This window comes from Cajanus cajan, chromosome 10 (assembly GCF_000230855.2).
Source record: "Cajanus cajan strain Asha chromosome 10, NIPB_CcT2T_4, whole genome shotgun sequence".
Lineage (NCBI taxonomy): Eukaryota > Viridiplantae > Streptophyta > Magnoliopsida > Fabales > Fabaceae > Cajanus > Cajanus cajan.
Genome location: NC_138526.1, coordinates 38,537,262 through 38,681,440, shown reverse-complemented (window position 1 = coordinate 38,681,440; position 144,179 = coordinate 38,537,262). Strand labels below are relative to the sequence as shown.

Here is a 144,179-nt window from a genome sequence, read left to right as displayed (position 1 = left end):
CGTTATATAATCATGATGCATGTTCTGTGTCTAGCTACAACACGCATGACATGATGTCATTATCACTGATTATTATAAATTAGCTAGGATTAAAAATTAAGCAGCAACGTGAACCTTAGTTGTGTTGTCGATATCGCTTATTGACACATAAACAATGGCTTGGAAATTTATTTCTCCTTAAACTATCTTCTTAATTCTTAAGAAATTTTGTTACTATAGTATAAGTGCTATATATGATTGAGGTCGCCAGAAAAAGTCTACATTTTAGTATACGGCAAACTCTCTTTACATAAGGATCTGATTAATTTATAGAAGTTTATTAGAACATGTGAGAATATTCTTGATAAGAAACATCATATGTAGAGATGCATGCATCGATCTTATAAATGCGATCTACAGTTAATCACCACAACGTCTTATCAAGCCAAATCTCAGATAAGTACACCAAGAAAACCAAACAACAAATTATGCAAGTGTTCCATTCTGTTCTTTTTATTTATTTACTTATAATATTCATTTATATTTTGGCCCTATAGCCGCAACATATTATTCTTTTGACATAGTACTGTATGTTGACTAAATAATTATTGATTTGATCAATTATTATTAGTTAGTGTAAAAAATTGTAAAATGATTTTTTTTTTAATTGAGAATCTTTTATAGACTATAATTACGTTTTTGTTAATTTAGTTGTTTGGTATGGAATGGGAGCAGGCTTCTGAGTTGTGATATTTTTTAGTTGTTTGGTATGCAATGCTATTCGAGGTTTGCAGCATATATATGATATCAACCTTTTGTTTGTATATTTTATCATAGTATTTACATTCTTCAGTTTAATTGGTGTTACTTATTTTAAGAAAAAAAAATTAATCTAATTTGTCGTTTTGATTGTTATTTTCATTTTGGTAATTAATAGTGAAGAAAAGTATTTATTTTAGAAAAACAAATATTGACCACTAATTAATAATTAGGATAAGTTTAGTGGAAAAGTTAGCTATGAACAAATGTTTCAGTACTTTAATTAGCCGGCGACTGCTTTCTTCTTTTTCTGTCAAAGAAAAAAATCACACATGCTAGCTCATGCCTTGTTGGGGGAGTTAAACACTAGTACTCCACACATTTCATAGTAAGTACATCACATAAATATATTTAACACGAGTTTAATATTATATCACAATCTAAACTTTTAAAATATTAAATTGATAAAAAAAAAATTCCTTATACTATTTAATATATTTAATTTTATTATTATATATATGTGAATCTCTCTACTTAGTATATATGCTCAACTTTATTATATGTGAGGTCTCTCTTTACATTTGAAGTCCATCTTATCTTTCTCATTCCCAGCTTTTTTTTAATGACTTTTGTGTGACTTCTTGTCTCAATATTGAAAACTATATTCATTATTATTTTTTAACTGTAGAAACCGAACTAGTAAAATTTAACAGATCAACAGATTAAATATAAGAAAATTTATAATAAGTTATGTGTTTAAAGACCCAGAACGGGCCTGGAACAGGCCGTTCTGGTATGGAGAACGGGCCGTTCTGGAAGCAGTACGGGGCGTTCTGCTGAGATTGAGAACGGGTCGTTCTGGTTTCAGAACGGGCCGTTCTGCTTTTTGGGAACGGGCGTTCCGATTTTGGAACGGGCCGTTCCAGTTGAAAAATTTGCCCATGTTTGAAGGATCCGGAACGGGCCGTTCCGAAATCAGTACGGGCCATTCCGGGTGCGTCAGATTGCCTATAAATAGGGCCAAGGGGGGGTGAAAAATTTATATTGAGCAAGAAGTGGTAATCTTAGAGAGAGAAAGAGGAGAGAGAGAGAGAGAGAGAGAGAGAAAGAAAGAAAGAAAGAGAGGGAAGAAAAAGGGGATCCAGAGGAGGAGACCCTGCCCAAGTTCCAACTCCGCCTATCCAGGTAAGGGGGGGAGTGAGAACCTCGCTCAGGGGTGTGGGGATAATTGTTGGATAGTTGTTTGTCGGATTGGCCCCCAATCCCTTGTCGTTGTTCTGTCTGATTTTCTATTTACTCTATTTTGTTCTTTGTTGAAGATGTCGTTGTTCTGTTTGATTTTCTATTTACTTTACTTTGTTCTTTGTTGAAGGTGCCGTTGTTCTGTTTGATTTTCTATTTACTCTACTTTGTTTTTGTTGAAGGTGCCGTTGTTCTGTCCGATTTTCTATTTATTATACTTTGTTCTTTGTTGAAAGTAATAAATGAATATGAAATTAATGTTAATAATAAATGAGGTTTAATATGAACAAGAATGCTCTCTGGATCTCTGTGAATTCCTGTGCGGACCTTATGAGGAGTATTTATGACATGACCTAGTGAAATATGGACAAATGACATGAGACTTAAGAATGGATTATTGAGACAAACTATGATTATGAGACTATGAAAAATGAGGACATGATGTATTAAATGAAATTATGTAATAAGTTAAATGTTGAGTCTATGAGATTATGAATGTATGACATGCATCATATGCATATATTACTCCAGGTGTGCCGCTGAGGTCGCATACCCACGACTAACAAGGTGTACCTTATGGTCACCCACGACTAACAAGGTGTACCTTAGGGTCACCCATGACTAACAATGTGTACCTTAGGGTCACCCACGATGTAACATGCTAACAAGGTGTACCTTAGGGTCACCAACGATGAATTGTGAATCTTCCGTATGGCGCCACATGCATGCATTTATGAGTTGAGTCCATGACATCATAGCATGATAAATGAATATATATGTGATATTTGATTATTTATGTATGTTATTTACATGTGACTTATATTTGTTGTGTGTGTGTGGGCTATTTAACCTTTATTTCTGCACCTGAAACTGAGTGAGATGTTTCTCACTCCCTTGTTGTTTTGTATATGTTTTAAATTGTGTTGCAGATGATCAGCATCATGGGGATGTTGGTGATGAGGCTTAAGGCTTCAGTGGGGCATGCTCTGATAGGATGTGACATCGGGGCTTAGCTAGCTTAGTCTAATATGTTATTGTTTTATAACTTTAGTTTCTCTTCTTTGTAATTTCTAACGAAGAGATAACGTAGATAAAGTTTATAATTCAAGGAAAATGTATGTTAAGAATTGTAATTTGAACGTTCTTGATAAAAGACCAAGATGTACATTTTTGTTATATTTTATTACATGATTTGGAAAATATAAATTGATTCCTAACTAGGAGGCACTGCCACCTTTACTGGAGTTAATTTATATTTCCTTTATTATTATTTGTATATATATGATTTCTTGTTTTACACTAAATTGTATTGAAAATCTTAACTTCTTTTCTTTTATAATTTTTACACTGGAGTTATGATTTATGAGTTACGAATGTGAATCTTCTACCTTGTTATATTTGAAATATTTGTCAACTATGAAAGATTTTATTTACCCAAAAAGAAGAAAAGAAATATTTTATTGTTACATTTGTTGTATATTAATAATGGGGTAGAGGGTGTCACATTATGTACATTTCTTAACCAACTGATTATCAATTATATATTTTAAAATATTTTTTGATATGTGAAAAAAATAAAAGGTTTCGATAGAGTATTTACAATATAGCAGTGTGCAACTGTGCAAGTATGATTTTGTTTTTATATTTTGCATCAGTATTTAAAAGTTTCGCTTTAACCTAATTTGATTCAATCAAAATATAAGTAAATTTTGATTAAGAATTATTCCCATTAAGGATTGAATTCAGACACTTCTTAACAATTTAAAGCAAATTAATTATATCTGAATTTTTATCTATCATCATTTAGATCGAGTTAAGCTTAGGAGGCACAGGGCTTCAATTTTATCTGTGCTAAAGCCACAGACTAGCTAGGTTGGCCTGTTGGAAAACCATAATAAAATCATGTTTGATTCAGTTTAAATTTGTAGAAAAATAATCCTTTGCTTTTTTTTTTTTATGTTTGAAAAAAAATGATTTTTTTTAAAAATAATTTAAACCGATCATATGTATATTAGAAAGATATCAGTTATTATAAATGGCTTACATCTCTTTTTATGGATCTTATTTATTTTATGTATGCAAAATATATAGATTCTTAAAAGTATTTGTGATAATATTGGTGTGATTATGTGCAGATTTCTTTGGCAAGACAATTATATCTGAGAATTCTTCACTTAATAAGGATTTATTTGGATTGATGCATTAATCGATAATATTTGAATGGAGTGGAGTAAAATGAAATTATAATAATTATCCATTAGAATTAAATATTTAAAATAGATACACTAAAATTGAATACAAAGTATAGGTAATTCATTTTATTTCATTTCATTCTATATACTATTTTGTCCCAATTCTTTTATCTCTCCAATTTGATGTAAGTATATAAAACCAGTATTTTTATTTATCTCATTATAAAAAAGATCCAAATAAAGAAACATTGACTTTTTTTATTTTGCTTAATTTTATTCTATTCTGTTAGTTGTTAGATATCTAAACATACCATTATTAATTGATATAAATAACATAATTTAATTAAAATGCATGGACATTGTAAAAAAAAAAAAAATACAACCCAATCATGAGAATATATCATATACTCCACTCAATAACCCATCATTTATATTAAGTTTTAACAATTCAATTGTTGAATTAAAATTTCTTAATTTATATATCAAATTTACAAATGTTTAAAAAAATTTAAAAATCATATGATACTTCGTTATATAAATTCAAATAAACATATAAAATGTTTTTATGATTATTCATCAATTTGAATTAATAAAATGAAGTATCAAATAATTTTCAAATTTTTAAAAAATTGTAAACTTCATCTATGCATTAAGAACTTTTAATTTAATAGTTGAATTGTTGAAATTTAATGTAAAACATGAGTTATTGAGTGAGATAAATAGATCTCTCTTCATGTATATGTGTGTGTATATATATATATGAGGCCACTTAGCTCCTAGAAAACTATTTGATGTTCTACATCAAATTTCAACAATTTAACTATTAAATTTAAAGTTTTTAATACATCATCAAATTTGTAAATATTTAAAAAAATTTAAAAATTATTTGATATTTTGTTTCATTCATTCAAATTGATGGATAATCATAAAAATATTTTATACGTTAGGAACTTTAAATTTAACGGTTGGACCCCTTAAAATTTGATGTAGAACATGAGTTATTGAACGGAATACGTAAGTCTAGGTAAACTTACTCTTTGAATAAACAAATCCTTATATATATAGAGAGAGAAGGAAAAAGAGAAAGAGAAAGAGAAATAAAAAATAAAATAATTATAACAAGTTAACAACTAAAATATAAAGTTTATGAAACTATAAAAATAAAAAATAATTAATATAAACATAAATATATGCATCGACGTGCATAGTATACGTAAAGATTACTTGTTAATATATTGATTATTTTGTCAATTAACGTAATGGTTATCACTTCGTACTTTATCTTCATACAAGAGTCAAATCCATATCATTTATATATATATGCACTTTATTATGTAAATCGAAAGAAAGTGTAGTAAATCGAAATTAATTAATTGTTTTTTTATGGTGGATTGCAAACAATTTTAAAAAAAACTTGTTGGCATGCAACTTGTACTGTGCTATGCAAATCCCTATCTTATATGTACTATGGAGTGCAAATTGCAAAAAAGTACGTATGACGATTGATCAACTTTTATACACCTTAAAACAACTTGATGATATAGATAATACGTAATGACCAGTGAAAATTGTTGTAGATCTTGGCTTTGTTAGGTATCGCTAACTTCTTTAGCAAAAATTATATTACTTATATAATTTGCACCATAATATTGGTTTAACTCTTAAACTTTAAGATTCAGTTTGTGACTACTATAGATAGCATGTCATTTTCCCATACGTAATAGTAGTAGTGTAAGTTCGTTCCATAATAATATAACTATATAACACAACAGTTTAATTTACATTACATCTATACGCATTACATATAAATACAATATACGTTTATATGTTTGATATGATCAAACATAGTAAGAGATCTATATCTAATAATAAATTTGGATATCTATACGCATTACATAGAATAAATTTGTCATGGACCTAACATTGACGTTAACATCAAAAATTTTATTATTACTTTTTTGTGTCTACCATGTGAATAAATAAATAGATAACGCGTCTCTGGCTTAACATTTTTTTCTTCTTCTTCTCAAAAATGGTTGCAAATGATTGGAGTCGTCAATATAGGGCCTACACGGTGAGGAATATTGTTTTAATTTAACTGATGATATTTATTAAAAATCAACAAATTTGCACTACAGTGCCTCAATTTCATGCTTTTGTTAGTTACTTTGATAACTTAAGACACAAGTTGATACTTGATAACAATGAAAATAAATAATTTGAAATTCTTGCCTTTCGAAATGGTACTAAAAATATAATATGGATAATGACTTAATACATATTTAAAAATAATGAATATGAAAAGTTGATTTTTTTTTACCAACAATTTGACATTTATATTTTTTTAATTAAAAATTAAGATTTGATTTCCATTTTTCATATAGAGTTGGAACTTAATCTTGATTTCTTAACAATGTGAAATTTTATTACATATCAAAACAAGTTATTTAGTTCAGACTAAGGGACAAAAGTGACTTTAACTCCCTTTTTAACGCAAATGTTTCAATCATTAGTCTATTATCATTATAGTCATTACGTCCAAGATATTATTTGTTTTAGTGTTTATTGAACTATCACGATTTTTTCTTGAAATAACACTTCAATAAGTTAAGGAGAGAAAATGTTTATAAATTATCCTTAATCTTGATTTATAAAGGATGAGATAGGCATATCAAAACAACCTCTCCAATTGCAGCCAAGGAGTCTTTACAAAGACAAAATTATGATGGTCTAATAAGTGTCAAAATAAACAATATCTCGAACATGATAATCCTAACAATGTTAATGAACTTACCGTCAAAACATTGGTGCTAGTAAGAAGGCCTAGGCCACCAATATACATTTTTTTCAAAGACAAAACTGTGACAGACGAATGAATACCAAAGTGAACAATACCTTAGACACAATAACCCTAATAAAATTAACAAACTTACAGGCGAAATAATAAATAAGTTAGTGAAAATAAATAAATATAAAATAATATTATACAACTTAGGGTTTAATATTTAGAATTTATAATTGAAATTACTAATAACATCACTCTTTCACTAATATATAATGTTTTTTAAGCACTCTTTTATGTAGCATTTGAGTTTGTAAGTTCTTAGTCTAATTCTTTTTTTCCTTATCTATATCTTCATTGTTTTATTATAATTATTTCCATCCTTTCTAATATTCATTAATAATAATAATATATATGTGAAAAATAATCAACTTTTCTACCATTAATTGACACATTCTTTCTTTGTTACAATCTTTATAACATATTAATTAACAAAAAAAATGAAAGAAAAATCTAGATTAATTTTTGTCTTGGCCTATCTAACACTAATTAATTGTGAAAGGCCAGCGCATTGTGATTATCACCCTCGCGAGTCGCGAAGGGTCACTTCCCAACTAAAACGGCCTTGCTCCAATGGAGTCCTCATCACTGTTATGGCGCTGATCATTGGAACTAAGCCATATTAATTAGCTGGCAAAAATAACAAATTAATAAATGTTCAATTATTTACATCTTTTTCTTCTGTTAGACTTCTTTTATATATAAAGTTTAACATTCATATTTTTCAATCATTGTAAATATGATTCTTAAAATAATTATTACAAAAATTAATATTATCTTATTCATGATTATTTATAAATTAAATATTAATAATAATATAATAAGATATACTACTAATATATTTATGTATTAAATTTATATATCACATAATGATTAAAATAAAAGAAATTACTACAAGAAATGTTACATATAGTGACATACAAAAAGTGTTACTATATGTACAATATATGTAGGTATATGTATATTTGATATATAATTATATATAATTTTAATGTTGATTTTGAATGAGATTTAACAACATATTTTGTGTCATTATAATTTATACTCACACTTTTTAATAATATACTAACATATATATTATAGTTATTGTATGGACAAAAGTAATTTTTAATATGTATATAGGGTGTGTGTGGACAATTTTCTTGTAGTTTAAAGTTGTTATTTATGTAGAAAAAAAATGTGGTTGATGAATGATGAATAATAAAAGAAGTACAACGTTTGGGGATAGGAATATGAATGAAGATGGCATGGGCATAGACGCAAAGTAAACGCAACAGTCGCAGACCAGACGATAGTTGAAGACATGGAACTGGTAAAATATGTATATGAAAATGTTGATAGTAAATCTGAAAGGGACTAATGACTGATCGGTGATGTAGGCAAGGCAAGTTGATAAAGACTGCCACAACTTGGATCCACAACATTGAAAATAGGGTGTTTTGTAAAAGATTCATCATCTATTTCTCACCATGCATTCGCAATACACTGTTTATAGCCGTCAGAGCTTAATTCACTTCCTCAACAATTTCACATGTGGACCATTACATATTTCTTAAGCCAATTTTACTCCTAATTACCAAAAGATTCATTAGATATCACTTCATCTTTACTTCTAACGTTCATCGATCCAGTATTGTTTCATCATATTATTGAGTATCGGGGGTTTATCACACATATATACATGTCTCCACATTGGTGAGATATTGTTCACTTTGGACTCAAGCCCTCACGGATTTGCTTTTGGACATTATCCAAAAAGTCTCTCAACCAATGAAGACAAGTGTGTGTATATAAACTCATGACCATCCTCTTGTTTGAACGATATGGGACTTTGCTTGCATCCCAACAATCCTTCCTTCAAACAAAGAACCATGATTTACCATTTCCCCTGCAGCAGAAATTATGAGTATTATTCGATGGTGGCCCCACAGAGCTCACTCACGCTCAGAGTGCTTGCACCACCGCTCCATCATGACCTCCCTCATGACAGCGGGACACGCCTCCTAACCCTCCCGCTCCATCATGACCTCCCTCATGACAGCAGGACACGCCTCCTAACCCTCCATGTTACTGGGAAGCCTCTTTTCCACATGGACCCACCGTTAGGAAGACTTTCGACACAAGGGATCCTGGGAGGCCTCTCTTCCACATGGACCCACCGTTAGGAAGACTTTCAACACAAGGAATCCCAAACTTGGATCCACCTGCCAATCATCATACTCGTCGAGTCGGTCACCTTATCAGACCATCGGCTCTGATACCACTTGTTAGGGGTTACTTCACATACACACATGCCTTTACATTGGTAAGATATTGTCTGCTTTGGGCCCAAGCTCTCACGGATTTGCTTTTAGACATCACCCAAAAGGCCTCTCAACCAATGGAGACAAGTGTGTGTATATAAACCCATGATCATCCTCTTGTTTGAACCATGTTGGACTTTGCTTGCATCCCAACACATATTTATGCATTTAAGGGTGTGTAGACATTAAACATACACTACCGACTCCATGTCTCAAGACAAATTTTAATTATAATCACTTGATAATTTTTTTTATATTGTTTGGTAAACAAATAAACAACACAAATAAAATAATTTTATATTATCAAAAATTGTTAACTTAAATAATTTGTCATAGTTAAAAGTATCATATTATTCTTATAGGGACAAATACAGAATGAAAGGAATTATATTTTCATTTTGTCTTTATTCATACTGGTATAAGAAAAAATACTTTGTACCTCCGTATTTTTTAAAAAGTAAATAGTTAGTGAGCAATGTTTTCTTTTTGGATAGTTATAAATTTTAGGGTAGTGTTCGAATAGTTATGAAAAGTAAAATTTACATAAAAAGTAGAGAGAAAAAAACATAATTAAAAGAGAAATAGCAGTTTGAGAGGTAATTATAAAAATAAAATTGTTCAAAAAAATGTGTAAAAAATAAGATAATCTTCTTTATTATTAGTATACATATCTCTCTATATATAATATCTATGTATAATATCTGTGTAATAATTTTTTATTTTTTCAATAAACTACTCTAACTAACTTAAGGTCTTAGGTTTCCCATGGAAATATAACTTGAATTCGTCTTCAAACACATCGGGTTAAATTTAGGTTTGAACCCATTAAAATCTTAGATCGAACTAGATTAAAAATAAAAACGATAGATTAAAAAACTTTTGAATTTATAAAATTCTTTTAAAATGTTATTATTGAAAAAAAATAACTATACTTTCATTAAAATTGATATTGCTTGTTAATTTGATTGTAGGTTTTGAACCAAAACAAGATTTTACCAAGTGTAAAAATTCACATCACGCTAGACATGCCTTCATGGCATTGAACATAGTTCAAGTTAAGAGCTTTTTAGTTGAATCACGTCAAACATGGGTATGGTAACATTGGGCATGGGTCAATAAGGAGTTTTCTAATTTGGTCATGCCGAGTGTGGGATGAGTGGTGTGATATATTGAAAAAAGTGGTGTTTTAAGTTGTTCAAATGTTGAAGTATGATGATTCCTTTATTTGAATTATGTTGTATGATGATGTTTCAAGTTGCTAAAGGTGTAAGATGATAGTTGATTGAATGTGGATAAAGTTGTATAGTTGTATGATATTTATAGTTGAGTAAGTTGTTAAGCTGACAAACATGTGGTGATGATGCATGTCTTATTTGAAATACATAAAAACTAGAGGAGAGCAAAGTTGTTTTAAAAATTAAAATTTCTTATTGTATGGATATAAGTTGTGGTGTTCTGAGAGTCCAAGTTGAGAACTCTTCAGTAAGTAAGTTGGCTTCTAAATGAGTAGTTGTTTTAAGTTGTCTCTTTTAGGTTTTATGTAAAAATCCGTATGAGGACTAGGTTGAGCCATACGTCTATCAAATGACTAACTGAGTAAAATATGGGGTCAAGGAGTAAAATCCTTAATCGATTGTTGGAAAAGTGTGTAGTATTTAGAAGGTAGTCGATGGGTTAATCCCACATAAGACTTAGATATACATTCTAAGATTATGGTAGACTCACACTCAAATTGTTTTATCTTGATAGTAATACTAAACTTTCCTAATTTAAGAGGCGAAACCTGAGAAATCAATTTAAGTTGTTAACCTGACACTTTTAGAGACTTAACGTTGTTTATATTTTACCTAATTGCGATAGATCAGATATTGTAGTTTGGTAGGCTCTATCAACCTAGATTGCTCACCTTCATTTTAAGAGATCTTTATAGTTGACATGCGTGACAACACATTAGTTGTTTAAAGGTATTTATGATGAAAATATTGTGTTGTAAGTTGTTGTGTTGTTTATATGATGATGTTGTTGACAAGTTCAAAGTTGTTAAGTCGTGTTGCATAATGTTGATTGCATTATTTATGGTGTATTGTTGTAATCTTATGTTGTTGAATGCTATGTTGATTCTTTTATGAGTTTACCCTTTCTTTTCCTTATAGTTGGAACTGTAATGATCATACTTGATATGAGAGTATGATAACATTAACAAGATAACTTAGTTAACTGTTGGAGGATCATGCTGGTAGCGGCCTAGTTTGGTTATACTACTAATGTAGCATGTGTTGTATAAATGTTTGATTGATGGTTAGGAATATTTTGTATTATATTGTGTAGTTTATGTAGATTGTATGTATGTATAGGGTAAAAATATGTAACCCTATAAGAGGATTTATATTTTCAGTCATATATGTAAGATCTCTTTTATGTTTTCTGGCCCATAAATATATTGAATTGCATGAATTATCAAGAACTATTGCATGATCAGTTGATCACCCTAGGATAGTTGAATAGGTAAGTATTTTTTCTGCATATATTATATTAACTGTAGTGCTTTATCAAGTCATTACAATAATGGATGATATAACAAATGTTAACTATAATAATTTTGAATATATAATAAGTTAGATAATCGATTATATGAAAAGTATAACCAATTTTATAAAATTATAATTAATTAGAATTTGAGTATAGTAATTACATTATAAATAGTTATAAAAGGATTATTTACAGATTTAATATATTATTTAGTTTTTAAAATTTTAATTAGATATTTAATTATACTAAAAAAATTATAATTAAGTACTTCATTTTTTTTTATATATATTTTTGTAATTTTTAGAAATTTAAATTGATATGAATTAAAACTTAATACACATGGAGAAGACATGAAAGAATAATTTAATATGACTCATAAGATATAAAAATATAAAAAGTATTTTATAAAATTTCACATATAGTAAACAAGTTTCTAATTTTAATGACTAAATTATAAAAATATATATAAATAATGTATATTTTTTTTTGAAAGATCTAATTAAGAATTAAAAAAAAATATTCAACCTTATATAAAAATTCTAAAAGATTAAGAATCTAAAAAATATATATTAAACCTTATATAAATAACCTACACAATTAGCAACCTACCCAATTGTACTTAACATATCTCTATGTCTCTCTTGTATCGAAAATTTGATTGAGGAGGGTTATAATAACATTGGTGTAATTTTTATTAAGTATTACATTGTTCAATAACTTTATATTAAATATGAATTTTATAAATCCAACCGTTAGATTAAAAATTCTTTATTCGTAGATCATATATACAAAATTTTATATTAATCCAAGATGATTTGATACCTCATTCTTATAAAACAAAATTAACGTAATCTATACATTTCAAAAGATACTAAAATATGAACATTTTGATTATCTTCAAGTTATTATTCAAATATAAACTTTCAATTTAACAATTAAATTTACAAAATTTATATTTAATATATAATTATTAAATGATGTAATAGTTAATAAAAATTATACTAATATTATTATAACCATCCTCAATTTCATTTGATTTTGATATTACTGACGAGGATATACACTCATATGAGTCATGACCAACGGAATCTTGATGATGGAAAGTGAGAGGCATAGATCTTGACATCAATGCTCGAGGGAGGCACCTCAAAGAGTGGGATAACTGGCTCCAAAATTTAACGCGACTACATACACAAGGCAAGATTTGAACCCCTAACCTTACTTAAGCATAGATCAACCCCTACCGTTGAATCACACGCTTGGGGTTCAATGTTCCATGTCTAATTAAATGAATAAATAATTGTAGATTACACTAACTCAAATGACGCATACGTTAATTCAAATGATCTGATAATGTATGGCATCATTTAATTAACAGTTTTATCAAAACTTCCTGCTTTCATGTCACTCAATTAAATTCATGAAAACAAATTGCACTGCATTATTTAGAACTAAGAAGGATTTCCAATGTTTCTTTTTTACATTTTAGTTTTACACACCAATTTGATAATGTACAGTGGTGGGTAGCTGATGCCAAAAGTAAAAAAGCGAAAATGAAAATAATAATAAATAAGTGAAGACTGAAAATACATGCGTGAAAATTAGGTCGAAGAAGATTGGATCTGACTATGATGTTAATTTCATGACAAGGTTAATTTTATGAGCTTTTGCTTTTTTATTTGTTTTCCTTGTCAGAGTATGCCCCACCAAAAAAATGATGAGATTTGGAAGATAAAGGAAGGATCTAGGACCAATAGAGTCGGGGGGGGAAAATTATATGAAGGGAGGATTAGGACTACGGGACCAAAAGATGCCATTATAAATGCAAATAAAATGGCAAGAAATAATAGCCTAACTACACATGTCCAAAATTGATGGTGAATTATGTCTACTTATCATTGGAATATTTAGTAGTGTAGGTATAATTATTGTTAGATTAACAGATTATTTTAGATTATTTGATTTTAAAAGTTTGTTATTAATAAATAAAGAGATTTTTATCGATAAAAAGGTATTTAAAAAGATTAAGACAATTTAATTTTTATAAACCATAATTTTTTATTAAAACACAATTTTTTAATAAGATGAATTTTTGTATAAAATAGAAGTGACACTAAGATGAAATTATATATATATATATATATATATTAAATTTTTTATTATTTATGATCTCTATAAAAGAAAGTAATTATATATAAATATTTTTTTAACAAATCGAATTCAAAAATATTTTCCCAAACCTATACTTCATAAAAAAGAAAAAAAGAAATGTTTTGAGTTAAATACGGATGAGAAGGTCCTTACAAATATGGAAAGTTGCGATTAAAATTGTTTCAACTTGGTGCCAACCTAATACATGCATGGTTCTCTACTTGATACTTAAAAGATAATATAAGTAGCTTCTTTAATCAAATAAGTAGTGACAATTTGATAAAAACATTTAATGTAAATATTTATTACATCAATAAACATTTCTCTTCTAGAGAAGCAAAGCAAGAAGAGAGATAAAACAAAGTATGTGAGAGACTTTGAAGGATTTGTAATGATCTTCTTCTTTACAGTACCAATATAAGGAAGTTCAGTGATTCAAAGAAAAAAAAAGACACACATACATATATAGAGACATAGAGACAAGAGAAAGCACATGCAAATAAATATTTTTATTATCAAATTACCTTTGTACTTGATTAGTTGTATCACGTCTTGAAAGGAAGACGAAACAACTTTGTAAACATATGTAACTTTGAGTTATTGAGTTTGAGCCTATAGAGGCTTATTTGTAAAAGAATACTACGTGTTGGAGTATAGAGAGACTTTGTGTAAAAAAATACTTGGATAGTTACTTGAAGAAATAAGTTAAAGAACATATAGAGTTGAACCAATAGTGACTTAGTAAAAGAATACTCGTATCTTGGATAAGATAATGGAACTTGATTTGGTTAGATTAATAACCAGATGTAGTCTTAGTAGTTGAAACAAACCAATATAAAAACATTGTATTTTTTCTGTTTACTTCTTCATATGCAATCCTTACTGCAACATTATTACTTCATTATCTTGCAAATAGTGTGAACTTTTGAAAGACTATTCAACTCTCCTTATAATGTCTCTCTTTTCTCCACAATAATGAAATTGAATTTAATTTTCTTAAAATAAATTATATTTGAATATTATGAATAAAAGAATATAATTGAAAAAGTATTACTAAAGATGAGTTAACTAAATTTTTGAAAAAAATTAACCATTAATAAAATTGTTACATACTTCACATCAATTAATAACTTAACGAAGAAAAAGGTAGTGGAGCGCTCATTAATAAGTTGGTGCACCATAAAGTCAGGAAAATTATGTATTAAAAAGACAGGTAAAAATAGACTGATCATTTTAATATGTCAAGCTTCCTCGTGAACCATGATGGCTTCTGCAAGGGAAGTCCAAAAGGTTTCTTTCCGATTACTAAACAAGGACCACAATATGGTCCATTCATTTCTTTTATTAAATGATAAATTTGTCTTTTGAAATTTAGTTTAATAAATCTTAAAAGTGAAATTCAGAGTTCATTAAGGAGCTCCTGTTCTCATATAAAGACAAATAATTTAATTAAACGATTATTTGTAAAATCCATCACATAAAAACTCATTGAAATATATATTACAAAAATAATGTATATAATATTGTAACACATTTTTATAAATTCAAATAATTTACAAAATTTCTTCCAAATACCCCTAAAAAGTTCTCTTCCACAAATTCTCATGTCTAACGAATTAAATACAAAATTATATTAGTGAAATCATCAAGTTCTCGTTACTTAAAAGCTCTCAAATTCATTTTTAACTAAAATTCTATAAATCGAACAATTATGGTTTTTTTAATATTTTTTGTGAGAATATGGATTAAACTAGTTAAATTATTTTTAAACCTTTATAACTTAATTAAAATCCTCTAACTACTGTACAAAGTGTCTTTGTAGTAAGTATAATATTCGGCTTCCATCATGTTTTTGGTGTTCTCCTTTATAGTCAAGCTTGGCAAATGATGATACATCCCATTGTATGAATAATGATTTAATTACGATAAATGTAATGAAGTGTAAAATATGATAAACATTAAGCACGACCGAAACTCTGCATAAGAAAACCAAATGAAAAGAGAAAAAGAAAACATTAAAATCAATCATTCTACTGTTTGGTTCATTTATTTTTGCCATCATCTCATGTTGGAGGGAAAAGAACATAAAGATGTTTTTGTAATTGTACGAGTAATCTTTTGCTAGTCGTACCCCGAATCGACAATATTAAGTGTTTGTTTGATTTAATTTAAATTTTAGTAAAATTAATGGACCCGGTTTAAGTTTCAACATTATTAATGCTATTATAATTCTCACCTATAAGAAAAATGTGATCCGAATATTTACCAAAATTAGTTATCTACAACCCTCATGATTCTTATATTAAACAATGCAACTTCTAGTCTTTTATGGGGTATAATACGTGGATATAGACCTACCACGACATTAACTAAGTTAACTAAGTTTTTTATGGAGTTAGTTCACTAATTATATTGTGGTTGCTTTATACATGTGTCTCAATCTTGCCCAAACAAGATACCAACAAAGTCTTAGAGGAGAATCAACACAACTATCCACTTTAAGGATCAACTTTTCAAGAAGAATTTTCAACAAATTGGACTTTTAAAGCACCACAACACAATATCTATACAATGGGATATACAACTTTTAAAAATCTTTCTTCTAATCCTAGGTTGGTCATCATAACTCAACAACACTATGCCTAAATGCTTGAAACATTCTCAACATGCATCATCTCATCAACACAGTAACGTGATGCATATAGCAATACTCAACATGGCTACACAACTACACCAAGTAATTCAAAAATTCATCATATACATTAACAACTCTTCTTCAGCAACCAACGCCTGACACTACACATGCAACGCTCGGCGCCATCTAGGCAGGGAGTTCTCTAACTCGCCCACACCTAAGCTACACAACTTGTGCTCGACATCACTAAGGCAAAAGCCCTTGAGACTTCGCGCTTGACATGGTAAAGTATTGTGCCTAGCCTCACCGCAAGCAGAGAGTTTCTAGTTGACTCACGCCCAACATTGCCATATTGACATCCAATGCCATTTAGTCAAAGAGCTCTAACTTAGCCACATTGCATGCCACTCAACAAAGGTTGACTTTCTAAGAAAGGGTTTTCAACAAAGTTGGGCTCTTAGAGCACCATAACACAATATCCATACAATGGAATATGCAACTTTTAAAATCTCTCCTCTAGTCTTAGGTTGGTCATTACAAATCAACAACACCATGTCTAAATGTCTAAATCATTCTCAGCATTCATCATCTCAACAACATAGCAACATCATGGATATAGCAAATTCAACACAACTACGCAACCTACAACTCTACTCAACTTTCAACTAGAAACTCACAACACAATCATCATCATGCAACATATCAATTTTCAACATATTGATTTCATTATCATAAAACGTTATCCATACAACTCATTCATCATCATTTAATCATAAAAAAACTCAAATAAAAAGTATTCAACATACAACTTGTTCATCAAGTAAGCAGCCAACTCAATTAGAAAAAAAAATATTTGACTAAGTTCACACGCTAAGCATGGAATCTCACGCTCAACATCAACCTTTCATAGGCACACCCAATTCTCACGCTAAGCGTGAAACTCATGTGTTGCGGGTTGCATCAATTGTCCCGTGGCGGAGGCTAGGTGGGCCAAGTCACTGTCGAATCATGGCGCTTGGGCTGCTGCGCTCTTAAGTAAAAAGAGTTGCGCCCTGACTATCAGCTATAGCTTTTGGCCTAGTGGTAAGCACTCGATCCAACAATTGGTATCAAAGCCAAGGTCATGAGTTCGATACCCAGCGAGGCAATTGCTGAGGGGGAGATTGTTGCGAGTTGCATCAATTGTCCCGTGGCGGAGGCTAGGTGGGCCAAGTCACTGTCGAATCATGGTGCTTGGGCTGTTGCACTCTTAAGTAAAAAGAGTTGCGCCCTGACTATAAGCTTATAGTCAGGGCGCAACTCTTTTTACTTAAGAGCGCAGCAGCCCAAGCACCATGATTCGCTAGTGACTTGACCCACCTAGCCTCCGCCACGGGACAATTGATGCAACCCGCAACATCATGCTTAGTCTCAGTCAAGCTAAGCATAAAAACTCATGTTTAGCCTCAACCTTCTAGAGACACTTCTCAGGCTACATGTGAAAACCCACACTTGGCCTTAGAAACCCAAAAACTTCTACATCAATGAAGAACATCCCAACAGCTATGAACACCACTCAATCTCCAAAATCCTTTCTACTTATGTAATACTCCATAAATGAAACCTCAAAATCCCCTAATTTTAACAACATGCAACACAAAATTCAAAGGAAAAGAAACCTACATCAACAACAACTCAAGGAAATCATTAGTTTCTTAACCTTTTATCATGAATACCAAAACCACAATTTCAACATGTGACCCACTTTGAATCAATTCCCACAACTACGAATTTCAGAGATTCTATCAACATTAAATTCATAATTCATTCAACAACTCAACATTTCAAAACTTAAGATTTTCGTCTTCCTTTATGTTAAGTCAAAAGATGATCTTGGATCCCTCAAGTTTTAACAATAATAAATGAAAGATTTTCTTTTAAACAAAATGAATTATTTGCAAAGTATTCTATATATGAAGAAGTGTAAAATGTACATCATCTGTAAGATGAAAAGAATTAAACAAAGCATACAATATGTCTCAATATGTATTAAATGTATACTTTTAAGTGAAACTTACAATAAATTCCATTAAATGTTTTATTTCTTAACAGATCAAACAAGAAAGAGGTCTTGGAACTCTCAAAATATGTTAAAGAAGGGAAAGTCAAATTATTCATCATAACCAAAAGACAAAATCTTCGGATATCACAAAAAAGTAGAAAAAGACTCTACAAAAACTGTTCTGCATTAACATTGCTTATGTTATCCCCATTTTAGAAGAAATGTGATAAGTAGTCTCTTAGATCAGATAAGAGATACACATTTTACTGAAAATCATTTAATGCTTGCATTAAATGAAGCAACGATAATCTCTTTCCTCTAGGATTAGCAGTGAAGACAAATGAAGTTACTTGTGAGTTGAATTCAAAGTGTCGCAACGACCATCTTATCTAAAGCTATTATATAAAGATCAAGCCTTCAAGAAAAAAGCATAATAGAGACTCACATACAAAAAAACACTCACCGTGAATTCTGTATATACTTCTTTATAGATTATATGTACTTTCATTAATGGTTGAAACACGTCTAGAAGAGACGAAACAACCTTATAATCTTTTGTAACCTTTGTTGTATGGTGTTGAACCTAAAGAGGCTTGTTGTTCAAAGAATAATTGGTGTTAAGCCTAGAGAGACTTGTTGTTCAAAAAATGCTCGGTGTTGAGCCTAGAGAGGCTTGTTTAAGAAAGAATACTTGGTACTAAGCCTGAAAAGGCCTGTTGTTCAAAAAATACATGGGCAGTTGCTTGAAGAGGCAAGTCAAAAACTACTTAGGATTGAGCTAGAAGTGACTTGTTGAAAGAATATTTGTATCTTGTTTAAAAGATAATGGAACTTAATTTGGTTGGATTGAGAACTAAACATAGTCTTAGTGGTTGAGACGAACCAATATAAAAATTTCTCAAATGTGTGAGTTTTTTATACACACTATTCAACCCTTCCTTTCTAATGTGTGTCTTTTATCCACACCTTACCTCGACTCTAAGCCAAACCAAGAAACATAAGAGAAAAAAGGAGAAACGGGTTTCGAGCTCCTACAACACGAGCTCTGCACCTATAACATGAGCTCTACTCCTGTACCATAGGATTCTTAACTCCAAATTGCTCTAAATCACCGTTAGCTACAAAATCTTAGCTCCAAGGCTCCCAAAGTTCTAAGAGAAGAAGAAAATAGAATCTCTGAGGTGGAAGAAAGAAAATGAACTCCAAAAATTTAAGAAATGTTTAGCTTTCCAAATCACGACTTTATTATGAGTACTTAGAACCTAAGGGGAGAAAGAAAAAGATTCCAGTACTTCCTCATCTCACCTTAAGTCTTTCACCATAAACTAAGTTAATGGAAAATATGACTCTACAAGTATAGTATTACAGTGTTTGAACTTAACCGTGTTGTTCTCAACACATTAGGATATTTCACTCCATAACTAAGGTAACGGTAAAAATAACTTTTTGACCATTACACGTTAATTAAAGATTTTAAATACTTTTTATTATTATAATACAAATAATAATATATTATCTACTACTTATATTCATGCACTCCTCATTCTGAGGATACTATCAATATGAGAGGAGATAAATTATAACTCTAAACACTTGTTAACTTAAATATCAAAATCCAAATATGACCATTTTTTTTTTGTAGATTGATTACATTTGAGAACTCTCAAGGCGAAGGATTACTTATTAGTAAAAGTTTCACTTGCAAATTGTATTAAAATCTTTGTAACATTAAACTCATGTCAAAGACGAATTCAAGCTTCACTAAAAAAAAAGTAATGAAGATTCCTTTCTGGACATATGTTTTTTTCAACGCACGTGAACTGTAATATTTTGAATTTGATTCTTGATACGCATCTTTTAAACACGCGCGAACTAAAGACAGATTCATGATTCCTCCAACGCGGTGGTTGCCCTACGTTAATTAATTAGACGCCATCCCCCAACAAGATCTTCCAAAGAAATTTCACACTCTTGAAATATTTTATTTATTAATACTATTCATTAACAATTATATATTACTATTATTTATTTAAAAACATTTTAATTATCTAATACTCTAATGATCTCTTTCTTCTCTCACATTTTTTATTTGAATTTAAAAAAATGTAAAGCTCCAAATATATATGGAAAAAGTAGTATATCTTTAATCTTCAAAAAAACACTTATCAACATTATAAAAAAAAAAAAAAAAAGCTAATTAGGAATGATGGCCACAGTTTATATTTTTACAACTGAAGGTATTGAAAAAGTTGTTAATAAAAGAAATTAATACAGTTCTGAAAATATACTACATGTTAAAAGATTTTTTTATAATCTAAATATATACGTTATTTGTAAAATGTTAATAATAGTATTTGGGGATATATATGGGATTTTCATAAATTATCTGTTAAAGATTAAAATTATTTAAATCTCATAGAAAATAAGTGCATTCGTAATTGGTAGGAAGTAGGAAGAAAAAGAAAGATTCTCAAGTTCCTTTTTGCAAGTGGGTTGTGTTGTGATTCTTATGAGCAACGCACGTGGACAATTTCGGCATATAGCCCCCCATAAGGTCAAGTAGAACAGAAGCAGTACCCAGCTCCATTTTCTTGGTCTTGGTCTCGGTCTACCAATTATCCTTAAAAAAATCTCCATATCCTTTATTTATTTTTAAAATATCAAAAATAAATATGTACGAAATAGAAATATTTGAACCACTCAATTAAAGAACTGTTATAAATGAGAAAGAAATTAATAGATTTAAATAAAATAAAAAGTAATGTAAAATAAAATATCAGAAATTCAGAATAGTCGGTTTGGTAATCTGCTCCTAATTCTTATCCTGCTTTGGATAAATTAAAAAGTAATCTTTCACATTTTATTAGAGAAAAAATTAGAAAAACGACAAAATTCATAAATTGACGTCACAAATTCCATCACCAAAAACTATAGGATTCTAAATTCATAAGTATACGAGTTTTTCTTATGTGCATAATTGATAAAATTATAAGATAAAAGATCACGTGTATATTGTTTTTTAATTTTAAGTTGAAGAATCTCACATGATTAATGACATAAAATAGTAATATAATATAATTATTTAAATATGAGAATATAAAAAATATTTTATTAAATTTTACAATAATAAATAAATATTTAACTTTATAAACTAAAATATAAAAATATAATAAAAAAATATATAAAAGACCTGGTTAATATGTTTTTTAATTTAAAGTTTTCAAAAAAAGTCTAATGATTAAATTATATATTAAAATTTAATTAAATGTCATAAATATTTATATTTTTAAATATTTATATATCAATACCTATATTTATTATTTTGCTTAGAATCCATAAAATGTTAAGATTGATGTTGATTAGAGATCTCGTATTGGATATTAGTATATTATGTTTAAATTAAGGATAACTCTTATTTTACAAGTCAGTTTTGTAACATTAGATCATGCTTATAACTAAAATTTTAATATATATGGTGCAAGAGCTTATCTTAGGAATTGTTGTTGGGTCTATTAGGTCACGTATTATAATGAGTCTTTAATTATCGAACCACTCATAAATATACATTCTTGTAAATTTCAAGCTTGGAATGTTTAGTCATCGACATGAGAAGTGTGTTGGTGGTGTCATATTGACTAATGATATAACAAAAATAGTGTATATAAGTTGGGATCACAACCCTTATTTAAGTACTTGATTTTGTATTATTGAATTAGGTTTAACAAACATAATAATTTTAAGAAAATATAGTTATAACTACGTTCTTAAGATGATATCAAAATTTATTCTAACGACTATTGATTCTATCGAGCCACTCGTTATTAATTTGTTATCTAATAACTTCTAGATGTTCAATTATGTAAAATTTATGTTTAAGGTATCCAATCCTTAGGTTAAAGGGTGTATGTAAGAAATCTCATATTGATTAGTAATATAATAAAAATATATAATGTATATATAAGTCCAAGATAATCTTAGGCGTGTTCATCAGTTCAAACAATTTGATAAAATTAGTGATATGAACCAAGCTAATTAACTTGCTTCGATTTTTTTTTTCTTGATTGGATCAAATCCAATCTAAACTAATTAAATATGGCTTTAACTGGTTCAAATCATGGATTTACATTTTACAAATATGATAATCCAAAAACTAAACTAATTAAAAATATTATTATTATTATATTATTATCTTAATATTAGTTTATAATGTTAAGATTTCATCAGTAACAAATAAGTGCAACATTACTATTACCGCACTAACCCCTAACAATATTATAGTTACAAAAGTTTTTTTATGATATTATTTATAATATTCATATATTTTATTAATTATCCTTCATTCACTTATCAGTTACCATACAGTTCATACCTAGACACACGTCACACATCCCCTACCCATTCGACTTGGTCACTTTCCAACTAGTTTTAGAGTTATTATTCACTTTGTTTTAATCCAATCATTAGACTAAATACTTAAAAATTTCTTATACTTACTTATACTTAATATGTTTTTTTTAGGTTGAATTTTTCCAAGAAAAAATGCATGAAAACTTCTCAGATAATAATTACAATATTTAGATAATTTAGTTATATTTGATGAAATGTTCCGGCCAAGAGGGTTAGGATTCTTTTCCTAGGTCAACCTTCCTAAGCCAGAACATTCAAGAGTGTAATTTGTACCTCTTAGCTCTAGGGTTTCAGGTCTTATACTTTCTTCATTATGGGCCTCATGGGCCTCATGAATGCTAAAATTTTTATGATGGCTTTATTTGAGAATATTTGGTCATTAAAGATATGATTTTATCCTTGATATCGGATCAGTATCTACGTGGGAAGGTAAGATCGGATTCTAACCGAGACAACGCACCTACGCAAAAGGGTAAGATCGAATTCTGACCAAGCTCACCCATGTAGAGGGTTAGATCGGATTTTGACCGAGTGCGCCCATGTAGCGGGGTCAGATCAGATTCTGACCGAGACGGTACACTTGCCTTCCAACCCCAAGCCTATAAGGCGTAGGGGCTCAGCTAGCCATGATATCGGATCAATGCCTACGTGGGAAGGTTAGATCGGATTCTGACTGAGACGGTACACTTGCCTTCCAGCCTGAAGCCTATAAGGCGTAATGGCTCAGCTAGCCATGATATCGGATCATGCCTACGTGGGAAGATTAGATCGGATTCTGACCGAGACAACGCACCTACGCAAAAGGGTAAGATCAGATTTTGACCAAGCTCACCCATGTAGAGGGGTCAGATCGGATTATGACCAAGTGCACCCATGTAGCGGGGTCAGATCGAATTCTGACCGAGACGGTACAGAACCATAATTTTAAATGTTAGAATACCTTAATTTCAAATGTTAGACTAGGTTTAACTAATTTAATTTCATATTTCTTACATTACTTTTTTTATTTACGCTTAAATGTTATTTACACTTTTAATAATAGTTTTTATTTATATTTCAGGATAAAATAATATATTTTTTGTTTTAAAATATAAATATCTTCCATTCTTTTCAAGAAAATTTATTAATCTGAACCAAACCAACCTATTGTTGATCGATTTAGTTTGCAATTATCTTTTTTTGGTAAATATGATCCAAACCAAGCTAATCAAATTTGATTGATTCAAACTTTAATTTACCTTAAATTTGAACCAGATCAATCCAAGAACACCTCTCATAATCTTCATTTTAATGACTAATTTTATAAGATTAAGATAGGCCATAACTTTATTATCAAGGCAACAAAAGAAAAAAAAATGTATTATTAACTTCCATAATAATTGTTAAAAAGAAAACATAATAACATATGTTATTTGATAATTGGCAATTGTGCAGACAATTTTTATTCAAATTAAGACAATTATTGATATATATGTTTACAAATCTTGTTTTTGACTATAAAAGACTTAGTTAAAAGTTAATCTTATTTTATAATTTAATTGTTTAAATATTATGTATTTTTAATATTTTTCTTTGTTGAGATATAACATAGGGAGAAAATAATTTGGAAGTTACAAGTTTCAAAGAAAAACTATCGCTTTGAGCTACATAAAAGATTCACTCCAAGTTAGGAAAATTTGCTTAAAGCAACTAACAACTCGCTCTAAGCAAGTCGAGTTATAGAGTAACCCTAGAAGACTACACCAACTCCCTTAGAGCGAGCTATTTGGGTGTTTTGAGCGAGAAAAATTTGCTTAGAACTATTAGAAGAGGGCTTTGAATGAGTGAAGTCAAAGAGCACCCTTGGAAACATACACATGCTCGTTTAAAGTGAGTTACTTGGACAATTTAAGCGAACAAAATTCACTTAGAGCTATCACAAGAGCGCTTTGAACGAATGAAGTCAGATAACACCCATGGAAGCATGCACATGCTCGCTTTGAGCGAGTGTATCAAACTTAAAAGCCCATCAAAATTATTATGAAAATAGGATCTCTAGGAGGCCTTAGTATTCAATTCCACTCATTGTATGCTCTTCTTAGCATAATTTTAGAGAGATTAGAGAAAGTTCATGTGAGGATACTCTTATAATCACAGATCAATCAAAGGTCTTTCTTTTATAGTGTAATCCTTAGTCATGAGTGACTAAGTCTCTACTGTTGGAGGCTAAGGTAATTATTGAACTATGTAATTTTCTTTGTGTTTTTCATTCAATAAAGTCTTTATTTAGTTAATCATTTTATTCTTGTACTCAATGCATTTTTTTTGCCTAATCAATCTCTACATGATTTTATAATTTTTAATCGAGGCTGGAAAACCCTTTTTAATGTTACAACTTAGGTTAAATGATGATAACATTTACTATCAAGGAATTGAAATAAATATTATCAATCGAATTTTTATCCTTGACCTTAATGCATGATTGTTTAACAAAAAATTATCAAGGAATTGATATTTTTCTTAAACAATCTAGACTTTCTCACTTAAAAAATTAGGGTTTAAATATAATTGTGGATTGTTGAATTAATTGTATAATTACAACATTGAATAGAAAATTAAGAAGTTTTACATAGGAAAAGTTAGTAAATCAATCTCTAACTGTTCTTATTATTAATTCAAATTACTCAAAAGTTATTGTTATGTTTTATTTTCACTAAATTTAAATATTTCTAGTTGAATAATTTCAAATTCTTATTAAATTATCTGTTTAGTCCCAAATTTTATTATACAATTATAAACTCAAGTCACTGTAGATTTCATAACTTGGACTTTTGTTTAATTTACTACTTACGACAATTAGTATACTTGCCAAATGTATATCACATGTATATCACTATTATTAGGATGCTTATACACACAATTTTATTTCCAATTAGATCATCTCAAATGAATTTTTCTTAAAAGGAAAATTGTACTTACCTCTCGTAAGTCTGTCTAAATAACACACACCTCCCCTCTAATTTTTTAAAATCACTCACTTCCCTTAGAATAACATCAACGGCTAAAGTGAGAAAATGAAAACAAAAAAACTAACTCATATATGACCAATCATATTTTTTTCTATCATTTATCTGTAAATTACGTATAATGTTATATCGTCTTTCTTGAAAAAATTTATTATTTTTCAATTTTAAAAATAAAGTTTCTCAACTTTTTGTTCTTTGAGATTGTTTCTTGAAATTGATATATTTTTTAAATCACAACATGCATGATATTTAAAATATAATTTGGGAGTTAAAATTGATTAGGAGATCAAATTTTATTTAATTGTTGACACTTCTTTATAATTTATTTTCTCTTAATATTTCACAAATAATGTTATTTTATATATAAAATATTATATGTACCATTTAAATAAATAAATGAAGAAGATTAATATTCACTTGAAAATTAAAGAATAAGTTTGTATTATTTTAAAAAGCTTTAGAAGAGTTTAGTGCAATTTTGCCTTCCTTAAATGAGATAAATTTGATGACATTTATGTCTAGATTTAGTTCTTCTATTAGAAAAGGTTCTTAAAATATATATATCATCAAAAGGACTCTGGTGGGATCGCAAATTTAAATTAAGAATCTAAGCTTGTTTTGTCATTGAAGGAAAAAAGACGGTGCAAGTTTTTAAAATCTACATGGTATTAGAGATCTGATTTAAAAAGGCTCAAGAATTCAAATTGAGTAATATGGTTGAAGATCCTGATATGTACCATTTCCCCCTCTATATTGTCGATATAAATAATTAAGATTGCGGCTAGATAAATTTAACATATAAAGATTTATTAAGATTAGTTGACTTAAATATCAAACTAAATTATACAATTTATTGATTCATGTGACAATCTGATCTTCGACTTTTGTATCAAAGTTTTATGTATAAAAGCAAACAGAAAGTTATATAAAGAAATATAATCGTGGGACAAAAGAAAAGTTAATGACCTATATACCTACCGTATAAATTTTTTTTATACTGGCAATCAATCATAGTGACATGACACAATTAAAAGATATAATTAGTTGTCGGTGTAAAAAATTTTATACTGACAATGTATAGATGATTAACTAAAAAAAAGGTTAAATAAAGCCTAAGGATAAAATATATATTAATTTCAAGAAATCTAACAAACTTAATTATTATAGTGAATGGGTAAATAACGAATTAATCAGAATATTTATTACATATCCAATGAAGTTTATAACAAGAATATCCGGAGCATGAATTGGAATGGAGGAGTGCATATACATCCGGTTGAAAGAAACAATTTAATTAACTTTTACTTTTTTATTTTTTTTATTTTAACATATAACCTTATTAGTGTTTTTAGATGGGTTAATATAGGAGTGCTTTTGGTCATATTGGTTTGAATTTAAATGAAAATTTAATTTTTTTAATTAAATTTAATTGTTTCAGATTTTATAATTTTTTTTTCTTAATCTGAATCAAATTAATTCGATATTCATCGGGTTGATTCGGTTCAGGTTATTGGATATCTAATAAATTTAAAAAAAAATTAAAGAAATAATTTTTTTCTTACTTCAACATTAATTAAAGTGATATATTGTCAAAATTTAACTAAATTGATAAATTTATAAATTTGTAATATATATAATTTCTTTTAATTTTTTTCTTCTTAATCTACTTAAGGATTTTAAATGCATTACGTTATGTGAAAATCATACTTAATATATTACAATATAATTTCTCTTAATTTCTTTAAAATTTTAAAAAAATAAATACAAAAATTTACATATTATAACACAAAATATCTTCAAAATAATAAGTACATCTTAATTATTAATCAAATAAATAATAAAAAATAATTATATATAAATTAATTAGTTTAATTCATATTCGTTCAAATTTTAAATATATAAATCTGATACCTATATCAATCAATATTAAGTTTAATTGATTTATTTTGAATTGGACCCCAATAAAAAAAATGAATCAATTTAATTAGTTCGATTCAAATTGTTGGATTGTAAGATTAATTAAATCGGATGAACACCTTTAAATTCATATAATAGGATATGAAATCAACCTGTGGGAGGAATTTAATTTATAGATATTTACATAATTATATATTTCATTAAACAATTTTTTTTGTAATATTATTATACATATACATTCATGTAATCATAATTTTAATTATTATTTATTAATTTATTAATTAATGATTATACAATCTAAAGAGAATCCTCTGTTTAAGTAGAATTTGTAAAAAAAGAAACTAGTGATCGGAATAAATTTGGTTAAACTCAAGGATTAATTTAGAAAATTAATATTTTTTTTTGTTTTTTTTAATAAGGAGGTATTATATTTTTCTCCATGAGTTTTTATAAAGATAAAGTGATATTTTTAGTCATGAATCTATGCTAATTTATTAAATTAATATTTAAAAAAATTGATATAATTTAATAATTAATTTATTAAAAATTGATAACTTAAGATGATTGTTCAAAAAAGAAAGTTAACTAAAATATTGAAACTGGAATATTTATTAATTTTATTAATAATTAATTATTAAAATATGATCCTTTGCAAATGCATAGGAAATAAGTAAACATATACAAATAGAAAACAAAAAAAAAACAAATTAAACACATTGAAGTCCAAGAGTTATAATCATCACTAAAAGAAAGACATTTAATACTAGTTTTTTTTAAGTAGTGTTTGATTTTATAACACCCCATTTTTTATAAAATATAATATAAGTATTTTATTAATAATTTAATATTTTTATTTTATTAATAGGCACTATTAGATAATTATTTAATTATTTATTATATTTGTGAATATAATATATAGTCTTTTTATTAAAGGTTATTATAATATTTATTTAAGAAAAGGAATTTGTAACTATAGTCAAGTATTTTAATTGAAGAAGAGTTAATAGAAGGTCGAGATTTTTAAAAGAATAATTTTTTGATCACATCTTCGTACATCTCTATTTTCACATACTCGTCTTAGAGCTCAGAGAATAGGAAAAGGGAGGGAATCATCCAAAGTCGTGCACCCATCATCTATAATTTATCCAACTAAAGGGGAGAGTGAGTAACCTCACTCTAGATGTGGGTTTGTATGCCGAATAGTGAGATTGACCCTTAATCCTGTGTTTGTTGCATGTTCATGTATAAGAGATTTTCCTTAATTATGTCTATTTCACTTTTTGTTCTTCTTGTATGTAATTAATGTTATGAATTACTTGAATGGATGATTGATTTCATGTTTTGAGATTGTAATTGTATGATTTGAGATCTATATAAGTTTACTAGAAAATCCTGCGGGAATGCATTGATTTGACAGAATTCGATTCTGTAATCTTCATAAAAGTTATAGCCTTGGATGTTAGCTTTCAAATGTTGTTGGAATCACCTAAAAAGAATGTCTATAACTTAAGTTATGATTAAATTAGTAAGCAAAGGTCAAACTGTGAGATTTAAGCTAAAACGTTGCAGTTTTGTATTTATTTAAAATAATAGATGACATATTTAGCTCTTGAGGTCAACATAAAAGTTGGAGATAAATGTCTCAGCTTTCTAAGAAAACTAAGATCAACTTAATAACATATATATAACTCTAACTAAGGTGTTTGGATCTTGCAATATCGTAGAAGATTTAGTTATGAAAATGTTGTATGTGAATGTGTTATTGATATGCTTATGAGCTATGTGCGAATTGTAGTGATGTGATTCCTTATGTCATTAATTACTAATATTTAATTGATATGGTTAAAATGTTAATTACTATATTAAGAATGATTAATGATTTTATGATATGAGATTAGTTGACAATGAGTTAATGAGATAATGTGAAATGTTATGCATAGAGTCTCTTTGACATCCATTATGTGCATAAAATGTTTTTGTAAAGGTACAATATGGAATACACTGCCAAGGAAAGTTCATTATGTAAAAGCTTGGGAACCAACCTTGGGGGTAGTTGGGTTTGGAAATCCCAGCCCTACCCTCATGAGCATGGTATGTATCTTGCACGATTTAACTATCTCAATCATACCCTGATAGTATGTCTTTCTAGTGAAAGTGTACAAAGGGTGTGATTCGGCATGTACTCCTAGACTACTCTAATGTGATATTTTTATTGGTGTCACATGCATAATAACATATAGTTCGTGTCCATTACATATGCATTATAATCTTATCTATTGTTGCTTACTATGCTATGAATGAGTTAAATATGATGTGTAATTGTATATACTATATCATGTTGTATATGTTGTTTGTGTTTAACTAGCCGGTTTGCATTCCTGCACCATGAGACAGAGTGAGATGTTTCTCACTCCTTTTTCTTTTATGTTATCTTGTGATTTTTGCAAATAATCAACATGGTGCTGAGAATGTTAGTGATGAGGTTTAGTCATCAATATTGGGTTTTGCTCTGATTAAACATGTGACACTAAGGAATTAGTTAAGACTAGTTAGGATTTAATTTTTGCTATTTACTTTAAGTAGTTTAATTTTTATTTCTGTTGTAATTATTTTTATTTCCCTTTACCTATGTAAACTTTGAGTTTATTTATTATATTGAGGTTATTCAATTTTATATTGTATTATGTGTTATGACATGCGAGATAGAGGGTGTCACAAATTTATTATTTTTAATTTAAAAAAAATTCACTAACCAAACTTATTGATTTAGTAGTTGTAAGACCTATATTAAGTTATAGAAGGTAACTTGGTGTTCTTAGGATCGATATTTACCAATATTGTTTAAGATAATGCCTGGTTAGTAAAAGTTATGTTCTATAAACACAAATTAATTCTTAATTGTTAATTTTGAGATATTACATAAACTATATTCATAAACTAAAAATTAAGATAAAAAAAATCACTGAAGTGTATTCTTAAAAATGTTCTTAGTGAATTGAGTAACTTAGTTTTATAAAAAGTACTCGATATAATTTTTATTATAGAACACAAATTTTGATCTTTTTTATAAGATTCATTATATTATGTCTCAAACATTAATTTTGACTTTACAAAAATATTCTTATTAAATTTTTTTAGTTCAAAAAATAAGTATAATTCATTTACTGTATGTTTCTTAAACTACAAATAATGTTCTTAGAATACAAAAAATAAATAAATAAAAACATATATAAGTGTTTCATTAATTTAGAGATATTTTTGAAAAGAAATAAAAGTTTAAGACATATTTATAAATTTTAATATAAATAAATAAATTTTCTTAATATTAGTGAATAATTATTTGGAATCATACGTGAGGAATTATAATAAAAGTGAAAAACAAAAATCTTAAGAAAAACATTTTTTTTCTTCCTTATGCCTTTCCATTTTCTCTCACTAATCCTAACGTTTTTTCTTATGTTCATTTCTATCTTATTTGTCGAGCAACGAGATATTTTTTTTCAAGAAAACATTTAAATGTTAAAAAAATGAAAATTTTCAAAAATCATTTTCGTTGAGGAAAAATAATTTAAAAACGTTTGTTAAGGAATGGTCATTAAAAACATTATGATTCAAAATAATTATTTAAATTTATATAAAAAGACATTTTATTTTATAAGAATTAACTTATTAAATACTTCTTTATGTTTAAATATACTTTTAATCCCTTAAATTTATTTAATTTTTTTGTCTTTATAATTTCAAAAATTCTTATTTTAGTCTTTATACTTAAATTTTGTTTAAAAATCTATCAAATATTGTTGCATAAAACCTATTTATTGGTGTGCTTATTGATGAAAACATCACATTAAATCCGATTGATATTAAATAATTGCCTCAATTTACTATTTTTAGATATGTTATTGGTGAACAAAAAGACTAAAACAAGATTTTTTAAAATTATAGGGACTAAATATAATAATTTTAAATTTGAGAGACTAAAAATATATTTAAGTTATTGAGTGAAATAAATATATAAATACTTACTTTTGGAGTAAGTAAAATACACACAGGTGTCAAATTAATAAAATAAGATTTTCAATAACTTTTTTGTTGAATACATATTTAATTGATCCAACGGGTTGTATTTATGATATTACTAATTAGATAAAAAATAACATTAAATTCTAAAAGTATTTAATAATTAATTATATCATTTTTAAAATATTAAATAGTATTTAAAATACATGTGAATATCTATTGTTAAATAATTTATTTAAAAGAGTCCAAATCATTTAAAACTTGATATATATGATCATTAGTGTTATACCATCAAATACGAATCGATAAATTTACATTCTATAAAAAAATTATTAAAAACATCATTTCACTATTTTGACATCGTATTCTCAACAAATCTGAATCATAAAATTATTTCAAACACACCTATCACATTATTTACATACTTATTAATAAGAAGATGTAAATAAATCACACTACATCCATTTTGTATATAAGAAATAATATAAGAAATGTGAGTATTATTTTAAATAAAATTTTAAATGAGGATATTATTAATTTTATTGATCTTGAAAAATTAATTAAAAAAAAAAAAGAAGAGCAAGATCCTAACTAAAAAAGTGGAGGTAGTGAATATTGGTGTAAAATAAAAGATGGTTTTCTTTTGGGTGGAGTTTGGAAAGTACATGAATTAATTTATGTGGAAAGAAAAGAGAAGGAGGCCCACAACTTGGTTGTACCTCAACCTCAGTACCGTACCCTCTAATCACCTTTATAAATACCACCCATTCCCTCTTCCTCTCCACACCACCACCAACCCAACCACCGCCACGCGCCGCCGCATTCCACTCCCCGGAGACACAAGCTTTGCATGGCACTGACCCTTCTCGTGTGCGAGGTATCCGACCTCTGCCTTGGCAAGCCGCCGCTCAGGTCGCTCTCCGCCTCCGCCACCGTCGCCGACGCCTTGGCCGCGCTCAAAGGCTCCGACGAGAGCTTCATCAGCGTCTGGAGCTGCGACCACCGAAACGACGACGTTGGCTATTGCCGATGCGTGGGGAAAGTGTGCATGGTCGATGTTATTTGCTACCTTTGCAAAGAGGACAATCTCTTGTCTCCTTCTTCTGCTCTCAACAAACCCCTTTCTTCTATTCTCCCTAAGGACCCTTCTCTCGTCGTGCATCTCCAACCTTCTTCTAGGTGCTACCTCTTTTCAATTTTCATTTTACTCCATTCTAATTTAACTGGGTTTGAGTTTTGTGCTAAAAAAAATAACATTTTTAGATTTAATCATATACTTTAATCTTTATAAAGTCTCCATAATTTCATAAATTTCACGATAGCAATAGAAACTGTAGGATTTTGAAAGGTTAAGTTTATCTGAATAAAAGTAATTAAACCAATATTTTATTACATCCCAGGAATAAAATGCAGGGATGATTCATAACATGTGTTGGTTTAAGTCAATGTCCAAGTGAATGGGGTTTGGATCATGTGGTCTTAATTTGATTCCGACACTTATGTGTGTTTAAAAAAGAAAAGGCTTTAGAGTTTGAAAGTATCCAGAGATATTATTTGAAGGGGAAAAAAAAAAAACCTTTGGAAAAAACAAAAGGGGGAAGGTTGATTTTTTTATTTAATTAATTAATTAATTATAACCTGTCTTGAATTTGTTGATTTTAACCCTTGTTGGTCTGTTGTTATGATGTTTCAGCTTGTTGGAGGCTATTGATCTGATACTGGAAGGTGCACAGAATCTTGTGGTGCCAATAGTGGCAACAAAGAGGAGTGGAGTTTCAAGAAGGAAACAGCATCAGAGTGGGGTTTCAAATTCAAGCCACAATGGTCGTGAGTTCTGCTGGTTGACTCAAGAGGACGTGATTCGGTTCCTTCTTGGTTCCATTGGCCTCTTCACTCCACTCCCTGCACTCTCCATTGACTCTCTTGGCATCATCACTTCTGATGTTCTGGCCGTTGACTACTACTCCCCTGCATCTTCTGCAGTTGGAGCCATCTCAAAGTCCCTCACTCAACAAACCTCTGTTGCCATTGTGGACACTGATGGGGCCTTCATTGGGGAGATCTCACCCTTCACCCTTGCTTGCTGCGACGAGACTGTCGCCGCCGCGGTCGCCACCCTGTCTGCCGGGGACCTGATGGCCTACATTGACTGTGGTGACCCTCCTGAGGATCTTGTGAGAGTGGTCAAGGCCAGGTTGAAGGAGAGGAATTTGGAGAAAATGTTGCAAGATTTCACCATTTTGTCATGTATGGTGGGTGAGACTTCAGCATCCTCTTCCTCTGATGAGGAGTCTCCAACAAGGACACTGGCTAGGGCTGGAAGGTACACAAGGTCATCTAGCTACTCAGCCAGGATGCTAAGGAAGGCTGAGGCTATAGTTTGCCATCCCAAGAGCTCCCTTGTTGCTGTCATGATCCAGGCCATTGCTCATAGGGTCAACTACTTGTGGGTTATTGAGGATGATTGTAGCTTAGTTGGCATTGTCACATTTTCTAACATGTTGAAGGTGTTCAGAGAACATTTAGAGACTGTGTAGATTTTTAGGATACTGGCTTTGGATGCTGGTGAGAAGCATGAACCAAGGTCTGTGAACATGGCCCTTCTCATGTAAGAGTATTGCAATATGGCCTGGGAGGTTTGCTTTTTTATGTGCTGTATTTCGGTGTGCTTCCTTTCTAATAAAACTCCCGACAACGCAATTCTTTGAAAAGGACCAGTTTTTCTCCTGTCTTAGTTTGCTTGAAATGTTCCCATGTACAATGAGACCGTTCTTATTGCAACGAGATTTGTGCATCATTTTGGTTTCACTTGAAAGCACTTGGTTTGTTTTCAGCAGTTTGTTTGTTAATTACTAATTACAATACAACTTCGCTTAACGATGATGTTTTCTGAAGATGCATATATATCATGTGCATCTTAATGTCCTTCAAGAAGGAATGAATCTTTTCATCATTTGTCCATAATATGCTCTTTAGTTTAACTCTTCCTATGGTAGAAGGAAAGAGGATTCTGTATGGAAACTTAAAATTTCATGGCCAGGGACAATGAGAAGGATCAAGTCAAATTTTATTACATAATGGAATTGACCGAAACTATTGAAGAACAAGTTTATATAATAGAGGTGGCCCCAAAACAGATTATCAAAGTCTATGTTCTCATAGTAGCTTGTTGAGAATTTTAGATTTGGACAGATGGACACCATTAGCATATCAGTGAACTATTTATCTAAAGTGTACGGCTAGGGAAATTTTCAAATCATTGATAATTTAACATCATCATTTTAATGACAATGAATGTGGTAGTTCACAGAAAACAGATAACACAAGGAAACATATTTTGCTTCTAAGAATTCAATTTTAGAAAATACTAGAAGGTTTTATATATATATAAGGAGCATATCAAGTGAGAGAGAATTTATTATAAGAGATGAGAGGGTTAAAATATAACTTTTAGATTAATTTTCTCTCACTTGATTAAATTCTAAATTCTCTCTTACTTAATTAATCTAATGGTGTGTTTGGACGAGGAATTTTACAAATTCAAAGAATTTTAAATTCTTGGTATTTGAATTATTTGATTTCAATTTTTATCATTCTTAAAATATTTTGTTTAGATAAGTCAATTCAAATTTATCAAATTTTAAATTGTTGGGTTGAATATGATAATTTGATTCTACCATGGTAAATTTGATTTAAAAATATATTTATATGTTAAAATTCTTAAATTAAATTTTATAAAAATAAATATTAACTAATTTTTAAATATTTAATAATTTTAAAATTTAATATTAAAATAATATTTAATAATTAAAAATATGAAGAGATATGAGATAAAATAAAATATATAAGTGAAATATGAAAAAAAATATATGAAAAATTTCAAATTCTTACTTTTTTAGGAGAATTTAAAATTATACTATTTCAAAAAATTTCACAAATACTTGAATCTTAAATTTTTTATAAATTTTCATCCAAACATGATATTTCATTTCAAAGAATTTGAAATTCTTCAAATAAATAAATTACTCCATTTAAATTCCTCATCCAAACATACTATAAAGGTTATATTTTAACCCTCTTATCTCTCATATATATATATATATATATATATATATATATATATATTATAAATACTACAGATATTAGTGAGTTTGCATTATATGAGCAGGAGGGTTCACGGGTCAGGCACGTGTCTAACCCCATACCCTGCACATGTATCTGTCATGATGCATTTCAGCATTTGCATGGATCTTATCTATTTTGCTTTTGAGCTGAATCTGACATATTGGTGATTGATGACAGCACCAGTGAATGTTAGCTATATAATTTTTAATAATAAAAGAAAAATAGAGCTGGGGTATTTGTATTTTTATTATTGACGTTGATTTTTTTTTTTTTTTTTAAGTGTACAATATGTAATAACGAATTCTGCAAACACAAGTTCGTTTAGGATATTTTTTGAAAAAAATATCAATAGAAATTTTGTTCATCCATCTTCTTTATAGGGGTTTACCGAGAGTAGTACTGGAACTGGAACACAATATATCTTTAATTTTTATTTTTTTTAACGTTTGAACATGGTAAGTTGCGTCAAACATGATTTGACTAAAATTTATGATTTTTGGTTACTAAGTTGAAAGATTTTTGAATTAGATTTTACAGTTTGAAAACAACAGGAGGTTATTTCTGCTTCATATGAAGATCAATTTCGATTATATTTTGTCCAATTTACCCTAACGTATACCTTTTGCATTGTCCTATCAATTGCCATGCCTTGTCTAGTTTACACTGATGACTATTTATTTAATTAAATTTACTACATTGTTTTTTCTAATTTTTTAGTATCACTCAAAATCAATTATGATTCTTAAATCCAAAAAAGAAAAAAAATTAAAATAACACTTTTAACATATATTATCAAGAAAAAATTACATTACTTTAAAATCAATTTTAAACAACCAATTCTATAAAATTACATTAATCTAAATAAAATTTTATTGAAGTTCATCCCGACACTTAATTTACGTCTTATCAGTTTTAGAATTGAATTTATTTTGTACTAGCAAAAAAAAAGCACTTCGTACCTATATTATATTTAAAAAAATAAAAAATACTCATAAAAAATATAATTATTAAAAAAATAAATAAAAGATAAAATAATTTATGTAAAAATAAAAATTAAAAATAATTATTGAAAATAGTATCCTCTTTATATATTAATATAAATTTATTAGTTTTAACTTCTTAAATTTGATTAAAAAATATTTTTTATTTTTATTTTTTTTTAGATAAAAAGGTATAACATTAAAAAAAATAAAGACCAAAATAATTATCAAAAAAATATTTCCTTTATACATTAATATAGATACTATTAAACAATTAAAAATAATCTTAATAAAAATTATTTTTATCATAAAACATGATAATATACAATTAAAATAACAGCATAAAAACATAATGTAATTGAAAGCTATAGAATTTAGTGACGTTAATTTATAAATTAACATGCATAAATTTTTAATCATAACTTTCGTTCATTCCGGTTAATGCCTGACTAAAGTTATTTCTTTTCTACTAAATTATATTTATTTAATAGCTTCCTGAAAATATTTTAAAAACTAATTTTATAATATAAACTAAACTAAATACAGTCTCTACACTTTTTTTTCTTTCAATAACATCCCTATATGTTCATAAGTTTAAATTATAATTCCTATGGATTAATTATCAATCCAATTTTTTAATAGCCTTGATATTAGTTATGGTCTTTAAAATACTAGCTATACACCATGAAATTAATCTATTTTTTCGGTCATTAAAATATTGATTCCAAAAGACAAATTCAAATAAAAACCAGGGACTAAAAAACTTGTTAAAATCTAAAAATTATAGAATTAAAACGAAATGAATAAACATTATAAAGATCAAAATCTTAGTTGTATATAAAAAGGAAGATTAAATCCATATAACAGTTTTGGGCCATAATATGGTAGAATAAAGAGACACCTCCAATACAAGGCGGAAAGAACGCCAATACATTGAGACTATGAAGAAAAACTCACCTAAATGATTACTACACATGCCTAAACAAGAGGTAACTTTTTTACCCAAGTAACTAGCCTGGATATCAGGACTACTAACACAATTCATTATACATTAATAAAATTAAAACCAGCAAAACAGAAAAGGAGTTCCAGAATTTCCTGAGCAAAACAAAATCACACCCTTTGAAGTATTGAAAAATGGTGACAATGTTTCATGTCATTTATTATTATTTTTAAAAACTATAATATATATATATATATATATATATATATATATATATATATATATATATATATAGAATCAGTAGTGCTCAATATGATTCTAGAAAAGTTGGGTAACTGATATACCAGAACCACACATAAAAGAGGTGATTGCCTTTGGAGCCTTAGATGGTTTCTACATCTTCAGAAGTATTATCTTCAATGAGAATTTGAGTTGGTTCAAGGCAGCTTCTTAATGTGTCATGACCAAGTTGTGCTCTTTCATTGTCTCCAAAGCCAAATATCTGTCCCCTGCTAGTGATCACAACAGTGTGGTACAAGCCAGTGCTAATTTGAGAAACATGGTGACCTCTCAAGGTATTTAAGATTCGAGGTTTCAATACTTTATCAGATACCCTTCTATCCAGGAATCCGAGGCTTCCAAATCCCATTGAACCAAAGCCATATACTGAACCAGAATCAACTAGAACAAATGTTTTCCTCTTTCTTGCACAGACCTACAAGTAACAATTAACACTTAGACTATGAATATGATAGGACTATGCATGCAGTCTCATCACAACAAAGACTTGATCCAGAAATCAATTTGCAAAGAGTTCATTTTCTTATCGTAAACCATTTGATCTTGACACAGATTGACCAAGCTTATGGTTATCATAATACCTGAACAGCCAATTCATTCTTGAGACTAGTTAACATCTCTGGAGTTGTTTTCTCAATCTCATCCCCATGGCCTAAAGCACCACAGTATCCCTTGCCCCATGTGTATACCTGGACCATCAATAATAAAATCTTAGTAATTCCCACAAACCCTTTTAAATGTTCCAGACCAAGGGTAACAAATAAAATTGGAATTATATCTGGTCCAATGAAACTCACAAATCCATTTGAATCAAGTGCCACTGCATGCTCATCCCCAGCAGATACACGGACAATATGAATACCTTTCCTTCTGAATTTCTGTATAGCACGTGGTTGAAACTCATTGTGCTGCTCACCATGGCCAAGACAGAAATTAGCACCTGATCCAAAGGAGTATACTGTTCCATTTTCTGTTACGGTTAAAATGTAGCTGGGTCCAGCAGCAATCTGAACAACAGGGTCAACATTACTAAGGACTTCAATCATTTTGGGGGTTGGTCTGTCCTGAGTGTCACCATGACCAAGTTGGCCATGTGTGTTGGTTCCACATGTATAAACATGACCTTGTCTGGTGAGGAAGACTGTGAAGTTTAGCCCCGCTGCAACCTGAGACATTCATGTGCTTCATTATCTTTTAAAGGGAACCTTACAAAAGCAAACTTCTTGGGAACAATTAAAAATTGAGAATTGAAAGAGTTTGTACTTCATGGACATCAAATAAAAATTGGAATATTACAGATATAAAACAGCACATCATAGCAAACTGGTGGAACATCTTATACTCAACATAAGATTTGCTAGTTTTAACTTGTAACAGCGCATAATGTCTCAATTACATGGAAAATCACTTTTAAATGGAACCCCCAATAAACTCAGTATGAAACTAAAATAACAAAATGCTTTACTGCTGACTTCATGGAAAAACTGTTGACAAAAACATATTTAAAGGCAGAAAAGCTAAAGATAATAGAAGAAAAGTGAGCTTGGGGATGACTGATGAGGTATTCATTCATCAGACAAGAGTGATACTGGTCATACCACGAGATTAATATTACATATAATAGGCTACCAACCATTAACTTTCAACTCAGCCAACAAATATCTATAAATAATATTACGATGATCATGATTTACATACCTGTTTGCAAGGAATCCCCTTCAGGGTTTCAACAAGGCATGGCTTAAAAATTGGTCGGTTTGAATCTCTATGCCCACAGCAAGAAGATGAATTATCTCCACACGTGAATACCTGCATTAGTTAAAGGTGAAGCCACAAGCTTAGGATGGAAACAATTATTAATCATTTTACATTCTCAAACCATCATTTTTGATATCAGGAAAACAAATCAGCAATGGATCTGAATAACCAGTATGGAACGTGCATAAAATTTTATGGACCTAGGATTGTATTTAGAGCTTTTATGATTTATAAGCTAAACTTTGCTATTAAAGCATCATAACTATACATACACATTAATGAGTGAAACTATTGCATACATCATTTCCAAATATTTGCATTTGCTCTCCAGAAACTGAACACCAGCTGAAGAAACATCATAATAGATGGATATACATTACAAAATTTTACTATGATGTGGCGAAATAGTAACACAACCTGTTAATAACTTTCTTTAAACAATTTTTATAGTATTACAAAGTAAAATATGTTCCAGTTATATGATTAAGAAAGAATGACACGTGATTTAGAAAGTGAAGGGGGCAATGGCTATATGAAGAAAAATCTACACCCTGAACTTATGAGAGTAAAGTGTGACTAACGTTTAAATGAAAAAAATCAACAGTATAGAATTTTTGAATAGTACAAGTAACTTGATTGTCAAAGCTTGCTTTGTTAAACTAACTCCCACGATTTTTCATGAATGGCTACCCACTAGAGTAACGTTTTAGACTATACTAAAGTTTTAGGACAAGCTAAATCCCAGTTAGATAACTTTTATTCTTTGCATTATTAAAACTAAATAGATGTGCCATATTGTTGGAACAGATGATTGTAATAAAAAAATCAGCCTGCAGCCCAATCATTGTTTATTTCTAATAAAAGAAGCATGACAGTTGTACCCCTTTTACCAACATTTTTTACTGAAAATTTATATTCAAGCATTTAAAATTTATTGCATAAAAGAGGTTTAGAAGTAAGCTTGATAAGTAATTAAATTACAGATTTCAATGTGTATATCCATTAAACCCAATTAATATAAAGGCCGAAAATATCTTCCTGACATTCCCTAATGCTTTGTTTGGATAAAGAGAGAAATATGAAAGAAATAGGATACATAGAAGTAGGAGGGAAGGAAGAATGAGTAGAAAATGGATAGATTTTTAAGGTGTTTGGAATGAAAGAAATAAGAGAGTAGTATAAGAGAAAGAAAATATGAGTTTTCTCTTCATTAATTTAGTCGGATAGAAAAGTGGAGAGAATCAAAATGAATTTTCTTATAAAGACATTTTTGCCCTTAATATATAATAGATTTTATGAAAAGTAGATTAGAAAAAATAAGGTTAAAACTGTAACTTTAAGTGGGTCCCACAAATTAGCATCTCAATTTTCTTTTTCCTTCTCTTTTAATTATTGAGATTTTGAGGTGGGACCCACACTTTATTTTTTTCTCTCTACTCTACTTCTAAAACAAACAACATAAAACTACTCTTTCTCTTCCACTCTCTCTTCTCAACTTCTACTTAAACAAAGGGTTAAAGAAAAAGTTACATAAAAGCTCTCCTCATGACAATGTCAATCAAAGTCTAAACAGGACATTGGATGCAGAGTATCTTGTATTCAACAATCAACAACCAAATGAATTTTTTTTCAGAGCACCCGATGTCTCTCTCTAGCCTGCCAGAACAAAGTGACATTGAACCAGCTCATGAATACAATACAAGCACTGGAATGGCAAAGGAGTCAAACGAAAGAAACTTGTGATATCCTATCCCCATCTTCCCGTAAAACTCTTCAATTTAAGGTGAAAAACACATTTCTTAGACAAGCACAATTGTTTCGTTGACCAGAAATATCCTCAAACTTACGTTTGTAAGTGCTAGCCCCAGAATGGTTTAAATTATATCTCTAATATGTTCCCACTTCCCACCACTGCGCAAAAGCCTTTTGAGCTTGATGAATGGACAAAGGAGAAGCCTATCTAAACCTTATGCCAAGAGAGAGCGGATGGTAGGTATCAAACTCTTAATTCTTATACGATCATTAGTTTCAAAAGTTATGTAACCAGTTATCCCATAAGCTTAAAATCTAAGTGCAAGTATATTAATGGTTTATATTAAATCTCTGCCATTCTTAAGGCTGCTGCATAAGTCAACATGAGAACAAGAGCAAGATATAGTTTGTTCAAGACTAATGACTTGCTCATGAGTCATAACTTACTTAATAAAGGTTAAGCCAGCACTAACCTCTCCTGATTGCGTAACGAAAGCTGCATGGTTAAAGGAGGCTGAAACGTGCACCACACGTGCCAAATGTGGGAAATTAATCCGAGTAAATGCTACACATTGTGTTGTTTCAGGCCCTTGACCAAGTACACCACACAAATGAGAACCACAAGAATAGACAGAAGAATTGCTGATCAACAAGGTGTGATACTTTCCAGTTGTTATTTGCATCTGCCAATAAAATTTTTTCATCACTATTTCCAACTCCACAATTTTCCTTCGAAAGGCCAGTAAAAAGACTAAAAAGGAAATGCAGGTGAGAAAAAAATCCAAATTGTGAGATTTTTTCTTTGAAAATCATTATAATGTTTGTCAATAAAATGTTCCCAGTTGTCAAAAATCATTATAATGTTTGTCGGTGCCATGAAATGTATCATAAGATCAAAATATTAAAAAAATGGCAACTCATAATTCACTTAGGAAAGCATTATTTTTTTTATACCAAAAGCAAAACAAGAGTAATTATTTGATATGATGAAATAGTACATTGCCTGATGATGTCTCGACCATCTGAGAGGATTGTTCCACAGACTGCAAGAACCTCAAAACTCGCTTCCAATTTCCACCACATCTATCATACAACTCCCTCTGAGAATTCAAACCCATCCTAGAATAGGTAACATGGGAGGCACACAATTGAAATGCAGCAAAGTCAACCAAGGACTTAAACTTGAAAGGGTACAAACCATGACTACCACCAAAAGTTTTGGAAGTCAATTCAAAACAAACAAGGTCCACTGCGCTGAGCCTGCCTGAGCAGAGAATTTCTAAAACCAAATGTGATGGCAATTCCTCGATGGAAAAATGTCTACAACGCTCTCCCATCCTCAAAACTCTATCTCACACACTTACTTTCTCTTTTATCTTTCTTACTCCTCACCAAAGAAAACTAGATGTGATTCACAGTGACAGCAACCAGAACCTCCCCTCTGGAACACAACATCAAATTTTGAGACGAAATCTCAGGCAATTGAAGCAGCATATGAAGAACACATCAGAGGGGAGAAAAACATGGGAAATTGAGTAGGAGAAAGGAGGCCTAAGTGACAGAAAATTAGCAGGTGATGATTGAAACAGTGATTGGAAATAAAACATCAGAAGAGAACTAATCACACCCCCCACAAAATCACCGTACCCAAAGAGGGCCTTCTTCACCTGCAAATTTACACGACACAGAAAAAACACACACCCTTGTGGAAAAAGAGTGACTTTCTGCAACCAACCAAAGAAACACCAATTAGATCAAATTTAAATCAACAAAAAAAAAAAAAAAAGAAGTGAACACTGATCTAACGGATTGAGCACGTAAGTGGTGGAAACAATTTAAGAAAGAAAAAGGTGGGAGTTAGAGATCAGAAGGGAAGAAGGTGAATTGAAGCAAAGAGGGAAAATAAAAAGAGTAGTGAAGACGTACCCAGAAGAGAAAAAAGGCGAAAGGAAGTGACTTTAGGAGAAAAATGAAAGACAAATAAGTTAAGAGAGGAATTGAGGGTAGTGAGTGAATGATTGGTTTGGTGGGTCTAAAACGAAATCAAAAAATGGTTAGGGTTTTGCGTATGGCGCATTTTCCTTTTGCTGTGTGAAATTCAGGAATTTCATTTGATGGAAGGAAGTGGGCAAAAAAACACGGTGGTACCTGCTCCTTAGATTCCATCTATGTTTTGTCGTTACACGTGGTGCTTTCTGCTGGAGACACGTCATCAACAAGTGTATCACAGAACGGGTATTCTAACACTCGCTACATTACTTCCTCGATAAGAAATACTCCGTACAATTTACAAATAACTCACTGATTAAAAAAATTAAGCCTCGTGTCTCATTTTTTTTTTTTTTACAATACAATATGTACATCATTCTCGTATTAAATTGTTTTAGTTTAAATATTCTCATTTTCATTTACCCTCTTATTTAAATAGTCTTGATGAAACACGTGAATTAATTAACATCAAGTTGTTTTAGATTGTATATTTATGAATTTTTTTTATAAAATAATGTAATAGTAAGTGATTAATTAAATATATAGGAGATTATAGAGTAAAATTTATGAAAAATAATAATAAATTTTAATTTGTAAAAAAATATAAAAATAAAATTAGACAAAAATTATGTAGACTAATACGTTCAGTTTCTTTTATTATAGTTATAGATAATAAATATTAGAAATAAAGTTAAATAATAGTTTCTAAGATATTGAAAAACTCTTCAAATGTATCATTAAACATTGATTTTATGGTGAACTTGAGATTCATGTAAACTTTTTCATTAAAAAAAAAATAAACATTGATATTACTTTCTTCTCATATCTTTAGATGTTTTAGCCTATTTCTTTTTAATCTCAAAACAATTGAAGCTTTAAAATTTTAAAGTCCAACAAATTTACAGGTAAAGAAAAAGTTATATTAAATTTTTTTTTAATTATATTCGTATTTAATAGCTACTATAGTTGAGATAAAAATAAAATAAAATATTTTATTATTATAATAATGTAAACGAACTTTTTTCGATCTAAATTTGTTTATAAAATATTCCTTAATCTATATGAATTAACCTTAAATATCAACGTATACAAGAAAGAGATAGTAAAATTACTAAAATATACTTCCAATAAATATTAAATATATTTGAGAATTATGTATATAGCTTAAAAATTTGATTACTTTAAAAAATTAAAACTAAATTGATGATTATCTATCATATATTATTAAATAAAATGCAAAGTATAATATGGTAAAAAAAGTGCAAAGTCGCAAAAAAATATAATTTTAAATAAGTTTCAATTATTAATATATAAAGAGAATTAAGAAAAAATTAGTAGAAAGTATTAAGTATAATACTTTTGGTGCAACTGCGTTAAATTTTGGGGCTAGTTATCTCACATTTTGAGATGTCTCCAACATAGCGAGGGGATTAGGCGGTGGATACTTCAGTAAAAAAAAAAAAAACGTATAATGCTCTTGCCTTTTGGTCTGATTTTGTTGTAATGCCGCAAGTATCCACTAAAGAACCTCGCTTTTGGGTGACGACACTATTCAGACACTTTCTTTTGTGCAAATAAAGAAAAAAGATAAGGTCACGGTGCATTCCATGTAAGATACCAAACTATGACAAAACTTATTTTATTAAAATATATATATATATATATATATATATATATATTAAAATGTTTATATTTATGATTTTAAAAAATATTTTATGATAAATTTTAAGTATTTGTTATGTTGAATATCGATTAAATAGGTTTGAATATCGGTAATAAAATTAATAATAATATATTTTTAATAATCATATTATTAATTAGAAATACCTATTGATATTGATGACAATTAATATTTATTGATCACTTTTAATAAAATTTCGTTTTAATCATATGTTTTTCATTTATAATACTTTAAATATTACTCACGATTTATTAGTAAATTAGTGGTTAAATGATTAATTAGGAAAAATATTTAGTTATTTTGATATAAAAATTAAAAGTACAAATAATTCATCCATTTCTTTTTTATTTTTCTTTTTAAAATTATAACATGGGAATTAAAAAATAATTTATTTCTTTATTCATTTAAAAATATATTTATAAGTGTTAATATATTGTTGATATCTCTCGTTTATTGCTTTAATTGGGAGTGTTTATTAGTTGAGTCCAACTTTATTAACTTGATCACCTAACTAAACCAATTAATTAGTTGCTTTAAAATTTAGGTAAAGAAAAACTCGTATATGTGAATTAAGTGTTAGATGTCTAAAGAAAAAAGTTATTAGTATGCCTTTATTGAAATATTGTTGTATTTGTGTTTACAAACTTTTGAGTAGTGATATGTGAACATTGAGTTTAAAGGAAATTTTCTGTTGCATATATATATATATATATATATATATATATATATATATATATATATATATATATATATATATATATATATATATATATATATATCCGTCAACTTAATAAAAAAAATAGTATAATTTTAAAGATAAATATTATCAAAAATAATTAAATATGCTATCTTGATAATTTACAATTGAATAATAATATAAATAAATTTACATGATAAATATTAGTCAGTTTGGGTATAAGTTAAAAATATTTTTAAGAACTTTTTTATAGAAAATAAAAAGTATTTTTTAATAAAAAAATTTGAAAATATTTATAAACTTATATATAAACAAATTTTATGTATCCTTCTATATGTAAATATTTGATAGTCTATGTCACTAATATATTTTATTTGTCTTTTTTTTCTTATATTATATTACTTATTTACACTTTTATTTACTTTATTCTCTCACACTTTTTTATTTATCTCTAGGTATTAATTAGAATCAAAGTAACTATAACAACATAATGTAATAATTAATTAAATTGAAAAATAATCTTTACCTTAATTTACAAAGAAACTTTTATGTTATGAATGAGATATATATCAATTTGTTGAGTATAACATGAATTTTATATCATTTTGTATAAGTTTATTTTTTTTTTTAATGAAACATTATGTTCATTACATTATTTAAAATTATAATTAGCAACAAAATGACTTTAAAATTATAATTAACTTTAAATACTTGAAATTATATATATACAATTATTTGAATATGTGTCATATAGTGTGTGTATATAAGTATAAATAACTATACAAATATAAATTAGCATAAATACAATAATCCAATAAATGTCAAATATATAATATAAATTGTCAGCTAAACAACATTTGTGAGATCCTACCCTTAGCTGACCACACTCCTCCTCCAACTCTCACTCTAACTCTCCCTTTCACTATCTTTTCTCCCTCCATTCTCATTTTGGCTGATTTCACTTTGGTTTCTTGGATTCAAGGTGGTGGTGTGGAGTGATTAAGGTTGCTAGCTGAACATTTGGGGGTTCCTCTTCTTCTCCGACTCTTCTCTCTTCTTCGTTCCTCAATCGTCTCTTCCCGGAAGCTCGGATTTCTTCACCGAGGTAAGGGAAGTTAGTATTTTGCTGCGTTTTGGCTGGAAAACGGGTTTATGAACCCTTTTGGCTGTTGGGGTTTTACTGTGTATGGCTGAGCATGCTGAAAAATTGGGGTTTTTGGGGGTTTTGTGGTTTTAAGTCAAAGTTTGGGATTTGCTTTGAATTGTTGTTGCATGCACAAAAAGCTGATACTTTCGAACTCCTTGGTGAAAATGTGACACTATGAACCGTTTGCATGTGGTTTTTCTGTTAAGATTTGCAGGTTTTGAGCAATTTTTGAACTTGGGGAGAGTTACTGATGAGTTCGCGCTAGGCGTTGTTCTTCGCGCCGGGCGCGCGACCACCAGGAGACTCTATTTAGGCAAGCCCTCCGGGTGCAAGGCTGTGTGCGTTGGGCGAGCTTGCAAATGGGAGTCTTTGGTTGGCCCGCGTCGGGCGTGACACGATCTGCGCTGGGCGCGATATCAAGAGTAACATGTTTTGGGATACTTGGTGCCGCGCTAGGCGCACGTTTGGACTCGCTGGGCGCGGAGGCTCTTTGGGAGTCTCTGCCAAGAGCACACCGGGCGCAATACGAATTGCGCCGGGCACGAGACCCTGGTAGGTCTCTGCCTTTTCCCCCGCTGGGCGCGGGTTAGGCCCCGCTGAGCACACGAGATTCCTTGAGTCTCTGCCAGGCAGGCGCTGGGCGCAATTTGGAATTGCGCCGGGCGCGGGAGAGCCTTGGTGCTCTCGGGTTGAGTCTCGCTGGGCGCGAGTACTCCTGCGCTGGACGCGCTGGCCCTGGTGCTCTCGGGTTAAGCCGCGCTGGGCGCGACCTCGAGTGCGCCGGGCACGAAAGGAGATGATGACATATATGATGTAGGCTGTTGAATTGTATAGAGATTGTTAATCAATGACATTATATGCTGAACCAAGTTGTATTTGATGAATATGCTGTGAGGACTAGGGGATAAAGTTGAGATAAATACGTTTAGTTGTATTAGAGGTGTATTGTTGGGCTGGAATCGATGGATTAATATGTAAAATTCTATAGTATAGCAGAATTATAGACTGTTGGGCTGAATTGTGGAAAATAATAATTGTGTGGAATCGCTGTGCTGTGTTATGTTGTGCTGTGCTGTGCTATGCTGAGCTTCATGAGATTATAGCCGCTAAGTCGGTGCTGTTATTAGCCACATATGTGGTGCTGTTCTAACCTCTAAGGCGGTGCTGTTGTTGCCGCTTTGCGGTGCCGTTATAGCCACTTGAGTGGTGTTGTTGTTGCTGCTAAGCAGTGCTGATACTGCCGCATTGCGGTGCTGATATTGTTGAGTGGTATAAGCTGTACAAGTGTGCTGATAACTGTATCTGTTGTTATTTATATTTTTATATAATTGTATGTTGAATTTTAATTACACTAGCTTACCCTTTTGTTGTCTCCATGATGTTGGACTGAAATGATCATACTATGTATAGGAGCAGAGCAAGGATAGGTGGGTGTCTGGTGGTGAGTCTCCGGTGGACCCGTGGAGCTGATTGCTTTTGTGATTATTTTGCTGTGTAGCTACTTGTGATAGTAGCGTTTGATTGTAATTTCTTTTGTACACTTTAACTCTGTTCAGACTGGATCATGTATATGTATATTCTAGACTCTATATGTATACATTTATTCTCTTCTGTGCGGTGTTTCTAGTGTGTTGTTCCGTGTGTAGTGACCAACCGGGTCGTTACAATATTTATATAAAAGTTACATAGAAGTAGTAGCAAAAACCCCCAACTATACTACCATCCATCTTATGGTCTCCTACTATTTATCTCCCCAAGTTTATCCCTACTCTACTCCTATACCAAGTATAATTATCGCAATCCAACCATATGCAAACATGCAAGGGTAAGTTAAGTTTTAAAAACAATAATAATTAAACATACAAGTATAGAAGAATACAACTATACTATAGACACCAACATGAAAACCAACCAAACAAGGCCTCATGGCTTACATCCTAGAACAATCAATATAGCATCAACCTGTTTGAAAGCTCAACACCCAAGCAATTCAAACTTACACCACAACCATATCATACAATAAGATATTCACCCAATGCAAATGAATAACATCAATCCACACTACATCATATGCATAAATCACAACTAATGGATTGCCACACATTCACCTACAGAGATCTCCTAAAACACTTAAGTAGTCTAAGCGATTTGATTATACCGAATCAATCCTATCATTTGCACACCTCATGCACTCGTTATATTGATAGCTAAATTGGGATCCGAATCCCTATTCTTTGATTTTTTGGATGTTATTACTTAAATTAAGAAAGTCTGGTTCTATCTTCGGACTATCATAGTTGGGTACGAGCATTTTCAATGAATGACCTCCTAGAGCGCTATATTAATATCCATACTATCAAATATTTAAACTTTAAAAAACAACATCCTCTCCTCTAGTCCTATCAACATGTTTTAATGTCTAAAGCATTATCAACATTAATACCTCAACATATATCATCTATATGCATTATTCTAGGTCAATGAATATAGAAATCAATTAACATTATTCACGTCTAGCATACCAATGCTTATGAACAATTTCAATCATACATCTACATATATTATCTTAAATCAATATACATAGAACTATCATCATCATTCATCATACAACATTTAATTATCAAGAGTTAAATCATTAGTATACATTATCCCATATTAATGTATAAAGAACTAACAACATATACCAACATATACATGTAATAGATGCAACTACCACATATGAGTTCAATTCATAATTTCACCCATTCAATCATGTAAAACAACCAATACAACAAGATAAGTGGAAAAGGTTACAAGTAAAAAGGGTAATAAACGCTTAAAGCGTCCCAGATCTCGCTTGGAGTGACAAAAATTCACTCTAAACACCCAATAATTTGCTTGGAGTAAGCCCACAAAGAAAGGTACCCTTGGAAGCCTTGATCTAGTTACTTAAAGCAAGCCATCCCTCATTATAACTGAACAAAATTCACTCAAAGTGCTCAAGAATTCACTCTAAAGCAAGTAAAGTCAATGAGCACCTCCACAACACCACATCACCTCACTTTGAGCAAGTAAGTCCTTGCTCTGAGCCATCGCATCTCACTCTACGCGATCAAAATTTGCTCAAAGTGAGTCAAGTCAGAAACTTCTCTTGAAATGGTCACACTTACTCACTTTGTGCGATGCCATTAACGCTTTGAGTGAATGAGTTCAGAAAAAAATGTATAACTTAAGAACAAACACAACTTCAAGAACAATAAAACAACTCTAAATCCTCTCATCCACTACAAAATTTTAGTCATGCAACTATGAATTTATCACCTTCCATCATCCTACAACTCAAAAACCACATAAAAACTACATGTAACCATCTGATGCAGGAAGATCATGGATCTTCTTATCCTTCACCAAGAACATCAAAGTTTCACAAAATGCAACACCCACCCCTAAATCATGCATATTCTCATGCATTCAACAAGAATTAGGTACATGCAACACCATAATCTATTAAGACCAAGTTTTAGTTTTCCTTATCTCAACTTTGAGCCAAGAGAATGAAGAAGAGGAATAAGGAAAAATAACTCTGAGTAACATTGAGAGAACTCCTCACCGACTTTGGTTCTTGGCTTTAAGGCTTTGAATCAACAACTAGCTACTAGAATCACCTTTCTAGGACTCTTCAAAAGCTATAAGAAGGAGAAAAAGAATTAGTAATCAGAGTCTCTCTCTAAGATTTTGAGGAACATGAACCTATAAGGTTCGATTCTTAATAGAAACATTATATACTTCTCTTCTCAGGATCAAATTAGATCTCTACAAAAAGAAAGTTTCTAAATTATCTAAAAACTTTTCAAAAATTCCTTAATTTCTAGAATCTCTTAACACCTCACCTTAAGGTAATTTAACACATGATTATTAATAAAACGTAATAATCAACAAAAACATAATTTTACAATTTCAGTTGATAAAAAAATCTTTTATACCACATATTATGTTCAATATAAAATACGGAGTTGAAAATTAAAAATAATAAGGGTTATCGTTTTTGCTTTCCATAATCATGTAACGACCCGGCTGGTCACTACACACTACTCAACCCCACAACACCACACAGAAGAACAATCATATATATATAAACAACTAAAATATATACACAAGGTCCAATCTGGGGTCAAAACAGGGTAAACAGATACAGCCAAAAGTAGTCAAACTAGTGGCCAAAACATCAAAAAGAAAAGCTCCATCTGCCAGCTGCAGACCTGTCTCTTGACACCAACCTAACCATGCTCTGCTCTCATACAACGTATGATCATCGCAGTCCAAACACATGGAAACAACAAAGGGTAAGCTAGTGAAAAGAATCATCATACATATATGAGAGTACATGAATAGTAAATAGCTACAACTATCAACACATCATTAGCATACAATTCATCGTCTATACAGCATAAACAGCAATGAACACACAATGCGTCATCACACATATCAGCTCAGAGATCTCCTACAACAGCTCAGCCTTACAGCCTACAACAGCTCAGCCTTACGGCCTACAACAGCTCAGCCTTACGGCCTACAACAGCTCAGCCTTACGGCCTACAACAGCTCAGCCTTACGGCCTACAACAGCTTATATCAGCATACAACACAGCACAGCTTAACAGCAATATCAACTTACAGCACAGCTAACCAATACACATCACAACATAGATAGCTCACAGCACAACAATATTATAATCCAACATTTATCATCTAACAGCACAGCAGTAGTCATCAATAACAGCTCAGCTCATCATAAACCAACATCTATCAGCAATTTCAGCAAATAATCAACACACCTCAACATAAGACAACATATAAGGCAACATCATATACGCGCCCGACGCACTCATGGTCGTGTCCGGCGTGGCACAACCAGAGAGCACCAGGGAACCAGCACGCCCGGTGCAAGAGTGCTCGTGCCTGGCGTGACCTAGCCAGAGAGCCCAAGGCTCACACGCGCCTGGTGCAATACCAATTACGCCCAGCGCAAACCCAGGTAGAGAGTCTAAGGAGTCTCACGCGCCCGGCGTGCCCAAACCCGCGCTCGGCGCTGGGAAGGCAGAGACCTCCCTAAGGTCTCGCGCCCAGCGCAATTCAAATTGCGCCCAACACCCCCTTGGCAGAGACTCCCAAGGAGTCTCCACGCCCAGCGCGACATGGTCGCGCCCGGCGTAGCACTAGAAAACCCCAAACATGTTACCTACTGATATCGCACCTAGCGCGTCCCAAGTCACGCCCGGCATGGGCCATCCAGAGGCTCACATTCTCAAGCTCGCCCGACGCACACACCTTTGCGCCCGGCGGGCTTGCCTAAATAGAGCCTCCTGGTGGTCATGCGCCCGGCGCGAAGAACGGCGCCCAGCGTGATGCTCAGCAGCAACCCTCAAACTTTCGAAAACTTCATCAAATCCTGCAAAATCAACCAGAAAACCAACATGCAATCCATCCAAAAGTCCACATTTTCATCAAACCTCACGAAAAAGACCTCATTTCTAGCATGCAACCTCAAATCAATGAAAGCCCAAATTTCTTCAAAAACCCCAAAAACCCCAAAACTCCATTTCATCAATCTCGACCAGCAATCATCAAATCATCAAACAACAATGAGCTTCTAGAACTCATTTTCAGCCAAAAATCTACAAAAACCTAGCTTCCCTTACCTCGGTGAAGAATTCGAGCTCCGGGAAGAAGAAATGGAGAAGAAGAAGCTTGATCGGAGGAGAAAATGAACGGAGAGATGAGACGAGGAAGAAGAACTTCAGCCAGCTTCGAATGCCACTAACCAACACTTAAGTTACCACAGCCACCACAAGGAAGAAAAAGGGAAAGTGAGGAGAAGTGAGGGTTTGAGTGAGAAAGAGAGTTAGAGTGCAAAAGGAATGAAAAGGAAAAAGGGGTCTCACAACCTCCCCAATAACAGGAGTTTTCGTCCCTAAAAACAAACTTACTTGGGAAAAGAAACGAATACCGCTCCCTGCATTGCTGCTCCACCTCCCAAGTAGCCTTACCAGTAGCTGCATCCCACAACACCTTCACCAGAGCAATGAACTTGCCCCTCAACTCCCTCAGCTTGTGATCAACCACAGTTACCGACAACTTCTCAAATGTCAGATTCTCCTTCACTCGCACATCATCCAGCTCCACCACATGACCAGGGTCATGAACATACTTCCTCAGCTGGGATACATGAAATACATCGTGTAGGTTTGAAAGAGACGGTGGCAAAGCCAACCGATAAGGAGTCGGACACACACGTTGTATGATCTGATAGGGACGAACAAACCTCGGTGTCAACTTCCTTGCCTTCAGCGCTCTACCCACACCAAAGGTTGGGGTCACCTTCAGAAACACATGCTCCCCTTCAGCAAACTCCAAAGGCTTCTGCCTTTTGTCAGCATAAGATTTTTGTCTACTCTGAGCAGTCTTCATCCTCTCCTGAATCAGCTTCACCTTCTCAGTAGTCTGTAGGATTAGCTTCGATCCCACAACCACTGACTCACCATCTTGATACCAGCACAGAGAAGTCCTACATCTCCTGCCATACAAGGCTTCAAACAGTACCATCCCAATACTAGCATGAAAGCTATTATTGTAAGTAAACTCCACTAGTGGTAGGACCTCCTCCCAGCTCCCCAAGTGGTCTAACACACAAGCCCTCAGCAGATCCTCCAAGGACTAGATTGTCCTCTCTGACTGACCATCCGTCTGTGGATGATAAGCAGAACTCAGCTTCAACTTCGTGCTTAAGGCTTGATGTAGACTCTGCAAAAATCTGGAAGTGAACCTCAAATCTCTGTCTGAAATAATACTAGAAGGCACCCCGTGCAACCGTACTATTTCCCTCACATATAATTGCGTCAGCTTCTCCAAGGACCACTTGATGTTGACATGCAAGAAATGCGCACACTTGGTCAACCTATCAACAGTCAGCCAGATAGCATCACTATTCATAGCCGACTTAGGCAACCCCACAATGAAATCCATAGTGATACTATCTCACTTCCATTCCAGAATTTCCATCTACTGCATCAACCCACTAGGCTTCTGATGCTCCACCTTCGCCTTCTAACAGGTCAGACAGGCCGCCACATATTCAACTATCTCCCTCTTCATACCAGACCACCAAAAAGTCTTCTTGAGGTCTTGGTACATCTTAGTCATACCAGGATGTATGCTAAGTCTGCTCTTGTGGCCTTCCTCCAACACAGCTCTCTTCAGCTCAACATCCTGAGGTAGGCAAATTCTGCCCTTAAACCTCAAGATTCCATCTCTGCTCAGCTCAAAACCAACAGCCTTCTCAGTTCCCAACAAACCAAGAAGCTTCACCAGCTCAACATCTTGCAACTGCTTAAGTCCAACTTGGCTCAAGAACTCACTAGTTATGGTAATCATTCCACAACTAATGTGATCCTAAGCTAACCCCACATAGAGGTTCAAATCACTGAACTCCTCTACCAGCTCCAGCTCTTTCACCATCATACTAGACATGTGGATGGATTTCCTACTCAGCGCATCCTTCACAACACTGGCCTTACCAGGATGATACATCAACTAGAAGTCATAATCCTTCAAAAAGTCCATCCACCATCTCTGTCTCATGTTCAGCTCCTTCTAATCAAACAAGTACTTCAGACTCTTATGATCACTGAAGATGCTGAATCGAGCACCATACAAATAGTGTCTCCATATCTTCAAGGAAAACACCACAGCTGCTAACTCCAAATCATGAGTGGGATAATTCCTCTCATGGTTCTTAAGTTGCCTTGAAGCATATGCCACCACTTTCCTGTTTTGCATCAGCACGCACCCCAGACCCTGATGAGAAGCATCATAATACACATCAAAAGATTCACTAGAGTCGGGCAACACCAGCACAGGAGAAGTAGTCAACCTCCTCTTCAGCTCATCAAAACTCCGCCCACAAGCATCTGTCTAAATGAACGGCTGCTCCTTCCTTGTCAACTAGGTTAGAGGCGCTACTATCTTGGAGAATCCCTCAATGAACCTTCGATAGTAACCCGCTAAACCCACAAAACTCCGAATATCAGTGATAGTTCTTGGACGCTCCCACTGCAACACTGACTCCACCTTAGCCGGATCAACAACAATCCCCTCAACTGAGATCACATGCCCCAAGAACTTCACCTCATCCAACCAGAACTCACATTTTGAAAGCTTAGCATACAGCTGCTTCGCCTTCAAAATCTCCAGCACCAACCTCAAGTGCTCTTCATGCTCCTCTGGGGTCCTTGAATAAATCAGGATGTCGTCAATAAACACCACCACAAATTTATCCAAGAAGGGCTGAAAGATTTTGTTCATGTAATCCATGAACATAGCCGGGGCGTTGGTCACACCAAACGGCATCACAACATACTCATAGTGACCAAGCAATCATCAAATCATCAAACAACAATGAGCTTCTAGAACTGATCTTCAGCCAAAAATATGCAAAAACCTAGCTTCCCTTGCCTCGGTGAAGAATCCGAGCTCCGGGAAGAAGAAATGGAGAAGAAGAAGCTTGATCGGAGGAGAAAATGAACGGAGAGATGAGACGAGGAAGAAGAACTTCAGCCAGCTTCGAATGCCACGAACCAACACCTAAGTTACCACAGCCACCACAAGGAAGAAAAAGGGAAAGTGAGGAGAAGTGAGGGGTTGAGTGAGAAAGAGAGTTAGAGTGCAAAAGGAATGAAAGGGAAAAGGGAGTCTCACAAAGCACAAAGGTTGTTTCTATATAGATTTAGTAATTTTTTACGAGCTTAATTTTTATAATGTAAAAAAATTATACCATTAATCAATTAGAAAATAATTTATAAATAATTATTATAAAAGTTAATAATCTTACTCTATATATATGATAATATATTTGTTTTCAACCTGATAATTTATTATTATACAATAGTGAGTTTTTTTTATACGTATTAAAAAAATTGTCAATTTTTCTTTTAATAATAAAGTGTTCTGTTTACCTTTCAAATTTGTGACTTTTTTTCTTTTTCAAATGTCTAATGATATAGTATTAATCGTAAGGTACATTTAACGAAATTCAAATCGTTACATTATAAATTAAGTGTGCCAGAGAGTAACATAAATTTCCAAGTGATCATCATTTGATGGTTCATAAAATTAAGAATTTAACGTGTAATATGACCCCTCTCCCAACCACCATATTGAACTTTTATATATATATATATATATATATATATATATATATATATATATATATATATATATATATATATGTATGTATGTATGCATATATGTTTATATTTATATCATAAAAATAGCTGACATTCTCAAACAATTAATGTGGACAAGCTATATTCAGCAAAGGCTAAGAAAATAAGAATTTATACATCGAGAATAAAATGAAAAACATGACTTTGGATCTTTGTATAAAAACCTTAATCAAATTACTTATACTCACCTAGTTACATTATTATGAGTTTGTATCCAAAAATTGTCAGTTGAGAAGATTTTACCTAATAAATACACGGTTGGATTAAAAATTATGGAAATTATAGACAGTTGGAAATAAAGTATTTTTATTAAATAAATACTAGTATTTTGAAATGCACTTTATACAGCAATGTTTAACCATAATTGATTGGCCAATTTTATTTGGAAAAAGAATAATAAGATCGCAGCTTTAGTAAATGATAAGTAGAATGTTAGATTTATACGCATCTATCATAAAACCAAACCATCATAGTGATGAAGTTGGCAGAACTACTCTTATATACTTACAAAAGCTACTATCCCATAAACTTCATCACCAAAACAAACATCTTCAAATTAGTCATACCACTGTTTTTTTTTTTTTAACCAATTATCTTGTAAATGATATTAGAGATTAATTTCTCAATTCTCATCGTAATAAAATCTATTTAAAGATAACAAAAGTTATTTTATATTTATGAAGTATGATTATCTGTGAAACATACTGTACTATGTTAGTGCATAATACTACTATTTATATATGTATATATGTATATATATATATATTACATTTTTTTTTTAGAAACAACCATATTTAATGAAAACAATCCCTGATTTTATTTTCTTGTGCATCCTTCAAAGGTCAACAATATTGGGGTTTGAACAGAACCTGCAATCTGGCTATTTTACAAAATCAAAGAAATAAACAAATGAAAGGATCAGAAAGTCATAAGCTACATTTTAAATCAAATAATTTAATCATAATTGAATAACAAATTCTAATGTGTTATTGATGTTTGATTTTTAAAGCTTATAAATTATAAGTTCAAACTTCCACTAGTTTCCGATACCGACAAAAACTGATCTGACATTTCAGTAATAATTGGGTTAATCCCATTTACTAAAAAAAAATAATCTTAATTACTACTACAGTAGATCAACTAACGATAAAAGTAATATAACTATTAGTACTAAATACTTTTTTAAAGTATGAGGTTGAACAGCTTTAGAGTAAATAGAACATACTCTAACATTACTATTATATATTTGTGTGAAATTTTAAAATTTAGCCCACTATGTAAACACTATATTTGTAAACATAAACTCTTACACACAGTTTTTTTTTTTATTTAAAAAATTATAATTAAAACTATATAAAATAATTTACCATCAAACACAATACTATTACAATAATCTTTCTTTTTTTTTTTAATCGCCAAGCAAAGTCTTGAATAGAATCATCATCCACAATATAGTTTTCAAAATTATAAAGGAAATATTATTCCTTTTTCTACAAGCTATTGGAAATAATAGTGTTATTCAAATTTGAAAATGGGGTTGTTGACATTAAAGGGGACAAAATAATAGAGGAAAGTCATCCAAAATGAAGAAACAGAGGCACATGCTAAATCTTGATGATATATAATTCTAAATGTGACAATCATAGATGTGGCATCACTTTTTTTTTTTTTTTTCTAATACCACAACTCAAATCCACAAATTGTCCATATGCTACCAGCTATATATATACTCAATGCTACCTAACATTGTGTTTTGAATTTGAAAATAGCATACATGCATTATTACGTAAGGATATTTAGTAGGACACATAATGCATGGAGCGGCAAAAGCAATATGCCAATAAAACCTATAAATTCAAATTTCAAACCACTTCCAATTGAATTGCTTTAAATGCAATTTTTTTCTTCAAAAGGTGAATTTACAACAATGTCACTAAAGTATGATAGAAGAGTGTGAAACAACACAAAAATGAGATAATATTAATTGTAGAAAGTAGTTTGGGATAGTAGAAATGCTTAGAAAAGAAGAGAAGAACAAGTGAGATATATCACTTTTTTCTTCAACGCAAATAAGGAGGGAAGTGTGAAAAAGAACGAACATAAACGATTAAAAATAAAAATAACAATAGTAAATGAATAAAGTAATAATAACAATGTTTAATATGTTAAAATTTATCAATTTAATTTTTTTTATTTATATAATTCAATATAAAATCATTAAAAAATTTATCTTTCTTTCACTTCTTTTCTACTTTTCTCTATCAAGCACCATTAATTTCTGACTTACGTCATTTCTCTTTATATCTTTTGTCTTTATCAAATATAACATAGGTATGTTGTGATAATAAGAGTTTAAATATCTGGTTGTGAGATTTTGTTAAGAGACAAAATTCACTTCAATAAAAATTAGCCTCCAACTATTAGTTAAAGGATATCCTTGTGTAAAAAAATATTAGTTTGATCATTTACTAAATATGAAAAGCTAACTTATCACCTATTTTTCCCTTTTGTTTTTTTTTAATTTTAGGTTTTTTTAAATTGTAAGCTTAAAGTGATATGCGATTTAGATTCTAAAATTTTAATTAAATAATTTTATTTTAAATATTACAATTGTATAATTTTAGTTTTATCTATTAAAAATCTAATAATTTTAAAATTTTTTAATTTATATTTATCATTACTAAATAATTTTTTTTTATATATTATTAGTATTATAATATTATTGATAAATTAATATCAATATTTACAGATACATTCGTAATTTTAAAAATATAAATTAATATATGTATTAATACACTTTTATAAAAATAGGAATATATTAGATAAAATAAACATATTAAAAAATTTACTTAGAAAATCTATTAGCATCGTATTAATAAAAATTATTAGATTTTTAGTGAAATACTAAAATCACACAATTTGATATTTAAAAATTAAAATTACTTAATTAAAAATTGAGAAATCAAAATTACAAATGATTAAAAAAATAAAATTACTTAATTAAAATTTGAAAGAATAAAATCGCATAATTTTCATATTTAAAAAAAAACATTTAAGCCTAGGAAGTATAATCACCTATATCTATTTCATATTTTGGTTATAGAAATGTCCTATTTAGTCACATTTTCATTAGAATTATTCTGACAATTTACTTACCCTAGTCAATACTATATAAATAATTTTGTGATAACGCAGTGTACGCGTTTTGTGATTAAATTTTCTCTATGAAAAAGTCATGCATTACCAGAAGGAAGGAAATGGAATAAATTGGTCACATGGCTACTTCTAGGCAACTAGACTTGGGTGGCTTTTATAGCCTTTGTAATCTGTACATACTTCATACCCATCACCAAAATGCATCCTATCTCTAAGATCTTGAGATCAGTAAGATCACATTATAAACAAAAGATATTAACAATGATTTTACAATTTCATTACCAATAGATTAATGGATTTGACTTAAGTATGTTTGTTCTCTTCGATTTGGACCTTTTTTTTTATATTAATTCTCTAAATTTAAAAGTAAATAGCTTCATCTCCTAATTTAAAAATAAGTCACTTTTGATCCTTATCAAGAAAAATTAAATCAATCACAAAAAATAGCGTACTAAAAGTGAATTGTTTTTAAATTAGGAGAACAATTAAGTCGCTATAAATTTGACAAAAAAAAATAGGCCCAAATTTGACGGACTAAAGAATATTTAAGCCTTGATATTTTAATCACATCCAGATTTTTTTCCTTTCAAGTTTTGGCAATAACATTGATCCCCTCAATTATAATTCGAGGTTCATTTCTTTGGGCAAAAAAGTATCCAATTAAAACAAGTGCAATTTAACCAATATCGACTTGTTTTATATCATAGGCTACTTCGATTGGGAAGTTGTTGGACCATACAAATATTCTAATTTAATATGTTGAATACCATGTATTACTTAAAAAAATAAAGGGAGATCAGAAGAATTTATATTAATTTATATATTGATAACAATAAGCCATGATTCTTAAACATATACCAAAGAAGAATATTCCCTACATTGGAAAAAGTTCTCTGTACATATAAAAAATTCCAGGGGAATAAGTTCTCCATGCAGATGCCACCGTGCTGCTACACAAATCACCAGCAAGTCTTGTTCACCAAGGTACACACAATTGGCATCAATTCCCAGGTTAATTTTCTTTGTTGATATAGAAAAAAATGGGAAAGTGGATCTCGGGTTTTAAATTCATTTGGTCTCCTCAGCTGTGACACTCTGAATTTCAGAATCAGGGGATAACTTAAACTTGAGAACCCTGTGAAGCTGACACACAGGTTTCACTTGCTTTGTTGGAGGTTGACTTGAATCAATTAGTCTTGCTCCGGAGAAAAGGTTCACTTCAGATGGTCCTGTTTCTTCATGAACCACAGGGGCATCTACACAAAGGGATGCTTTATCAGACAACTTATTTTAGCGTTTCTTATTAGTGGGAAGCAAATGCAATTAAAAATAGTTCCAAAAAAGCATGTCTTCCATATAACACGAACATCTTAACAATTTTGAAAGGATAGCTATTCTCCTGGCAACATATCGAATTCACCAACTGATTGGAAGCTAGAAAAAATAAAATAAGAAAAATAGAGGATATTCATCATTGGCTAAATCTTCTACAAGTTTATTTTAGAGTCTGCTTGAGACTAACAGCACCACCGGTGGAGAAGCAGAAATTCCAACTTCAAAATAGACTACAGTTACATTACATGAACTATTACAGGTATACTATAACGAAATAGTGTACATAGGACAACAGGAGGCCAGATGCAGCATCAACTAATGGGTGCTACTAAACAAGTCAACAGATAGAGTAGCTATGATAAATTAACTGCATCATTAAATTACACAAATTCTTTACTGGATAAATATAAATAATAACTTTTTAGTAAAAAACCATGACTCTTCATTCTCAATAAAGACAAGAATACAGACATTGTAAATGTCAAACTTGGAAAATGTGGTTTGGAAATCAGTTCTCTCTTATATTGACGCAAGTATAAAAGCACTGATGCTTAAATAATCAAGAAGGTCAGAGTATCCCGACAAGCAAGGCATGATTTCAGTTTCCAAGACCTACTTCCCTTTTTCAGACATTCTGTGCACATCAATGGTAACTCACCTTGTTCTGTAAAAGCAAGACAGGTGCCAATTGTCTCCTCATACTCCCCAATCTGTAGGCAACAACAAACCATAACAATCCTTAAATGAACATCAATGCATCATCCACTCATAGGAAAAAGAGGAGGGGGGAAGGCAACTTGAACTGCTAGCTTTAATTCAAATTATCAAACACAAAAATAACCAAAATTGATAGAAGTAACTTTAACCCGATGGAACTTCTAGCTGAAATACAACATTAAAATTATCTGCCTAATCCTAGATACAGCATTGAATAAACATACATCTAAACAAATTGACAAATTTCATAAAGTCTATATAGCTTCAATAGATTCACATGAGAGCACCAAAATATCACTTAACCCCATAAATTCCCAATAATCAAAATTCTAAAGGAACAAGAAAATTTAAACTAGGCAACTTACCAGCTTGAATTTGTCATCAATGATCAATACTGGGTTTAATGTATCAAGGCCCTATCATTAAAAATACATAATATAAGCATACTTTACAAGGTAGGAATGTAGGATATAATAAATCAATAAGGTTATTTATGGATGAACAGTTACCAGAACAATGCTAGTGACAGAAAAAAGGAAAAAGAAAAGATAGCATCCCATAGTGAAATTAGAACTTCCGGTGCCTGTCTAGCATATAGTGTACTTAATGAAATTGAAAAAGTCCACCTCTAAATACACAGTTCGGATGATCCATAAATCCAAACACAATATAAAAAGCTTAAACAGTGTAAGCAGCATGGTAATACCACACTTTAATCAAGATACATAAGGACAACACTTAGGTACAGATCCTTATGTGTAGTTGATATTGTTTTCCAATCAAAGTTGGAGTTTTACCTCCGTATTATTCAACTGCGTGTAATGCAAGTCTCATTAATATTCATTACGCATACTATTGAGATAAAACTTCAACTCTGATGGAACACCACCACTCGCACCTAAGGAACTATACCTTAAGTTTTGTTTGTTTTATCCAAAAAGAGAAAAAGGAATAATGGTCCGGTGTATAGTTGATGAACATGATACGCATGCAAAGACAAATATAAAGAAAGTTCAACAGGTTGGGAAACTTACGGTAAGAACATACTTTGCATTTGGCGGAAAGTGAATTAGGTCAGAAACACCATCCAAGTCGAGTAAAACATATTCATCTTGATCCTCAGGACATGGTGATGCAGAATTTACCTCCATATTCCTGTGCAAGTAAAAACTGACACACCATAGCAAATCTGAAACGAAGGAGGATAGTTTATGCCATTGCCCATGATTAATTTTGTTAAACAAAATATTCCGCAATGAAGGGTATTCTAAATTCCAACATACAAAACTACAAAAACAAACCTAAAAGTAGTTCCAGAAGCTAAACCCTATGATGATTTTATCATATTGCATGAGTAAAAGAAACCTAAAAGTGAAAAAGGTGGTTGCTTTGGTCGTGCATGAACCTGAATGGAGTGATATAGATGTTAAACGACGTCGTTGAGGGTTGTGCGATGCTCTGAGACTGAACGAGATAGGGCAACACGGAGGCAGGGTACAGATCTTCTCTTGATTGTGACTAATGGAAATACTAATGTTTACGGAATTATACTATTATTTAGGTATTTATCTTAATTTTAAAATTATTTTGTCATTTTATCTCTTAAAATATTTATTTCAATTTTTTTATCTTTTAAATTAGATTAATTTAATCCTTTTAAAATAATATTTGTTTTTTGATTTTGTGAAATTAAAAATTTAATTAATGCTTGAATTCAAAACAATTATAATTATTAAACATAGTGAAAAAAAATTGTGTGAAAAATAAATTTTATGAAAAATCGGAAAATAATCTTCTTCTTCTTTTTTTTTTCTTCCAATTTTTCAGTTGTTTGTATACAATTGTTTAACATGTTTATTACTCTCTTTTTTTATTCCAAAACTTTTGTGTTTAATAATTTTTATGGAAGTAAATCTTAAATCCACTCTTTTCATATTAAACAACATTGCATAAAACTATTTTTAGGAAATTTTATTGATAAGATAATTTTTAGGCTTTTTTTTATTGAAAGAGATAATTTCTAGACTTTTTTTAGTTTTTTTTTTTATCTAATTGAACATTTTTTATTTATTAATTATTTTTTTACACTATTTATTAATTAAATTTTAATTATCAATAATTAAAAATAATATTTATCATCATCAAGATTATAAATATATATTACTTAAATAGGTAAAAATTTATATAATTGTAATATTTGAAAAATTAAAATCACACATTTATGATATTTTAAAGACTAAAATTATTTAATTAAAAATTAAGATAGTAAAATTACACAACTATAATATTTAAAAGACTAAAATTACACAATAATTATTCTTTACGAGTCAAAAATGCTCTTAAACCTATTTTTAACTATTGTTTTCAATAAAAATGTTTTTTGTGATATTTTCATCTTTAACAATTTATATTTTTTCATTTGAAAAATGTATATATATATATATATCATTTTTTATTTTTTAAAATTAAATTTAATATTATTTAAAAATATTTTTCAATAATAATCTTCTCTATATCCCCCTCTATTAATTAAAATCAATCCATATATATAAAACATGAATCTCTATCTCACACAAAAATGTTTTTAAAGATTTTTATTCAATGAAAAGGTTTGTAGGAACTTTTTCAACTTTTTTTATCTAATTCAATTTTTATTTATCATAACTATTTATTAATTAATTATTAATATTTTAAAATAAATTATTAATAAATAAAAATATTTTTTTTACAATATAAATTATTTATCATAAATTTAAGATATAATTTATGTTTATAAAATATTTATATATACTAATTTTAATTGTATATAATAAGTATACTTATGTATTACATACACTAAAATGCTAGTGATAGCATATTCTTAAAAAAATTCTTAACATCTTATCTCTTTTAATTTATCATTCTCATTTTTAATTTTTTATTATATTTTTTGTTATATAAAATAAAAAGTTATTCCTTATATAAACTAAAATACTAATATAATCCATATAATGAAAACTATTTATTTCTTATAAATTTTAATAATATAATTTACGTATTTTAAGTTATTTATTTATCATAAACTAATGTTTTATCATATGCATTACACAATTTAAATATAAATTGTACATAAATCGTGTCAAACCATGCAAATTACTTTGTACTCACATTCAAACTATAACAAAAAATAACATGAAAAAGCACACAAATGCAGAGGTACCGCAACAGAAAATAATTACACAAGATGAAGCGCAAATACAGACAGCTGAGGAAAAAATACTGTTACAATGCATCACTCAAAGAAAGTGACACCTGGGAAAAAAAATTGAACACTTTAAATATTGGTGTTCATGTCAAGCATAACACTTTCGAAGGAGGGAAAAAAAAAAAAAAACTACTCTGGCAATTTGTCCTTCAAATAATTCAGAACAGCTTTAGTTCCTCTATCCAACAGGGTCCTTCGAATGCTGAAACAAATTATAAAAAAAAATTATTAATATTTCCATCAACAAATGTTATCACATATCAGTTCATTTTGGATAACTAGTTTTTCTCATATGTTGAGATTTAGATGATATTTTGTTATGCGTTAACTATTTTAGAGTTAGTTGACTTACAATATTAGGTGGAAATTAGTTTGTTAACTGGTTGAACAAGTTATAACAAAATTTGTAAAACTAACTCTTTAAATAGTTAGTTTGTGGTTAAAAACAAGAGTCATGAATCATTATGTAATTTTCCTCTTACACTCTCAATGCAATAAGACTCGAAGTTCTTTCTTTCAATACTGTCTGTTTCTATAAATTTCATATCATATTTTATGTTTTATGAGGGGCTTAATTAAAGGCGCACGACTCATTACTTCTTTATGCTTTGTGAGTAGCTTAATTAAAGACGCATGAGAGTCATGACACGTTTCTTCCATAGACGTGAAGTTATCAAGTAAAATCTTATCTAAAGCTTGTTTAAATATAAGGTAAAAGTAATTTTAAAAACTTTTTAATCGAAAGAACTTTTTCCAATAAAAAATCCTAAAAAGATCATTCTAAACTTATATCCAAAAATACTCTCAATATTAATTACACTTTACCCTTTGCAATTAAACACTTCTTCCATATACTATGTTTAAAACTCTAGTTAAATTAAGCAAACCTGACAAAACTTGACATTTTTCACTTTAATTCAAAATTCAGGAGGATTAGTGACGCAAACTTTAGAGTAAGTTGAGAAGGTGCTAAAACTATACGGAAATAATCATGTAATTTAGTCCTAATACCATACAAATATGAACATAATGAAATTGGTGTCACAGAAGCATCGAAGAACCGTACACTTCAATCAAGGACACAGTTGATTATGGAACAGTTAGAAGAAAGGGGGAATAACTTAAAATGCACTTCTTGGCAATGATCTTTGGGATTTATCTTTATGCATTTGAAAATTGTTAACCCTAAAGCACAAATATAACAGAGATGCAAACACCATTTATACCTATAAAACCCAGATTATTGTCAAATAATAGTTGTTCATTTTGAGAAAGCACAAGGAAAGGTCGGGGCAGGGGGAAGTTACCTTCTGAGAGGATTCCCATCAAGTCTCAACGCCTGAAGGCTTGGTTCCAGCAAACCCTGATCAAATCAATTTCTTAAAATAAATTCAATGAATCAAATTTACAAAAACAAGCTACGAATTCCACAAATGCAGATGATCAAAGTGACGGAATGGAGACTGAGACAATAAATTCAATAAAAAAATTTCCTATTTGACTTTTTTGCATGCCCAACATTACCTGATTTCTTAAAATACATTTATATGAGAACTATAGTCACAATAAGGAAATGAAATCAGTCCTATACTTTACATAAGAATGAATGAACATGCCATTTTTAACTTTATTTTTTTTAGTTTTTAACTTCAATTTTTTGAACTAACTGTGTACATTTTTTTTTCTAATTTAATTATTTTCTCCTTAATCTATATTGTTTGGTTTCAATATATTTTTACTTATCTTCACCTTTTCTATATATTTTTCTATTGAGTTTTATTTTTATATTTCATATAAATTTGGAAAAGAAAAAAAAAAAGCAATACACGGGACTTGCTAGTTAAGTCAACAAAATGAACAGCCACTCTCCTCTTTTGAGAGAGACTGTTTGTTTCTCACCAGCTCAGGTGGAAGGACTGAGATGTTGTTATCAGATAGGTCAAGCTCCCTGAGAGAAGTGAGATTTTTTAACCCCTGGAAAGAAGCTCATAGGTAAGCAAAGGAAAAATTAATAATAGCAAAATTTAGTATTTATTAAATAGTTCGTTGCCTCTATTAGACAAGTTTTAGGAGTTGAGTTTGCATGTATGCATGCATCTCTATACATACAAATTGCTGGACCCTAAGCTATAATCATTGTCTAACCAATATGAAGTTCACGGATGTTACCATAACTTCCACAGGATATAAATAAAGAAGCAGTTACACAAGCTTAATCCCTATTTTCTACCCAAAAAGAATTTTTTTTACCACTGGAATTGATTGAAGGGAATTCTGACTCAAGTCAAGGATCTGTAGCTGATGCAACCCCACTATATCTGACGGGACTTCACTGAGCCTTGTTCTTCTGTTAGTGTTGTGATGTGAAAGTTAAGCACAAGATCCCAAGAATATAAAGATAAAATATGAAAGTTAAATCTCCGTGTATCTGTGTAAAGGTGTCTCTCTTCTCACCCATACCATAGATTTCAGGTAACCAACCTTAGGTAAAGCTCTTGCAGGTATAGTAAACTAGAAAATGCAGGACCATCTAATAATGAAGCTGCATTACCACTTAAATCCAGGATCTGAAGCTTAGGCACCGCTTCAAAGCCATCTGAAGGTATCTATTGCCCAAATGAAAGATAAGGTCAGTCATATCATACATCTGATTTGAATTTATAGTACTGAATAAAGCACGTGGACACAGAAATTTCATATTACTGTTGGGATTTCTTCCACTATAATCTCTAATCAATACTGGAAGAAAAAATAATATCTGGAAATGTTTCATTACATGCAGCAGAGTACCCGGTTATTATAAAAAATCTAACCTCAAAATTTTGAGAAGTACCAACAACTAACCATTTTGGCCATTGATTACCTTTTCAATTTCTCTTTTATTTTTTGGGTGTGGGGGGCAGATTAAATAGTACTGTTGTTTAGTGAAAAGAAAGAGAAAAAAATTCAACTCGTCAATGATGCTCAACTATGAAGGAATTAAAACATCATTGCCTTTTTTATTTATGTTAAGATAACTATAAATTATACCAACTGTAATGACCACCAATGAAAGAGAAAAAAGTTATTTATATGGATCTTACAATTGAAAAATCATATTAATTTATTTACGAAGTATGTCCTGCAACGTTCCTATGTACATGTTGATACCATTATTTATTTCATAAGAAAAAAACAGAGAAGCTCTCAAAGCATTAGTTGTTACCTTCCTGAGGGGATTGTTGTCCAGTTTCAAACATGTAAGACTCGAAAGTGATTTAAGAATTGAACCAGGCCAGTCTTTAATTTGATTCTTTGATAAAAGCAATGTCTGGAAAGCACAAAATATACACATGAATTAATAGAGCATTTTCAAATCGGCAGCAGCTCAATTTATGACCAGAATATCTAAGTACTCTTCCCAAGCCTCAAACATCAATCAATCAATAAATTATCATTAAATCAGGAAACATTATCGTTAATAGATACATAAACTGCTTTCAGCGTGAATCTTCAAGAAATAATCACTCAACAAAAAGAAAAGGGTTTACGATATAAGAAATATTTTACTTCATACAAAGAAAATGAAAATAATGACGAAAAACATTTTCCTTCTGATTTATTTAGAGGAAAGTTAAGGATCATTACAATTATTTTTATTGTAAAATATCAGTATAAGCACAAAACTGGCATAATTACAAAGAAAAAATTGTAATCAATAATATTAAAGTACACAGAAAAAAATGAACCAAAACAAGAAAATGGTTGAAAAAATCACAATCCTTGTATAGTTGTATTTATGACTCTAATATAATGACAATGTTTCTCATTCCTTCTCACTCAACAATGACAGTGAAATAACAGCATGTTAACTTATAACAGCATCTTACAGGAAATAAAACCAGAAGATAAGATTTAACCTGGAGGGAAACACAAGAAGAAAGTTCAATTGGCAACTCTTGAATGGAGTTTCTGGAAAGATTAAGTTTTATGAGCTCCCCAGATTCCCATACTTCTGATGGAACAGCACTCAAACCTAGCCCTTCCATAGAAAGTTCCTGAACACAATTATAAGCAGATGGGGTAACTGGTGAGAAAATGAATATCTAGCCAAAAAATTCAACCAGAAAGAACAAAATATAGAACAGAAGTGTCTGCATCAATTTAATGAAAACTAACACCAGTTAACAAGATATATAGGTTTGTTTGTTAGTCTATAATGTGATCACACACCTCAGAAAAGTATAATAACATTGGTGAACCCATAGTCAATCTACAACGTCATCAACTTAGATTTTAAAATCATGATTAGTCAATAACAAACATACCCCTTTTTCGTTATTTTTATTCCAAAAAGATTCCTAAATTGCCAGCAATCCAACCAAATTCTCTTACCAAAAGAAATAAAAAAAACAAATACTTAATAAATTGATTTTGTCCCTTCTGTTCTATTAATAATGCCACGGGTCTTGATAGTTGAACTTGCACTAGAGTATTTAAGTGTCATCTAGTAGCCTCTATTAGCATAAAAATACACACTGAATGAGTTCCTTGGAAAAACTGAGTAAGTTTAAGCAACTAATTGGCACTAGTATTATTTTGTATATTCAATAGTAGAAAGTGACTTTCTGAGAGTCCATTGTAGCAATTAATGCACATAGGGTATAGGGAATAGGGATATCAACACACTGACACAAACAGTTTATTATAAAAAAATAAATCTATTCAATCTCGAGAATAAATATTTTCCTTTTCAAGAGATGCAACACCTTTGAAGTGATAGACAATCGGGTAGCCATTGCAATCACCTCTTCTTTTGTTGTGGTTACAGCTTCAGAATCTGCAGAAGAATTTTGAAATATTATATTTAACATCAGCAACAGGCTCAAATTTAAGTTATATGCATAATGCACCTAACATTGTGAGATACCTTCATCTTCAGAAAGTCTGCTTCGGAGAAATTTTAGTAATGCTGGTGTAGGTCCAGATACTAATGAGCTGGTGAGAAAAAAATAACATTAATATAAATGTTGACCTCAGAAAAGACCAAACCATTTCTTTTACCTTCGAAGAGTTCTCAAAGGATTTCCACTGAGTAGAAGTTTCCTCAATGTAGTCATCTTGCCTAAACAAGAAACAAATGCTAAAATATTTATTTCTTCATTCATGTTAATGTTAAATTATTATGTATTACTTCTACAAGACCACTAGAAACATTTTCTCCAACGCTTTATTATCGACTAAAATTTATCGAAAATTAACAATTTTAGTAGATCTCATGACTCATTAAATAAGTCTATCTCCTTATTTAGTAGTAGAACCCACTAAAATATGTGATTTCTAATAAATTTTAGTCAATAATAAAGAATATGAAAGAGTGCTATTAACGTTCTTCTTAGTTTTAAGTCTTCAATTTATAAATACCATCATAATGTAAGGAAGTTGAGATGTGTTATGGTCAATTGACTAAATGGTCAGGAATAAAATATAATTGGGAATAAGTGTCAGACTCTTTCAGGTGATGGTATTCCATTGAATAGATGGAAATGCTATAGAGATTATGTATTTATGTTAGAAACCATAAAATTGGTGAGAATACAGAATAAACAACTCTCTTGTCAACTCTGAATCCCATGTAAAAAATTCCTCAAGTATAGATTCAACGTCAGTGAAGACAATTGTCTGCATTGAGAACAATAATAAATCATACCCAGATCTAGCACCTGAAATTATTGTTTATTTAGAACTAATTATCACAGGGAATGTTGCACTGTTTTAACAATGTTATCACTTATCAGTTTCTCTGCAACTGTTTTAGATACTGAAATCAGTATAAAGAGTTGAGATAAGAAAAATTATATTCATGGGGGAAAGATCACTAAACACAGGAAAATCAGTTTGCAATTTATATTCCCATACGAGATCACTTATCACAGGGAATGTGCCTCTCTACATTTTTTTTAAATAAAACAAAAAAAAAGAGAGGGAGGGAGGGAGGAAGGAAGGAAGTTAAATAAAAAATGGGAATGTACAATTGAGGGGTAAAAGTTAGTTATGACATAGGAAGAGTGGGATAAGTTATTATGTGTAGTTAAGGGGTAAAGGTGTCTAAAAAAAAGTGGAGACAAAAACAGTATATTGCCATTATTTATTATTATAGATTATATTTTCTGTACAAACTTGTATACTGTTCTCATTAGTTAATACAATTTTTTTTTTCAAAAATACAGAAAATTATACTTATCATAGTACCAAAACTTTCTGACCTTACCCATTTCAGGGGGTAACCCACTCAATGAATTATTAGAAAGATCCAAGACTAAAAGACTCAATTTGCATGCGTCTACTGGGTAGTCCTTCAGCTGTAAATACAAAAAATCAATAAGCAATTGAATTAATAATTGACTACCGAGGGAGAAGAGAATAAAGAATCAGAAGAATAAAATTGCAATGTGATCATTTTTGCCACTATTTTAACACAATTATACAAACAAGACCTCTTTTCAGACATAACATAAGTAATTACAAAAAAAAAAATCCAGTATTTAATATTTTGTGTGCATTTGGATATGGTAGTTGAATCAGGATACAATTTGTTTATCAGAAAGCCTATTTTCCGAATCATGAATAATAAGATTCATAATCAATAAAAACATATATATATATATATATATATATATATATATATATATATAAGCACTTGTCATATTTTAATGTAAAACAAAAATATGAAAAAATGAAATCATACACAGATATATAGTAGCATATAAGCTTCAATACAAACAAAGCTAGAAATAATAACATCCACAAGGCCAAAAGAAGTGGCTGACTACACAGTTCAGCAATAGAGCTTCCCAAAAATCCAGGGTTGTTCTTTCAATTCCTTTTCATTTAACAATTTAAGCTTATGTGACTTTTTGATTTTTCATGAGAATCGGTAAAACTAAGGTAAAAAATAAAAAAATAATGAATAGTTGAAATTGTATGATTCTTATCAATGATATGAAATTGTGTAGATTCATTTATGTATCGTAAGATACAAAACCATTTTAGATTCATCTTAAGATACATATTGATAGTGCCAAATTGTATCCAATCGTAAGATTCTGATAACTATGATTTGGATTAGCATAATTTGGGAAAATAATTGGTTTTATTTTTTGAGCTTCTAGAGAGTAGAGAGAGTTTTCAAAATAGATTATTAACCTAAAATAGTTTTTCTTAACATGCTATTACCTACCTGGTTAGAGCAAAGATCTAAAGTCCCAAGTCGAGAAAGGGCACCTATCTCCACTGGTACTGTAGAAATATTGTTATTCCTAAATTGAGAGGAAAAAAACAAGCACAAAATATTTCAGAAGTGCAGAAGTTTTAAGTAGAAAGAAAAAACAATGCATGAAGTATGCTTTTAATAATATGAAGACTTGCATTGGGATAGGTTAGAATTTGACCCCAAATAAAGTTCCGTAAGTGAATGACAGCCAATGATTGACGAAGGGATTGCTGATATTCCTGCCCAGATAGACACATATGTCAAGATGAAACATGGAGAAACCAGAAAGGAAAAAGAGAAAAAGTTGACCCATTGTTAAAAGAACTCACTGTTTTGATGGAGATCAAGACGAATTAGACGTGAAAGGTCCCCAATCCCTACTGGTATCCCATTCAGCAAATTTTTTGCTGCAGCAAGGGTAGCATTTTAAACAAGTTTACCAAACCAAAGGATTTACAAATAGGAATGAAATAACTAATTGATATTATACAAGTGACTTTAGAGAACAAAGGTCCTTACATGCATTGAATTCAGTAAGCATGGTCCATGACGAAATGAGATTTTCAGATATCTCTGTTAGCTTGTTTCCCTGGCAAAGACAAAAATATAATGCAGTGAGTGTACCGGTTAATAAAACCATAATTTTTTCTAATGTTTAAGGAGATGTTTGCTGTCAATTAATATACTAAGTGCGGCTACTAACTACTACCTCCATATCTAGCTTAGACAATTTGGAACAATTTGCTAAATCTTCAGGCAAGCTCGCAATAAGATTGTTTGATCCCTGCAAAAAGACTATCATAAGCCTCATTTCATCAAATAGAAAGTACATGACTATATGAATAAAGAGTTGCAGGTCAACAAATAGCAAATTTTTATAACAGATTTCAGTTCAATTACAAAGGACCAATACAAATTGTCCATAAGGAACATCCCACAGCTCACTGTTGAGTGCCTTTTATTCATAAATTTCACTCAACTTTTGGCACTCTTTTTTGGAAAAATTGTAAATATATTTATGATAATTTACCCCCTAAATAGGAAAGATCAAGTTTATACTAAAAGATAGAAGAGTAGTAGAAATTAATGATGATTTTCCTTCTTTGTGCAGAAAAATTTAGGAAGACAGAGATCCACAGCCATAGCTGTGGTTTTGGAGCTATAGCTGTGGAAATCTGGGGAGAAATCAGAAAGTTAGGAAGTTGCAGCTATAGTTGTGGTTCTGCAGCTATAGCTGTGGAAGTCTGGGAAGCAAAAATCAAGAGTCCAGAGACTTGAAGCTATAGCTGTGGGCTCACAGCTCAAGCCATGGAGCACTAAGAAGCAAGGGAGAGCACTAGAGAGTCACAGCCATAGAGGTTCCTTAAGCTTGAAGGAGTTTCCATAGCTATGGCTGTGAAACCACCGCTGCAGCGATGAAGCTTACTTCATCCTGAACTCTCCACAGCTATAGCTGTGAAACTACAGCTGCAGCAATGGACTTAAAAATTGCAATTTCTCCCCTGTTTTGAAGCTAATATAAAATGGAAAACAAAGGGAGAGAACGGGGAACCATAGAACAGAGGAAGACACGAAGAGGAAAGAACATACTCCCCCAACTTAATCAATTATCAAAATCAAACTTGTTATTTTTAAGAAGAAGGTTACTAAGAGGCTTAACTATCTTGGAGAAATCTTTTATGAATCTTCTATAGAATCTTGCGTGCCCCAAGAAGCTTCTGATCCCCTTCACATTGATTGGTGGTGGAAGCTTCGAAATGATATCTACCTTGGCTGGATCTACCTCTATGCCCTTCTGAGAGACCTTATGGCCAAGAACAATGCCCTCAGTGACCATGAAATGATAAAATCCAAAGGACGAGCCGAACACAGAGAAATCATCCATGAAGATCTCTATGCATTGCTCCACTAGATCAGAAAAAATTGCGAACATGCAACGTCGAAAGGTAGCTGGTGCATTACACAATCCAAATGGCATTTTCCTATATGCAAATACACCAAAGGGATAAGTAAAAGCTGTCTTTTCTTGGTCTTCCGGATCCACAACAATCTAATTGTAACCTGAGTAACCATCCAGAAAACAATAATAGGCTTGCCCTGCTAGCCTTTCAAGCATCTGATCCATGAAAGGCAATGGGTAGTGATCTTTTCTAGTGGCTTCGTTCAGGCGGAAGCTTTAGAGCCACTCATAATATCCTAGCTGATAAAAAAAGAAAGAAAGTGGCCACTTCCTCCCCAACTCCATCATTATCATCATTTGAGGAGGAAGAAGCACCAACCCCACCACCTCCACCAAGAAGTTTCACTTTCCTTCCAAATCGATTTCGGAACAAATATAAGCAACAGAGATTCATAGATTTGGAAGGCCGTTAGATTATAGCTGAACGTCCAGTGATTGAAGTGCTTCCTTTATTGGACTTCACTCATGAATATAGAAGGAGGAATTAGACGAAAATTGGCCAGCCAGAACCAGAAGAAAAGTACAATGAAATCATCATTCGAGAGTTCTATGCCAATGCTTACCGAGTCAGGCAGGATTTACCAGATAAAACTTCTTGGGTGAGAGGCCAGTCAATCTCCTACGACCCAGAATCAATCAGCACCTATCTGCAAACTGGGTATTCAATTCCCAGTCAAGATGATTACCAAAAGCTAAGGCGCACCTCCATGGATGAGGACATGTCTTACCTTAATGCTTGAAACCTTGAGCCTTCCAGGCAGCCAATATCAAACAGGCACGAAGAGCCAACCCACTCACATTCTCCAGGCTGATTTGAAATCACTTGTGCGGTTATGGCAAGTAGTCCTCTACAACAATGTCATCCCTCTCACACACACTTCTGACATTACCATTTCCAGGGCCAAGTTGATCTTTTGTATTTTGCAAAGAAAGGATGTGGATATAGCTACTTTGATCTCAGATGATATCCATGCAATTGTCCGATCCAAGCCTTCCAAATCTGGTGCTGTAAGACCCTTGGCTTTCCCCGGATTGATCACAGGCTTATGTAAAGCAAAAGGAGTAGTGATTCCTCAGCCATTGGTCCCAATCAAGAGGAAAATAGATCATGTGTTTTTCAATGCTTGATGCTTTAGTCCAAGAGAATTCCCAGTATCTTCTAGAAGATCCCGATCTCAAGTTACTCGATCTTAGGTTCCATAGTCCTCTTTCTCTCAAGATCCTGTAGCTGGACCTTTTGATCTCTCAGCCATGCACACATATATGGTTCAACAGTTTCAACAAATGCAAGATCAACACCAATTGCAAATGGCTCATCTCCATCATATTCAACTGCAACAAGCTGCCAACCACAGAGGCCAGCTAGCTTTGCACTCCTATTTTTATAATTATACCTTGCATCAGGCTGATACTGGAGGTAGCCTCTACCCTTGGCCTACACTGGAGCAATTTCAAGATACTGTTTTCTAGCCTGGGGACAGTCCTGTCTTTTCAGGAGGAGGTGGTGAGCCTGAGCAGTCTCGTGTAGGTGAGCAAGGACAGAGGGTTGATGCTGAAGTTGAAGAAGAAACTGATGGAATAGAAGACAATGAAGAAGGATTTGATGATGAAGGGTCACTGTCACCCACTTTTTGATGGAAAAGAGTTCCACTTTAAATTCAAGCAATTTTTAAATTTCTGTCTATTTAAATTCCAGTCATTTAAAATTCTGTTAATTGCTTAGATTATTTGGTGGTTTACTTGTTTTTGTTGGGTGTTTAGATTTTTTTTTTGTGTTCTTGGTTGATGTTCACACTTTTTGTGGTGCAAGTATACTAGTGTCTGAAGTTATTCACTGCTTTTTGGATTTTGCACCGTTGGTGGTTTTGATAGTAGTAGTATGGATATATATATATATATATATATATATATATATATATATATATACTTTTTGTGAATTAATAATCAACAAATTTTTTTGGAAAAATTGAAAATCATTCTTCTAAGGTAGTAAATGAGATTGCTTTCAGATCAACAAAAAGAGAAAAATGCATCTTTTAATTCAACCGGAAAATGATTTGTTTTGAGGCTTGCTTTGAGGTTGCACTCATCCAATTTTGTTTGATCATGAAGTTGTGAGACATTTGATTAACATGGCATGAAAGATCAGTAATTGAACATTTAACCAAGCTAGTGAGTGAGAGAGACTAAACAATGCATATATCATATACACTTTTACTTTTGAGAGCCATCATCATAGTATATGTGTTTGCATTGGTTGAGTCTTGAATCATTGCTCTTGTGAGAAGTTTTGGACAGGATCAAGCATTCCATTGTGCATAATTGAATTCTTCTTAAGCCTAGAGCCAAACAGTTAGCCATAATTGAATCCCTTCTTTGAAACCTGTTTGAGCCTTAGCCTTCAGTCAACCTTAAGCCTATGCCAAATACCAATTCTTCACCCTCCAAACTCTTGAGAGTATAATGAAAATGAATTGGGGATTAAGTTGGGGGAGTTGTTAAAATTGCTAAGGTTGAAGGAAAATATTGAAATCAAGTTACTGCAAAGTATGAAGGAAAAAGTGACCCCTCTTTTAGCATCAATGTTCAAATTCAAGTCAAGAATGGTGCTTGTGATTGTGAGTTTTAGTCCATCATTCTCAAAAAAAAAAAAAAAAAAAAAAAAAATCAAAAGAAAAATAAGCAAACACTTGTACATAAAATCTCAAAAAAGAGGGGTCTCTTGAAATCTAGGCAGCAAATCTTGAGGAAAAAGGGTGTGTAATGAGAGGAAGAATTTGGGCTGAGAGATGTGGTTGGAGTTGAATATTAAGAGTGAACAAGGTGGAGTGTTTGGTTCATTTTCATTCTACTCTCTTGAGTTTAAACCTTGTTAACTTGAAAAAACCATATTTCTTTGCTAGCCAAGCCCCAGTATAAACCTAAAAAAAAAAGTCCTTGTGATCCTTAATTTTCTTTCAATGAGTGATGATGGAAAGATGATATCAATGCTTATGTTCATAGAAATGATGAGTGGAATTGAGAGAAACACTCACCCTGGAGGGCCATCCTTGTGAGAGTATGTTCAAACATTGGTTGTAATGTTTGTGTTATGATTTGCCTTACAATCTTTTTGGTTGACCATGATTGATGTTGTGGGCACCTCAGTGAGTGGAAAATGGTTTGTGATGGTGAATTGATCGAGTGTTTGCTCTATTGTTGATACAGAAGCAATCTCATAATGAGAAGTGTTAAGTGCCCGGAAGTAAACTTTTTGGTTTGTTTTGATTGGTATTTTGTTGGGGACCAACAAAAGATTAAGTTGGGGGAGTTGTTGAGTGCTTTTTATTCATAAATTTCACTCAACTTTTGGCACTCTTTTTGGAAAAATTGTAAATATATTTATGATAATTTACCCCCTAAATAGGAAAGATCAAGTTTATACTAAAAGATAAAAGAGTAGTAGAAATTAATGATGATTTTCCTTCTTTGTGCAAAAAAATTTAGGAAGACAGAGTTCCACAGCCATAACTGTGGTTCTGGAGCTATAGCTGTGGAAATCCAGGGAGAAATCAGAAAGTCAAGAAGTTGCAGCTATAACTATGGTTTTGCAGCTATAGCTGTGGAAGTCTGGGAAGCAAAAATCAAGAGTCGAGAGACTTGAAGTTATAGCTGTGGGCTCACAGCTAAAGCCATGGAGCACTAAGAAACAAGGGAGAGCACTAGAGAGTCACAGCCATAGTTGTGAAATTCACAACTACAGCGTTGGAGGTTCCTTAAGCTTGAAGGAGTTTCCACAACTATGGCTGTGAAACCACTGCTGCAGCGGTGAAGCTTACTTCACCTTGAAGAACTCTCCACAGCTATAGCTATGAAACTAGAGATGCAGCGGTGGGCTTAAAAATTGCAATTTCTCCCCTGGTTTGAAGCTAATATAAAAAGGGAAACGAAGGGCGAGAAAGGGGAACCATAGAACAGAGGAAAAGGAACAGAGGAAGACACGAAGAGGAGAGAACAAAGGAAGAACAAAGATTTGGAAGCTGACTCTTTGGGAACGAAGACGAATTCCATTTCTTCATCTCTTGCTTTGTAAATTCTTCTTTCACTTTTTCGATCTTGTAATGGCCATGTGTGGCTGAACTCATTGAGGATTGGTTGGATGTAACTACTAACTCTTCTTCTTCTTAAATATATGCATTTCAATCTCATTATTTGTGCCTGATTCTTCACTCAATGCTTATAGCGGTTTGATCACCCGTTTTATGATTTTGGTTTTTGAATCCAGTTGGAAAACATTTTTGAAAACCCGAAATGAATCTTGCACCTAAACATTTCTTGTTCTAGGGATAGACTTGATTTGTTTAGTCATCTTGTTCAAGTCATTGTTCTTAATGCAAAGTGTTAAACTCAAAGCATCAAGGAATCATGCTTTAGATTAATAACTGTAGGATTCAACTTTGAGGAATCTTGTTGAATTACTAAATGAATGTGGAGGTAATGAAATTGAAATCGTATTTATTTTAAGAAGATTTAAGAGTTAGCAAGTGCTCATGAACCCAATCCTTACTTTTCATAAATGTTCTTACAAATTTTATATTATCGTTCTATTTTACATCATATTAACTCATTTGCAATCATGTCAATGCATCTATATAAATCATTAGAGTAAGACTTACTAAACTCTTAAATCCCTGAGGACGATATTGTATTTCTACAACGAAATATGGTCCGCTTGCCAAGTGGAGTGATCTAAAAGCCTCTTCAAGTTTCTGGCGCCGTTGGCGCTAAATCTTTGCCAAGACCCTGATGCATACAAAATCACCAGTGCTAGAGCGCCAATTTCAGCGCCATAGCGCCAACTCTCTGCTTGGCCTTTTTGTGTATTTTGAGTTTCACCGCTCCAGCGCCAATTCCAGCACCATAGCGCTAACTCTTTGGAGTTAATTTTGAAATTAAAAGCGCTGAAGCACGAAACACCTTAAATAAGGAAAAAGGAGCAGTTTTGGTCAGTTTTTAAAAACTGACTCTCTCCCTTCACGTTCACTTTCGTTTTCTTTGTAGTAACTTCCCATCCTCCCCACGTCTTTCCCTCTCCTTTCACTCCTTCTCTATAACTCACCATTTAAATTAAGCACAATCTTCATCAAAAGATTTAAGTATGTTGCATAACCTAAAGCAAGGACCAAGGAAATAAAAATATATAATCCAGAAAACGTAAAATACATAACCTATTTGCTAAATTTCTCCTTCATTTGTTTAACATTGGGTTGTAGGGACTTAATATATATTTCATGATGACTATTATCAAGACCGTCTAGCCAGGTCAAAAGTTCTCAATAAAAAATATCCACAATATCACTGTCCAATCAAATTTAAAAGTCAAGAGGTAATGAACAACTGTAGTTATAGTGAAAAAGATCAACGGTATGCTAGAATTCATACATTTGATGTTACCAAAATAGGCTCAAGCTCGCTTCTCTTTTAAGAAATCCACTGTTATGAACAAGAAGAAACTTCACAATGGAAGGGTACTTTATATATCAAAAGGAGGCAGCTCACTGATACAGAGAAATTTCACATGCACATGTTCAAATTAAGTAACAAGGAAAGAGCAAATTTTTTGGGAGTGACAAGAATTGAACAAATCCTTTTGGAACAAGAAAATAATTTAGCCAACAAATTGTGTACATCATTGTTGTTTTCACAAGAGTAACTCCTTCCTCAATCGTGCACCCAAAAAAAATTACTCTTCATTATTTAAATCGTTTGGAAACTGATCTTTGAAGTATCTCATTATTATCAATCACTATGTGCTTTCTAACATTAACATAGTACAAAATGGGATCCTAAAGAAACATGAACACTTCGAAGATGTAGCTGTGTTCATTCTTTTTCACTTTTTATATTTTACACATTTATTCGAATACAAATGAGAATATCACAATAATTACATTAGTTATACTTATAGCATTTTAAACATAGTATGCCTACAATGAATCATGCTCGCTTTTAAACATTGATTCTCCCTTTTGATTGTTTTATGTTAATGTTATACTAATTTTACACTTTGTGTTGTAGATGTTCCATGTTCCATGTTCCATAGTTTTTAAAATTTGTCGTAAAATATCAGCCTCCCCGTTTTATATCCATACTTTCTAGGGGGCCCCCACAATCAAATTCCATTTATAGCCATCAAAATAAATAAATAAATAACTTGATAGCATTTAAGGGTTTAATGCACAAAGCACAATTTGAACAAACCGCTTTTATATCAGATAAGCAGCATAAGCCAACCACAAAATTAACGCCTACACCCACATGTTTCAGCAAGACAAGGCTTACCTTTAAGTCTGACAATTCTAAGCATCTGCCAAGGGAGCTAGGAAGTTCCGTGAGCCGATTATTCGAACAATCAAGCCTAAACAAATAAACGCAAAAGCCGAGTGAGTGGTTCACAAGGAAGACATGCAAACAGAGTAAGTACAAACAGAAGTAAAATTTGTCATATCAAAAGAAAATCATAACACAGAATTCAGCATACTTCACAAGCGACACAGCTGATCCAATCTCCTCCGGTATTTGAACTAGCGAATTGAACGAAACGTCCAACAACTTCAACTGAGGCAGCCTGTGAAAAAAACAACCAACAACGAAAATCCAGCATCCAGCTTTCAAATTGGAAACCAGACAGTTAAAGCAAGCAAGCAAAACTGAAAACTCACTCTCCTATAGCAGCGGGAAGCTGAGAGAGACAGTTGTGGCTAAGATTCAACACAACAAGAAAAGGCAAATTCCTCAGATCTTCCTTCAACAATTCAATGCTATTGTGAGCCAGAATAAGCTTCTGAAGCTCCACAGCCTGAAAATTCCATTTGATAAGATTATTTTATCAGATTTATCTGAAGGGATATTTTGTGGTATTTTTCTCATGATATATTATCCGTTTGAGTCGAAGTCCTCACGACTTTATTTTTTGTTATCACCCAAAATATTTCTCACGATTTTGAATATGTGTATAATTTATAAATTATTATTTCTTCTTGTGTGACCTGTTTGTCTCCCAACACCATTTCACTGAATTTAAATTTTCATTCCATTTAACAAAGCGACATTTCAGTTTAATTTGAAAATCGCAATTTACCTCCCACCACTTGTCGTCGCCGCCGAGGCCCTCGAGATTCCGGTAAACCTCGTCGGGAACTTCTCTGCAAATCGAAAACAACGATAACAGTGCACGAACGAATGGAAACAAACGAAGAAGGAAAACGACGGCGTATAAACGAATGAAGCAGCGGAGAGAGTTGGAGGCGAAGGCTTACCGGAGAGATCGATTGGAGAGGTTGAGGGAACCGGAGGCTCTCGCCGCTTTCAGCAACCGATCCATGGCACCGTGCTCAGATCGGATCCAAAGGAAGAGAAATGATTTTCTAAGGAAGATAGTAATAAATACTTTCTAGCATCACAAAGTGTGTTTATACTTCATAACATCAATGAACGTGACGGTGTGTATTTCGATTTGGTGCAATTTCAAATCACTTTGGGGGTGCAAGTGCAACCATAACTACACTGCCACTGGAATTCAAACAAAAATTCTTCTTTATTACATGTTTAATTAGTAATTTCGTACTCGCATAACTATACCATATGATTTGGTACTGCAATTTTTTTATACGTATGAATTACAAATTACAACGAGGAATGTGCATGTTGTTTTTATTTTTTTTATTAGATCGATTATAATAGTTTTTAGTTGTATATTTTTTTTAATGATGATGTTGATATAAAATATTAATTATTTTTTTATGAATATTTATGAAAAAACTAATTTACTTAAAAGGAGATCTAATATTACTTGCAACTACAACTTGAAAATTGTTGGTTGGTAGTGCAATTTCAATTCACTCTTAAAAGTTATTTATTTTACTTCATATTGTATACAAGTATTTTCGAGTATATGCCATTAAAAGTAAATAAATAAAATGTTTGTGTATGCCAATTTTTAATACTTTATTGTTATCAACTATCATGTAACTATGGTATCTTTAAGTTCTCTAACACTTATACAAAATCAAAATGAATAATGTTAAACCACAAAAAGAAAATGATAACTTTTCTCAAAACGTCAAAGAATTGGAAATGAAAATGCTTCTTTCATGCATTTTTATTTTAGCTCTTTTTGGCACCAATGGGTAACAAAAACCTATGGAAAAAATAAAGACATTAGAAGGAAAAATAGTTAAAATAGTATCGATAAAAAAATTCATATCTTTTAAGATAGTGAAGTAGTATATTAACAATAAGAATATAGATAAACAAATAAGGAGTGACATAAGATTTTTTATACTCTGATTGTCTCAACTATTGAAATTACTTCTAATTTTTTATCAACTCGATCAAGTTTTATTATATTTTACAAATATATAAGTATTTTTTCACAAGTTATTTTTAATTCAACCTAAGTATTCTTTTACTTATTTCTTCATGTAACTATCCAAGTATTTTTTAAACATAAAATCTCTCTGAACTTCAAATAATTAAGTATCTTTTTACAGTTAAGCTTAAAGCAATGACACTAAGTTAAAGCTATGTAAGATTAAAGATGTCAAAGTGAGTTAACTTGAGGTGAGTCAAACATCACCCGAGTTGGCTCACTATAGGTTGATGTTTTAAACGGGTCAATCTAACCCAATTCACTTTTTAGTGAACTAAGAAAATTTCAACTTAGCTCAACTCACCACAGGTTGGTGGGTTCACTCACCAAAATTTTTAAAATAAAAATAAATTAAAAATCAATTAAATGTTTATGTTTTTAATAAATAAAATAAAGAGTTACAATTTTTTATATTTAAAAACAAAGTCAATCATTAATTCAAATGCAAATATATAAAAAAATATCAATCAAAATTTCAAATGACAACTACATAATATATATATATATATATATATATATATATATATATTCAATTATAGAGGATTAAATGAGTCAATACGACTCACTTAAGCTCAAATTTGTTTGGCTTACAGGTTAAGTGAGATGGGTTAATATTTAGCAAAAATTGGTACAAATTTTATTTTCTAACCCAGCCTATACTTGTGGTGAGTTGGGTTGGCCCACTAGATTAGAGCTCGCTTTTACACCTTTAGGTAAGATAGCAATGTTGTTTCGTCTTACTATCAAGACGTGATACATACAAGTAATTAAAGAACTCATTAACTGAAAGAATGAGTGTAATTTTACAATGTATTATTCGTGATAGTTCTCTTTGTTCTTTTTGAAATATAAGACTTCTTTATATTTTTTTTTGGTTCGTCCTTGGAGTATCCACCGCCGATAGCAGTGACTAATCTCCTCGCTACGTTGGAGGCACCTCAAAGGGTGGGATAGCCGGCCCCAAGATTTAACGCGGCTGCATACACAAGGCAGGATTCGAACCCTTGACCTTACTTAAGCGTGGATCAACCCCTACTGCTGAACCACACGCTTGGGGTTATAAGACTTCTTTATATAAGTACTTCTTGAAGATGATCATTGCAATCCCTAAGCATCTTTCATAGGTTTGCTTCGCCTATATTTATCTTCATTCCTTGTCGGGAAAAGTGTTTATTGGGGCATAAAATGTGTTTCATCAAATTGTTGCTTCTTATCTAATTAAGGAAATTACATATCACTTTTTAGGTATCAAATAAGTAGAGGCATGCATGTGTCATGTCAAAATGATTTTTTAGGATTTTCATGATTTATGGGATCTATTTGGCCTTTTTTAACACAAATAATGTTTTTCGTTCCTTTCGTTATTTGTGAGTATTGAAGAAGGTTTTTTTTACTTTGATCTGTTGAGGAATTATGTGAACAAAGATTACTTTCATTTAGATATTATAAAAGATATGATTCAATAAATGTCTTATAAATGAAGTGTTTCATTTGTTAGGCTTAATATTTAAATAACTATTCCTCTTACTACTTGTTCAGAAAACTTTTCTCTAGAAAAATATTTATATTTGTTATTATTAAAACTCAAAAGTTTGAGGTGTTTAAAATTATCTTTTAACCTAACAAACATTATGTGATATAATAACATATGTCACCATAAAATCGTTACTTGTGTAAGTATTCTTATTTTAACCACAAAAATGCGAACGAAAGTCTTTGATTTAAGGTCAATAAAAATGAGTTGATATTAGATGATTTAAGATAAATATAATTACAAAATGGTGGGGAATAGTGTTGATGAAAAGAAAGAAAAGAAAATAGAGAAGGGAGATAAGAAAGAGGAAGAAGAAATCAGAAAGAGTTCATAAAAACTAAAATATAAAAAAGAGTTAATCACCTATACACACGACCAGTGTAAATTTTTTTTACACTGACAACTAATTATATCTTTTAATTGTGCCATGTCACTGTTAAAAATAAATGTATTTATAGTGACATGGCACAATTAAAAGATATAATTGGTTACCAGTGTAAATTTTTTTTACACTGACAGTGTATAGGTGATTAACTCTATAAAAAATGTGTGAATAAGAATCAAAATGAGTAATTTCCTAAATATAAAAAGTAAAAAAATTTAAATATGTTTTTAATTTTTTAAATTTAAAGTAAATTTATTTTTAATTCCTTAAATTTAAAATTATTCTTTTAAATTCTATAATTTTAAAAAATATTATTTTAATTCTTATATTCAAATTTTTTAAAAAAATTTGTCAAATATTTTCATACAAAATTTATTTATTAATATCTTTATTAATGAAAATGTTCATGTGAAAATATTGCTATTGACAACCACCATCACCTCGTGACGTTTGGGTCAAGTCTATTGTTATCGGTAACCATCACCACCTTATAAGACACACCTATAAATGTATTACGACCGTGAAATCCTAACTTCTTAAAAATAGGTTTTTTTTTATAATAATTTTAAATATTTTAAATAAATAAACAAAATTACTATTTACTTATTTAGCAATAGACAACTTGTCGTTCATAATCACCACCGCATGTACCACCTTAGCCTATTCTTTCGTGATTCTGCCTCTGCCATGTCGATACTATCCGTTTGAATTACTTTTCTAAAGTAATCATAAAACAAAAAGAAATTATCCTTTTATTTATGGTTGGTTAGAATTTAACCAGTCAAATCACTAGTTAGTGCATTATTAAGGCGACATTAGATAATAGGTCCTAATCAATAAAAAAATTATAAAAAAAAATAATAGCTCCTAATCTCTATATTTGATCTCCTATAATCATTTTTTTTTCATATGTATAGGACACAGTCACATAAGGATGGAACGCTTAATAAACATAATTATATATCAGAAGATAGTAAATGTATGAAAACATGTTTTCCCAAAATTTTTCTGATATCCATATGTCAAGATTTAATAAAAGTAAGGTGAGAAAGAATTAACGAGTCAAATCAGTACTTGGTGCATTTCATCCAAATAATTATTGAACCAAACAAAACTACACTACTGTTTTCAATAATATATATCTTCATGATAATTGTTTCTTAATTGTTAAATAAAGTAAAGTTAAAAATTTTCAACCGACAAATAAACAGCAGAGTTGCAGAATCCAGAAGCAACATGATAAATACTAGAGCATGTAGGATTTCTGAGACAGTTGTTCAGTTAATTAGCTCCGAAGCATTTTTGTTGTGTCATGATTAATCATACCAACAAAATGAAAATGCTAGAGAGGCAACTAAGTGTTGTGATGACACTGCTTTGTTGTGTTCATTTTCATGTCCAAAGTTCTAATCATGTTGAAGATGGAATCAGAAGATCTCACTTCCCTGAAGGGTTCTTATTCGGAACGGCCACTTCCTCTTACCAGGTACTTGATGACATTTTCTTTCTCTGCTTTCAAAAACATAGGAGTTACTTTAACTTTTTCCGTGAAATTTATCATATTTCCCACTTTTCTTTTTCTGAATTATTTAAAATTTGTTGTTTCTATAATGGGATTCTTTTTTTATATATATTTTTTCCCCTTAAAACAAAGATTGAAGGAGCACCTCTTGAAGATGGTAAAGGTTCAAGTAACTGGGATGCTTTTAGTCACACCCCAGGTGAATGATTTTCTAGAGTTATAGAATCATAATGATGAACTATGAATAATCACTATGAAAGTTGATCTGTTTTCAGGTAAGATAGAAAATGATGAGAATGGTGACATTGCAGATGATCATTATCATCGCTATTTGGTAAATATCATCTTCATATTTTACTTGCCTTCATTATATTCTGACTAGTCTCATTGACTCAACTTTTGTACTTGACATTCCATAGGAAGACATTGAATTGATGTCTTCTCTCGGTGTAAATGTATATCGGTTTTCTATTTCGTGGACGAGGATTCTACCAAGTATGTGTTTCAAATTTACATAGTATTTCTCATAATCTTATTCTTACCTTTCAAATTTTCTGCTTAATTTGATTTTCTTGAACTGTAACAGGAGGGATATATGGGGACATAAATCCAAGTGGAATAATGTTCTACAACAAGATTATAGACAATCTGCTGCTTAGAGGTGTGAAGTTGCAATGTCAATGTCCACATGATTCTTTATATGAGATAATGCTCTTTTCCTTGACTTGAGACATAAGAAATAACTCTCCTAAAAGTAAAAACTAAAGCTGTTAAGCAAAATTTCATAAATAGTTTAATATTTATATTTATACCAGCATGACATTGTCCAAACCTGAACCTGAATCATGAACATGGTGTGCTTATACCAGGGATTGAGCCATTTGTGACAATTCATCACCATGATTTGCCACTAGAACTGGGAAAAAGATATGGTGGTTGGACTAGTCCCCTAATACAGTAAATCCGCAACTCTCACTTTTGTTTACTTCTGAATTCTGATATATAATGCTAAAGAATTTGGAAGCTGATGCATTCTCCTGCATGATCATATAGTTAAAAATTTAAGCTAAGAGAACAGTGAAACTTTCATAACTGTATGATACCTTTGTTGTAGGAGAGATTTTGTTCATTTTGCTGAAATTTGTTTTAAGAGCTTTGGAGACAGGGTTAAGTACTGGACTACCATCAATGAGCCTAGCCTGGTTGTAGACTTGGCTTATATGAGAGGAATATTTCCCCCTGGTCACTGTTCACCACCTTTTGGAAATTGTTATACTGGTAACTCTGATGTTGAGCCTCTCATTGTCATGCACAATATGTTACTGTCACATGCCAAGGCTGTTGAGTTATACCGCAAGCACTTTCAGGTAACAAAACATGTTCTAAAGCAGCATTTGTTGTCTCATTTTCTATGTTAGGGGAAAGACTATAGAGGATTAAAGGTCAAGATGAGAGTTTAATTAGTGGACCACTCCTGCTAATCCAGGCAAAGCAAGGTGGAAGTATTGGCATTGTTGCACATGCCTTCATGTATGAACCACTTAGAGATGAAGAATGTGATAGACAAGCTGTGAATAGGGCCTTGGCTTTTGTCATAGCCTGGTAAGTTGTTAAGGAGTGTCATTTGATACATGCAAGGCTGCAACATAAAGAAGAGTTTTACTCATGACAATCATGCCTAAATAAACTGTTGTGTACATTATTGATGAAAATAAATTAGAAGCACATGATCCTTTTAATTTTTTTAAAAACTTTTTTCTGCTTTTTTTATGACAAGAAGGGTCTTAGATCCCTTGGTTTTTGGAGAGTACCCTGATGAGATGCACTCTATTCTTGGGAGGCAGTTGCCAAGATTCTCTCTGAAGGAGAAGAGTCTGATAAAAGGAAGCCTAGACTTCATTGGCATCAATCACTATGGAACTCTCTATGCCAAGGACTGCTCCCTTTCTGCTTGTCCTTTAGGAACAGATCGTCCAATAAGAGGCTATGTGGAAACAACTGGAACAAGAGATGGCATTCCAATTGGTGATGAGGTGTACCCTTATGTACTCCACCTGCTCTTATCATTATGTTATACTAGATATACATACACCTGTGAATTGCTTATAATATTGTCTAGGATCATCCTTCTCACTCTTGTACGAATTTGGAGATTAATCACCTAAGGTCGCACATTAGATTACCATTGAACATATAGCATAGCAAAAGTTTGGAACAAAATTGTTTACCCATATTTTGGTAAAGGGTTAGGTATTAAATAACACAAATATAATTATTCTACATTTGATTTAAGAAAAGATCACGGAAATCACTAATGAAGAGAAGATGGCTGTGATAAAAATTTAACTTTTTGTTACGCAATAAATCATAAAAATACAATATATTTGATAACAAAAATGTTCATACATTAACTAATTAAAAATTACATAGATTAAGAATGACAATAGTCAGTGATATAATTTACATTGTCATTTAAGAGTAAGAAAAAACATTATCCTTACATTTTAATCAAATTAACTGCCATAGTCTGTGATATAATTTCATTTGTTTTTAGCAGACGGGAATGCCGAAGTTCTTTGTGGTTCCAAGTGGCATGGAGAAGATTGTAGACTACATGAAGACAAGATACCATAATATGCCCATGTATATTACAGAAAATGGTGAGTGAACATATTGATTAAATAATGACAAATTTATTTTCTTTTCATTTCTTTTACACATAATAATTATAAAATTTTTATTTTGTTTTCACTTTATTTGTCATTTTCAAATGGTTGTATAGGAAAACAAAAACAACTTTGAAAACAAATTAAAATAAAATGAGTAGTATTGTTTATGAGTAGTATTGTTTATGATTATTTGTGACAATATGCGACGAAAACAAAAAAGTTGTTTCCAAACTAAATATGTTCGTAGATGTTATTAGTTTTATGAAAAAATATTAGCATATTCTCTACAATTGGTTGATAATTACAAATTGCAATAGATTCTACTATTTAATCAATAATTTAAGAGTGGTAGAAAGAGATTATTTGAGAGTGACATATAGATTATTCTTGTTTTAATGTTGTTTTATCAATTAATAATTGTTCTGGTATAGAAGACTGTTATTGAAAATATTAGATACTACCTAGGTTCAAAATATTCAATGAATATAATATGTTTGTCTATATTAATAATCGTCCTAGATATATGTGATGACTATTATCTTAGTAATAATTATACCGTATGGTGGCCGATTAGGCCGAACACCCGAACCTGCAAGTAATCGGACCGAACACCCGAACCTGTAGATGGTGAGGCCGATCACCCTAGCCAACCGACTACTTATAAAGAGCGAAACGTATCGGTGTGGTCGACCAATATCAGCGCCCTTGCCAGGCTGGTTACGGATAGTTTAATTAGCGTAATACACTGGATTAGCTTCCTAATTTTTCGGGGTCCAATCCTTAATCACGGCCCAATACGAACACCTATAAATAGAGTCCTAACGAGGTATGTAAGTAACTTTCAACTACCACATTTATTACGTCGAGAACTAACTTGAGCGTCGAGTGGCACCCCCCACCTTGCTTCCGATACTCGGACAAGAACGAGAAGATCAAGACTTAAGACCCGACCCGCTACGACTAAGATAATTGGAGTGTATCCTAACACAGGAATATTTGGCGCTTACCTTGGGGCCGACGTTTTCAGCCCCATTGAACTCTACAATAGAGACCGAGACATGGTAGTTACCTGTAAAGGACAATCAACGACGACACAACTGCTGCTACCGAAGACAATCTCGTCATGACCAACCAAGAACGTTACCCGTATAGAATGCCTCAGACTCAACTGGAACCCGTGATACAACAGGTCCAACCGAAGCCAATTGAGGTCAGCCCGATCTACAGGATGACCTGAAAGTGTTACGCGATGGCGGCCATCCGAAAGCAAAGAGAAGTCGATGCCCGAGAGTTAGCCGAGTTACGTCGACAGAATGCTGAGCTTAGGAATCTGCCTATCACGCCCCGACTGACCAGGTCACTCGAACTCCGGTAACCTCTTTGATAGCCAACAAGGCTGACGCCACCGTCCACTCCCTAAGACACCCTTTCTCGCGGAGGATAATGGAGGCGACTCTCTTGGACCATTGGAAGAATCTCCCGATTGAGAAGTATGACGGAACCACTGACCCTGATGAGCACTTGAACGTATTCCTAATACAGGCGACCCTCTCCACTCAAGACGACTCGGCTTTATGCCGAATATTCCCCACTTCGTTAAAGGGAAGGGCCCTGAGTTGGTTCATGAAATTGCCGAGTTCTTCCATTGACTCGTTCGACGAGTTGTCATCCCAGTTCACTTTACAATTCGCGACGAGCAAGCCGTACAGAACGATCTCGTTAGCTTTAGCGGGGATTCGTTAGGAAAAAAAGGAAAGCTTAAGATGCTTCATGGACCGACTCAACAAGGTCGCCATGGAGATAGGTGATCTTAACCTGGCCGTCGCCCTGGATCGGTTGAGCACCGCCTTGAAACCCGGGCCATTCGTAAATAGCTTGTGTAAGAAACCACCACCTAAGAAACCACCACCTAATATGAATGATCTTGGCCGCCGAGCTGAGAAGTATATGCAAATGGAGGAGCTTGCGGAGACTCGGAACCAGGCTAGAGCCGAGGAGAACCATAGCAGGAAGGAATCAGGCCGAGAGCCAATGAAAAAGACCTATGCCGAACTTGCGAATGCCCGACCCCCAAGAGGACCATGATACACGACGTACACTCCCCTCAACGCGAGTAGGGCTAAGGTATTGGAGCAGGCCCTCGCGTCGGAGATTCTGGTGATGCCGAAAAGAGCAAACACGCCCCCGAGAGCTGACAAGGCAAAAATATGCCGATTCCACCGAAATAGGGGGAAGGACAAACTAGAAGACCTTATCAAGCAAGGTCACCTCGGGAACTTTGTCTCGACCCAAGACGACCAACCAAGAGGAAGAGATCGGTTCCCTCGACGAGCGTCACCACCCAGAGGCCGACACCACCGATCTCGATCAAATGAAAGGAAAGACCACTCACGAAGCTCCCGAGAAAATCACGATCGGCCGAGGAAGATAATAAACACAATAGCTGGAGGCTTTGCTGGGAAGGTTCCACATCCTCTGCAGGGAAAAGACACCTTCGGGCAGTACGATTGTGAACAGTGTGAACCAGTCGAGGACACCGAAGATGCCGCCAATCACTTTCTCAGACCGAGATTTTCGTGGTATAGACCCTGTTCAGGACGTCCCCATGGTGATTTCTGTCGAGATGCACAATTGCATCGTGAAGAAAACATTGGTCGACCAAGGGAGCTCTGCTGACATCTTGTATTGGAACACTTTCGTGCAATTGGGGATCCCCGAGGAGAGCTTAGAGCCATACAATGAACCTCTGGTCGGCTTTTCAGGCGAAAGAGTGATGACGAGGGGATGCATTGACCTATACACCCGCTTTGGTTTCGATCAAAAGTCTTTTCGAGAGGTCAAAATCCGATACATTGTCGTACACGCAAACACGTCATACAACATTCTTTTAGGCCGATCGTCAATCAATGCGTTAGGGGCCATTGTTTTGACGCCTCACCTGTGCATGAAGTTTTCGTCGAGAGATGGGCAGGTGATCACCGAGAGATGGGCAGGTGATCACCGTGCATGCCGACCAAAAAACAGCAAGGGAGTGCTACCTCTCTAGCTTGAAGGTGCAACCCATTGCCAACCCCTCGGCTACAACAAGAGGTGTGAATGTGGTCGGACAAGGAATAATCGAGGATATTGACCTTGATCCTCGGCTAGGAGAAGAGGAGCGGATTGAGGCCGTCGAGGACCTCGTACCTTTTCAGCTTGGTCGACTACCAGAACAAGTCACGCATTTAGGATCCCAATTGAGTGAAATTGATGTAAATCGGGTGAAACGAGTGGTTCGAGACAATAAAGACTTGTTCGCATGGAAGGCAGCAGACATGCCAGGGATAGACCCCAATTTCCTATGTCACCGACTGGCCTGTGCCGAGACGCCTGACCGGTTGCCCAGAAGAAAGGAAGATGGGAGACGAAAAGAGAGAGGCTGCAAATGCCGAGGTGCAGAAATTGTTGCAAGCCAAATTCATCCGAGAAGTCACCTACACCACCTGGCTAGCTAACGTGGTGCTAGTCAAAAAGTCAAATGGCAAGTGGAGAATGTGTATTGACTATACCGACCTCAATAAAGCCTGCCCCAAGGACGGTTACCCACTCCCTTGCATCGACCGACTCGTAGACGGGGCGTCCGGACACTCCATCTTCAGTTTCAGTTTCTTAGACGCGTACTCAGGTTATAATCAAATTAAAATGCACCCGATCGATGAGGAAAAAATAGCGTTTATCATCGAGAACGCCAATTTTTGTTATAAAGTAATGCCGGGGAACCTTCAGAGGTTAATGGACAAGATATTTCAGGGTCAGATCGGCCGAAACATCGAGATTTATGTGGACGACATGGTAGTGAAGTCCAACTCCATGGCGGATCACGTAACCGACTTGGTCGAGATATTTGGAGAATTGCGCAAGCACGATATGAGACTCAACCCCGAGAAGTGCACCTTCGGAGTCAAAGGAGGCAAATTCCTGGGGTTCATGCTGTCATCGAGAGGCATAGAAGCAAATCGAGATAAATGCCAAGCCGTGATAGATATGCGAAGCCCGAGCAACCTAAAGGAATTGCAGCGCCTTTCAGGAAGATTAGTCGCCTTATCCTAATTCCTCCCGCATCTAGGAGACAAAATTAGCCTGATGACAAAGCTCCTGCGAAAGGCCTCGGCCTTTTTTTGGAATGAATCATGCAAAGCCGCCTTCAAGGCGTTGAAAGTAACTTTGGCAACACCACCGATCCTGATGAGACCTGACCCTTCGAGCCCAATTATGATATATCTGGCCGTGTATGACGAGGCGATCAGCTCGGTTTTGGTACAAGAAAAAGAAGGCACCTAAGCTCCCATATATTTTATTAGCTGACTACCGCAAGATCCAGAAACCAGATACCAGTTGATAGAGAAGGTGGCACTCGTTTTAGTGCACACTTCCCGACGTCTACGACATTACTTCCAAAGCCATCGAATACTCGTACACACTGATTGTCCGATTGCTAAGGTACTCGGCAAGCCCGAGCTCGCCGGAAGAATGATGGCTTGGTCAGTAGAGCTCTCCCAATTTGACATCAACTACATACCGAGAGGACCGATCAAATCCCAATGCCTGGCCGATTTTATAAACGAGCTCCGCCCACACGGACACTTTGAAGAGCCTTGGTGGACTCTTCACGTTGACGGTTCCTCAAACAAGCAAGGGAGTGGGGCAGGGGTAATTTTAGAAGGACCGAATGGGATAACCCTGGAGCAATCCCTGCGCTTTTGATTCCAAGCTTCGAACAACCAAGCCGAGTATGAAGCTTTACTAGCCGGGTGCTTTACTAGCCGGGTTGGATTGGCCGAAGACGTGGGAGCATCACGAATCAAGTGCCTAACCGACTCTAAAGTGGTAGCCGAGCAAATAGGTGGCAACTTCTAAGTGAAAGACCACAACATGATGAAATATTACCACACCTATCACAAGTTGAAGACGAATTTTCAAGAGGTATTGATAGAGCACATCCCGAGAGAAGACAACGCCCGAGCCAATCAATTGGCTAGATTGGCCACAACGAAGAAGCCGGGCCAACTCAAAACAATCATTCAACAGGAGAACGACCGACCCAGCGTCATAGAGGAAAAAATGGTAGGATCGGTGGCACCGACCACCCCATCCCCATTGGGTCCACAGGCTGGCGAGCCGAAATCAGAGCACTCATCACCAACGGAGTGACACCCGACGACCCGACCGAGGCCAAATGATTGAGAACCCAGGCTAGCCGATATGTTGTCATCGGCGGGCAATTATACAAGCACGGCTTCTCCACCCCTTTACTCAAATGCCTAGACCACACTGAGGCCGACTATGTGATGAGAGAAGTTCATGAAGGCATTTATGGAATGCACTCCGGTGCGAGAACGATCGTCTCCAAACTCTTACGCGCCGGGTATTATTGGCCAACCATGAGTACCAATTGTGCGACATTTGTGAAGAAGTGCCAACCATGTCAGAAATACGGCAACCTGATCCACCAGCCGGCCGAGCAATTACATTGTATTCTGCCGGCATGGCCGTTTGCAACGTGGGGGGTTGACATACTCGGACTGTTCCCAGTTGTCAAGGGGCAATGCAAATTTCTCATTGTCGTTGTTGACCTTTTTACCAAATGGATCAGGGCCGAACCCCTAGCATGTATCTCGGCCTATCAAGTGCAGAAGTTTATATGGAGGAATATTATCACCCGGTTTGGAATTCCGCATACCTTGGTTACCGACAATGGTCTCCAATTCACTGACCGAAAGCTCAACGAGTTCCTGGCTGGCCTTGGTGTACGACACAAGGTCACTTCGGTAGAGCACCCTCAGAGAACGGACAAGCCGAATCCGCCAATAAGATTATTTCGACAGAGCTGAAGAAACGGCTCGGAGAGGCAAAGGGAGCATGGGCTGAGTAGTTGCCCGAAGTGCTTGCACGCCGCAGTCAACCACACAGGAGACTCCTTTCCGATTGGTTTATGGACCGACGCAATGATCCCAGTAGAAATCGGAGAACCATCATTTCGTTGAGCCCACTTCGATGAAGCAAACAACGAGGCCGAAATCCGAACAAACCTAGACTTGACAGAAGAAACACACGACCAAGCATTAGTCGTGGCCGAGGCCGCCAAGCAACGCCTCAAAAGAAGATTCGATAGCAAGGTAAAACCTAGAGAATTTCGAGAAGGGGACCTAGTTTGGAGGGTTACGGCGAGGCTAGAAAAGACCCGAGACAAGGAAAGCTCGCCCCGAATTGGGACGGACCATACCGCGTTCGACACAATCTAAACAACGGAGCATACAAGCTGGAATACTTGTCGAGAGAACAGATTCCGAGAACTTGGAACTCCTCGCACCTAAAGATGTATTATAGTTGATGTAATAGTGCACTCTTTCCCTTGACCGACTCTTTTTTCCCTAAGGAGGGTTTTGGGCCGGAAAGGTTTTTAACGAGGCACTTAATTAATAAAGGTTTTTAAATGTCCTCATTTTTTATTCAACTGTGCCTATGCTTAGGTTAGAAATTTGCAGGTTCGACCTCATAACGCTCATCGACGTCGAGCAACCCTCGGCCGACCACTCAAACGTACGCGAGCCCAACATGTTTCCCTCCCGAGTACCCTCCTCGGCTAAGGGTGTACCTAGGCCGTCTACACGTTCACGTATCGACGCCGAGCAACCCTCGGCCGACCACTCAAACGTACGCGGGCCCAACAGGTTTCCCTCCCGAGTACTCTCCTCGGCTAAGGATGTACCTAGGCCGAGCTCTATGAACGTATCGACGCCGAGCAACCCTCGGCCGACCACTCAAACGTAGCGGGCACAACAGGTTTCCCTCCCGAGTACCCTCCTCGGCTAAGGATGTACCTAGGCCGAGCTCTACACGTTCATGTATCAACGCCGAGCAACCCCCGGCTGACCACTCAAACGTACGCGGGCCCAACAGGTTTCCTTCCCGAGTACCCTCCTCGGATAAGGATGTACCTAGGCCCACGTTCAAGTATCGACGACGTGCCCTTTCCAACCGAGACTTCTCGTGCACTCCATGTCGCGTATCAAGTTTAGTCCGAACACTACTGCGCCGAGTCCTACGGATAATTTAATTTAACACCCCCGGGCCGAGGCCTCTTTTGAATGTGATAAATTAAAATTAAATCTGAGCACTCCCGAGCCGAGTCCCCTCATTTACGCAGTATATATTCGTCCGAAAACCGGTTAGCCGAGTCCTCTCGTCTACGAAATATAGTTTAATCCGAGCACTCCCGAACCGAGTCCTCTTATATACGTAATATATATTCAAACACAATGCTTAAATCTGATTAAATCGCGTTATTGGTCACCTCGGCCAAGCAAGAAGTCGGTTTAATTTGAAAATTCAGCACTTATAAACATGGCCAGACCAAAAGGAATTTCATTGCGTATGGTCGATCAAAACGGCTAATTACAAAAGCAAGTGTCTAAAGGCACCGACACCAAAGGCCGAGCTTACAAAAAGGCGGTTACAAAAAATGACCTACCCAAAAGCCCGACCCCTAGGTAGCCGCTTTCTCCGTTGGATTCCCGTTGCCGACCACATCTATAATCAGTTCGTCATCCTCGGTTGATTGCACAGTTGCTCGGCTAAGAACAGTTTGACGAGGGGCTTCGGCATCCGGTTGAGCCCCTTGGGGAAACTCGGCATAGCTCATAAACCTGCTACCTAGGAAGTCTCGGCTAACATCAAATTGAAAGTCAGCCGGGACATCACAAAATTGATGAGCTTGCCGAACGGCGTGTTGGAAACCAGCGTTGTGTTGAGCGAGGATTTGCTCGGTGGCCTCGACCTCAAATTGCGCGGCTGCCTCTTTAAGCCGGGCGATCTCATTTGCAGGGCGGCGGCTTCGGCCTTCATCTTCTGCATAGCCAACTTCAGATCGTCGACCTCCCTACGATGGGCGTCGGCTACCTTCTTCAGCTCCTCGGCTGACTCGGTCGCCTTGGCATTAGCACTTAGGGCATCCTTCATTGTCGCCTCAGCATCCTTCAGGCGAGTTTAGAGCCTCTCAGCCGAGACGGTCGATCTCATCATCACATGCTTGGCCACGAGTGAGGTCCGAGCATCAAGCTCACAGAAGAGCTTATACTCAGCCTCCGTCGACATTCCCTCCAAGTATTGGAGTCCCCCTCCGGTGGTTAGGTTGAGGCTTACCAAATTCTCGACCTGCACGTCCGAGGCCAAGAAGTTCGACCTTGCCACAACTGCGGGAATGGCGAATGCCCCGCACCCCGCCTGCTCCAATGATAATTGCTTCGGTCGTTTGGATGAGGAGCTCGGACGTTCCAGCTCTATATTCTGCTCGGCTGCACGCACCCGAGACGTACTCCCCTTTTTCTTGGGATCAGCCAGGGGAATTAGAACTTGCGTGGGCTTGTCTCGCTGTACCCTGAGAGCCGACCTAGCTGGCGGCACTTTCCCACTCTCCTTCGCCTCCTTCGCCCGCTTGGCAAGCATCGCGGTTACGTCCAACTTGCCTCCGGCCATCAATCCTACAACAAAGCAAATTTTAACATCAATTTAAAAACTGATTAAGTAACCGAACCCTAGCACACATACCTAGCAAGACCATCTCAAAATGAGACGTCTCAAAGCTTTCCAATAGGTCTTGGACAGGAAGCTCTTTCGGCAGTTGATCTAACAAGTCCACAATCTCCTTGTCCTCGGCAGGGAGTTCTGAGGCAGGGATTGCCTCAAAGCGCGTCGGACGCCTCGTCCAGTAGAAGGGGAACAACGGGGAATCTTCTCGGTCGTAAAAGCAATCACGCATCTCCGACCCCCAGCGAACCTTGAAAAAGCCACTTTTAAACCCCTTGTACGAAGAGGTGAAGGCCCGTAGGAAGCCACGTTTCGGCACCCGAGATAAAGAAACCCACTTTACCGGCTTGCTTGGGCGGCAAGTATAATAATAAAGAAAGGTGAGTGGCCGAGGTGTGAGGCCGAGGCAAAGACACTAGTTCTGAAATGCTTGCATGGCCGCCCATGCATTAGGGTGCAATTGCGTCGGCGCAACGTTCAGGGTTCGGAGTACCCCCATCTGAAAATCATCAAAGGGCAGCTCTATGCCGAGGTCCTCGAACCAGCACACGTATGTGTAGAAGTAATCATCTTCACCAGGTTCCGCCTCCAAGAACACAAAATCAGTGTCCGGTCCATCGTCTTCACACGCCTCGGCAAGCAGCGGAAACTCCTCGCCCCACCCCCGAAGCACTTCTCAGAAGAAATGAATGTATCCAACAGGCCCTGGTCGGACAACTTCGAAATGTATACACCGACCTCTCCGTCCACCCACTCATACCTGTTAGTCAAGTAGCCTCGTGTAACTTAAGAGGGGGGTGAATTAAGTTATCTAATTTTTCTTCTCTTTATTAGTTTTTCTAACTTTTTTCTTATAAAATCAATATCTTAAACAATTTGTACGTAATGATTCAAAAACTTCACAACAAAATTAAAACTATAGGGATAGAGAATTGCAAACTTGATTTTATACTGGTTCGGCTAACCTTGCCTACATCCAGTCCTCAAGTCACCCACTTGAGATTTTTCACTATGCTTGTAACCTTTACAAGACTCAAATTCTCCAACACCTAGGAATTCTCTTTCCTCGTGTTGAGAATCACAGACCACCAAGGAGAACAACAATTTCCCCTTTACAGATCAATAGAAAAGATGAATGAAGTATAACAACTCTCTTTGAAGAGCGGATTTTACACTTGTTGATCTTAGTAGAACTCTTTAGATAATTTGCAAATGATTTTTGGCCAAGTGATTGTAAAGATAGTTTTTCACAACTGAGTTCGTAACCTTTGTCTGAAAAATTATTAGTATTTATAGATGATTGTTTCATAGGTCATAACTTTTCATGAAGAGTTGTGACTTTCTAAAATTTTCCAGAAAAATAGGCTCTGGTAATGGATTACAAGACTTGGTAATCGATTACAACGGTTTAGTTTCAAAATGATTGGAACGTTGTAAAGTTTAAATTCAAATTTTAAAATTTTCATCTTCTGGTAATCGGTTACAGGGAATGGGTAATCGATTACCAGAGCACGTTTTAAAGAGTGACTTTGAACATATGAGATTCATCCTTTGGTAATCGATTACATGTAATGGTAATCGATTACCAGACTCTTAAAAACAATAATTGCCTTATTAAAACTTAAAATATTGAAAACCTTTATTTTCAAAACCTTATTAATATAAATCATATTGGGTTTTCTTTGAAATTTTTTATTTTAAATGGCCAAGAACTTTATGCAATATTTCTAAAGATTTCTTTTTACATATTAAGCTAGGTTAACAAGACTTATCTAAAATATTTTGAGATTTTTGTTTCTTGGTCACCTTGCTTTAACTTGAACTCTTGTTTTCTTTAACTTCTTTGGCATCATCAAAATCTTTTAGATACGTTCTTCCACAATACCCTGGCATCTCCACGGTCCCATAGTCCACTTTCGGCTTAGTCCGGACATTTGGATCGGCCATAGCCTTGCCTCGATTATCCTCGACCATTTCCAACTCATCCCCATTGCCTTCGGCACGGACGGTTACTATGTGGGACCTCGGTTGCTCGGCCTGCGCTAAACCCCTGTCATCAACCTCGGTTGCACGAGCCAAAGCCACCGGCAGGGTCACCGGTGGCGATATCTCTACCACTTCATCCCCGCTGTCATCTCTCTCGGGATGGTCGGATGGGAACACCACTTCACATTGCAAAGGGGGCAACCTCGAGACCTCACTTGAATCTGATCCCTCGAGGCGTCCGATGCACCCGACGACATCCAACTCCTAGCCGAAGAGTAACCCCTATCCATTTATTAAGTATAAATTAATGTACAAAATTTACCTTGCTCGGTCGCTTCGGTTGAATCTGATTTCGAGAGAACTCGGAAAAATTACAGCGAGTAAATTTCCACAACCCTCCTCCTATTTATAGGCGAGACGGGGAAAGTGAAAAGACATCTCCAAACCCTGACCATTCGATCAAAAGCATCCAACGGTCCACATTTAATAACCGTTGGGCCTGCAACCGCCAGGCCCAACGTGGCAAGCTACGCCCGCATAGGTCCCGGCATAATTCCCAATCATTCGCGGCCCCGACCCAGCTTCGGAGGTTGGAACCTTCGGCTCAAATGTCATCCACACAAGGCCTCGGTGCAATTTCCAGCTACTTGAGGTCTCGGCTCAATTTCTTACGCCCGAGCTATCGGTCCGGGCATTGACCCACACAAGGCGTCGACTCACCTTCACTTCGCAGGTCACGGCTCAACCATGCAACACACGGCCTCAGCATTACTTCACGGTCTAGGCAATACCCTAGACACCACCCAAGGCCTCGGTGCAATTTCCAGCTACTCGAGGTCTCGGCTCAATTTCTTACGCTTGAGCTCTCGGTCCGCCCATCGCCCCACACAAGGCCTCGGCTAACCTACTAGTTACACAGTCTCGCCTCCGTCTCTTACGCCCGACCTCTCGGTCTCGGCGCCATCTCACGAGGTTTACGGCAAATCATAGACACCATCTATCAAGAACTAGACCCTACTCCGCCTCGCCCTGGCATAATTTCCATTTACTCAAGGTCTCGACGAAGCTTCCTACGTCCGAACCCTCAGTCCAAACATTTTCCACGCTAAACCTCGGCACGCGTTCCCATTGAGATCTCGGCATAATTTCATACGGTTAAGACGACGTCAAAAACAGCGCTACGCATCTTATACCGTCTTCGTCTTTCCTATCCTTGACGCTGCGGGAGTTGTATACCGTATGGTGGCCGACTAGGCCGAACACCCGAACCCGCAAGTAATCGGATCGAACACCCGAACCCGTAGATGGTGAGGCCGATCACCCTAGTGTTGAGTGTCTTTTATGTATGATTTACACTCAACTTTTGGTACTCTTTTTGGTAATTATAGATATTATATATGTTATTTTACCCCCTTTATTTAAAGAATCAAGTTATACTAAAAGAGTAGAGGAGTAGTAGCAAAATCTTAAGGAATTTTCTCAAGTTTTGCAGTTTTTTTAGGAAGGCAGAGATCCACAGCCATAGCTGTGGATCTGGAGCTCAAGCTGTGGAAGTCTGGGAAGAATATAAAGGTTCAGAAAGTTGGAGCTATAGCTGTGGATCTGCAGCTATAGCTGTGGAAATCTGAAATGTACTTTGAAGCTCCAGAGAGTTGAAGCTAAAGCTGTGGATTCACAGCTAAAGCCGTAGAAGCACCCAGGACCCAATAAAAGCTCCAGAGACTCACAGTCATAGCTGTGGCTTCACCGCTTGAGCGTTGGAAGTTTCTTAAGATTGAAGGAGTTGTCACAGCTATAGCTGTGAACCCACAGCTGCAGCCTTGGAGGTTTCTTCACCCTGAAGGACTCTTCACAACTATAGCTGTGAACCCACAGCTGCAGCCTTGGAGGTTTCTTCACCCTGAAGGACTCTCCACAGCTATAGCTGTGAACCCACAGCTGCAGCCTTGGAGGTTTCTTCACCCTGAAGGACTCTCCACAGCTATAGCCGTGGATCTGCAGCTGTAGCCGTGGAAATAAAAGTTACTTTTTGGCCTTGTTTTAAAGCTGATATAAAAGGGGAACATGAGGAACCAAAAGGGCATCGACGATTTTAACAGAGAAAAACAGGGGAAAAGCTTGTGAAGAAGGAAGAACGAAGGAAGAACAGAGACTTGGAAGCTGGATCCTTTGGGAACGAAGATCAACTCCATTTCTTCATCCTTTGCTTTGTAATTTCTTCTTTTCACTCTTTGATTCTGTAATGGCCATGGGTGGCTAAACTTCTTAAGGATTGGTTAGATGTAACTACTAACTCCTCTTCTTCTTAAATATATGCATTTTGATCTCATTATTTGTGTAATGATTCTTCGCTTAACGCTTATATCGGCTTGATCAACCGTTGTATGATTTTTGGCTTTTGAATCCAGTTGGAAAACGCTTTCGAAAACCCGAACTGAATCTTGCACCTAATCACCTCTTGTTCTAGGAATAGACTTGATTTGGTTAGTCACATTGTTCAAGTTATTGTTCTTAATGCGAAGTGTTAGACTCAAAACATTGAGGAATCATGTTTTGAGCTTAATGACTTTAGGATTCAACCTTGAGGAATCTTGTTGGATTATTTAATGAACGTGGAAATAATGAAATTAGAATTGCATTTATGCTAAGAAGATCTATGAGTTAGCAAGTGCATCTGAGCCAATCCTTGTTTCTTAATCATTGTCTTTACTACATTTGCCTTATTGTGTTGTTTGAATCTGTTTTCACTCAATTGAATTTTTAAACTCATTCTCTTTTAAATCATTTGAGCGAGAGTTACTAAACACGCAAATCCCTGAGGACGATCTTTAAATACTACTTCGAAACTTGGTTCACTTGCCAAGTGATAGGTTTGCGAAAATCTTCATCAAGTTTCTGGCGCCGTTGCCGGGGATTTGGTGCTATTTAGTAATTCTTAATCTTGTGATTTTGTAATTGTGTAGATAATTCATTTTGTGAATATTTATAATATATAGATATTTGTCTTGTTGTGTTTTGTGGACTTACCTTGCTGTGCAGACTTCTTTAAAAGTGTATGCGAGGAAAGACTCCAGCCGAAGAATTGCATTTTGATCCCGAAATTGAAAGAACGGCAAGGAGGAACAACAGTAGAACAAGAAGGCTGAGACAGTTAGAGAGAATCCAAAAACAACAGCAAGATCTTCTGAGTTCTTCTACTTCATCAAATCAACCACACTTCGAAACAGAAATGGCTGAAGAGGGAACAGGTGGGCCAGGTAGGCAGCCAAGAAGAACCCTAGGCGATTATGCACAACAACATGGTCCTAGGCATTTTTCTAGCATTGCAGCTCCAAATACTTCTAGAGCAATGGAGATGAAGCCTGCCTTCCTTACCTTGGTTAGCTCACAACAATTTGCTGGCCTTGATCATGAAGACCCATACTCACACCTTTCAAATTTCTATGAGTTATGTGGAACTATGGGAATTCCTGAAGGCGATGAGGAAGCTGTATATTTGAGGTTGTTTCCCTTCTCTTTAACAGGAAAAGCTAAAGTTTGGTTACAATCTCACCCAAATCAGAGTTTGACAAGCTGGGGTGATGTGGAAAACAAGTTTGTGAACAGATTCTATCCATCATCCAAGTATATTAAGGCCAAGTCAGAAATTACTACTTTCAGGCAAGGTGCAGATGAACCATTTTGTGAAGCCTGGGAAAGATTTAAGTCATTGCTTAGGAAATGTCCTAACCACGGGTTTGAAGATATAGCTCAACTCAATTTCTTTGTGAATGGAATCAAGCCTGAGGTGAAGATGTTATTGGATGCTGCAGCTGGTGGCACTATGATGACTGTGAGTCCAGAGGAAGCCACTCAAATCATAGAATCTCTGGCATCTTCTGATCACCAAGCAGAGCATGGGAGACACCAATCTCATAAAAGAGGAGTTCTTGATCTTAGCACTAATGATGCAATCCTTGCTCAGAATAAATTGCTGTCCCAACAGATCGAAGCATTGACTAAACAGATGGCCAAGATTCCACAACAGCTTCATGCTATTGCTTCTTCTTCAACCCAACAAAATCCTTCCTTAAAATGTGATTTTTGTGGAGGAGATCATCCCAATGGTCACTGTTCAGAAATTCCAAATGAAGAAGAGGTCAACTATGTGGGGAACCAACAACAAGGAGGTAATTTTAATTCCCGTAATTATAACACTAACAATTATATGCAGGGAAATCAAGGTTGGAGAAGCAACAATAACAACCAAGGTTATGGATGGAGGAATGAAGCTGGACCATCCAATAGGCCACCACCACAACAACAACAACAACACCAGCCTGTTTATCCTTCTGTGCATGAAAGAACCAGCAAATTGGAGGATACTCTGAACCAGTTCATGCAGGTGTCTATGAACAACCAGAAGAATACAGAGGCATCCATCAAGAACTTGGAGGTGCAGGTGGGTCAGCTAGCTAAACAATTAGCTGATATGTCTAAAGGCCCATTTTCAGCCAACACCATGACCAACCCCAAGGAGCATTGTAAATCCATAACAACAAGAAGTGGGAAGGTAGTTGGTGCAGATATTGGAGTGAGTGAAAAAAATGAAAGTGAGAAAAATGAAAAGAAAGAAAATGTTGAATTGAGGGAGGTTGATGAAGAAAGTGAGAAGAATGAGGAAGAAAAAAATAAGAGTGAGAGTGTAAATAATGAGAAAATAAGAGAGAAAAATGAAGTTGAGAAGGAGAAGAATAAAAAGAAGGGCAAGGAAGTTAGTTCTACTGTTCCTATTAAAGACTTACCTTACCCTCATGCCCCATCTAAGAAAGAGAAGGAAAGACAATTTGCAAGGTTTCTGGACATCATCAAGAAGCTGCAGATTAATATTCCTTTCACTGAAGCCATGGAACAAATGCCCACTTATGCTCGGTTCATGAAGGAATTGTTAACCAAGAAGAGAAGAATTCTTGAAGAGGAGACTGTGGAGCTTGAGGCAGGTTGCAGTGCTATTATACAAAAGTCTCTACCTCAAAAGTCCAGAGACCCAGGCAGTTTCACTCTTCCTGTATCAATTGGTAATCTATCAGTGGGTAAGGCACTTTTAGACCTTGGAGCCAGCATTAACTTAATGCCTTTATCCATGCTAAAGAAGATAGGAGAAGTGGAAGTGAGACCTACAAGAATGACCTTACAGTTGGCAGACAGATCTATTAAGCTTCCATATGGCATAGTGGAAGATATGATAGTAAAGGTCGACAAGTTCATGTTTCCAGTTGATTTTGTGATCATGGACATGGAAGAAGATTCGGAAGTTCCACTAATTCTGGGCAGACCCTTCATGAAGACAGCTAGAGTTATCATAGACATGGATGATGGAAAGCTGAAGGTGAGAGTTCAAGATGAAGAGGTGAATTTCAATGTTTTTGAAGCAATGAAGTTTCCTAAAGGCAATAAGGACTGTTTCAGAATTGATGTGTTAGATAATGTGTACTTGGAAACTCAAAGCAATTTCAAGAATTCATCAACATTGGAAAAAGCTTTGTCTATGTTTGATGATGATTTGGATAAAGTTATAGACAAGGAAGTCCAGGATGTGATTGATGCATTGAACAAAGGTGAAAGCTCATCAACCAATGTTCAATCAAAGGAAGAGTTAAGAAAGGAGGTGGAAGATCAAGTAGTGAAGCTGGAGTTGAAACAATTGCCACCACAGTTAAAGTATGTTTTCTTAGAAGAGAATGGTGGGAAACCAATCATAATCAGCAGCCAACTTTCAAAAGAGCAAGAGGAGAGTTTGATTCAAGTGATAAAAGCCAATGAAGGTGCTATTGGTTGGACCCTATCTGATTTGAAAGGAATCAGTCCTGCCTATTGTATGCACAAGATTCATATGGAACAGGATTACAAGCCAGTAGCACAACCTCAAAGACGCTTGAATCCAACTATGAAAGAGGTGGTGAGAAAGGAAGTTACCAAGTTACTTGAAGCTGGTATGATATATCCAATTTCTGACAGTGCTTGGGTTAGTCCTGTGCAAGTTGTGCCTAAGAAAGGAGGTATGACTGTGATTTATAATGAGAAGAATGAATTGATTCCCACTCGTACTGTGACTGGGTGGAGGATGTGCATAGACTACAGGAAGTTGAACCAAGCCACAAGAAAAGATCATTACCCATTGCCTTTCATGGATCAAATGCTTGAAAGGTTAGCAGGGCAAGCTTATTATTGTTTTCTGGATGGTTATTCAGGATACAATCAGATTGTTGTGGATCCGGAAGACCAAGAGAAGACAGCTTTTACTTGTCCCTTTGGTGTATTCGCATACAGGAAGATGCCATTTGGGTTATGTAATGCACCAGCTACCTTTCAACGTTGTATGTTTGCAATCTTCTCTGATTTGGTGGAACAATGCATAGAAATTTTCATGGATGATTTTTCTGTGTTTGGCCCATCTTTTGAAGTTTGTCTTAACAATCTCAGCACTGTACTCAAGCGGTGTGTAGAGACTAACTTGGTGCTAAACTGGGAGAAATGTCATTTCATGGTCAGAGAAGGCATTGTTCTTGGTCACAAAGTCTCTCATAAGGGTATAGAGGTAGATCCAGCAAAGGTTGATATCATCTCAAAGTTGCCACCTCCAATCAATGTGAAGGGGATTAGAAGTTTCTTGGGACATGCAGGATTTTACAGAAGATTTATCAAAGATTTCTCCAAGATAGCTAAGCCTCTTAGTAACCTTCTTATTAAAAATAACAAGTTTGATTTTGATCATGATTGTTTACATGCCTTTGAATTGTTAAAAACCAAGCTTGTTTCAGCTCCTATAATCACTGCTCCAGATTGGAAATTTAATTTTGAATTAATGTGTGATGCAAGTGATTATGCTATAGGAGCTGCTTTGGGCCAAAGGAAGGACAAAATTTTTCATGTTATTCACTATGCAAGTAAGGTGCTGAATGAAAATCAAATTAACTATGCAACAACTGAAAAAGAGTTACTTGCCATAGTGTATGCACTAGAAAAATTTCGTTCTTACCTTGTGGGTTCAAAGATCACTGTTTATACTGATCATGCTGCTATCAAGTATTTGTTGACAAAGGCAGATTCAAAGCCAAGATTGATCCGGTGGATTCTTCTGCTACAAGAGTTTGATTTAGAAATCAAGGATAAGAAGGGGTGTGAGAATCATGTTGCTGATCACCTGTCTAGACTTGTCAATGAGGAGGTGACCAGTCAAGAAAAAGAAATCTTAGAGGAATTTCCAGATGAAAAGTTGTTTGCAGTAAGTGAAAGACCATGGTTTGCTGATATGGCAAACTATAAAGCAGCAGGGGTTATTCCGGAAGAATACAACTGGCAACAAAAGAAGAAGTTCTTCAGAGATTCTCACTATTATGTATGGGATGATCCATATCTGTTCAAGATAGGTGCTGATGGCTTGCTAAGGAGATGTGTCTTTGGGGCTGAAATTAGAGATATTCTCTGGCATTGTCATAACTCACCCTATGGTGGACATTACAATGGTGAAAGAACCGCAGCAAAGATTCTCCAATCTGGATTTTATTGGCCAACCTTGTTCAGAGATGCATACGAACATTGCAAGAGCTGTGATAAGTGTCAAAGAACAGGGACAGTTTCCAAGAGACATGAGTTACCCTTGCAAAACATCTTAGAAGTGGAAGTTTTTGATTGTTGGGGAATTGATTTCATTGGGCCTTTGCCATCATCTTTTGGGAATGAGTATATCCTTGTAGCAGTTGATTACGTTTCAAAATGGGTGGAGGCTAGTGCTGTGCAAAAAGCTGATGCCAGAACTGTCATAAAATTTTTGAAGAAAAATATTTTTTGCAGGTTTGGATCACCAAGGGTGCTAATTAGCGATGGTGGATCTCACTTTTGTAATTCTCAATTGCGAAAAGTTCTGGAACACTACAAGGTCAGGCACAAGGTCGCCACACCGTATCATCCTCAAACCAATGGGCAGGCGGAGGTATCCAACAGGGAATTGAAGAGAATTCTAGAGAAGACAGTGGCCAGTTCTAGGAAGGATTGGGCCTTGAAGCTAGATGACACATTATGGGCTTATAGGACCGCATTCAAGTCTCCTATTGGGTTCTCACCATTTCAGCTTGTCTATGGTAAAGCCTGTCATCTGCCGGTGGAATTGGAACACAAAGCATTTTGGGCTTTGAAGGCTTTAAATTTTGATTTGAAGGTAGCAGGGGAGAAAAGGAAGCTTCAGTTGCATGAATTGGAAGAAATGAGGTTGCAAGCCTATGAGTCTTCTAAGTCTTACAAGCATAAAGCCAAGATATACCATGACAAGAAGATTCTAAATAGGAACTTCCAACCTGGCCAGCAGGTATTACTGTTCAATTCCAGGTTGAAACTCTTTCCTGGGAAGCTCAAATCTAAGTGGTCAGGTCCTTTCTCAATTAAGTCTGTCAAATCCTATGGAGCCATTGAACTTGAAGATCCTGCCTCTGGAAGGACTTGGTTAGTTAATGGTCAGAGGCTCAAGCATTATTTGGGTGGTGAGATTGAGAGATTCACCACCAGCACACACTTGAAGGAGCCATGAACAAACAGGGTTGTCAAGCTAAAGACATTAAATTAGCATGTTCTTGTTTTAATTGCTGTTTTAAATTCTCAGTTTAGCTTGAGTAGCAGGTAGTTAACAATTTTTGGTCAAATAGTTGCTTAATTTTAGAATGAGTGTGCTTGATGATTTGCATGTTGTGGAATATGTTTAACATTTATGATTTAGTTTAAGTTGTGTTTACGTGTTGTGTGTTAAAATGTGGGATGTTAGTTTTTTGTTTTATGTTGATGATGCATTAATTTGGGTGTTAGGTTTGTGATTATTTTGATAATGTAGAGTGTGGAGTGAAATATCTTTGTCCATAGGGAGATTTATTCCATGATGATTGTGGTGTTAAGATGGGCTGTGGCTGAGTTATATTATTGTTGATGATAATTAAGTACATGTTCAACTTAATGTCTAATGTGGAACAATAGTGAAATGCTTTGTGATGTTTGCAGTGTTGGTATAGTAGTTAACCTGAAAAAGAAATGGTAAAATGCTCAAGAAGAATGAACGTAGTGTTATTTAGAAGAGAAAAGCTTAGAATTTTAATTCTAAGACCCAGCGCTGCAGCTTTGATACCAACGCCTTAGCGCCAAGTCTCTGGATGCATCAATTAAGCTCAAAATTTCCAGCGCTGGGGCGCCAGGCTCCACAGCCATGGCGCCAACTCTCTGTTTAAGCCAATTTGTATGTCAAAATTTTCAGCGCTGAAGCGCCAAATTTCACCGCTCAAGCGCCAGGCCTCTGGAGCTCATTTCTAAGTTTAAAATTCCACAGCTTGAGCGCCAGGCTCCACAGCCATGGCGCTAACTCTCTGGAGCTCACATTTGATCTCAAAATTTCACAGCTGCAGCGCCAAATTTTGCAGCTAAGGCGCTAACTCTCTGTTCTAGCATCAATTGCTTATGATAGTTCCAGCGCTCAAGCGTTGGCTTTTGCAGCTATGGCGCTAACTCTCTGGAGTTCTCTTTTGAACTCTCAAACCTCCACAGCTCAAGCGTCAAGAGGTACAGCTAGGGCGCTCAAACTTGGACCCCTTGTGATATGTTATAACTCAGCGCTCAAGCGCCAATTTCCACCGCCATAGCGCCAACTCTCTGTTGGTGTCTTTGTTCATGTTAAATTTCAGCGCTTAAGCGCCCAGCTCCAGCGCTATAGCGCCAACTCTCTGGAGTATTTGGAGAGGTCTTTCAACACAGCGCTCAAGCGCTGGATTCTACAGCTGAAGCGCCAAGTCTCTGGCGCCAATTCTGAAACTTTGGTACTTAAAATGCATGATAAATGAAACTTTATTAAGCATTTTGAGTCACTTCAAAACTGAATCCGTCTATCTCTACCTCTTCAGTTCTCTTTTCTCCCACACACGAAACCCTCCATCTCTTCACTATTCATCTTCCTCCTCACTTTCTCACTAGAAAGTTGCTAATTTGAAGTCTCAAGACTCCATTTTTCTTCAACCATTCCACCCAAAAACACTAAATCATCCATCTTTTGCTAAGATTCAAGGTAACAGTTCTCATCTTTCTTCCTCCTTCACAATGCTCTTCGTGTCTGTGAGCTTTTCATCTTCTTGAATTCTTTTCCTAATCTCTCCTCAATTTTTGAACTTTTGATTGGGTTGGAAGTCCACAAGTGTGAAAAGCACGAATTTGGGTGATTGAATCTTCAATATAACACATACATGAGCTTTCATGTTTTGTGCTTGCTTTGTGTTTGATCAAATGCTTGCATGAGAAGGTTTTTCAATTTCAATGTGAAGGTTTGCCAACTGAACATTATTCTTATACTATCATGAACTTTGACCCTTGAACGAACAAGATTGCATTTGCATGTTGCTTTTCTTATTAACTTTTGGGTTGTTCTTCACATATTCATCAATTTTAGGGTTCTTAGATCATCATGAAAATGCAATGTGTAATTGATTTTCTTCTTGAACTGAAAATTTGACTTGAGGGTTGTTTTGTTGTGCATGCATGGTTAATTCTCATCTCTGCATGTTATGTGTTGACAAAATGCCCAAGTAAAAATTGATCTCATTTTTTTTAAGCAAAATAACCTCTGTGGTGAGTTTCAATGTGTTGCATGTGTTGTGGGTATCAATGGTGGGTTTCTCAATTGAGCATTTGGAAAAATTGGTTATAGAGAAACTTTTCCAAACAACGATTTTGGGGCTTTCAATGTATAACATGCGTTGTGTGTGAGTGATCATGTTTGTAAATTTCAGGCATGCATTGTATACAATTCTAAAGCTAAATGAAATGTACAGATCCTCATGTAGTGGAATGATAGCAATATCTCTTTTGCCTCTTGAAGAATTCTCTGATTCACTAATGTGCTAACATGGTTGCAAGCATGGTTTTGATTTTTCAGATGGTTCGTTCAAAAGGGGCAGGTACAGGCAGAAGTTCTAAAGCTACTCATGAGATCTCAGCTGATAGAAAAAGAAAGAAAGTGGTCACTTCCTCACCAACTTCATCAGCCACCCCTTCTGAGGACGAAGAAGCACCACCCTCACCTCGGCCAACCAGAAAGTTCACTTTTCTGCCAAGCCGATTTCGCACCAGGCACAAGCAACAAAGATTTTTGGATCTAGAAGGCCGCCAGATTATAGCTGAACGTCCAGTGGTTGAAATGCTTCCTCTATTAGATTTCTCGCATGAATATCAAAGGAGGAAGTGGACCAAACTTGGTGAGCCAGAAGAAAAATATAATGAAAGCATCATCCGAGAGTTCTTTGCTAATGCCTTTCCTATCCGACCTGACTGCAAGGATAGAGTCTCATGGGTAAGAGGCAAAATCATTCCTTATGATCCAGTGGCCATTAACACCTACTTGGAAACTGAGTATACTATCCCAGAACAAGATGATTATAGGAAACTCATGAGGACAACTATGGATGAAGAAATGTCGACTTTGATGCTTGAGACTTTGAGCCTGCCTGGAAGCCAATACCAAACAGGCACCAAGAGCCAGCCCACACACATTCTTCGAGCTGATCTGAAATCACTTGTGCGGTTATGGCAAGCCTTCCTCTACAGCAATGTCGTCCCACTCACGCACACCTCTGACATAACCATCTCCAAGGCAAAGCTAATTTTTTGTATACTGCTGCAGAAGGATGTGGACATAGCAACTCTAATTTCAGATGAAATTCACGCTATTGTCCTTTCTAAGCCTTCTAAATCTGGTGCTGTTAGACCCCTAGCTTTCCCTGGACTGATTACAGGTTTGTGCAAAGCTAAAGGAGTGATGATTCCTCAGCCGCTGGTTCCAATTAGGAGGAAGATAGATCATTTGTTTGTCAATGCTCGTTGCTATAATCAACGAGAGTTTCCTCGGGCTTCTCGCAGATCACGCCCACCACCTACCCAAACCCCACCACCAGCTCCTTCACCTCCAGTTCCACCAACTGGATCCTTTGATTTATCTGACATGCAGGCTTGTATGATGCAACAATTTCAGCGCATGGAGGAGCAGCACCAGTTGGAAATGGCTCATCTCCGCCATGTCCAACTTCAACAAGCTGCCAATCATCGCGGGCAGGTGGCTTTGCATTCTTATTTTTACCACTACACTCAGAATCAGGCCAGTACCGGTGAAAGCTTATATCCTTGGCCTACACCGGAGCAATTTCAAGATGTTATTCTGTGGCCTGGGGACAGTCCTGTCTTTTCAGGAGGAGGTGGTGAGCAGCATGAGCAGCCACATCTAGGTGAACAGGGACAGCGGACTGATGCTGAAATTGAACAAGAAGGAAATGATGGAGCAGAGGATAGTGAAGAAGGATTTGGAGATGAAGGGTCGTTGTCACCCACATTCTGAGCTCATTTTTGAGGAAGCAGAGTTTATTTTAAATTCATGCAATTTTAAATTTCTGTTAATTGTTTAAACTGTGGTGGTTTGTTTGTTTTGGGATTAGATGTTTAAACTTTTGGTATTTTGGTTGAATAGCATATTGGTGCAATTGTTAATGAAAAAAAAAAAAAAAATGTTTTGGGAAAAATTGAAAATCATTCTTGAAAGGTAGTAAATGAGATGACTTTTAGATCAACAAATAGTGAAAACACATCTTTTGATTCACCTTAAAATGGTTTGTTTTGAGACTTGTTTTGAGGTTGCACTCATCCAACTTTGTTTGATCATGAAATTGTGAGTTATTTGATTAGCATGGCATGAAAGATCAATAAATGAACATTTAGCCAAGCTGGTGAGTGAGAGAGACCAAACAGTGCATATATCATATATTTCCACTTTTGAGAGCCATCATCATAGCATATGTGTTTGCATTGGTTGAATCTTGAATGATTGTTCTTGTGAGAAAGTTTTGGACAGGATCAAGGCATTCCATTGTAAATAACTGAAATCTTTTTAAGCCTAGAACCAAACAGCCAGCCAGAATTGAATCTATTCTTCAAAACCTGTTTGAGCTTTAACCTTCAAATCACCTTAAACCTTTCCCAAATGCCAACTCATCACCCTAACCAAAACTTTTGAGAGTGAAATGAAAATGAATTGGGAATTAAGTTGGGGTAGTTGGTTAGAGTTGTCAAGTTGAGAGAAAATGGAGAAAGTAAGCCAATGCAATTTGAAGGGAAGAGTCACCTCTCTTTCATGTTTTTCTGCTTATAGTCAAGTGTGCTTGTTAGTTTCATCTTACCATTATCCTGCATTTTGATCTAAAAAAAAAAAAAAAAAAAAAAAAAAAATCAAATCAAATCAAATCAAGAGCAAAATAAGCAAGCACCTGTACAAAAAGTCTTAAAAGAGAGAGAGACCTCTTGAAATCTAGGCAAAGAACCTTCAGGAAAGAGGGTGTGTAATTAGAGGAAGATTTTGGGCTGAGAGATTTGGTTGGAGTTGAATATTTAGAGTGAGCAAAGTGGAGTGTTTGGTTCATGTTCATTTTACTCTCTTGAGTTTAAACCCTGTTAATCTGAAAAACCACATTCCTTTGTTAACCAAGCCTCAGTCAACCCTCAACTTAAAAAAAAAAAAAAAAAAAAAAAAAAAAAAAATTCCTTGTGATCCTTAATTTCTTTCAAAGAGTAGTACTGAAGAGATGATATCAATGCTTATGTTCATAGAAATGATGAATGGATTTGAGAGAAACACTCACCCTGGAGAGCCATTGTTGAGAGAGTATGTTCAGATATTGGTTTGTAATGTTCATGCTATGATTTGCCTTGCAATTTTTGTGTTTGGGCATGGTTGTTGTTGTGGGCACCTCAGTGAGTAGAAATTGGTTTTTGATGGTGAATTGATTGAGTGTTTACCTATTGTTGATATAGAAGAAATCTTATGGTAGGGAGTACCCTTTTTGGTTTTGATTGGTATCTTGTTGGGGACCAACAAGAGATTAAGTTGGGGTAGTTGTTGAGTGTCTTTTATGTATGATTTACACTCAACTTTTGGTACTCTTTTTGGTAATTATAGATATTATATATGTTATTTTACCCCCTTTATTTAAAGAATCAAGTTATACTAAAAGAGTAGAGGAGTAGTAGCAAAATCTTAAGGAATTTTCTCAAGTTTTGCAGTTTTTTTAGGAAGGCAGAGATCCACAGCCATAGCTGTGGATCTGGAGCTCGAGCTGTGGAAGTCTGGGAAGAATATAAAGGTTCAGAAAGTTGGAGCTATAGCTGTGGATCTGCAGCTATAGCTGTGGAAATCTGAAATGTACTTTGAAGCTCCAGAGAGTTGAAGCTAAAGCTGTGGATTCACAGCTAAAGCCGTAGAAGCACCCAGGACCCAATAAAAGCTCCAGAGACTCACAGTCATAGCTGTGGCTTCACCGCTTGAGCGTTGGAAGTTTCTTAAGATTGAAGGAGTTGTCACAGCTATAGCTGTGAACCCACAGCTGCAGCCTTGGAGGTTTCTTCACCCTGAAGGACTCTTCACAGCTATAGCTGTGAACCCACAGCTGCAGCCTTGGAGGTTTCTTCACCCTGAAGGACTCTCCACAGCTATAGCTGTGAACCCACAGCTGCAGCCTTGGAGGTTTCTTCACCCTGAAGGACTCTCCACAGCTATAGCCGTGGATCTGCAGCTGTAGCCGTGGAAATAAAAGTTACTTTTTGGCCTTGTTTTAAAGCTGATATAAAAGGGGAACATGGGGAACCAAAAGGGCATCGACGATTTTAACAGAGAAAAACAGGGGAAAAGCTTGTGAAGAAGGAAGAACGAAGGAAGAACAGAGACTTGGAAGCTGGATCCTTTGGGAACGAAGATCAACTCCATTTCTTCATCCTTTGCTTTGTAATTTCTTCTTTTCACTCTTTGATTCTGTAATGGCCATGGGTGGCTAAACTTCTTAAGGATTGGTTAGATGTAACTACTAACTCCTCTTCTTCTTAAATATATGCATTTTGATCTCATTATTTGTGTAATGATTCTTCGCTTAACGCTTATATCGGCTTGATCAACCGTTGTATGATTTTTGGCTTTTGAATCCAGTTGGAAAACGCTTTCGAAAACCCGAACTGAATCTTGCACCTAATCACCTCTTGTTCTAGGAATAGACTTGATTTGGTTAGTCACATTGTTCAAGTTATTGTTCTTAATGCGAAGTGTTAGACTCAAAACATTGAGGAATCATGTTTTGAGCTTAATGACTTTAGGATTCAACCTTGAGGAATCTTGTTGGATTATTTAATGAACGTGGAAATAATGAAATTAGAATTGCATTTATGCTAAGAAGATCTATGAGTTAGCAAGTGCATCTGAGCCAATCCTTGTTTCTTAATCATTGTCTTTACTACATTTGCCTTATTGTGTTGTTTGAATCTGTTTTCACTCAATTGAATTTTTAAACTCATTCTCTTTTAAATCATTTGAGCGAGAGTTACTAAACACGCAAATCCCTGAGGACGATCTTTAAATACTACTTCGAAACTTGGTTCACTTGCCAAGTGATAGGTTTGCGAAAATCTTCATCACCTAGCCAACCGACTACTTATAAACGAGCGAAACGTATTGGTGTGGTCGGCCAATATCAGCGCCCCTGCCAGGCTGGTTACGGATAGTTTAATTAGCGTAATACACTGGATTAGCCCCCTAATTTTCCGGGGCCCAATCCTTAATCACGGCCCAATACGAACACCTATAAATAGAGCCCTAACGAGGTATGTAACTAACTTTTAACTACCACATTTATTACGCCGAGAACTAACTTGAGCGTCGGAGTGTCTTTGCAGGCACCCCCCACCTTGCTTCGGATTACTCGGACAAGAACGAGAAGATCAAGACTTAAGACCCGACCCGCTACGACTAAGATAATTGGAGTGTATCCTAACACAGGAACAATAATCTTAGAAATCATGTGATTATAATTATTATCCTACAAACTGTGACCATGTATGTCTGGGAATTTGAGTAACAATCAATTAACAAATTTTGGATTGCTCAATAAAATTTGTTTCAGGATATTCTTCGCCACTCAAACCAGATGTGACAATACATGATTTACTACAAGATTTCAAACGAATAGAATTTCATAAAGCCTACCTTGCAGCTCTGCTTAGAGCAATAAGGTGAGTTATGAGGGATAATAATATATCATCAACATCTTTGCTTAAATTGCTTTTTAAGGTTGTTTCCAAATTCCAATTAATTTGTTTGTTGATAAGGGTTAATTTTGTTATGTGCAGGAAAGGTGCTGATGTAAGAGGGTACATGATATGGTCATTGTTGGACAACTTTGAATGGACAGGTGGCTATGATGTAAGATTTGGGCTTTATTATGTGGACAGAAATACTATTCAACGTATTCCCAAACTTTCTGTTCAATGGTTTTCTAGTTTCCTCAACAACACTAGCCACACCATCAAACAAGAAGACATGAGAGAGCAACATCTTAGAAGAAAAGATGTGAGAAATGCTGGTTTTGATTTTTAATAAGGGGATTAAGGTTCGAACTTCACAACTGGCAATTAAAATCGAAATGAGAAGTAATGTGATAACAATATTACAGAGTCCTTAAAAAAACAATGTTATAGCTGATAAAAGGAAATTATGAGTGTTTTTTTTTTTTTACAACTTTAATGAAATTCGATCATATGAACCTGTGTAACTTCAAAGAATGAGTATTGATGCTTTATCATATATATATATATATATATATATATTAAATATGAACGTTTTTATTTTTTTGACAATAACATTTTGTTATAGATTGTTTTAATTCTTTTGACTATTTATTTAAATCAGATTTTATTTTTTGTAATTATTTATGTATTAAATTTTAATATTTTTTATATAAATTATCGATAAATAAAAATAATTTTATATTATACTATAAATTATTTATTATAATTTTAAAATATAATTTATATATTTAAAAATATATATTTATACAAATTTTATATATAATTTATATATTTGAACATAATATTTATTTATATTGATTTATTATAAATATAAATTTTATTAAATAAAGTTAATTATAATTTTTCTATTTTAAAATAAAAATATTTAGTCAATTTATTTTTAAAAATATAAAATTTCGGTCTTACTATCAATTTAATATTTGTTAGTATATAATGTTATTTAATAATTTATTACCATTTAAATGATGTCTGATATTTAAAGTTGTGATATATAAGGTTAAAAAATTAAATATAAAATATAAAATATTTTTATTTGTATTCATTTTAATAATAAATAATTGATATTTATTTTATTGATAATTTTTATTTATTTATTTTTTAAAATTTTCTTATTATCAAATGTCATACTACTATTAATTAAGTACAAATTAATGTTAAAATTTAAGATTAATAAATATCAATGTGACAAAAGTCAAAATTTTATATTTTTAAAATTAAATAATTAAAAAATTTATTTTAAAATGGAGGGGTTAAAATTATAGATAAAAAAATAAAAAGATCAAAAATATAATTTAAATTATATATAATAAATATTTAATTTGTTTATTATAAAAATTAAAATATTAATTTAAAAAGGGCTGATTGGAAGGTTGTATGGTTTTATTTGAATTTTTTAAGGTTAAATCTATAGCCGTTTATAGTTTTATTAAGTTTCCAATTAAGTTTATATAGTTAAAATATTTTTAGAAAGTCTTTTTAATTTAAAAATCATTATAAAATATTTACATAATAATACTATTATAACTCTATTAATTTAAATATAAAGACTCCACCATGAGAATTAAACCGTTATCCTTGAAGTGAACCCTCACTCCATAATTGAAACACGTATATATTTAACTTAACATAATTTAAACTTTTTTAATAGATTATTTGACAATAAATATTTACATACATTTTAAATATTATATTATAAGTTAAAATTAAAGTATTATAATAATCGACTAAATAATTATCAACTTCTACGAAATTTTATAATAATAAGATTAATAAATACAATTGGTGAATTGAATTTTTTCATTATAAAAAATTTATTGAAAGTACATGTCTTTATAGATCGAATTGGATTGATTTTATGAGAAAAATTATTTGATCCAATCATTTTTTTTTTTTTTAAATTTATCATTCAAAAATTTAAATTCATGACCCAATCCAATCAAAAGCAATTTGGATTGAATTGAATTTTTATTTTAATACTGTTTTTAATTTTTAGAAAAATTATTAAATAAATCATAATATATATATATATATATATATATATATATATATATATATATATAACCTATTTATTTCGTTTTGTTCTAAATGAACAAATACTGATGTTATACGAAGCTTTAATTTTAGAATAGTCATTCATCGAATGTAATTAAATTTAGTGGTCCTAATTGTAATTAATTACGAATTAAATCGTTCATATTAATATCATTTATTATAAAATTTTGAAAATTAAGTATATCCTAATTTTGATAATCACAATAATATTAAATATTATATTATCTAACTTATTTCTTTTTAAGTAGACACTTTAAAATATATTTCACAAATAATAATAATTAAAAGTATTAATGATTTACAAATATGTAGTTAAATTTAAAATGATTATATTTAAGTTTTAAATATGTCTTTAATTTCTACAAAATGAACAACTTTTAATTTTGCTCCTTGCAAAAAAAATTCTTTTATTTTTCATTCATTAAAATTTCAAGTAAATATTTTTGGTCTTTTAAAAATGAGTAATAATCACTATATTTTACTCTTAATAATTATTTTAAGATAAATAAACAATACTTATTGAAAAAATATTTTTTAAGAATGGGTGTCATATTATAGCCAGGGTCAAATTAAAATAATAATTTTATATTTTAAGAGATTAAAGTCAAATAAATATATATATATATATATATATATATATATATTTTATGTAAATTAGATTGAACCAATGCCAATTATTAATGGATACTGAAATATGACAATAGCATTTGATCAGATCCAACCAATTTGACATCAATTATATTCAATAAATTTAATTATATTAATGGAATATATAGTTGTTAACCTAATCAGATTTCATATTAATCATATCAATCTTATACTCACTACAAGAAAATTACATATTAGTGAGGGATTATTCCCTCGCTATTTCCTCTCTAATCATGTGCTAATCAGATTTGTGACGGAATAGTGATGAAATTGCGAGAGACCATTCCCTCGCTAAATACAGGTAGCTAATTAGCGAGGGATTTAATCCCTCGGTGATCTGTAGCAAAATCCATCGCCAATCCCTCGCTAAGGTCCTCGCTAATTATATTAAGGATGCTTACTATTTGCTCGCTAATTTGCAGTCAAGCTTCCCCGCTATTCCCTCGCTAAGGGGTCGCAAAATATCCCTTTCTAATTTGTAGCTAATCCCTCGCTAATGTTCCCTCACAAACCCCTCTCTATTCCCTTGCTACATTTCTTAGCTAAGGCCTTGCAATTCCCTCGCTGAATATCCCTCGCAGACCCTTCTCTATTCCCTAGCAATTGTCTCGCTATTCCCTCGCAATATTTTCCTAGCAATTGTCTCGCTATTCCCTCGCAATATTTCCCTAGCAATTGTCTCGCTATTCCCTCGCAATATTTCCCTAGCAATTGTCTCGCTATTCCCTCGCAATATTTCCTTAGCAATTCTCTCGCTATTCCCTCGCAATATTTCCCTAGCAATTATCTCGCTATTCCCTCGCAATACTTCCCTAGCAATTATCTCGCTATTCTCTCGCAATATTTCCCTAGCAATTGTCTCGCTATTCCTTCGCTATATTTTCCTAGCTATTTTCTCTTTTTTCCCTCGCTATTTTGTCTTTCACATGATATGCCTCACTATTTCCTAGCAGATCCCTTACTGTTATGTTTTGGTTATCATCGCTAATCCCTCACTATTTTGTCGCAATTTTATTTTTAATATTCATATATTCATCTTTACTTGTATTTTTCATACTATAACTATCATAATTGTTTTGTTTTGATATCAAGATTGTAGTACCTGTATTTTGCATATCAAATATATTATTGTGTCATCAACTTGCATCAAATAAAATAAAAATACTAAAGGCTAACTAAAACAATTCTGAATTACCAACATAATAAAAATATTCAGTACCAACTAACATAATAAAAATACTCAATACCAACTAATATAATAAAACTCTTCAAGTGAGTTAACAATGCTAATGTAAATAAATAAATAAACTAGAATTCAACATTTTCATTCTTGATTCTTCCCAAGTTTTTTGACTGATGATGGTGATGGCATCTTTAAGGCAGGTAATATCTCTTTCCTCAAAAACTGCATTTGTGCCTGCATTTGTTGTTGCAAAAGTGCTTGCATTTCTGCTTGTGCCTTCATTTGTGCCTGCATTTGTGCTTGCATATCAGCTTGTGCCTTCAATTGTGCCTGCATATATTGTGCTTGTGCCTCCATTTGTGCTTGTAGTTGTGTCTGCAATTGCATTTGGGATTGTGTTTGTAGATTCAATTGTGACTGCATCTGTTGTTGCATTTGAGACATTTGTGTAGCTAATGTAGTGATGTCTTCTCTAACAGGTGTGGTAGAGGGACCTACAACAGTTGAAGATGAACCATGCATAGTAATGCTAAGATCTAAGCTATGACCCATGCCGTGGATTCTACCTTTCTTATTTTCACCAGAAATTTGTGTCCAAACATCAGTGTCAACTATAGGATGCTTTGATGCGTCTTCCCCATACTTTTCAGCCATAGCATTTTCATATGATTCCTACAAAAAAAAATGTATCAAGGTATATATAGTAATAGATAAACAATGTTTAATTTTTACATTAAAAATATATACACACTCTTACAATGAAATTTTTGGCTTTGTTAGAGACATATTCACCATCTTTTCTTTTATGAACTTTGTTGTACAATTCACCATAAGAAATAGGACGTTGATGCTCTGCTTCCTGTAAAATAATATGCAATTTAAGATAAATACATAAACACATTTAATTAATAAACCACAATCAATAAAAACATAATAGTATAAAGTTATAATATTTATGATACAAAAGAAATTTTTATCAAGTATAATTAGCCAAGCATATTACAAAGAACCAAAAGCCATTTATCATACAATTGTAACATATTATGACAGAGCTTAACATAAAAATGAATTGTCAATATTAATAGAAAAAGTATTGACTATGAATACCATTTTTCTTAAGTGCCGTCCAAAGCTTCTTGACCCTCCAGTGTGCACCATAGCATCGGGTATGGACGCCCTATTATTTTTACCCGCAATAGATTTCCTTTTCCACTCTTGTGTTGCCCACATATCTACTAATCCGTCCCACATCTCAGTCCTTATACCTCTTGGCCCATGACCCTTTAAGTCTTCAATATTATCTGAATTTGCCATTTGTTTTGCCTTTGTCCTTGCCTTAGATAGATAGTCAAGGTATCGATCCATGCATGTCAAATCCCAAACCTTCCTTGCCATACTGCGATCGTAATCTGATGCAAAACGATGCTTGTTCTACAACAATGTGAATTAAGTAAATTAATTGATATACACATATACATACACACATGTAATATAATATATAATATTAACATGATAACTTCTTACCATAAAATCATTGAACAATATTTCTTTCATATCAGCAGAATAATTTTTCCAATTTGCTGCTGCATTAGGCATCCTCATGAATAGCTCCGATGTAATATCTCGAGTAACAGAATCTGGAACAAACCTCCTTCTGCCATTTTAAATACTCATGTTGTAAATTATGAATTAGTAATATTAATTTTAATCATTGATTGAGTTTAGCTTTACTTACGGGTTATTAACTTGTTCCACAGATATAAGAAGTCTCATATCTACTTCATTGTGAGAATCTATACTTGAAGGCTCTTCTATAATGGGTGGGTTATCAGATGTTGGGGCAACATATGATTGGCCACCATCAGTCACTGGGGGGGTGGTGGTTGTAGACTGACCACCACCAGCTAATTGACCACCATCAGTTAATGGTCCATCAGTTGATGGTCCATCAGTGAAAGTAGCACCTAAGACAAGTACAATGGAAATAAATTGGTGCACATTACATTCAAATAAATAAAAAGGTAATAATTAAAGTCATTTAACAATTATACATAATATACCTGGTGAATGAGAAAAAAGGATCTAGTTCTGGAGGATCATTGAACGATTGAGTAGGTTGACGTAGAGTGATGGTGTGACTACCTCGACCTCGTCCTCTTCCTCGTGGAGGCATCTTGAGTTCCTACTAATATAAATATAATGAATTAGGAAATCATGTGCTAATAATATTAAAAAAATGAACAAAATAATGTAAAGTATAAGAAATTTCATAGTCAAATAAATATCATTAAAAAAATTAAAATAATTTATTCATAACCACTCGTCGTCTGAATCAACAAAATCATCTCTTGAATTGTCTGAATCATCTAACACCATGTCATTATCCGTGAGTTCATCATCCTCATCATCTTCATCGTCATTGATGAATTGATCATGTTGCACATTATCCATTGGATAATTTATATCATTTATGTTTACTTCTTCCATTGGGGCATTTGCATCAAACAATTGTATCTCCTCATTATCAATAAGAATATTGTGCATTCCCATTGAACCATCATCTTGAAAATAATCATTAGTAGTTTGTTCATTTGACAAATAATCTTCATTATTCAATGACTCAGCCATAAATAATTTTGCTCTAACCTTACAAGCTGCCCACCAATCACCATTATTCCTACCCCTACTTTGTGGGTATCTCGTATAGTACACTTGTTGTGCCTGTTCAGCTAATACAAATGGATCATTCGACTGAAGCTTTGATTTATGTTTGATATCAACCAGTCCATACATTTCATCTACTTTAACACCATGAAAAGGGTCAAACCAGTGACAACGTAGAATAATCACTTTGTTTTGATATCCAAGATATGACAATTCTAATATCTCTTCAACAATGCCATAATAATCCAAATCATTATCACCATACATATTGCCTCGAACACATATCCCACTATTCATAGTGGATTTATTAGCTCCATAGCTTTTAGTGTGGAATCTATATCCATTGACTATTAGTCCATTATAAGAAGTGACAATCTTTACTAGACCATAATGAATCTCTTGAATCATTCGATCATCAACTTGCTCTGTACTCACTATAAATGATTACAAATACAAAAAAACACATAATTATATTATTTACTATAATGCATATTAAATTATACATTACAGACAATTATGGGGGAAATAACTCACTTGATGTTTTAGCCACCTACTGAAATCTCTATCTCGAGCTACTAATATTTCATCCTCAGAGATATTAGGATTTGTTTCCCTTATTGAATCCTCGAATTGCCTAATAAAAGCAATAATTAATATTGCAACTAATGTAATTATAAATTGCACAATTTGAAAAATTATGAAGGAAAGTTACTGAAGATAGGGTTCTACTTCTTTGCAATTTACAATGACATATGTCTCAACAATATGAAGTTCTTCCTCTGTTAATAATCTACTATGACCTTTGCCAATAGGACGACATGGGAATTTAAAAATAGACAACTTATCATCAATTTTATCTTCACCACCATCATCATTACAAGCAACTTGAGTACACTTTGTCTGAATGTTAGGATTAAAATACATAGAAGCAAAGTTAGAAATTTCTTCCAAAATGTATGCTTCACAAATTGATCCTTCAACCTTTGCCTTATTTAGAACCTTCCTTTTCAAGTACAACATGCATCTCTCAAATGGATACATCCACCTATATTGGACTGGTCCTCCAACATTAACTTCATATGGGAGATGTATAACCAAATGTTCCATCGAATCAAAGAATGCTGGTGGGAAAATCTTTTCAAGCTTGCAAATTGTTTCAACAATAGAATGCCTCACATTGTCCATGACAGAAGCACGTACTGTAGTTGCACAAATCTCTCTAAAGAATAAGCTAAGTTCTGTTAAAACACCCCATATAGGTTTTGACAACATATCACGGAATGCTAAAGGAATTAGTTTTTGCATAAAAACATGACATTCATGACTCTTCATTCCATAGATTTTCCCCTCGTCTAGATTAATGCAACGTGATATGCTAGATGCATACCCATCTGGAAACTTTAGTTGTTTTATCCACTCACACGCCATTTTTCTTTGATCAAAACTCAAGACATATGTTGCCTTTGGCTTTCTATACTTCCCATTCTCGACCACTAGCTCTAACCTAGGACGTTTACATATCAACCTCAGATCTTCTCTTGCATTAGCAGTGTCTTTCGTCTTGCCCTTTATGTCCATAACGGTGTTGAAGATGTTATCAAAAACATTCTTTTCAACATGCATAACATCCAAGTTATGTCTAATTAGATTAGTGGACCAATAAGGCAATTCCCAAAATATGCTTTTTTAAACCCAATTATGGGTTTTTACCAAAGTTAGGTTGTTTTTCTTTGTTTGATTTCAAGCCAAAAGTAATTTTTTGAAGTTGATTCACTTTGTTTAAGACATATGTGCCATTCAATTGTTGTGGTGGCAAAGAGTTTTCCACTACTGACTTCTTGAAAGAGTTTCGGTCACGACGAAATGGATGATCAACAGGCAAAAATCGACGATGGCAATCAAACCAACAAGGTTTACCACCATTCTTCAACCTAAATGATTTACTGTCCCCCATACAATAGGGACAAACAAATTTCCCATGAGTGCTCCATCCAAACAACATTCCATAAGCTAGAAAATCACTTATTGTCCACATCAATGCCGCTTTCATAATGAAGTTTTGCTTTTTACATGCATCAAAGGTGTTAACCCCAGTGTCCCATGAAATTTGTAACTCGTCAATTAAAGGACGAAGATAGAAATCTAAACTTTTACCAGGTGACTTTGGTCCAGGAATCACAAGAGTAAGAAATGTGTATTCTCTTTTCATGCACATACTAGGGGGAAGATTGTAAGGTGTCACAAAAACAGGCCAACATGAGTATGGGTTACCTGAATTATTGAATGGATTAAAACCATCTGTGCAAAGTCCAAGCCTAACATTTCGTGGATCTTGAGCAAATGTAGGGTGTGTATGATTAAAATTCTTCCATGCCTCTGCATCAGCAGGATGTGTCATAATTGATTCATCTTGACGCACTCCATCTATATGCCAACGCATATATTTTGATGTATTTTTAGACATAAAGAGGCGTTGTAGTCTTGGAATAAAAGGAAAATATCTCAACATTGAGTAAGGCACATCCTTGTTTTTTGTAGATACCTTAGGTTTAAACCGTGGTTCTTTACACACCAGACAAACATTCTTATCATTATTTTCTTTGTAATACAACATGCAATGATTACGACATGCATGTATCTTCTCGTATCCTAATCCCATCTCATGAAAAATATAACAAAGATGTTCATTCTGGTCTTTTATCAAGAACGTTCAAATTACAATTCTTAACATACATTTTCCTTGAATTATAAACTTTATCTGCGTTATCTCTTCGTTAGAAATTACAAAAGAAGAGAAACTAAAGTTATTAAAACAATAACATATTAAACTAAGCTAACTATGCCCCGATGTCACATCCTATTAGAGCATGCCCAACTGAAGCCTTAAGCCTCATCACCAACATCCTCATGATGCTGATCACCTGCATCATAATTTAAACATATACAAGAACAACAAGGGAGTGAGAAACATCTCACTCAGTTTCAGGTGCATAAATAAAGGTTAAATAGCCCACACACACACAACAAATATAAGTCACATGTAAATAACATACATAAATAATCAATATCACATATATATTCATTTATCATGCTATGATGTCATGGACTCGACTCATAAATGCATGCATGTGGCGCCATAAAGAAGTTTCACATATCATCACTGATGACCCTAAGGTACACCTTGTTAGCATGTTACATTGTGGGTGACCCTAAGGTACACCTTGTTAGTCGTGGGTGACCATAAAGTACACCTTGTTAGTCGTGGGTGACCATAAGGTACACCTTGTTAGTCGTGGGTATGCGGCCTCAGCGACACACCTGGAGTAATATATGCATATGATGCATGTCATACATTTATAATCTCATTGACTCAACATTTAACTTATTACATAATTTCATTTAGTACATCATGTCATTATTTGTCATAGTCTCATAATCATAGTTTGTCTCAATAGTCCATTCTTAGGTCTCATGTCATTTGTCCATATTTCACATGGTCATGTCATAAATACTCCTCATAAGATCCGCACAGGAATTCACAGAGATCCAGAGAGCATTCTTGTTCATATTAAAATTCATTTATTATTAACATTAATTTCATATTCATTTATTACTTTCAACAAAGAACAAAGTAGAGTAAATAGAAAATCAAACAGAACAACGGCACCTTCAACAAAGAACAAAGTAGAGTAAATAGAAAATCAAACAGAACAACGGTACCTTCAACAAAGAACAAAGTAGAGTAAATAGAAAATCAAACAGAACAACGGCAAGGGATTGAGATTACATAATCATTTATTATTTTCAACAAGAAATAAAATAGAGCAAACAGAAAATAAGACAGAACAACAACAAGGGATTGAGGGCCAATCCGACAAACAAACTATCCAACAATTATCCACACACCCCTGAGCGACGTTTCTCACTCCCCCCTTACCTGGATAAGCGGAGTTGAAACTTGGGCAGGGCTTCCTCCTCTGGATTCCCTCCTTCTTTCCCTTTCTTTCTTTCTTTCTCTCTCTCTCTAGAATTTTCACTTTTCACTCAGTTATAATTTTTCACCCCCCCTCAGTCTTTATTTATAGGCATCCTGGGGTCCCCGGAACGGCCCGTGCTGATTTCGGAACGGCCCGTTCCGGAGCCTTCAAACGTGGGCAAATTTCTCAACTGGAACGGCCCGTTCCGAAACCCAGCAGAACGACCCGTTCTCCCTTCCAGAACGGTCCGTTCCAGGCCCGTTCTGGGACTTTGAAAAATAACATATTCCTTCTTTTGGAACGACCCGTTCTGCATTTGGAACGGCCCGTTCCCAGAAATACCCTTATTCCTTTATTAAAATTACGAAAATGTCATCAATAATTACGAAAATGCCATCAATAATTACGAAAATGCCATCAATAATAAAAAAAACTGGGTGTTACAAAAATGATAAATATAATAACTAAAAGTATTTACTTTAAACTACAAAGAACAGAAGGTAAAGTAAATGAAATTATAGAGATTATAAGTATTTTAACCTTTCAACAATGTATTTGATCTATTTAATTTGAAATTTATCATTAATAGAAACTCAAATTATTGAATAAATTAAAAATAATTATAATTTTTGAGACACTTCAAAACTCACTAATTTAATGCAAAATATATATATATATATATATATATATATATATATATATATATTATACACTGTAGAGTCATGCTATTTTAATTGTCAAGAGAGTTTTAAACAACATACTTGATATATTTAAATTTCATCTATCCCGATAGATATAATTTTTCCTCCATTTAGTTTTATTACACCACATTCTTTAGTTTTATGGTACTTCTCCTAGTTTTTTTTTATCATATATAAATTTGATTTCTTTTCATTTTACCATCATATATTCACGAGTAAGTTAATTCTTGATAGACTTACTTCACTCAATAAATATAATAAAATAAAATATTAAATAATTTTTAAATTTTTAAAAGATTTATGAAGTTAATTTATGAATTAATGAACATAGGAAACCAATACAAACAATCTGAAATCAATACAAACAATCTGAGTAAAGAGTTGGTAATTTGTAAGATTTTTGTTGTTGTTATATTTAAACCTAGGGGTGAGCAACGGGCGGGTTTGGTCGGGTTCGGGTGAAAAATGTTCAACCCGTTGTAAATCGACTTTGGAAAAATGTGACCCATATCCGACCGACTGAGCTTTCGGTTTGAGGCGGTTCGGGTTGCAACGGATTCGGATTTGGGTGGGTGGGTACAATCGGGTTTGAGATTTTTTGTGGACCAAGTTGTTTTAACGAAGGTGAAGCTTAAAACGGTAAAAAAATATTTTTAAAACAGTGTACAAAAATAGAATGAAGGTAACAATAGATGATGTAAGTAGATTCGTAAATAAAACATTTACAAACTAAAGAAGCAAAAATAAAAGATAACAAAATTCATAGTTGTTACATGCAAAAGAAATCTAAAGTTAGATTACAAAATCTATAAGAAACCACTGTTACACAAGTTGTACTCAAAATGGAGATAGGAAGATGGAAAAGAAAGATAAAGAAAGAAACAAAAAGAAAAATCTAAAAGTAGACTAGTGTATTGAGAAATTGAATGAGGAAGGAGAAGACAAAAGAAATATCTAGGTTATGAGAAAAAGAAAAAAAAAGTTACAAATTGATGGCTATATTATACTTGAAATAAAGACTTTTGAGTTTGGACCACTGTTGTTTAGTTATACAAAAATAATAAAAATATAAACTTATCTCATTTTCGGTTGGGTTCAGTTTTTAGCGGGTTTAAAAATTTAAAACCGAACCCGCCCAATATAACCCGTATAAAATCAAAATTTTAACCCGATTTACCCGTAAAACCCGCCCGAACCCACCCAAAAGTAATATATTTTATCGGGTTTTTTGGGTTCGGTTCGAGTCTCGGTTTTATGCTCACCCCTATTTAAACCCATCTTATCGTAATCAAAAATGATACTTCGTTTATAATTTATGCATAAAAATAATTTTATATATATATATATATATATATAATGTAACGACCCGTCATGATTCCTACACTTAGAATAGTCATGCTAACTATACTAGTCTTCTAAGATAAAATATTAAGCTGGCTAACAAAATATACATATAAAGGAAGTGATGAAAAAAACAAATATTTAGATACAAAATATAGTACTATATATATACAGTCATCCAAAATCATACTGTTTTAATGTCGGTCGAGCACAGATAAAACAGTTACCTAAATGGTAACTCTAACACAAGGACAAAACTCCACGTCTTGTAGCAGTCACAGTAACTAGCTCTAACCTAACCCTAACCTGCTCCAATACACAATATAATCATTGTAGTCCATTCACATGGAAACAGAAGGGTAAGTTAGAGTTCAAAAATCAATCATGTAAGCATACAAATAAATATCTATGCTACACCATTATCAAGTCACCAATCATTCTCATATAGCCACACCATACACTTTATCCAATATTACTCATGCATAAAAATGCAACTCATGACAGATATTTATGCTTATCAATCATCTAATCATGTCCCAAGGGACTTCCTTCTCAATCAATCATCAACTTACCAATCATGAAGTCAAACATCATACACTTCATCATAATAGCAATCATGTAATAAATGCAACTCATGACAGATATCAGTGCATATCAATCATCTAATGTGTCATCATGCATTCACCTAGGAGATCTCCCTAATAACAGAACAATATAAGTGACATCCCATCCTAGCGAAACCACCCCAACTGTTTTTACGTCCAATGCGCTCGCTCGATCACAGTTAACCGGGATATAAATCCCCACTCGAGTTTACTCGGATGATGTCACTTACACACTTGGAAGTCCGATTCCACCATCAAGTATAGTACAGTTGGGTACAGGCTTACAGTTGGGTACATGCTTACCACGATCTTGGCATGCATTACCAAGTCACTTGTGGGGTTCGCTCACCCATTATCCGCAAGGAACCACGCACATTCCCTAGTACTTGGTTAAGGGAATAACCCTCGACCTCATACCCCACTCCAACACTAGCTTATGACTTAGAGGTGACTCACCCAAACCAGTGGCCTATCCAAGCACCACTCTCACCCAAAACCAGTGGCCTATCCAAGCACCACTCTCAATAGACTCTATGTGAGCTCTTTTAGTTCGAAAACATTTTCCTTCTCCTCAAGTCCTAGGCTAGACACATGCCATAAGGCATGCAATAGTACATCATACATCATACATGGTCAATTCACCATCATGATCAATATCATCCTCATATAAAAGTACATACCAAATCATGTTTTGAACATTCATATATATATATATATATATATATATATATATATATATATATATATATATATATCTTTACCAAGCATACATATATATGAATCATACATCACCATACATCATATATCATACATACATGATCCAACTTCAACCTTAAACATGCGAAAACATCATTTTCAATCATAGCACCAAGCATGCTCACACTCGGTGCAAGTCAGCTCGCACCCAGCCTAAATCCAACCCGAGAGCTCTAAGGCTCATCCACGCCCAGTGTAGAATTCCCACGCTCGACGTTATTTAGAGAGAGACTCACATGAGTCTCCCTGCCTGGCGCACCCACCCTACGCCTGGCGCCATATCAGTGAATGCCATACAGAGCCATTGTCTGATATCGCGCTCGGCGTGACTCATCCAGAGGCTCCCATCTCAAATCGTGCCTGACGTGACTAACCTCGCACCCGGCGTGACTAAGAAATGGTTGTCTCTAATGAATGCACGCCTGGCGCCAAGAACATGCGCCCGACGCAAATTCATACAACAACCTCCAAAACTTCAAAAAAATTCAATCAAAACCTGAAAATTAGAAGATCAACCACATGCAATCCAAGAAACACATACATAGACTCCATACAATTCAAAAATAATCTCAGATTCAACATGTATTCACCCGATGCATCAAAATCACCAAAAACCTCATTTTGTCCAAAACCCCGAACTGAGCAAATTCTTCAGTTAAACCATTGATTCTCAAACTCATGCATCGATTGAGTTCTTAAACTCACATGCAACCAAATAACTTATTACATTCTAGCTTTCCTTTCTTGAAAATTTGACTAAAAAAAGCTAAGAAACGAGAAAAAGAAGAAATTCCTCCCAAAGCTCGACCTGCGGACTTCAATCTTCCAAAAACAAGCTTCTTAGCTTGAATTCTAAGAAAAGACAGAAGGGATTAGTGATCTAGAGAAGAAGAAGAATCAAACAGAAAAATTTGAAAGAGAAAGGAGTTCACGGACCCAGAGCCGTTCTCTCTAAAACTTCTCTCTATAATTTATTTGAGAATGAGCTTATGAGGCTCTGTTCTCAAAGAAAACCTTATATACTCTTCCCTCTAACATCCACTAAACGTTAACCCACTATGTTACATATAATATGAAATTATTAATTTACTGTTACATGGATTTTTATGTATATGTGCTGACGCAGAGACGCATTTAATGTTTAGTAGTAAAAGAGTTAGTGTGATAAGTAATAATTAAAAAAGACTGTAGGTTTCTTTTTGGTTTAGGTTTCTTTTTGTTTCTACTTTTATATATTAAAAAATTTCATAAAATGATTGTTTGGCAAGGAATTCATATGCTCGGTTTGCATAATTTTTTAATTTTAATCTTTTAAAATTGGTTTTGTAAATTTGACATCCATAAAATGAATTTGTAAATTACCCTTACCTAAAAAAAAGTTTATTTTTCAACTTAACTAAATTTTAATAGATATTTGGGACATATGATTCGTAAGACCAACTGAAAATAAACTTTTTTACACAATTATATTGTTTAGCAATTGATAATGGAAATATTTACTTAAACAATAATAATAATATACATACATTTAAATTTTATTATTTTTTACACACACACATATATATATATATAATATGTATTCAATATTACAATACAAAACTAATTTAAAAATACTCATATAAAGAAATTTTGCCGTGCATCACAAAATTGTCAAAATTTAATTTTCTTAAAAAGTGTATTTTATTTAAAAAAGTCTTAAAATTAGAGACACAAATAATATACATTTATATATGTAAATTAGATTGAATCAATGCGAGTAATTAGTGGATACTTAAATTTTACAATATATCCAACCAAATTTATTTGAGGTAATTATATTCAATAAATTTAATTATATTGAATTAATATTTAATAATATAAAGCAAATAATATTTTTTAAAAATTTAAAATTATCGATAATATTAATTATATATATATATAGTATTAAAAAGTTTAAGTGACTTAAGTCTTAAGACTCATCAAGAACATGATAGACTCCAATATTATATGAACACTTACAAAGATACTTGTAAATTATTGAAATTACTTATTAATAAGGTCTTTTTACATCAACAAATCGAACACACATTTTTATGTAATATAAATCTGTTCCTCACTAACTAGAGAAACTTTTTTTATAGATATATATAGTCTATATAAGCTCGAGTAAAATGTTATAAGAGTAATATTTTGGTCCCTTTTATTTTTCTTTTAATGATTTCTGATTTTTTTTCCTTCCATTTCAGTAGTTTATTTATCATTATCTCTCCGTTTAAGTCCTATTTTTCAACTATACGAATTATAATAACAACATAGTTTAAATTTTAATTTTTTTTTTATATACTATATATCTCAATTTTGATGGACAATAAATTTAGTCTTTTTTATTTTGATCTCACTGATTTCTGATTTTTTTCCCTTTCTATTCACTGTTTGTTTATATCTTATTTAAACTTTACCTATAAGTATATTTTTTTATTTCCTTTAGTTTTTTTTTAATATATATATAAGTACATTTGTTTGTTTGATACATTGTTTTGAAAACTGCATCAGACTGGTTGGTTTGAGTAGTTGAATTAGGAACCCATTTAATAACCATTAAAAATTGAAACATCTTAGAATTGGTAAGAAATAAATCGAACTGGCAAAATCGATGAAAACGGTGAAAACGACCTAAACCGGTGTAACAAAATTGATTTCAACCGATCCAATTCAAAAATCAACCTTTTAAAAAAAATTAAAAGTTAGTTTTAATTTCTTAATGAAAAAAATACATATTTAATAAAAATTATAAATAACAATAAATTATTTATGTAATTTATAATTTTTTGCATCATAAATTTTTATAATTTAAAATATATTAACCGGGCACTTTTAAACTTTAACTTGAGATATAAATTTGTTATTATTAATAAATATTGTTATATTTTATTAAAATTTGAACTTAAATATTATATTATATTTAATTTAGACTTTAATGTATATATCGAGTGTTAAGAGCCTATAAATAATTGGTGTAAAAAAAAAGAATTTATAAATAATTTTATTATAATAAAATTATGATATTATATATATGTATATAATGTTATTTTTGCTTTAATAATAATAATTATTTTTATTTTTATTTTATTAATACTAATTTAATCATAATTCAACAATTATTGAATATTGAATTAATGTCTAAATCGATTTAATAATCCATCTAATTTTGAAAATACTGATTTGATATACGTATATCATAATTTGATCTTTGATTTTCTAGTTGAAGTGGGAAAAACTAAAAGAAATTTTACACTAGATAACTGCAAATAAATTCTATTTAACAACTATATTGATTAATCTTTTCATAAATGGAATAATAATTATTGTAGACACTTTGCTCTCAAATAAAAGCACTTTGGTTACTAGTGGTAGAAAAGTCTAAACAAAACTAATAAATTGTTGGTTAAATTGAGAAAAACTAAAAGAAATTTTACACTAGATGGCTGCATATAAATTCTATTTAACAACTATATTGATTAATCTTTTCATAAATGGACTAATAATTATTGTAGACACTTTGCTCTTAAATAAAAGCACTTTGGTTACTAGTGGTAGAAAAGTCTAAACAAAACTAATAAATTGTTGGTTAAAGTGGGAAAAACTAAAAGAAATTTTACACTAGATGGCTGCATATAAATTCTGTGACACCCTTACTATCTCAACACATACATCGAAATAATATAGTAAAATTAAGAAGAATAAACTTAATCAAAGTTGGTAAAAGGGTTCATAAAACTTTATAACTGTTCTTTCTCAAATGACTGAAAAATAAAACTTGAAAGGTAAAATTTAAGAGTTTACAGATTTTCAAAGAAATTACATTCATTACAATACCAAATCCATATAAATATTCTATCCTAGAAATCCTCTGCCCCGATGTCACACTATCAGAGCATTCCCAGAATTTAACTGTTGGCATTCTAGATGTCACTCGTAGCTGGATCTTCTTTACCTAAAATATCCACAATTTATACGGTGAGAAAAGAAAATATCTATATGCGAAGTACATACAAACACATCACAATATAATCTCATCATAACTCATTATTTAATAAAATATATACAAGCGTATATATATATATATATATATATATATATATATATATATATATATATATATATATATATATATATCAATCATTCATCATTTTCACATCCACAATTCACACCAATCTTACAATTATTTCAACATCCATAATTCATGTCAATCTCACAATTAACACTATGCCAAGACCTCGTCACATCTGACATAAGTGATACAGGTTAATTGCCTCACTCAACCCACACCAGACCAGGGTCATGCCCTCCCTGTAGCATCACTTACCCAGGGGTCGTGCCATCCCTAGTCATTTAGTGTGAGGAACCACAATCACATTACAATCAATACAATCTCTTGCAATTAACCCTATGTCAGGGCTGCCATAAGCGACATAAGCGGTGGTGTTAATTGTCTTACTCATCCCACACCATGCTAGAGTCACGCCTTCCCTGTAGCACCACTTACCCAGGGGCCGTGCCATCCCTAGTCATTTGATGTGAGGCATCACAATTACAATCATAATCACATTCATACAACATCTCATCTCATTAATCAAATTCACATTACGTACACAATTTCACCTCACATATACAATAGATAAGTTTAACAAAATAAGGGTTTACACACCCCTCAAGTAATCTACATCAAAATCATTCATTCTTAACAAGTAATATAACAATAACTTTCGTTAATATAATAATCAATAGAATAATTAATATAAACAGTAAAACCCCTAATTATTCCAAAATCTAGCTCACCGCATTTTCCTTACAATTCATTCTTCTTCCCAGATCATCATTCCTACACTTAGGCATATTTATAAACCTCAACATAGATAATTTTAATGGAACTAATAATTCTCCAAATAAAATAATTATAAAATTAATCATAATCCTAAGGAATTCTTCCTCTACCCAATTTCCTCATGTAGATCTACATATAAATAATCCCCTTTTCCCCCGTACTTGGATAAATAGGAACTTGGGCAGAACCTCCTCCTCTCTTTCCTTAAACAGTAACCGGAACTAGGGCAGAATCTTCTCCTCGAGATTCCTCTTTCTCTCTCTCTCTCTCTCTCTAAAATTTTTCACCCTTCTCAGTTATAATTTTTCACCCCCCATGCCTCCTATTTATAGGCAACCTGGGGTACCCGGAACGGCCCGTATTGAATTCAGAACGGCCCGTTCCGGATCCTTCGAATCTGTGCAAATTTTTCAACTGGAACGGCCCGTTCTAAAATCGGAACGACCCGTTTTCAAAAAGTAGAACGACCCGTTCTAAAACCAGAACGGCCCGTTCTCAATCTCAGCAGAATGCCCCGTTCTCCTTGTTGGAACGGCTCGTTCTAGGCTCGTTCCCAACTTAAAAATTTAGCTTATTTTTGTTGCTTGGAACGACCCGTTCCACTTTTGGAACAGCCCGTTCCAAGTTACAAAAATACCCCTATAACTTTAATAAAATTACGAAAATACCAAATAATAATAATAAAATAATAAGATGTTACAAATTCTATTTAACAACTATATTGGTTAATCTTTTTCATAAATGGAATAATAATTATTGTAGACACTTTGCTCTCAAATAAAAGCACTTTGGTTACTTGTGGTAGAAAAGTTTAAACAAAACTAATAAATTGTTGGTTAAAGTGGGAAAAACTAAAAGAAATTTTACACTAGAATTAAGTGACGGATCCAGAAAATTTGTTAAGTGGGAACAATAAAATATTTTATATTATTTTTACTAAAAAATAAAATACTTTTTTAGAAAATATATTTTTATGGTAAAACTTTTAAAATACTTTATTTTTACAATTTACAATTGTCTTATAAATATAGAGTGATAATTTTTCTTTTTTCTTTTTCTATTTGAGATTATATTTAAGTGTCACTTTATAATTTTTTATAACTTATTTAAGATTAAAGGAATAAAATGGTGAAAATTAATAGGATAAAAATAATAAAATTATTAATTTGTTTTCTTTTAGTATTCTCTAAATTTCTACACTCATTTAAAACAAAAATATTTTATGAGTGTAATGTCTATTTTTATTTTTTTTACAAGAGTAAATTTCTTTATTTAAATATATGTAAGTTAAAAAACTATGTGACAATTACTCTCATTCCTCTTAATATGGATCATCTCCTATCAACACACAATATACATATAAAAGGATTAAAAGATAAAATAAAAATTGAAAAATAACCTACATTAGTAAACTAAATTATGACATCTTTAATGAATAAAGAAGTAATAAATATTTTAGCCAAAAAATATAGTATATTATAATAATAATAAAAAATAAGGAAGATCTACTTATTCCAAGAATAATATTTTATAAACTTATTTCACTCAATAATTCATATTCTACATCAAGTATTCAACAGTTTAATTAAAAGTCTTTAATGTATAGATCAAATTTATAAAATTTTAAAAAATTTAAAAATTATTTGATATTTTATTTCATTAATTTAAATTGATGGATAATAAAAAATATATTTTATATGTTATTTTGAATCTATCTAACAAAGTATCTTATGATTTTTAATTTTTTTAAAAATTTATAAATTTGATCTATACATGAAAAACTTTTAATTTAACAATTGAATTTTTAAAATTTTGATATAGAACATTAGTTATTGAGTAGAATAAATCTATCGAGACTTACTTTTAGGATAAGTAAATGGTTTCTTTAGAAAAAATTAAGATAATTTAATTTGCCACAAAATAAAAATAATTAAATAATAAAATAAAATATAAAAAATATTAATATATTTATTATATTAAATATAATAATTAATAATATATATTTTATAAAAACAATTAATATTTTATATATAAAAAAAAGAATGAAAAAAATTTTAGTGGGGACAAATACCCCCACTATCACTAACATAGATCCGTCCCTGCACTAGATGGTTGCATATAAATTCTATTTAAGAACTATATTGATTAATCTTTTCATAAATGGAATAATAATTACTGTAGACACTTTGCTCTCAAATAAAAGCACTTTGGTTACTAGTGGTAGAAAAGTCTAAACAAAACTAATAAATTGTTGGTTAAAAGTGGGAAAACTAAAAGAAATTTTACACTAAATGGCTGCATATAAATTCTATTTAACAACTATATTGATTATTCTTTTCATAAATGGAATAATAATTATTGTAGACACTTTGCTCTCAAATAAAAGCACTTTGGTTACTAGTTGTAGAAAAGTCTAAACAAAACTAATAAATTGTTGGTTAAAGTGGGAAAAATTAAAAGAAATTTTACACTAGATGGCTGCATATAAATTCTATTTAACAACTATATTGATTATTCTTTTTATAAATGGAATAATAATTATTGTAGACACTTTGCTCTCAAATAAAAGCACTTTGGTTACTTGTGGTAGAAAAGTCTAAACAAACTAATAAATTGTTGGTTAAAGTGATATAGACTTGTGTAAAGTTTGGGTTCAAGTTTTGTGAATATAAAAAAATTAATTGAGAGGGAGATATTACTAAAAATGATTATACAATTTTGAGTCATGTAAATATTTTAAAAAAAGTGATTGAAAAGAAATTTTTCACTGGAAGTGATTAAACTGATTCTCTGACAGGAATTGATCATTAATAAAGTCACTAATATTCCATGTCAATATCTAGTTATCAAAAGAGAGTCATAACAAAACAAGTGTTCTTTAACATATCCATTGATAAGTCTTTGAACAAGCACATGAGGTCCAAATCTAATGCGACCGATTTTGCTATTATATAGTTGGATTCCTCTCAACCCCAACTTTGTGAAACAGAAACTTAACGTGTATGGAGCTTTTATTTCCACATCAAGGAAGGTTGTGAAATTACATATCCATGCTCATTCACAAAATAAGAATCTTACGATCTATGATACATTCAATTTTCACATGTCGCGTGCAAGCTAAGCATGCATATGCAAATAACCGTATCTTTAATTTCCTGCCAGATTTTTTTCATCTTTGTTGTTATTGGCTAAAAGACTCAAGGTTTATAAATGGAGATTATTGAGGGAATACAGAAATAACGGTTTTCATGACAGTGTTAATACCTTTACATGCATAATGAGTTTCTGAACTATATATAATTTGGTTTCAAAAGGCCATTTAATTTTCAAAACATTAAATGCTTTATCAATACATCTGCTAGCCTACTACTTTATCAAAAGACATGGCTACTTTAAATTTGGCTGAGTCTAAACCGTTGGATTTATCAATAAACAACAATCACAAAAGAAAGAAATACGATTCATAATAAAGGTTGCAGATGCAAAATTTTCTGCTAGAGTCAAGAAAAGAATTATACTCAAGAGAGGAAGTGTCCCATATATGGCTGAACAACTTTCATTTTCTCGTGCTTAACGTGTCACTTTCATAATAGCTACCAACTACTCAAGCCATGCTTTTATGGCAACACGGCAACACCAACTTCATTATTCAACACAACATGTGAGTAAAATTGTACAAAATCAATTAGTTAGAATCTATGGAGATATAAACTTATAAGTATTTTTATAATTTCATTACTAAAAAATATTATTTATTTTTTATAGAAAAAATCTCAAAATTGACAATGTTAATTCGCTGTATCAAAATAATTCCAATTCAAATTTTTGTGATACCTTCAATCCTTCATAATGTTTTTTCTTAACTGAGATAAAAATATATTAAATATGTTTCACCAACAAATAAATAGTAGAAATGCACTCAAGAGTTGCTGAAATTTGAAACTCCAAAATAGGGTGTAATGGTTTACGAGAAAGATAAAAAAAGATAAAAGGTAATCTATATATGTTTGTTTTTTAACCGTGGTATTATTGCAAAATATCATGACTAATCTCTCTTGAAAAAAATTTCCGATCAATTTTAAATTTTAATGTACTTTTTCCTTTCAATCATGTAATAAATGATATGACAGAAAGAATAAAGTAAAAGGATAGTAAAAAATATATATCACCTGAGAGAGGTTTTCAGTTGATCAGCTTTGAAACGTTTTTTGTTGCATGAGTGTCATCTCTAATCATACCAACAACATGAAAATGGTAGACAAGCAGCTAATTAGTGTTGTAATTATACTACTTTGCTGTGTTCATTTTCATGTCCAAAGCTCTCATGATGTTGAAGATGGAATCAGCAGATCTCAATTCCCAGAAGGGTTCCTCTTTGGAACAAGCTCTTCCTCTTACCAGGTACTTGTTTACTTTTCCTTTCTCAGCTTTCAAATACGTTCAAGTGTGTTTATTTTTTCCCAAATATATAAATTTTGTTGGAGTGACTAGTTTTTCTCCTCTTGAAATATTGAAAATGTTAAATGGGAATTTTTTGAAACAACAACAGATTGAAGGAGCACCTTTTGAAGATGGTAAGGGTTTAAGCAACTGGGATGTTTTTAGTCACACCCCAGGTGAATGGTTTTCTAGTGATCTCATTTCCTTTATCTTGATTTTTTTTGTGGTGCATAGAGTTATAGAATCATAATAATTTACTATGAATAATCACTATGAAATTTGATTTTTTTTCAGGTAAGATAAACAACGATGAGAATGGTGACATTGCAGATGATCACTATCATCGCTATTTGGTAAATACCATCTTCATATTTTACTTGCCTTTATTACGCTAACTTGGTATCATTGACTCACTTTTGTCCTCATTACGCTAACAGGAAGACATTGAATTGATGTCTTCTCTTGGTGTAAATGTATATCGATTTTCTATTTCGTGGTCGAGAATTCTACCAAGTAAGTATTTAAAACTTACATAGTATTTCCCATAATCTTATTCTTATCTGTCAAATTTTCTGCTTAATTTGGTCTTCATGAACCGTAACAGGAGGGATATATGGGGACATAAATCCAAGAGGGATAATGATCTACAACAAGATTATAGACAATCTGCTGCTTAGAGGTGAAGTAAATGTCCACTTGGTTTACTGTATAGAGCCTGGTTGGATATAAGTCTAAGAGTGTTTTTAAGTATTTCTTTATTAAAAAATATTCTTTATTTCTAATAGAGAAGTTTTCAAAACGCTTCTAACTTATATCCAAATAAACTAATAGTATTACTTTGTCTTGACTTGAGATTGATAATATTCGGTCTTAGTATATGTAAAACTAAAGACATAAGAAATAACTATACAATAAGTAAAAACTAAAGTATTAAGCATAAGCCAAATCTCAAATGGTTTAATATTATAAGAGGAGTGTTAGTGTCTAGTTAATAGTTTCTATAATACTTTCTTAATGGTTAAAATTCATGCAGGTCCTACTAATTTAGAAATGGGACCATTGAATAGAAATGGAACCTACATATCACTGTTGAAATTATGTGACTCCACTTAGGATGAGAATTCCACCCATTAACTAGGAAATCTACGTATTAAGTGAGACCAGAATTTCACATAATAAGAGAGAGTACGATGGAAAGGAAGTATTTGAGAGCGTTTAGTAAGATTTATCTATTTATATTTATTAAAACATTGGGATAAGATGTACCTAATACCAAACACGGTGTGCCTAATCCAGGGATTGAGCCATTTGTGACAATACATCATTCTGACTTGCCACATGAACTGGAAGAAAGATATGGTGGTTGGATTAGTCCCTTGATACAGTAAATCTACAGCTCCCTTTTTTGTTTACTTATAATATATAATGCCAAGGGATTTGGATTTAACGATTTTTCAATGAATTGTCCTGTAAGCTGATGAATCCCCTTGCACAATCGTAGTCCACAAGTTTAAGCCAAGAGAACAGTGAAACTTCTGTAAATGTATATTTCCTTTGTTGCAGGAGAGATTTTGTTCATTTTGCTGAAATTTGTTTTAAGAACTTTGGAGACAGGGTTAAGTACTGGACTACCATCAACGAGCCAAATCTGGTTGTAGAGTCAGCCTATATGAGAGGAATACACCCTCCTGGTCACTGTTCTCCACCTTTTGGAAATTGTTATACTGGTAACTCTGATGTTGAGCCTCTCATTGCCATGCACAATATGTTACTATCACATGCCAAGGCTGTTAAATTATACCGCAAGCACTTTCAGGTAACAAAAGATGTCCTAAACTATCATTTTTTGTCACATTTTCTAGTTTAGGGGAAAGACGATTGAAAGCCAAGATGAGAGTTTAATTAGTAAACCACTCATGCTAATCCAGGCAAAACAAGGTGGAAGTATTGGCATTGTTGCACATGCCTTCATGTATGAACCACTTAGAGATGAAGAATGTGATAGACAAGCTGTGAATAGGACCTTGGCTTTTGGCTTACCATGGTAAGTTGTTAAGAAGTACCATTTAATACCTGCAACAAAATCAAAGGAAAAAAATTGAGAAGAGTTTTTCTCATGACAATCATGCCAAAATAAACTATTGTGTACATTATTAATGAAAATAGTTAGCAGCACATGATCCTTTTATTTTTTTTATTTAAAAAACTTTTCCTGCTTTTTTGGTGACAAGAAGGGTCATAGATCCCTTGGTTTTTGGTGAATACCCTGCTGAGATGCATTCTATTCTTGGGAGCCAGCTACCAAGATTCTCTCTTAGGGAGAATAATCTCATAAAAGGAAGCCTAGACTTCATTGGCATCAATCACTATGGAACTCTCTATGCCAAAGACTGTTCCCTCTCTGCTTGTCCTTTTGGAGCAGATCATCCAATAAGTGGTTTTGTAGAAACAACAGGAACAAGAGATGGCATTCCAATTGGTGATCAGGTGCCCTTATTTCATTATGTTGCTTCCTCAAATGTTTGACAAAGGAATAGGTATTAAACATAATCTATGATACAATTTGTTTTGTTTTAAGCAGACAGGAATGCTAGAGCTCTTTGTGGTTCCAAAGGGAATGGAGAAGATTGTAGACTACATTAAGATAAGATACCATAATATGCCCGTTTATATTACAGAAAATGGTAAGTAAGAATCGATACTTTTGAGAATTTCTCACGAGTATTTTTCAGTAAAAAAACTTTTAAAATCGTTTTTAAATTTGTGTACAAACAGACTCATAATCACATAACATTTTGTATAGGAATGATAACAACTTTGAAAACATAAACAAAGAAATGGGATTAGTAATTTTTTTACAATCAGTTATAAAAAATGAGAAATGAAAACAAGAAAGCAGTTCCAAAATTTCATTTTCTTCCTTTTGTTTTAACCTATTGATCAATTAATATTGAGCATTTTATCTTAAACTAAGAGACCAAGAACAATAACTATGGTAGGTCGCTTAACAAATTTTGGATTGGTACATAAAAATTGTTTCAGGATATTCTTCCCCTCTCAAAGCTGATGTGACAATGCATGATTTACTACAAGATTTCAAACGAATAGATTACCATAAAGCCTACCTTGCAGCTCTTCTAAGGGCCATACGGTGAGTGATGATGACTCACTAATATATGAATAACATCATTGTTTTAAGGGTTATTTTGAATTACTTTTTATGATAAGGAGTAATTTTGATATGTGCAGAAAAGGTGCGGATGTAAGAGGATATATGATATGGTCATTGTTGGATAATTTTGAATGGACACATGGCTATGAGACGAGATTTGGGCTATATTATGTTGATAGACACACCCTTGAACGAATTCCAAAACTTTCTGTTCAATGGTTTTCTAGTTTCCTCAACAACACTGGCCACACCAACAAAAGAGAAAACTTGGGCGAGCAACATCTTGGAAGCAAAAATGTTAGGAATGTTGGTTTCAATTTTATTTGAACTATCCCGTGAATTTCAATTAACGTGTTCTCGACTCCATCGATGATGAAACTGGTCCATTCATTGTTTCTCTTAATTTGTTTATGATAATCGTTAGAAATTTTATTTACGAATATTTAATGATTGTTGTATATTTTTAGAGTTTAGGATCGTATATTTTTACTGTTTATGTTTCACCTTAATATTATTATCTTTATTTTATTCGTAATCATTTATGTTTATAAATAGATTATATGTTGAAAATCATATAAGATACTATTTTTTCTTTTATATTGTTCTCTATGTACTTTCTCTCATTTCTCTTTATTGTTTTTATATTATAATTTATAGTTTTATGTTAATTTTTATAGCATGTTACAGTATGATAATCATTCTTGCATTGATGTTGCAATCTTCAAAGACAAAGTTAGAAGAATTTTCATGAAGAAAATTATATTTTTCAAATTCATATTTCATAGTTAGTCTATTTTTTATAATTATATTTTATCTTTAATCATATTCTTCACATTATTTATTTGATAGAATATTTGTATTGTTCATATATATTACTAGAATTTCTCTTATTACATACGATTTTTCTGGCGAATTTTTCATAAAAATTCGCAGGAAACGTTATTCCTGCAAATTTTCCTGCAAATTTTTATCTGCAGGGAATACCTTCGTGTATAATATTTTTTTACAAATTTTAAAATTCGCAGGAAATTTTCCTACAAAATTTCTTGCGAAAAAATTCGTAGGAAAGTTTCCTGAAATTTCTTGCGAAAAAAATTCGTAGAAAAGTTTCCTGAAATTTCTTGCGAAAAAAATTCGTAGGAAAGTTTCCTGCAAAAAAAAAATTGCAAAAAATCTGCACCTGCGACTTTTTTCACAAGAAATTTTGCAGGAATACTTTCAAATGCTCACAATGAATTCATCCAAAAACATTTATTTCCATGCCTCCAACATGTGATACATAATCTTTTAAATTCTAAGATGGTAGATTATAAGCCTAACACTCAACTATATAAATCAACTTGTAAGGTAAGTGTTGCCCCAACTTATATACTCTTTAATTGTTTTATTTTCAATTGATGTGGGACTTGAAGTTTTTTTAAATATTAAACTTATAAATTTAAATATTTTTTTTTATTTTTCCTGCGGATTAAAATTTGCAGGAAAAATTACCTGCAAAATTTTTCTACATTTTAGTAAACATTACTTGCGAATTTATTTTTGCAAGAAAATCTGCAAGAAACAAAATAAAATTCTTACAATATTTTCTGCAAATTTTTACAATGGAAAAAAATTTCTATGATTATTAAAATTTTGGCAAAATTTGTAAAAAAATATTTGTAAATTATTTTTTGCAAATAAATTCGCAAAAAATTTCTGTGAATATTTTTTTGCAGGAAAATTCGCAAAAAATTTCTACGAATATTTTTTTGCAGGAGAATTTGCAAGAAAATGACATTTTTCTAGTAGTGTGATTGTGAAATTTATTTAAATACAATTGGTTTTAAAGACAAAATCAAGAAAGTAAATTATAAAAAAAATTTTTGCAATGATCTAGAAGACATTGTTAAATAAAAAAATTTTAAGAATATTTTTTCTCACAAAAAAAATAGGAAAATGGTGCCAAAACGAAAATGAAAGAATAATTTTTCTCATTAGAAATGAGAAAATAAAATATATGAAAAGTGAAAAAAATACCAAAAGTGGAAAAGTTGTTTGAAAAGTGAAAAAGAAAAACATATATAAAGTAACAAATATGGTAGACATATACTATATTATGTTTGATTCTTCGATATAAATAAGAAAATCACTAAAAATAGAATAACTTTGTCAAAGTCATAATTATAATGTTGAATGATTATTGAAACCCTAATAAAAATTGTGGGTAGTAAAGTGA

At 33.0% G+C, this 144,179-nt stretch overlaps 6 protein-coding genes and 1 long non-coding RNA gene across 12 annotated transcripts in view; 4 read left to right on the top strand and 3 right to left on the bottom strand.

Moving 5' to 3' along the window:
- Positions 1 to 32,738: 32,738 nt before the first annotated feature.
- CBSX5 (Cystathionine beta-synthase (CBS) family protein) lies at positions 32,739 to 34,830 on the top strand. Its single transcript, XM_020371139.2, has 2 exons — positions 32,739 to 33,201; positions 33,716 to 34,830. Exons 1-2 carry the CDS (start codon positions 32,873 to 32,875, stop codon positions 34,557 to 34,559), a joined length of 1,173 nt encoding a protein of 390 aa, XP_020226728.1. The 5' UTR covers positions 32,739 to 32,872; the 3' UTR covers positions 34,560 to 34,830.
- Positions 34,831 to 37,937: 3,107 nt separating this feature from the next.
- On the bottom strand, positions 37,938 to 44,007 carry LOC109808101 (Regulator of chromosome condensation (RCC1) family protein). Its single transcript, XM_020370946.3, has 7 exons — positions 43,807 to 44,007; positions 42,879 to 43,604; positions 42,354 to 42,563; positions 40,069 to 40,179; positions 39,168 to 39,536; positions 38,952 to 39,059; positions 37,938 to 38,785 (listed from the first exon to the last, which is right to left on the bottom strand). The coding sequence occupies exons 2-7, from the start codon at positions 43,215 to 43,217 to the stop codon at positions 38,453 to 38,455; spliced, it is 1,470 nt and encodes a 489-aa protein (XP_020226535.1). The 5' UTR covers positions 43,218 to 43,604; positions 43,807 to 44,007; the 3' UTR covers positions 37,938 to 38,452.
- A 16,596-nt stretch (positions 44,008 to 60,603) lies between these two features.
- On the bottom strand, positions 60,604 to 63,412 carry LOC109807947 (uncharacterized). Of its 2 annotated transcripts, none has more exons than XM_020370701.3 (5): positions 63,267 to 63,412; positions 62,896 to 63,050; positions 62,227 to 62,277; positions 61,803 to 61,854; positions 60,604 to 61,065 (listed from the first exon to the last, which is right to left on the bottom strand). In XM_020370701.3, the coding sequence occupies exons 2-5, from the start codon at positions 63,010 to 63,012 to the stop codon at positions 60,878 to 60,880; spliced, it is 408 nt and encodes a 135-aa protein (XP_020226290.1). In that variant the 5' UTR covers positions 63,013 to 63,050; positions 63,267 to 63,412; the 3' UTR covers positions 60,604 to 60,877. The 2 variants fall into 2 exon arrangements, with proteins under 2 accessions (XP_020226290.1, XP_020226291.1); XM_020370702.3 differs by having other exon boundaries at positions 63,163 to 63,398.
- A 1,565-nt stretch (positions 63,413 to 64,977) lies between these two features.
- LOC109807945 (Leucine-rich repeat (LRR) family protein) lies at positions 64,978 to 81,909 on the bottom strand. 3 transcript variants are annotated; one of them, XM_020370696.3, is made up of 21 exons: positions 81,616 to 81,907; positions 81,438 to 81,501; positions 81,019 to 81,155; positions 80,838 to 80,924; positions 80,639 to 80,714; positions 73,067 to 73,141; positions 72,877 to 72,946; positions 72,687 to 72,764; positions 72,536 to 72,596; positions 72,325 to 72,403; positions 71,356 to 71,446; positions 70,149 to 70,209; positions 70,015 to 70,082; positions 69,854 to 69,924; positions 69,005 to 69,142; positions 68,311 to 68,415; positions 67,587 to 67,711; positions 67,356 to 67,452; positions 67,005 to 67,079; positions 66,413 to 66,468; positions 64,978 to 65,307 (listed from the first exon to the last, which is right to left on the bottom strand). In XM_020370696.3, exons 1-21 carry the CDS (start codon positions 81,678 to 81,680, stop codon positions 65,235 to 65,237), a joined length of 1,752 nt encoding a protein of 583 aa, XP_020226285.1. In that variant the 5' UTR covers positions 81,681 to 81,907; the 3' UTR covers positions 64,978 to 65,234. The 3 variants fall into 3 exon arrangements, 2 of the variants coding, with proteins under 2 accessions (XP_020226285.1, XP_082921232.1); XR_002240535.3 differs by lacking the exons at positions 64,978 to 65,307; positions 66,413 to 66,468 and having other exon boundaries at positions 67,002 to 67,079; positions 67,657 to 67,711; positions 81,616 to 81,909; XM_083065106.1 differs by lacking the exons at positions 64,978 to 65,307; positions 66,413 to 66,468; positions 67,005 to 67,079 and having other exon boundaries at positions 67,566 to 67,711; positions 81,616 to 81,909.
- A 3,520-nt stretch (positions 81,910 to 85,429) lies between these two features.
- LOC109807946 (beta-glucosidase 18) lies at positions 85,430 to 116,035 on the top strand. Of its 3 annotated transcripts, none has more exons than XM_083065535.1 (12): positions 85,430 to 86,132; positions 86,301 to 86,367; positions 86,444 to 86,502; positions 86,588 to 86,663; positions 86,755 to 86,829; positions 87,038 to 87,125; positions 87,283 to 87,535; positions 87,655 to 87,770; positions 87,949 to 88,201; positions 88,723 to 88,828; positions 115,378 to 115,486; positions 115,604 to 116,035. In XM_083065535.1, exons 1-12 carry the CDS (start codon positions 85,959 to 85,961, stop codon positions 115,848 to 115,850), a joined length of 1,623 nt encoding a protein of 540 aa, XP_082921661.1. In that variant the 5' UTR covers positions 85,430 to 85,958; the 3' UTR covers positions 115,851 to 116,035. The 3 variants fall into 3 exon arrangements, with proteins under 3 accessions (XP_082921661.1, XP_082921662.1, XP_082921659.1); XM_083065536.1 differs by having other exon boundaries at positions 85,434 to 86,132; positions 88,726 to 88,828; XM_083065533.1 differs by lacking the exons at positions 85,430 to 86,132; positions 86,301 to 86,367; positions 86,444 to 86,502; ... (5 more) ...; positions 115,378 to 115,486; positions 115,604 to 116,035 and adding an exon at positions 102,428 to 107,951 and having other exon boundaries at positions 88,182 to 88,201; positions 88,726 to 88,828.
- Positions 116,036 to 138,438: 22,403 nt separating this feature from the next.
- On the top strand, positions 138,439 to 142,561 carry LOC109819346 (beta-glucosidase 18). Its single transcript, XM_020385051.3, has 12 exons — positions 138,439 to 138,753; positions 138,902 to 138,968; positions 139,087 to 139,145; positions 139,230 to 139,305; positions 139,397 to 139,471; positions 140,089 to 140,176; positions 140,356 to 140,608; positions 140,721 to 140,836; positions 141,027 to 141,279; positions 141,374 to 141,476; positions 141,835 to 141,943; positions 142,042 to 142,561. Exons 1-12 carry the CDS (start codon positions 138,568 to 138,570, stop codon positions 142,289 to 142,291), a joined length of 1,635 nt encoding a protein of 544 aa, XP_020240640.1. The 5' UTR covers positions 138,439 to 138,567; the 3' UTR covers positions 142,292 to 142,561.
- An 877-nt stretch (positions 142,562 to 143,438) lies between these two features.
- LOC114915053 (uncharacterized) overlaps positions 143,439 to 144,179 on the top strand; it is a 6,523-nt gene continuing 5,782 nt past the window's right edge. The window contains exon 1 of the long non-coding RNA XR_014430362.1: positions 143,439 to 144,179. This exon is cut by the window's right edge and continues 1,647 nt beyond it. This is a non-coding gene — a long non-coding RNA (uncharacterized LOC114915053).

Excerpts from the sequence above, each read along its gene's own strand:
- LOC109808101 (XM_020370946.3), bottom strand. The coding sequence starts at position 43,217 with ATGGGAGAGCGTTGTAGACATTTTTCCATCGAGGAATTGCCATCACAT. Across the intron at positions 40,180-42,353 it reads TCGTTACGCAATCAGGAGAG|GTATTCACGTGTGGAGATAA; the intron begins GTTAGTGCTGGC and ends TAACTAATGCAG. Across the intron at positions 39,060-39,167 it reads CACTTGATTCAAATGGATTT|GTATACACATGGGGCAAGGG; the intron begins GTGAGTTTCATT and ends TTGATGGTCCAG.
- LOC109807947 (XM_020370701.3), bottom strand. The coding sequence starts at position 63,012 with ATGGAGGTAAATTCTGCATCACCATGTCCTGAGGATCAAGATGAATAT. Across the intron at positions 62,278-62,895 it reads ATGCAAAGTATGTTCTTACC|GGCCTTGATACATTAAACCC; the intron begins GTAAGTTTCCCA and ends TTTTAATGATAG. Across the intron at positions 61,855-62,226 it reads TTGATGACAAATTCAAGCTG|ATTGGGGAGTATGAGGAGAC; the intron begins GTAAGTTGCCTA and ends TGTTGCCTACAG.
- CBSX5 (XM_020371139.2), top strand. The coding sequence starts at position 32,873 with ATGGCACTGACCCTTCTCGTGTGCGAGGTATCCGACCTCTGCCTTGGC. Across the intron at positions 33,202-33,715 it reads CATCTCCAACCTTCTTCTAG|CTTGTTGGAGGCTATTGATC; the intron begins GTGCTACCTCTT and ends ATGATGTTTCAG.
- LOC109807945 (XM_020370696.3), bottom strand. The coding sequence starts at position 81,680 with ATGGATCGGTTGCTGAAAGCGGCGAGAGCCTCCGGTTCCCTCAACCTC. Across the intron at positions 69,925-70,014 it reads CAGACTTTCTGAAGATGAAG|ATTCTGAAGCTGTAACCACA; the intron begins GTATCTCACAAT and ends ATTCTTCTGCAG. Across the intron at positions 65,308-66,412 it reads GATGGGAATCCTCTCAGAAG|CATTCGAAGGACCCTGTTGG; the intron begins GTAACTTCCCCC and ends AATTTGTTTCAG.
- LOC109819346 (XM_020385051.3), top strand. The coding sequence starts at position 138,568 with ATGAGTGTCATCTCTAATCATACCAACAACATGAAAATGGTAGACAAG. Across the intron at positions 139,472-140,088 it reads AGACAATCTGCTGCTTAGAG|GGATTGAGCCATTTGTGACA; the intron begins GTGAAGTAAATG and ends TGCCTAATCCAG. Across the intron at positions 141,944-142,041 it reads GCTCTTCTAAGGGCCATACG|AAAAGGTGCGGATGTAAGAG; the intron begins GTGAGTGATGAT and ends TGATATGTGCAG.
- LOC109807946 (XM_083065533.1), top strand. The coding sequence starts at position 102,444 with ATGCGAGGAAAGACTCCAGCCGAAGAATTGCATTTTGATCCCGAAATT.